Raw genomic sequence first — 144,179 nt, forward strand, 5'->3', positions numbered from 1 at the left:
ATAGATCAAATTCCTAAGATCGAATGGTGGGGGAGAGTATTTTTCCAATGAGTTCAGTGATTTCTTGAGAAAGTAGGGAATCAAGAGACAATTCACATGCAAGTACACTCTGCACAGAATGGTGTTGCAGAAAAGAAAAATAGATGCTATAAGTATCATTCAACATCCAAATAGATGCTATAAGTATTGTTAATTAATTTCTATACAGTAAGTCTCTTTACATTCTTAGGAAGCTCATCTAACCACTCTAGATTAATTCCTATCCGATTAGTCTCTCTATGTTCTCATCTACCTACTCTAGATTAATTTCTATACGATTAGTCTCTTTACATTCTTTGGAAGCTCGTCTACCCACTAGATTATCACTCATGCTAATACCCTTTTCGTAGGACTTGCTAGAACTTATGTGATGATGCACCAAAAATGACCCACTTTCTCTATCCTCACTAACATGGGTAACTAGCCAACTGAGTATTAGGTTGTTATACACTAAACAGGGTAACTTTAAGACATAATATAAATAATTAACCCAAATATCTTAATGTAGTCCTTCAATTTCTAACTAATTATTTTGCCTTCCAATTTCATTATTAAACTAATTTTGATTATCACTTATAATCCAACAATTATCTCATATCACTTTAAACTAAACACTTAAACTTATTTTCTTAAATCATTCTTATGATTTTACGTAGATAGCTAAGGTAAACATGCCACTTTTGGTATTTAGCTTCTGAGGAGTTTCCCACATCCCCTAGTATTGAAACCAAAAGTAACTCCTCTCTTTCACGAGAAGAATAGTAGGAAAATTGAGGACTCCCTTAACACTTCCTACCTACTTGTGGATAATTACTCCTAAACTACCTTAGATAAGATCCTAAGTAGACTCAAGGACGCTAAATTCAGCCATTTCTACTTTAGATTAGGCTCAATCTTCAAAGCAACTACTAATAAAACAAACTCAATAAACCTCAAACTTTACAAGCTCGTTCCACTAATAACAATAATCATTTTCTCTTTTCAAACCTCCCTAAACTCCTTATAGATTTTTATTTATTAATCCTCTAGTAAGATACTATTAAAGCCATTCAAATAAGGGGACATAAAAATTTACCCTTCAAAAGAAAAGCAAGATTTTGAAAAATCCTTTAGTGTGCCCTTTTTTTGGGGAACAATAATACATTGATATATTAATATCTACAAACTTACAATAGTCCTTTACAAAGAGCTTTCAGCCACTTGCATGTTTGCTCTAGTCTCAATCCCTATTAAGAAGATCGTATATTAGTTCCCACTTCTCATTTGTTGATTACTTGTATACAGTTAGGATTCCATTTTTCTTGGGAAGTGTCCTCTTTAGGGTGCCCTTCTTTGATAGAAGGAAATAAATCTTGAGTATTATTAAATGAAAAAATAGGGTCACCCTTAGATGGATACCCTACAATAACAAGAGAAAACTAGTTAGATATTTGGTTGGATTAGCCAAAGAGAGGGAGTAAGGAATTGCAAGGACAAACAGTGATGGGAATGGACAAGAGCTAGGGGATATTCATAAAATTGCTTTGAAGTGGGTAGATTTCTTGGGTGCTACTTTAAGTCTTAAAGAAGATGCCTCTCAGGCAAGGTTCCACAAGCAGAAACCAAACTGCCAAATATGGTCAATAAAAGCATTGAAGCTAATAGAGCGAGATGGCTAGATAGGGACATTGAGATTTAGAAATAATGGGAGGCCCTTAAGAAATTGGGCAGGAGAAATCCCCAGGGTGGGATGAGCTTTCAATAGAGTTTTTTATAGCCTTCTGGGACTCTTTGAAAGACTGGATTTAGGCTACATACAAGAAGGCCTTCTCCATAGGGGAGATGAATAATGACTCAAGAGAAGGAATGGTAAAGCTAATCTCCAAACAACCTTCTTGTAACCAATTCAACCATTGGAGACCTATTACCCTACTCTCAATATTGTTATCCAAGGTAATAACACTGAGAATCAGTCCTTCCTTTTGCAAGAGGTGATCTCTGACAAACAACATGGATTCACCAAGGACAGATCCATCTATGATAACATTTTATGAAAGAATACATTGGTCTTTTATGGCAAGAGTGATGGAGAAACTAGGCTTTGGTAACAAGATTTCTACCTGCATATATAGTCTTATTACAGCTGGGGAGCATACTCTAAGTTGCTGTTAAATGGGAGACTGGTTGGGAGATTTGAGATTAGAAGGTATGTGAGACAAGGCTATCCTCAAGTCCCCTTGCTATTTATTGTGGCCTCTCATCCCTTTTTAATAGCCTTAGAAGATACATGCTGGTGGAAAAGGGAGGGTTAAAACCTAAAAATGGGGAATAACTGATTATCCAATGCTTTGCTGATGATTCCTTGTTATTTTTAAAAGCTGACAACAATGAGAATGTGAGAAATGCCTTGCAAATAGTGCAGCTCTTGCTAATGCCTCTAGGTCCAAGTGTAACATTCATAAATCTAGAATCATTAGCTTGACTGAAGAGGACAATTTTGTTATGGAAAGATGGGGTTGTGAAGTCATAAATGCCATGCAGATAGTGCAACTCTTTGCTAATTCCTCTAGGTCCAAGTTTAACATTCATAAATCTAAAATCATTAGCTTGACTGAAGAGGACAGTTTTGATATGGAAAGATGGGGTTGTGAAGTCATACAAAAGGGAAGGATTAGACATCTGGGAGTGCCTTTTGGGGTTGGCGTGAGTAACCAAGGACTTGACAAATTGGCCCATTGAAAGATTCTATGACAAACTTAGAAAATGGGAAGGGATTAGAGCGTCATTTCATGACAGGATAGCTATTGTGAATACAGTTCTTAATGCTTATATCTTGTTTCTCTGCCCTATGATAAATTTCAAGAAGGTTGAGAATTGTTGGTCTTCCACAACCTTCAATAAAGCCTCTTGGCTTCAGGATGATTGGACCTAGTTCAATGGAGTCAGATTGGACAAAATTACTACCAAAGCATTATATGATGAGATAAGTAGTAAAATTGAAGTTAAAGTGAAATATTGTAACAAAATTTGGAAAGTTAATTGGTGCTTGAACATCTATAGGAAGGGGTGGAATTTGATTTGGAATTTACTGATCCTAGTGAAAGCCCAAACCTTCCTTTGGAGAATATGCTTGCTAGCTCTACCTCTTGGTTGTAAACTACTTCAAAGGAACTTCACTACTGGGATATGCCCTAGATGCAAATCAGCAATTGAAGAGGAAAAACATACTTTTTAGGATTGTCCTGCAATAAGGGGGATTTGGGGGAAAATAGGTGAATGGGTAGAAGACAGCTTGGGGTTGAAAGGATATTGGGGGGATTGGTTATTGGGGAGAATAGTCAAGGAGACAGAGGAAGTAGATCTAATATTTTGTATTATAAGATACTGTTGTTTATGGGAGATTTGGGGTTTTAGGAACTGTTTGATATTCAATAAAGGGACTGCTCAAGGGGTAGAAATGATAGAGTTGATGTTCAAATGTGTGCATTTCTGTTGGTCTGTCTTTTATGTTAATAAGATGAATAATACTATATATGCTGAGGTAGCTCAGGCATTGCAAGCATGGATTAGGTGATTTTGGCCTCTAATGTGATGAGATATTAATACATACTAGGGTTTCCTAATGCTATTTGATTGATGGGGCAGGTATATACCTGGAAAGATGTCAGAGCCAAACATCCCAAGTTTGGGCCAAGATCCAAAAGGCGGTACATGAAGGAAAAGCAACCAATGGACATCTTTGTGGCCTTGATTGAAAACCCTTTGGGGAGAAGACCTGTGGTGAAGATTTGGTCAAAGGGAGAATATTTTGACGAACAGACCCCCAAGGGGTTTACCTCTGAAGTGTTATTGATTGCTTGTATGCAGTTGGGGTTTCATATTTCTTGGGGGATGTCCTCTTTTGTCATGGAAGATGAGAAGTGGGAATTGGTTAGTGATCTTCTTAATAGGCAGTGGGACTAGAAGGAATATGTAAGTGGTTGGAAGTGTTTTTGTAAAGAGGTGGTGTAAACTTGTAGATATTAATATAAATATATTATTGTTTTTTTTTGTAATGCGAGATTTTTATTTGTACCAAGCAGTGTCCTTACGGATGAGAGCTGGAAGTAAGACTCGATCACGAGACCTTACCCCAAACACACACACACGCTTCACCAATTGCTCTTAACTTGTAGATATTAACATAAATATATTATTGTTCCAAAAATAAATATAGGGTCACCCTTTAAATTTGAGGCCTAGAAGGAGCGACGAGAAACGTGGAAGTAATCTTCACACCATGATGGGCTTTACGACCATCAACCCGTCACTGCACAGCGGCCAGTTTGTGAGGGAGCGTTTTGCCTCAGCATCATCGTTATCAAGAAGCAAACTTGCGTCTTTTACCTCCACAGCTTCGAAGCAAATGCCTCTGTGCAGGGCGTCAAAAGAAGCCGAGCGTTCCTCTTCTTTGTCTTCTTCAACAGGAACACAAGCAGAAAATGAAGGGATTCCTCTGTCTAATATCAAGTTCTCCCCTTCTAGAAGTCCTAATTCCTCTTCGCCTGCAGAGTTTTCTGAAGCTCCCTCCGAACCATTGACCACAGGGAAGGGTGAACTCGGCACTTATGAGCGGCTCTTCTCTAACCTGAATGAGGCAAACCTCCAGCATGATCCAGGTATGCCGAGTTATACTAACCCCGAACTTATTTTGAACCTTATACACCCTGTTTTTTTCTTTGTAAGTTAACAACAAATCCAAATGGTGCCACCTACTCAGTAGAATTTCCCTTTCTGTTATAATATGTATATTGAAAAAAAGAGAGGAAAAAACACAATGCAAGAATCTTACATGTGTTGCTGCACCGTCCAGAACATCATCCATTGATTTACATACATACATACATACATATATGTATGTATGTATGTATGTACATAGTATGTATATATACATACATACATATATATATATAGAAACCTGCCTCTCCCAATAGGTTAGGTCTGAAAAAGATTTATGCTTTCACTGTTACAGTTTTTCTATACGGCTTTTTTTCGATTACCACCGTCTCGAGGGTGGGCCTATTTAAAAGCTCTAGTCGATCAATTCTCAGTGTGCGATTATGACAAGACTCGAAGAAGAAGCCCCGGCTAACTCCGTGCCAGCACCGCGGTAAGACGGGGGGGGGGGGGGGGGGGGCAAGTATTATTCGGAATGACTGGGCGTAAAGGGCACATATATATATATGTATGTATGTATGTATATATATGTATGTATATGTATGTGTATACATATACATATACATATACATACATATATGTATACATCATATATATATGCATACATATATGTATACATATACATATACTTATACATATACATATATGTATACATCATATATATATACATACATACATATATGTATACATCATATATATATACATACATATATATATGTGTATATATATATATGTGTGTATATATATATATATATATGTATATATATACATACATATATACATATTCGACCTCTTCTTCTCTACCTACCGACTTGCTCATTCACGAGGTATGCTCCGATACCACTGTCAAATCCCCACGGATCCCCTCATGATCGATCTTGGTTCGAAACTCGAATCCTGCAAACAAACGAACAACAAACAAGCAAGGGGGTGCAGGCCTGACTCACCTCCCAACCATGACAGCCGTGGGCAAGCCCACAGTCCTGGCTGTCCCCACCGAGCCACGAGCTGAGCTAACTAGGTTGACGTACCTACCAATCTCCTCCTCGCGACGTCCCATACCGCCACGAAGCTGCCCTCGCGGGCCTCGAGACTGCTGCCGGCCTCGGCTGCATAAAGCAGGTGCACGTCTGCACTAGATTCAGGCTCCAAGACCATAGAGCTCTCACAAACTCGCGAGACTCTCTATCCTCCAATAACTAACCTTGGCCACCCTTTTATAGGCTCTTGGCCGGTCATCGGGCGTCCACACTTGGTCGCCGCCCGTCCATACTTGGGTGCCCGCCCGTTAGTATATCCCTAACTCAGCTCGTCAATCAGCCTGCCTAGTTCCAAGCTTTCCCAAGCCTCGAAACTAGTCTTGCATGCGTATAGCACACGGTAGATACCCACTGTGCACATGACAGTATATATCTATATATGTATGTATATGTACATATACATACATATATAGATATATACATACATACCTATATAGATATATATCTATATATGTATGTATATACATACATACATACCTATATAGATATATATCTAAATATGTATGTATATAGTACATACATATATAGATATATATCTATATAGGTATGTATGTATATGTATATATATGTATGTATATGTATACATATACATACATATATAGATATATGTATGTATGTAAATATATACATACATATTATAGATATTTACATACAAATATCTATAATATGTATGTATATATTTACATACATACATATATCTATATATGTATGTATATGTATACATATACATACATATATATACATATACATACATACCTATATAGATATATATCTATATATGTATGTACTATATACATACATATATAGATATATATCTATATATGTATACATATATATATATATATATATACTATATACATACATATATAGATAGATATATATATCTATATTTGTATGTATATATGTATGTATGTACATACATATACATATATATATATACATATACATATATATATACATATATATATATATGTATGTATATGTATATATGTATGTATGTACATACATACATATATATACATATGTACATACATATACATATACATATACATATATATATATATGTATGTATATGTATATATGTATGTATGTACATACATACATATATATACATATGTACATACATATACATATATATAGACATACATATATAGATATATATCTATATATGTATGTACTATATACATACATATATAGACATACATACATACATATATCTATATATGTATGTCTATATATATGTATATGTATGTACATATGTATATGTATGTATGTATGTACATACATACATACATACATACATATATACATACATATATAATATGTATGTATATATACATACATATTATCTATGTATGTGTATGTATGTATACATATACATACATATATAATATGTATATATATATACGTACTTATTATATATGTATGTGTATGTATGTATGTATGTGTATGTACATATTATATATGTATGTGTATGTATGTATGTATGTTTTACACATACATACATACATACACATACATATATAATATGTATGTATATATATATACATATATAATATGTATGTGTATGTATGTATACATATACATACATACACATACATATATAATATGTATGTATATATACATACATATTATATATGTATGTGTATGTATGATATACATAATATGTATATGTTTATGTATATCATACATACACATACATATATAATATATATGTATACATACATACACATACATATATAATATATATGTATATATACATACATATTATATATGTATGTGTATGTATTATGTATGTATGTTATATCATACATACACATACATATATAATATGTATGTATATATACATACATATTATATATGTATGTGTATGTATTATGTATGTATGTATATCATACATACACATACATATATAATATGTATGTGTGTATATACATACATATTATATATGTATGTATATGTAGACATATATAATATGTATGTGTGTATATACATACATATTATGTATGTATGTATATACACATACATATATAATATGTATGTATATATACATACATATTATATATGTATGTGTGTATGTATATAATATGTATGTATACATACATACATATTATATATGTATGTGTATGTATGTATATAATATGTATGTATATATATACATACATATTATATATGTATGTGTATATAATATGTATGTATACATACATACATATTATATACATACATACACATACATATATAATATGTATGTATGTATACATACATATTATATACATACATACACATACATATATAATATGTATGTATATACATACATATTATGTATGTATGTATATACACATACATATATAATATGTATGTATATATACATACATATTATATATGTTTATGTATGTATGTATATACACATACATATATAATATGTATGTATATATACATACATATTATATATGTATGTGTATGTATGTATATAATATGTATGTATGTATATACATACATATTATATATGTATGTGTATGTATGTATACATATACATACATAATATAATATGTATGTATACATATACATACATAATATAATATGTATGTATACATATACACATACATATATAATATGTATGTATATATACATACATATTATATATGTATGTGTATGTATGTATACATATACATACATATTATATATGTATGTGTATATACATACATATTATATATGTATGTGTATGTATGTATATATACATACATATTATATATGTATGTGTATATACATACATACATAATATGTATGTATATGTATGTGTATATACATACATACATAATATGTATGTATATACATACATATTATGTATGTATGTATATACACATACATATACATACATATTATGTATGTATGTATATACACATACATATATAATATGTATGTATATATACATACATATTATATATGTATGTGTATGTATGTATACATATATATACATATTATATATGTATGTGTATGTATGTATACATATATATACATATTATATATGTATGTGTATGTGTATGTATGTATACATATATATACATATTATATATGTATGTGTATGTATGTATATATACATACATATTATATATGTATGTGTATATACATACATACATAATATGTATGTATATACATACATATTATATATGTATGTGTATGTATGTATACATATACATACATATATAATATACACACACATATAATATACATACATATATAATATACACACACATACATATATAATATACATACATACATACACACACACACATATACATACATACATACATATATATATATATATGTGTGTGTGTGTGTATGTATGTATGTATGTAATATATATGTATGTATGTATGTATAGCTATATATATATGTATGTATATACATGTATGTATACACATTATATATATATACACATATGTATATATATGTATATATATATGTGTGTATGTATGTATGTATGTATGTATATCTATATATATATGTATGTATATACATGTATGTATATACATATATATATATACATGTATATACATACATATATATATAGATATACATACATACACATATATATATACATATATAGATATATATATATACATACATATATATACATATATATACATATATGTATATATATGTATGTATGTATCTATATATGTATGTATATATATATATCTATATATGTATGTATATATATGTATGTATATATATATATCTATATATGTATATATATATGTGTATGTATGTGTATATATATATATATATATAGATGTGTGTGTGTGTGTGTGTATATATACATACATACATACATACATATCTATATATGTATATGTATATACATACACACTTTTTTTTTTTTTGGTGAAAACCACTGTTTCATTATAAATACAATGTACATTCATAGCTGCCCCAACATGGAGCAGCTACTACCGAAAACTAGAAACAGTGATAAAACACTTCCAACTGGGCTGTGGAAAGGTCTCCAAGAAAGTGGGCATCTTGGAGAGACTGGGGCAAGGAAAATCTGAAAAAGGTGAAGACATTCACCGAAAGTGTGCCCAAACAATTGATTGTTGTGGGCATGGTATAAACTTCATAATCCCAATAACGGCACCACGAAAAAAAGAGAGCATAATCAGGGGTAGAGGCATATCTACCAAAAAGCTAAAAGTGCCTGCCAAAAGAAAGCCTGGGAAACCGGGCATGGAGAAGAGTTGTCAAATGAGCCAGGAAATCTCGAGCGGTAGGACAAGCCCAGAGAAGATGTAGAACCGTCTCACATGGATGCGAATAAGTATGGCAAACCGAGGAGACAATATGCCGGGCAGCCAAAAGGTTGTCAAATGAGCCAGGAAATCTCGAGCGGTAGGACAAGCCCAGAGAAGATGTAGAACTGTCTCACACGGATGCGAACAAGTAGGGCAAACTGAGGAGACAATATGCCGGGCAGCCAAAAGGACACCCATTGGAAGGGCCCCCACCAGACATCACCACAGAAAGACCCGCTGCTTGAGGGGAAGCTTACTTTTGCATATACGATGAAGACATGTTTTCCACCACCCAAGTGGCCTATCCAAATGCCAGAAACGATTGCCATGCTCTTGAATCCATGGTTGTGGAAGAAGAAGACGGTAGGCTTTTTTGGCAGACAGATCATCAAAAGAGAAAGTGGAATAACTTGGTAGCCCCCGATCAAACTTCCAATCAAGCAGTGGAAGAGGAGAAAACATGCGAGGCACCGGTTGGAAAGGCTGTAGCAAATCAGCGATAGCATGCCATATAGGCCGGTGATGCATCCCCAGATGAAACTGTGTCCGGGTTTGTGGAAAAGGGAGTGTGCAGCCACTGTCATCCACTACATCATCCACGAGAGAAATGTCCAAGTGATGCAGAAAATAAGCCTTACAAGGCTGAAAAAGTGCCAAAGGGGAATCAAAGACCCGACTCCAGTGCACACACACACACACACACACACATGATTTGGGCGATAGTGGATTGCCTTAGTAAACATGCATATTTCATTCCTTGCAAGAAGACATAAACATCTCAGCAAGCCCCCCCTTGTAGTATTGGATTTTTTTCCACATTGGTGTATGCGTGTTAAACAAAAATGCTCTATGGTCTTTTGTACTATTCTAAAGAAAAGCTTCAGTGTGCTTCGTATCAGCTCCAAAGCTATTCAAAGGGTTCCAACAATGGATTTCAAGTCTTCTAATGGTGGAAATGTCAAGGTGCTTTTCTTGGAGTTTACAATTGCAAGGTGAAGGGCGCAAGGGGGGCTAAGATAGGTGCGCAGGGGGAGGCGGGAGCTCCAGCTCGATGAATTGTGTGTGCAAGAGAGCAGCTCTTTTACTAGAGCCCTGCTGTGCAAAGCGGTTCTCACTTATCTTTTGTAGACCCCTTTAGAGAGCAGCAAGTAGAAGAAGATTTAAGCCTTCCATCTCTGTGTTTTTCTTCTCCATTGTTGTGAGAGTGTGTGTGTGTGCTTGCAAGAGCTCTCTCTCCTTCCCCAATCTTTTCATCCTCCTCTTGGGTCCAGAAGAAGTTGGTGATGCTTGGCTAGTGAGGGAGGGGTCAGGGTGACTAGGGCCGAAGCTCTCTCAAGAAAGTTCCTGTTGTTTGCGGAGCTTGAGTAAGAAGGGCCCTAGGCAACGCTGGTCTGGGAAGTCAATGATCTGGGAGAGTGGGCCAAATCCCTCATGGAACAAACAGTGAAACCTCTTGCGGATTTCATATTATACTGGGCAGTGACATATGTAATGCTCCTTTGTCTCAACCTCTGTGTAGCATAATCGGAAGATCCTCTCCTCCCTGGGTCTCTATACGAGCTTCTCGACACTCTGAAGACATGCTCAGCTCTACCCATCTCCACATTGAGGTGGTGGGATGCATGGGACATGTGAACACTCAGGTGGCCGGCTGCTGTACGAACCCATCCTCAGTGAGCGTGAGGAAGTGATTTCTGTAGAAGTGCATCTTCGGTGGGAGCACCGAAGGCGTGATCCATGTGTAGTGGGTGTCAAGGTTGAGCAGATCTAATCGGATAACCCGGGAAGTCAATAATCTTGGAGAGTGGGCCAAATCCCTCATGGAACAAAAGTGAAACCTCCCACGGATTTCATATTATACTGGGCAGTGACATATGTAATGCTCCTCTGCCTATCATAATCGGAAGATCCTCTCCTCCCTGGGTCTCTATATCAGCGTCCTGACTCTGAAGACGTGCTTTGCTCTACCCATCTCCACTTTGAGGCACCCGGATGAAACCCATATCAGGCCAATTGCAATCTGCATGGCATGGGACATGTGAACACTTAGGTGGCCGGCTGCTGTACGAACCCATCCTCAGTGAGCATGAGGAAGTGCTCTCTCTAAAAGTGCAGCTTCGGTGGGAGCTCCGAAGGCATGATCCATGTGTAGTGGGTGTCGACGTTGAGAAGATCTAATCGGATAACCCGGTTGGTGTCCTCATGAGAAAAGAAAGAAAGAAATATATATAAATGTCTGCAAAAGACCGCGAGGGTCAATGAGACCAAAAGTTACAGCGAATCCATGAAATAACAAATCGAAAATGAAATAAGAACCAAACTAACACTAAGCTATCACTGTCAAAATTGTCACAGAAAGCCCATGTGCTACACATAGGCTCAACTGTAGAAGTGCAATACATCCTCTTGAGATACAAGAGGAGTCCAAACTGCATTGAAGGGGTGGGGTGTGGTCCATGTGGAGCCCATATCCTTAGAACCAAATTGGGCATACCATACTCTAGGGTGGCCCTCCAATGCTAGCTGTCTCAATGTCATGTGCAAGACATGCACAGGCATACCTCAAAGCTAGTCTTGAAGAGGCAACAAGATAAAGACAGATCCGAACCTGACTTGGAGCATAGGTTGTTGCCTTGGCAAAGGATTTAACTGAAGGTGGACATGGTGAGTTGTCGGCCAGTGCTAGAAGACTTGGAAGACCTGTCAGCTGCAGCTTATTCTTGGAATTAATGTCTTGGTCCTGGCCGACCAGCAGTCGGCCAGTCCATAGGTTCTCTCCCAAGCCTATAAAAGGCACCAATGCTCATTGTAATGAACCATTCAGTCCTTGTTGGCTGGATTATTGCTATAGGCTTAGATTTAGTGTTTCTACCTTTTCAAGAAGGCTGCAAGAACAGTTGTACCTTTTTGTACATATATGAATATACTAAATACTCAGCTATCTCTCTCTCTCTCTCCTCTCTCTCTTCTTCTTGTGTTTTGCATCAATTCGTTCCCCGATGGTGTTCAGGGCTGAAAGAAGGTTCCCAAAGCTTCCGCATGTAACATTGGTATCAGAGCATTAGGCTCAGCAAGGCTAAACATTGATTCAGTCCCAGATGAAGGTGCATAGGTCCAAGGCACAGGAAAGTGCACAGGTACGAGGCCCAAGGCAAGGAACACAAACTCCCAGGAGGTTTGTTGGGGTAGTTCCACAAAGCCCAAGGGGATGGCAGTCCTGTGAGTTGGGTGCCACTTGGGGCACCCAAGAAAGGCTTTCAGGCAACGGTTCTAGGGGAGGTTGATCCTCCAAGGGGTGGAGTGAGAGTTCCAAGCTCATTTCTTAGGAAAGAAGACCAAAGACAGTGTTCAGGGACGGGGCAAGAATGGAATGGGGATTGGATGGAACAGATGCATGGATCTTCATTAGAGTTGAGAGTGGATTTGGAGACCGGGCCGGGTGTTCAGTGAAAAGGTTGCCAAAGTAGGAAGGATGATAGGGGGACTTCGGGAATAGAGAATGGGATGATGACAGTCATCCAAGAATATAGATTGGAATCCAGTCATTAAGTTTAGCAGAGGGGGATGTCATGTGCAAGACATGCACAGGCATACCTCAAAGCTAGTCCTGATGAAGAGGCAACAAGATAAAGACAAATCAGAACCCGACTCGGAGCATAGGTTGCTGCCTTGGCAAAGGATTTAACTGAAGGTGGACATGGTGAGCTGTCGGCGAGCGCTAGAAGACCTGTCATCCAGCACTAGAAGACCTGGAAGACCTGTCGGCTGCAGCTTATTCTTGGAATTAATGTCCTGGACCTGGCCGACGTCGGCCAGTCCATAGGTTCTCTCCCAAGCCTATAAAAGGCACCAATGCTCATTGTAATGAACCGTCAGTCCTTGTTGGCTGGATCATTAGTCTAGGCTTAGACTTAGGTTAGATTAGGTATTTTACTACCTTTTTAGGCATGCCTAGGGCTGCCATGACTTGTACTTTTTTGTACGTATATGAATATACTGAATACTCAGCTTCCTCTCTCTCTCTCTCCTCTCTCTCTTTTGTTTGTGTTTTTGCATCAGCATGTTCCAGGATTTGTTTAGGGCTGAAAGAAGGTTCCAAGAGCTTCTGCATGTAACACTCCAGGACTCAAGGGCAAGCCTCGGGTACCTGTGGGGATCCCTGTGACGGATGCGATGGATGTATGGAAGAATGCATGCATTACCATTAGGGCTGTAGCAAACTCTTCTTGGATAATTTGGTGTGGGACTGATGTCATGATGGGGCCTCTTAACTCGCTGCCAATCCTCATCCGGCGGATAAATCTGGCCCCATACATCAAGGCTGGTGTGACGAGGGTGTCAAAAAGCCAACCCTTCGTCTTGGGCTCTTTGAAATGTGCGTGGAAGCACTGCTGCTCAAGTAAGCTCAAGGCTCCATATCCCTGTGTCACTATGGCATGTGTTGTGGGAAGCATGGTGAAGCGTGGGCCACTGAAAGTGACACCAAAGTAGAGACGAGATAATCTCCACTATATGTGGGGTCAACTGGATGTGACGGGGCGGGAGGTATTGAAGACCATTACCATGGTTTTACCAAGGTTAACAGTGAGGTCCCGCCGAGTGCGAAAATCTTGCAAGGCATCCAAATGTCTCTGAAGCCCCTCAGCTGAATCTGAAAGGAAGATGATGTCATCTACATAAAGTAATAGGATGATCAATATGCCTGCCAGCGTGGGACCAGCCCCGCCTGATCTGTTAATGAAGCTCGAGATCTCATCAATGTAGAGGCCAAAAAGAGTGGGTGACAGAGGGCAGCTGTCACCAGCCTGGACATTTCCCAGTATGAAAGGAGTCTGGTGGACTCTAGGATGTCTAAATATTTGGAAAGTACAAGCTTTGGGAATGGGGGATTATCCTAGAATACAAAGGACCACACTCCTAAAATTTAGGAGAGTTGCTATTTTTGGCCCGACTCCGATGGAAATTTTGTTCACGTCATTACATCTGGAATTGAACAGATACCAGGAGTTGGCAAAGTGCCTATGACAGAATGTCTACCAGTTGGGATATTTTTAGAGATAAAGTTTATGGAAGGACCCATCTCTTAGATTGAGACATGTGGCAAGAAAGTGGACCAAAGTGAGACAAGTGGCCTGACACTTGTTAGAAAGTGGATCAAAGTGAGACAAGTGGCCTCACACTTGTCACTTCAGCTATTGTGTGGCTCTCCACTTGTCATTGTAGCCTTCTCTTGCCATTTTAGCTCATGGGAGGTCCAAATCTATAAATTGGAGCCCTCTCTCTTCATTAATAGAGGCTCTCTTGTTGCACACTAGCCTCTACCACCGTTACAGGCTGCCCTAATGATGGCTACTCTCTTTCTCTCTCTCTTGAAGGCTGCCCATGAAGAATACTGGCTGTTGAGGACTGTTTTGGAGGCTTCTATCGCGAAGAAATACTGAAGGCAAGGGTATTTAATCATTTATTATGATTTCTAGCCATTGTGCTTGTTGTATTAGCCCTTGTACCGACTGCACCAGCTATTGTACTTGTTGTACCTGTTGTACCAGCCACCGTACCGGCTGTACCAGCCACTATACCGGCTGTACCAGCCATTGTACCTACTGTACCAGCTGAATGGAGAGTTGTACTTGCTGTACCAGCTCTATTGCATGAAGACCCGTGGTTTTTGGAGAAGAATCAGTACCCACACGGAGGTATATGGATTATGTTGTTGGCTCGGCATTTCTATAGCTTATGTTCCGGCTTGGTTGCCTCGTGTTGGGCTGTGTTATGGCATTTGTATATGGATAATCCGGCATCTCCCGTGGGGAGAGTAAGGCCCTCAAAGCTTGTACATGATATTATTCTCCTTGGGTAATAAAATACTCCAAGGGGGGGGGTCAGCCCATTCCGGCCTCTATGCGGTGTCACACGTGCAAGCTCCACTTTCAGCATTTGTGGATGTTTTGTCTAGCTTTTATGTTTCATGCAAAGTGATGATGATGGATATATGTTAAGGCTGTGGCCATGTTTAAATGTTTAAATGTTTTAATATGCATTGATGGTATCAACAAGTGTGTCAAAGGCCCTAGTCCCCCGGGCACCCGCCGCGAGTCACATTGGTATCAGAGCATAGACTTCCTTGGAAGCAGAGGCTTCCTTCTATCAATAAGGAAGAGAAAAGATCACAAGTGGGGACCACATTTAGCATCATTGCTGTTAAGCATGGCCAGCCGCTTCATAGCTTATAAAGCAAGAGCATGAGCAGTAGACAGCTTGTTGATCTAAGGATTTATGAATTCACAAAATTTATCTTGGAAGTATGGAGTTGGCTTTATGTGCACACGTTTAGCACTCTTTCCATATGGATATTGTGGATTATATTATCAAGCTTACAGGCAAGCTATATGGAGATATATCTCAGGATATCTTAAGGATATGGTGACGAGATATTTCTTTTGGCTTCATGACCAACTTGGGCACTTCAAAGGGTAGTGACAAGCACAACACACCCTGTGTAGTGTTCTCTTGTCCTACGTGCTCTTTTGAAGATTGTTTCCACCATGTGTGGGTGGAACAATAGAGAGTAGATGGAAGGGAACATGGGCACTTGAGAGGGTAGTGTGAGTTGGTGGCCGAAATGCCTACAAACTATTGGTGGCCGAAATGCCTACAAACTATTGGTGGCCGAAATGCCTATAAACTATGTGTAGCAGAAATGCTTATGGAACACCAGGCTATCTATGCCTACGAGTGATTATTTTATCTTGTTACTTGAGCCCACCTCTCATCCAAGGTGTGTGGTCAGAGTACCAACACGGAGTGCAAGCGGTAAAGTGGACATGATACCTGGTTGGCAAGGGACTTATGTGTACGCCCAGGGTCATGTGGATTGGCACATGTTTGTGTGCTTTGAGCTTGAATTATGATATCTCGACTTATGGGACTGTTTTGTCTCGCCCATTTATTTGGGACATGGATTTATTAATCTTTATGCCATATTAGAATCACTATCTCCCCATACAGAGGCCAAGAGGTTCATTGTTCATCTCACCATGCATGTGGATTCATGTTGGGGTTATGAGAGGGCAATTCAATAAACACTCCACCATACACGTGGATTCGTGTTGCGATTGTGGAGTGAGTGTTTCACTGTTTCCACACCATGCTTGTTGATCAGAGTTGGGATTGTATGGGAGAACATGGGAACTGTTGGGATTGGGAGAAAGGATTGCGAGAACTATGGAGAACTAGCTTTTCTGTCACCATGGTTTGTGCTCTTGAATGGCACTAGTTTGTGTGCATAGCACATGTTTTTGTGCGAGGCACTAGTTTCTTGTGCATGGCACTTATTTAAGTGTCTTAGCACCTGGTTCGTGATTTTCATTGGCATATGATTATCTCATTGATATTGGTGATTGAGACACAATTGGCTCTTGTGCCTGTGTCTAGCATACTTCCATACAAAGGACCACACTCCGAAAATTTAGGAGAGTTGCTATTTTTGGCCCGACTCCGATGGAAATTCTCTTCGCGTCATTACATCTGGAATTGAGCAGATACCAAGAGTTGGCAAAGTGCCTATGACAGAATGTCTACCAGTTGGGATATTTGTAGAGATAAAGTTTATGGAAGGACCCATCTCTTAGATTGAGACATGTGGCAAAAAAGTGGACTAAAGTGAGACAAGTGGCCTGACACTTGTTAGAAAGTGGATCAAAGTGAGACAAGTGGCCTCACACTTGTCACTTCAGCTCTTGTCATTGTAGCCTTCTCTTGCCATTTTAGCTCATGGGAGGCCCAAATCTATAAATTGGAGCCCTCTCTCTTCATTAATAGAGGCTCTCTTGCTGCACACTAGCCTTCTCTTGCCATTTTAGCTCATGGGAGGCCCAAATCTATAAATTGGAGCCCTCTCTCTTCATTAATAGAGGCTCTCTTGCTGCACACTAGCCTCTACCACCGTTATAGGCTGCCCTAATGATGGCTACTCTCTTTCTCTCTCTCTTGAAGGCTGCCCATGAAGAATACCGGCTGTTGGGGACTGTTTTGGAGGCTTCCATCGCGAAGAAATACTGAAGGCAAGGGTATTTAATCATTTATTATGATTTCTAGCCATTGTACTTGTTGTACCAACCCTTGTACCAGTTGTACCAACTATTGTACTTGTTGTATCAGCCATCATATTGGTTGTACCAGCCATTGTACCTACTGTACCGGCTGAATGGAGAGTTGTACTTGCAGTACCAACTCTATTGCATGAAGACCCGTGGTTTTTGGGGAAGAATCAGTACCCACACGGAGGTATATGAATTATGTTGTTGGCTCGGCATTTCTACAGCCTATGTTCCGGCTTGGTTGCCTCGTGTTGGTCTGTGTTATGGCATTTGTATATGGATAATCCGGCATCTCCCGTGGGGAGAGTAAGGCCCTCAAAGCTTGTACATGATATTATTCTCCTTAGGTAATAAAATACTCCAAGGGGGGGGTTCGGCCCATTCCGGCCTCTATGCGGTGTTACACGTGCAAGCTCCACTTTCAGCATTTGTGGATGTTAATGTTTTGTCTAGCTTTTATGTTTCATGCAAAGTGATGATGATGGATATAGGCCATGTTTAAATGTTTAGATGTTTTAATATGCATTGATGGTATCAACAAGTGTGTCAAAGGCCCTAGTCCCTTGGGCACCTGCCACGAGTCACATCAGCCATGTTTCACCTCAATAGTGTTGGAAATCTCTTGGGGCTCTCATTCGTCTGATGGTGACGGACTTATAGAGGGCGATGATGTTCCAAACCATGTCAGATGGGACTCATGCCTCTTGTAGACGTTGTAGGAGGCGGGCTCGGCGTACAATATCAAAAGCTTTGTGGAAATCCACAAAGTAATAGTAAATCCTCTGATGTCGTGCTCTACCCTCCTCGATGATGGCATAGAGGTTGAAGATGTGGTCAAGGGTAGAGTGGCTGGTGTTAGTGGACCAAGAGGGTGGAAATCCTTCACAAAGGGCTCTATTAAACATGTAGGCTAGTAGGGGCGCCAGGGTATCATCGGCATGTGAGATGTACTTGGCAGTGAGTCGGCTGTGATCCTAGGCCCGCCCATTACGTAACGGACAATGTGTTGTTTGTAAAGAGAGAGAGAGAGAGAGAGAGAGAGAGAGGTTTATAAAGGACAATGTGTCGTTTGTTTGCAGGAAGCTTGAGTAGTGCTATTCTCTTGATTGCGGGCACCACAGTGGGTGACTTCATATTATTCTTAAATGTCGAGTGAAGAAATGTCAGATGCTGAGTTGTTCACATAAATCCATGCAACATATAATTGGTCGTATGCAGGTTGGTGCCGGAATTCTTGCTATACCAGCAGTTACACAAGAAGCAGGGTTTTTAGCATCATCATTCACATGCCTTATTAGCTGGTTGTATATGGTAAATTTTCATATTTTCCCATGCTGTGCATGCCATATGTCGTGATTGAATGGGATTGATGTGATGGGTAAGGTATCAAGGTGTTGAAATCTTGCAGGTCACAACCGGGTTGCTTATTGCAGAAGTGAATGTTAACACCATGTGTGAGCTAGGATCGGGTGGCGTTTCATTGGTAAAATGCTACTTCTGTTGCTACTTGTTTTACCCTATAACCCTTTTAAATAAGTAAAAGGTCCACTGTGCAAATATTCATTCATTTGAAGACATTTTCTCTCTTTTAAAGGTGTCAATGGCCATGCGTACCTTGGGAAGAAGAGGAGTTTTGGCTGCATGGTAAGGTGATTTCTTGAATGCACTTCTCTAATCTGTTCATAGGCTATTAGTTTTTTAGAGGGTTGAGATCATCATGTGCTTGTTGCTCTTATCTATCATCAAGGATTACATACTCACAGGTATTACGATTTGTCCTTTTTTGGCAGTGTATCGTACCTTTTCATCCACTATGCATTATTGGTGGCATACGTTGCTCGATCTAGTGATATATTGACAGGCACACTGGGCATCCCACAGTCTGTTCGTGAACCTTTCAATATTTTTCTTGGTTGGATTTGCTTGAGTTTCATGCCATTGTGCTGTTATTCTGGTTTTTTCAAACAAATGGGTTGGCAATAAATATTGATTTATTCAAGAACTTGGGCCACTTCTGTACTTAACACTTAATGTCAGGCTATCAAACAGACCAAGCTTGCAATTGTGTTCAAAAGGGCACCATCCCCTAGGCCTGAATAGGGGATGGTGTAAGACTAGTGTTGCAAAAGTGTTAAGAGAGAGAGAAAGAAAGAAAGGAAAGTGATATTAATGTCCCAAGGGTGTAAGATTAGTGTTGCAAAAGTGCTACGAGAGAGAGAGAAAGAAAGTTGTATTATCGTCTTCAAAAGGCCAAAATGACCTATGAGACCAAAATGTTACATCATGTCCATGGAATACATCATCATGGTACTGAAAGTAAAACTAAAAGAAAATATCCACAAAAAAACAAAGAGCCTCAAGCTCTTGCATCAGCCAAGAATATCTCACATAGGGCGCTGCAACATGGTACCCAATGTTGTGAGGCTGAGCCAGTGGGAGAAAGTCCTGCGGTGGTGGGAAATGATGGCTCTGATCCTCCTGAGGTGACATGAGTGTGGGCGGCGGCGGCCACTATGTCGGGGGCGTCGGGCTCTGTATACCTCGGTGGCTCTGTCTAATGTCACTCCTCTCGGCCGCGGGCTCTTGCATCAGCCCGGAGGTCGGCGAGAGAAAGAAAGAAAGAAAGGAAAGTGAGATTAATGTCTATGGAAGACCCCAAGGGTGTAAGACTAGTGTTGCGAAAGTGCTACAAGAGAGACAAAGAAAGAAAGAAAGCAAGTGATATTATTGTTAGGTGTAAGACTAGTGTTGTGAAAGTGCTAAGAGAGAAAAAAAGAAGGAAGGTGGTATTAACGTCTACTGAAGACCCCAAGGGTCTATGAGAGAGAGAGAGGTGCAGCAGGAGACTTGCAAACACAATCACACACAAGTAGACCTAACCTAATCCTTGTATTATATACAGCAGAACTAATGGTCTTGAAGTACTAATAGTGGTCAAGCTGCTGATCTCAGCCCAAGTTGCATATAATCAGTGCTGTTCTGAGAGTGCATAGTATCTTGATGAATTGGGGGGGGGAAGGGGCACCTTTAAATAGGGCCATTGGGCTGGTTGGCCTGCTTGATTGCCTACCTGCCTGACAGCCTTGTTTGACCTTCTTGACTGCCTTGCCCGACATGTGTTCCCACATGTGCGCTATCTGCATGCTGATTTTGGGTGGTGGTGGGTCACATTTCCCTCTACTAGAACTGTAGCTGTCCTTGGTTGCATGGCCTTCTGATTAGCTCTCAACAATGGGCAGGATTCGTATGTGAATTGGTTCTCATCAAAACACACCGCCTAATGTATCGAATAACCCTTCAACTTGAGAAGGTACTAGAGTTGCTTGCGATGAGAGCCTCATTTATGCTGGTGAAGAATTGGTTGTTCTACCACCACACCTCCTGCAGTACCCATGATCAAGCAACTTTGGTCCTCATCCAGCAGAGCCCTCAACTCAGGTCCATGGTACTCTTCAAGATTGCTTGAGTGAAACACTGGATGCATCTTCCAATTGCTCGGTTCCTCCAGCTAGAAAATGTCATCTTTGAGCATCTTGATAATCTTAAACTGACTTGGAGCTTGGTACCTTTGGCAAAAATGTCTTCCCATGGCAGCTTGGGGACTGGTGAAGGATGAAGCTTGCCGATTGGTTTCTCGGTGTATGGCTTCGACTTCTGACACGTGGCAAAATCACATATACTTATGCGCATCTTGCTTAATCCGAGGTTAGGACAAGAGGCGAGTCAATGTCTCCAAAGTTAGGCCCTCATTGCAATGTCTTGAGACAGGAACATTGTGGGCTTTGGGCAGAAGCACCTGATGGAAATTGCCGTCCTTGACCGCACTAAGGTGGTCCTTGTAGTACAATCATCCATCGCGCATGACATATTTGGAAGCAATGATTTGCATGCATTTGCTTCATGGTGCTTTAAAATTGGCATCCTTAGCATACATACCCTGCATAGGCACAAAGTAATCACGGGGTGACAAGTCGTCATAGCTTGTACTAGGTGCGACTTTTTGCTAAGGGCTTTAGGCAACCATGTTCTCCTTATCGGGCACATATTTGAGCTTGAAGGTGAATTGCAAAAGGAAATGCTACCATTGAAGTTGATGAGGAGACAAATCCTGGTTATGCCCTCCACCATACATGCCTGCAAACAACATGAAAAGTTCTTTTCGTTGGTTATGCCTGCAAACAAGGTGGTCCTTGTAGTACAATCATCCATCGTGCATGACATATTTGGAAGCAATGCCTTGCATGTATTTGCTTCATGGTGCTTTAAAATTGGCATCCTTAGCATACATACCCTTCATAGGCACAAAGTAATCACGGTGACAAGTCGTCATAGCTTGTACTAGGTGCGGCTTTTTGCTAAGGGCTTTAGTCAACCAGGTTCTCCTTATCGGGCACATATTTGAGCTGGAAGGTGAATTGCAAAAGGAAATGCTACCATCGAAGTTGATGAGGAGATAAATTCTGGTTATGCCCTCCAACATACATGCCTGCAAACGACATGAAAAGTTCTTTTCATTGGAGAAAAAAATTATTGCTCAACTACTCCACTATTTAACCTTGCTCTGGTACCAATATCAGATGTAGCTCCATGGAAGCGTGACTTTCATAACACCTAATGCACAAATTTGAAAATATATGGAAAATAGGAAGAGAGGGAGAACATAATGACAGCGAAAGACTTGCTTCTCTCAACCTAATCTACTGTATTACATCAATACAAAACATGATTATTCACAATGAACTTGCTGAAAATGGAACTCTCTCTCCAAATAGAGCATGAAGCCAATCTTGGACTGATTTGTGTTAATGTTGCTGTCGGGCTGAATCCACTACTGATCTTAACTTGATCTTCTCTTTCTATCTGGGCTTCTTCAAAAGATGTAAAATATGTTTAGAATGGGGATTTAGGGATCCTATTAATTGGAAAAATCATTGTCCAAATAATTCCAGTCAGCCAACCTTTTGCAAGCCCAAAAATAATGTCATAAAAGTCACTAAACGTGTTCAAACTGGCCTTGACCAAGCTGGTTTACACATGCTTAGGTGGCCCAAAACTGGTTCAAAACTGCTCCAAACTTGCACATTTCTACACCATATTGATTTACTATTGATCCTACCCTAACACTAACACTAACCCTAATTGGTAACACACACATATCTAAACTACCTTGTACAAGTGTCCTCATCTGTCATGGCACATGCGTTGGAGGATAGATGCAAGTGACATTAAGTAAGTATGGAGGACAATGGCTTTCAGTGTGGATTAGAAACTCAAGATTGATCAGGAAGTGCCGCCAATCCTGAAGGGGGTGCACAACCGCCAGAAGCTTTTGTTCGTATGTTGAATACTACAACTTGTTAACAGACCTTCCAACTTTCATAAACAATAATAAATATGAAGGCCATGTTAGTGCAACACCACTGCAAGTTCACTAGCACTGTTGTTGCAAAACAAAATGAATTGTTAATTCAAATCTGGATGTGAGAGAACCTGAGCGGACAACATCAGAACCTTGAGCTTCTCGATAGAAGCAGGTTCCACTAGGGTCGAGCAAAACGCTCCACTAGGGATGAGCAAAACACTTGATCCTCCTTTGTAGCATTTGTGAGAGGATTGCATAGTGCTCCACAAAGCATTGATATAGCATGGTCAAGCCCAAAAATCCACAAAGCTCGTGTATTTCTAGCGAGAGTGGTCATGTCAATGGCCTCCTCTTTGTCGGATCCATCAAAATCCCATTGGTAGAGATTAAATGGCCCATAAAAGTGATCATAGCCATGTAGAATTCCATGTTCTTTGATGAAGCTGATTGGCATTTATCAACCGAATGGCCGGCTCCGAATGCCAATGATGTTTCTCCTTGTACTTGCTGAAGACGTGGATGTCATCCAAGAACACAATGGTAAAACATCCCAAATGTGGCGGAAAAATTTATGATATCATCCTACTTAAGGTTTCCGAGGCATTGGCCAACCCAAATGGCAAAACCAGGATCCAAATGTCACGTGCACACCTAGTCGGTGTACAAGTGACATGACATTCTTAGCACTCATAAGCATTAAGCAGATAGCATTCACGAGCATCAAGTATTATCCAGGCATTTACAGCATGTTCCCCAAGCATGGCATTTCAGCATTAAGCATGGCATTCAAGCATTGAGCAAGTAATGTGGGCAGCCGACTGGTATGGACAGCAGTTTACACCAGCCAACAGCACTTACCCAGCCAACAACATTTTTAAGGGCTTTTTCTAGCATTTATGAGTCGTGGAGAGCTGGTCGACAGCAGCCTTCTGCCCGACCAGCATCAGTATATCATATATAAGCAAAGCGCATCATTCATTCAGATCATCTTCTCTTCTCAGCGTTTCTGGCCTGAAGAGCAAGGGCATCATAGGCAGCATACAGTCGTAGACAGGAGATTCAACATACCGTAAAGCATTCAGTTCAGTCATCTCCTGCCTCCTACATAGAGGAAAGCCAGCATCTCAAGGGTGGACCTCAGCATTGGAGAAGGGAACAGTCATTCATCATCAGCATTCAGCATCTCTCTCTCTTCCCGAGATAGATACTCATCTAGGACAAGCATAGATCTATTTATATATCTTCATTGTAACTCATCCATTTAATATAGCTGCATTGCATTGCATTGACACAATTGCCTATCTCTTAAGTATAATTAAGTGAAGTTTAGTTAAGCCTAAGGTTGTTTTACTACGATCAATCCCCCGCACGTCACACCAAAAGTCACCGGAAACACGGTCTTCTGAATGTTGTCTAGTGCAATCTACACTTGATGATAGTGAGACTTCAGATTTCAGATGCAGCCTACTGAACCACTTGGTGCCTGTGAGCTTATCTGGCAAGTTGTCGATGTGTGGAAGATGAAATTTGTTCTTGATGTTAAGCTTATTAAGCACCCATAATCATCGCATAGGCATGTTCGAAATGCAGCCTTCTGAATGTTGTCGAGCGCAATCAACTGTTAACGACAACAAGATTTCAAATCCAACTTATTGAACCAGTTGGTGTCACCAACTGTCACTATTTGGGCATTCTCTGCGCTTTCGACTTATGGACGGGCTCCATAGTGTGGACATGACACCTCATGTCAGGGGACTTCGTCTATGCCAAGGGTCATGTGGATTGGCATATCTCATGGCAGGGGACTTTATGGACGGGCTCTATAGTGTGGACATGACACCTCATGTCAAGGGACTTTGTCTACACCAAGGGTCATGTGGATTGGCATATCTCATGGCAGAGGACTTACGTCTACACGAAGGGCCAGTAGGCTAGTAGGTTGGGTCTGGTTGGCTAGGGATTTTGGTCCGCGCTTAGATTTAGAGTATGGTATTTTGGTTGGCCGGGGGACGTCATGTCTACGTGCGGAATAATCACCAGCTACAAGCTAAATGAAAGGGAGATTGTCCAATACATTTTGTGCATTGCACGGCATACTTGCATGCATGGAACTGTTTTCACATGAACTATTTTACTGCATGCAAGATCTAAACGTGTAGTTTACGGGCAGGGGACGCCCTCCTGTGAACCGTGCGCGTGAATTGCTTGTGGCAAGACATTGGGGATTGGGGAGTGAGGTTTTTCGCGACAAAAGCTGTGGAATAAACTCTGATTTCCATGTTCCTTCTTTCGAGCTAGCCAATGTGGGGTCTTGACCATGTTCAAGTCTCCCCATCCACCAATAGTTTTCCTGTGGGAGACCTTGGTGCACTTGAATTCAAAAATTTAGTTTGGTTTCTTGCTTCGTTGAGGGCATAAATACTGAGAAGGCCAACTTGGTTTGTCTTAAAGGAAAGAAGTACCCAATGCACCGTGCCTTAGACAATGGTACCTGAGTCCACCACATGGGGAGAAAGCCAATATGAAGACTCCACCCTGGTAGCCGTGGGTCCTTAGGCGGGTGACCAAAAAGTGTGGTTGTGATGGGGGAGAATCTCGCCACACTGTTTGGTCCTCCCCGTGGGCAAGTGATGCTCGTGAATCATGAGGACATGGAGGTCTGCCCCAACTAGGGCCCTCTGAAGCTCCTCACACACAACCTTCTTTCACCTGTTGTAGAATGCGCTGCATATCCCTCGGATGTTTCAAGAGGCAATCCACATGGTTAGGAGAAGAGGCTACGGGCCATGGAGGGCCTCTCCTTGGCTTGCAGGGGAAGTAATGGTTGTCCTGGCATAGACACTAGCGCCTCAAGGTGGACACAAATGCATCTTGCCAAAAAATCCCACTCAACAGAGGCCCTGTCCCTAGCCTGCCAGCACGTGAAGGTTCCCCTCTCAGCTGCAAAGCTCATGTGGAAGAAGACAAAGATAAGAACCTCTTGGGCCCTCACGGGTGTCACTAGCTCCAAACCTGCCGTAGATCAAAGGTGTATAGCATTTGTGACCCCGTGGTCACACATCGGATGCGAGAAGCATATTGCCTGCTTTGACGAAGTGTGCTCCATTGAGGTACTATCCAGCTTCATCTTGGGGTCTACACTCATGGGGAAAGATGAGATACTTGTTCCAACATTTTCGGGGGTGGGGCGGGAGTGGCGGTAGACAACACAAACCTGGAGAGGGGCCACCACCTCCTCCAGGGAACTATAGCATGGAAGAGGAGGCATTGGAAGGAATAGTCAACAAGGTTGCCCATGAGACAGGGGGGAGCATTCTCAGACTTGGGGGCGAGCAGCATCGAAACCGGGGAGGAGCAGATGATGGTCTCAATTGGCTTGAGCGCTTCTGCCAACAATGATACCCTGGGTGTACATGGGGTGCGGTGCCATGGGTGGACGCTCCCCACTCTTCTTGTGGTGGGGTGTGTGTGTGTGGTGGGGGGGGGGGGGGGGGGGGGTGTTTTTGGGTGGAGGGGGAGGGGTGCGAGGTGGTGGAGAGGCTGGGAAACCAGAGCGTGACCCGGAGGAGGTGAAGGAAACTGGAGGATGGGGGTGGGGAGGGAAACTTGAGGAGGTCATCATCTGAGGAGTGTGAGCGGGGTCCACCGAGGGAGTGATGACAAGGGGTCTAGAGAATCTCTGTTGAAACTGGCATGGGATCTGGTGATAAATGCTCGTAACGGTTTGCTGGTTGTACTAGATCCTTGGGGACTGGAGACTCGGGAGGTAGGTGCTCCTCTGGGGCACGTAGAAGGCCTCTCTCACCTATGCAGCGGTGAGGGCAGCCTCTCGCGAGGTGACCCATTTGTCGACAGATAAAGCGTTGGCCTAGCAAGCCTGAAAACTTGAGCCTCTGAACGTGGATGTTGCCATTATGTTGGGGAATCACCAAGTGACGGGGAAGGCTCTGTGGTGAGGCAAGTAGCACACGAATGGAAGGGATCCCCATGGCACGCGGGGCGCGCCGGGGCTGGGGTGGGGGGTGGGGGGTGGGCGTGTGTGGGGCGGGGGGCACTTTGGCATGCTTCTTTAACTTCATTCCCTATGTCTTGGCATGTCTAACAAGTGCTGGCATGTATGCAGCACTACAGCGTGTTTATCTCCATGGTGGCATCCTTGTAGAGATCAGGTTCCTAGTGACAGTTTGCTCTGTGGCCTGCTCAAGTAATATCACAAGCTCCTGTTCTTCATTGGCCACCACCTGGGCCAGGTGCTGAGATTCCCTAAGACCATTGCATGTGCTGCCAGGGTCCCATCTCTCAAGCTGGTCGTATCTTCCCCATAGAAGCTCCTGCAGCAGGTTTCTACATGGCATTACATATATCATAATCATACATCACACATTCTCCATGTATCATACACTATCATTGACCCTTTGGATCAACCTTGGAACACGTTACAACTTGCAAACTTCCTTCAGCAGATATGGAATTCCCCTCCTTAACAACAACGTCCCTGAATTTGTTTAACTTTCTTTGGAATGGACTGCACCAATGCTGTTGATGGTGGTGCTAAATAATTTGTTGGGTTAGAAGATTGACACTCAACACAAGTGGCATTTACTGGATTGCTGGAAAGACAGGCAATTTGAATGCTGCCCACCCCCCACCCCCCCCCCTCCCCGCCCCCCATAAAAACCTCAAGTGTGGCAGCCTTTCTAGTCTACTGGGTGTATCTGGCTTTATGCACAAGCTGGGCAGAGTGAGCTATTTCGCATAATCTTCATAGATTACTAATGTGAGGGAGCTTCTCGAAAGCCCACTGTTAGCGAAAGCCTCGGTTAAACTGTATTCAAAAGAATCCTTGACCAAGATGCTGATGTCTCTTGAAAGGAGCTGAGGATCCTGGGTTTTTTTCTGCAAGGGTGCATGACGGCGGCCTTGGTGGCAATTGAGACTGGTTGTCATGGATTCCTCTTGAGGTGGGGAACCAGAGGTCGTCAGAAGTCAGTGAAGTACCAAGTCTTGATGAGGAAGGAGAACAGAGGGAGGAGGAGAAAGAAAAACAAAGGGGTGGGCTGGAGAATAGACGGGAGAAGCAGGCTTATGCAAGCGTAGCCGGGGAGCTGAGTAAAGTCCGGTTCGATTTTTGGGCATGATGTTGCTTGTACAAGCTAGAATTAGTATTTACAATTCCAGAGGAAAGTCTGAGGGTGGTTTCTTTTTGCTACTTCAAACAATAGTTGGTTTGATGGATAAAGTTTGAACCTGCTTTTGATTTTCTCCCTTAAGAAGCTGATGCACGATCTTTACTTTTAGCCATTAGTAAGGCCTACGTTTGGTGTGTGAAATCTTAATTTGTCACTTGTGATTTCAGATGGTTTGGTGCTGCTATTTTCTCTGGTATCTTTGGGAGCCTTTGCTATTTTGGAAGGTCATGATACACATAATAGCTGGCGTTACTTTCTATGATTGTCTGATCACCAGTTTACAGCTCTTGTATGGGCCAGTAGGAAGGCTAACAGTCATGTAATTCTTCTCAATTTCGTCTTGCAGTCAAAGAGTAGTTGGTGCAGTCAATGGATTTCTGGTGGCTGGTATAATTGGTAGCTTTACAGTACTTGTGGTATGATTCTCTCTCTCTCTCTCTTTTATGGTGGGCTGTATAATTGGTAGCTTTACAATACTTGTACGGATTGAGGAAATCACAAAGCGCCAAGTGCAATGGATTTCTCCACCCTCACCCAACGCAAGAAACATGAGTTCTAGGTTCCGAAAGAGGACGACTTATACCAACTCTTCTTAGGGCTGAACTGTGAAGAAGAGGCTTGCAGGAAATTCTGAGAACAACCCCCCCAACACCGCACACCCCCCACCCCTCCCCCCCCCAAAAACACACACACACACACACACACACCTATCACCTGCCCGGACACATGGCTCTCCTATGCACGCTTCCTTTATTATATCCTTCATCAGCCACCTTTGCCCCCACCACCAGATTCCCGCCCCACCATGTCATGTGCACATATGCCCATGGACAAGTTCCTCAGCTAGTCCAGCAGGGGCAGCCAGAAAAAGACCAGGATGATGGAGCACAGAGCACTTTTGGCAGTATGGACTTGGAGATAGGTGGAAGGATGCCCTGTCAGTTGCGTTGGATTCAAGGCAGGACAGTCGGCTGCAGTTGTTGTCGGCTGTACCTGATCTGGGTGGCGGCTGCACATCAGGAGGTGGCTGTACTTGCTCTGGCTGCAGGCGCATGATGGCACAAGAAGAAGCCCAGTCGGGTTGGGCATTTAATGCATTGTTGACTGGCCGACCAGCAGTCCGCCAGTTTCCCAAGTCTTGTGGAAGGCCTATAAATAGGCACAAAGGTTCCTCATTCTAGGCATTCAGTCCTTTAGGGATTGAGTCCCTTAGGGTCCAAGTAGGGACCAGAATTTTGGTGTTTATCACCCTTTTATGAAGACAGCCTAGTGCTGTAGCAGGGTACCCTTTTTGTACTATATAAATATACTGAATTTCCAGCATATCTCTCTCTCTCTACTCTCTCTCCATATCTGCGTTTTGCATCAGCATGAGTGTTTAGGGCTGAAGGAAGATCCCCAGAGCTTCCGCGTGTTACATTGGTATCAGAGCATCAGGCTCAACAAAGCTAAACACTGATTCAGTTCCATATGATGGTGTACAGGTCCAAGGTACAGGAAAGTACACGGATACGAAGCCCAAGGCAAGGAACACAGAATCGGGAAGAGCTCCCAGGAGGTTTGTTGGTGGTGTTTCACAAAGCGAGAGGGGATGGCAGTCCTGTGAGCCAGATAGGTTCTCGGGCAACGGTCTCAAGGGAGGTTTGTCCTCCAAGGGGTGATGTGAGAGCCAGACTCATTTCTCAGGAATGAAGACCAAGACAGTGTTCAGAGTCAGGGCAGGAATGGATGGTGGACTAGATGGAACAGATGCATAGATCTTATTGTGAGACAGAGTGGTTTTGGAGAACGGGCCGGGCTTTTAGAGAAAAGGGTTGCCAGGGATGGATGGATGACAGAGGGACTTCGGGAAAAGATTGGGATGATGACAGTCATCCAAGAGCAGGTTGGGATCCCGTCATCAAGTTTAGCAGAGGGGGGCACCACCTCCACCTTCTTCACAAAGGGCATGGTCCTCAAGGCCATCCCTAGATCACGAGGGACTGCCGAGTACATCACATGATGCCAATGATACCCTAGCGCCCCTACTAGCCTACATGTTCAATAGAGCCCTTTGTGAAGAATTTCCACCCTCCTGGATCCATTAACGCCATCACCCCCATCCTCAAAGCCGGAGATCCACTTGATCCTAATAATTACAGAACGATCATGATTGGCCAAACTTGAGGGGAGAGAGAAGAAGAAGAAGAAGAAGAATGTATTATTGTCCTCTGGGAGCCGATAAACGGCCCATGGGACCTCCACGAAATTATTACAAAGCTGTAAGAAACAAAAAAACAAAGCCTCCTCCCTTCATTGGAGGGAAATACAAAGCCTTCTCCCTTCATGGGAGTGATATGGAGCTTGTCGTATGGTCGCATTGTGCTGTAAGTAGCCATGATGTTTAAGACTCTTGGTGATGTAAATGCCTACAGCAGCAAGCTTGGCATGTGTGAGCAGATCCACCAAGTCATGATATCCTTCTAGAATGGTACTAAAGTCCTTTCTTATGTGGTCATATTGTGGGCATGTTAAAAGGACATGTTCCTCCATCTCCACTGGGGGAGAGAGAGAGAGAGAGAGAGAGAGAGAGAGAGAGAGAGAGAGAAATGAAATGAAATGATATATTAACGTCTTCAAAAGGCCAAAATGACCTATGAGACCAAAAAGGTTACAACAATTGGTGGATCTGAGACAATGTCTGTGTAAGGAAAGCTAAAAACAACTAAACAACTAACTGAAACTGAAACAACTATGAGGAAAAGTACGGTACCAGGAACTCCTAATGGATAACATCTAGGAGGAAAACTCCAGCAACAAAGGTAAGCATCATACACATCACTATCCAAAGATGTCTCTCATCGGTCTCGATGGCGGATATCCTCAATGTCCTCCATGGTGAGTACTCTGACTGGACGTCTCCCATGCCGTGCTAGTATGGTCTTGATCCTCTGTTGTAGTCTCTGCCGGTATCGAGATGGGCCTCTCATCTTGGGGCGCCTGGACCGCCCCAGCTCTATAGCCCGATCAATCAGTGTACCTCTGGTGCGGCTGTACTCTGGGGCTAGTTGCAATGCCTGCTGACCTGACTGCTCAATCTCTGGTCGAAAGAAGTCTGTAATCTGCCTCTGTATGTGTGAGCAGATCCACCAAGTCATGATATCCTTCTAGAATGGTACTAAAGTCCTTTCTTATGTGGTCATATTGTGGGCATGTTAAAAGGACATGTTCCTCCATCTCCACTGGGGGAGAGAGAGAGAGAGAGAGAGAGAGAGAGAGAGAGAGAGAGAGAAAGATTTTATTAACGTCTTCCAAAAGACCGAACTCGGCCTATGAGACAAATCAGTGTACCTGTGTGGGGTATCGTCTGTCATCCCAACAAAATGAAAAAGTACTGTACTAAAAAGCTAAATCTGGGTGTGCAATAAGTACAATGAGTGGGGGAGGGGATGGAGCTCTACTACTAGGAGAATGCAAAGCTATATGCATGGAGTATACAATCATGATATGCAACCTAGCTAGCTCCATCCTGTACCATACTGGGGGTATAAAATGGTATACATCAATGAAGGGGGTGTCCACAGCTCCTTGAAGAACATGCTTGGGTCTGCTCTGAAGCGAGCCAGTCGCTCCGCACCCTCTATGTGAAACTGAGCTCTGATCTCTCTCATCTCTCTCTGGTATAGGCGTGGTGTCCGAAAGCCAGGTGTCCTCTGTCTCCTAAGGACTCTGAGTGTCTCCTGCGGGCTCTGAGAGAGAGAGAAATGAAATGAAATGATATATTAACGTCTCTAAGAGGCCATAATGGCCTATGAGACCAAAACTGAGAGTACATCTGAAGTTGGTGTCTCATCAAAGAGAACAACTAAATGAGACTAAAAAGTACAATAAACTGATTGTCCTATAGTTATAAGAACATAACTGTAAGACTCCGAGACGATACTGAGTAGAAAATACTGGAAAATATTGAAAAATGTATATCAGGTAGATCCATGTATGTTGATCAGTTGAAGTGTTGCCCTCTCCTTAGATCAAGTATCTTTGCCATGGGGCTGTCTGAAACCGATCCCGTCAAGTGGGAATAGACTCCGTTGGACACCCACATGCGTAACAGCACAACTTAATATCACAATTTGAAATGGACAACTTAATAACAACTGAAAATTGAAATGAAATGAAATGTTGATAGATGGACACCAGCACTGGGGCCGGAACGGGCGGACCCCCCCTCAATATATGATATATTATTGGGAGTATTTAACAAATACAATGCTCCATGGGTTCAATGAACTAGATGATGTCCATGTACAACTGAGATGAATACAGTACCAAACAAGAGGCTTGAAGTAGATGTTCGAAGGAGAGCGACCACTTGAGTGGTCCAGTCTCTACGGTCCTGTGCCTTCACTGGAATCCGCGGAGAGCGCCCATGGGTTCAATGAACCAGATGATGTCCATGTACAACTGAGATGAATACAGTACCAAACAAGAGGCTTGAAGTAGATGTTCGAAGGAGAGCGTTTAATGAACCAAATGATGTCCATGTACAACTGAGATGAATACAGTACCAAAGAAGAGGCTTGAAGTAGATGTTCGAAGGAGAGCGACCACTTGAGTGGTCCAGTCTCTACAGTCCTGTGCCTTCACTGGAATCCGCGGAGAGCGCCCCACTGGTGTTCCAGGACCACGCACAAACAGGCGCTCCCGTACTAACGCCTGGCTCTCCCGATCTCGGCACCTTTGGACCGTGGTTCTCCAAAAGCTTGGACTACCCGGCACCGAACGGGTGTTAGTGGTAGAAAGAATCCTTTATCAGATTTACAACGAAGTTCTTTACTTAAATCTGAATTCACTTACTTGTAGCTCACAAATGGAAGACAAATATCTGAGGTGTCTGTGTGCACCTACTCGAGGTGGACACTAGGGCGCAGCAGCCTGTCGAAGGAGGAGGAGGAGGAGCTGCCTGTGTAGAAGGTGTAGCCACCTAGGAGGTGTAGAGCCGCCTGTAGCTGCCTATGGAAGGGAGGTGCAACCCCATGCAGCCGCCTGTAGAGGGGAGTGCAGCCCCACGCAGCTGCCTATAGAAGAGGAGTAGCCGCCTGTTGTGGAGGGGCTGCAGCCGCCTGCAAAGGATGAAACAACCGCTTGTTGAAGAGGAGACAACCGCCTTTTGTAGAAAAGGGGCAGCCGCCTGCAAGGGAGGAGGCGCAGCTGCCAGCTGAAGAGGAACAGTCGCGTGTATGGGAGGAGGAGCACAGCCTGCTGGAGAGTATGCGCAGCCTGCTGTGGAAAGACGCCGCCACCTGTGTGGAGAGAGAAAGCAGCCCACCAGCGTGCAGCCCTGAGGAAAGCGCAGAGATGCAGTCGCCTGCAAAGTAGGAAAACAGCCGCCTGCTGTGCAGCCATTTGCTGTGGAGGAGGTGCAGCCTGAGAAGAGCAATAACCGCCTGGTGATGCAGCGACCTGAGAAGAGCAGAAGCGCAGCAGCCTGGTGTGCAGCCGCCTGAGAGCAATCGTGCAGGGGATGATTGCCGGCTGTATGCTTTTACGGGTGGGGTGGTCGCTCTCTTTTGTAGAGGTTGGAGAGGAGTTACACGACCACGGCTCCCCAAGCTTGCATGGGGGCGGCCAGCTTCAAGGTGTGGTGTGGGTAGGTGGCCATGCACCCACCCCCACACACATAAAGGGTTAAGTGTGGGGGTTTCCCTCCCCACCTTGGCCCATATGTGGGTGCCCCTAATGGGTGCCCACTTTTAAATAAATGTGAACTTACAACCTTATAAAATGAAAGGTTAGAAATAAAACTATTAAACAAACAAGTGCAATACACTTACCACCTGTTCACACGCAACAAAACTCGTCAGAATACAGAGCAAACTTCACGACTCAGCTGACAAATGCGGTCATCCAAGATCTGATGCACATATCGCCTTGTCTCAATCCGCAGCCGGTGTGATGAGGTCCGGATCTGTCCAGTGGCACAACGCATCCCATGTGATAGGTGTACATCCATGTACACCGGGCGGGTGATAAAATCATTTGGTGAGAGGTGTAGAAAATGGCTCTTGTAATGAGCCATTTTCGAGCCTAAGGGCTCAAGGGGGCTAGTCCATGTCCTCTTTGTGTCCACTTTGATGATATCCATCCTGATCACGCGGTTTTGCTCTGAGCGGGTGAGATCCAAAAATGGACAATCCAGACTGTACTGAAAGGGTGGTAGTGCCTCTATCCGCAAACCATGTAGGTCAAACCATGATCTCATCTGAGCATACCAGCAATGAGTATCTCCATCCTCTGCCAACTGTATGGATGAGGTCAATGCCAATCGGGAGTACCTCTGCTGAGGGAGCTCCCATAGCCGCTGTAAAAAGGTAACTGCCTGGAATAGGGCCTCGGTTACTACTGGTGGGGCACCCACCTCAGCCCGAACAATCTCATGTGGTACTGCTGATTTTCTGTTTACCTTCCAGTTCCAGTTTCATTTTCTAGGTGCCAGTAGTATCATCTTTATTTTTCAACCGTCAAGTGGGCCTCCTCTCTGAATGATGACTCGGCCATCTCTATATACCGCCCATTTCCCCTCTTTCCTTGCCTCAAGCACACACGGCATGTGTTCCTTCTGGTGTGCTATCTGTGCCGGTGTAAGGTCCTCATCCAAATAAATCTTTTCCCCCTTAAGGGCCATCCTTTTGGAGAGGAAGGCCTTCTTCTTCTCCAAGTCACCAAACCTGATGATCGATATCTTCGCCCTCGTTTCATCTTTGCCTACTAGCCATGCTCTGGTAATGGGTACATCAGTGGCTCCAATTTTTGTTGCAAGAGCTTTTGCATCCTCTTGGGGATTTCCCTTATCTTCCCACCCAACTACACGTACATGTAAGGCACGTGCCCGTCTCTTGGCTTCCTCTTCCAATGTAGCATTCATTACCTCTACTTTATTGACTGGTGTATCCTTCTGTTTTTTTACTGCTTCAATCCATGGGTTGACTTCCTCAATTTGTTTCTTTGTGGCATTGGCAATTTCAGCCCATGAATGCATTTCCTTCCCACCTGCAGCCACTTTTGCCTTACATGATTCCAAAGTGTTTTGCATTTCTGTGATGTCTTTTTTTGCGGTCAGCCATACATGTCTTCAAAGTGCCTTCGTACGATGCAACTGTTGTGCCAATCTCTCTCGGAGCATGTCATCCTTCCATTTCTGCATCTCTTTTTTCATTTCCGTGTGCATCAAGGCTTGGGCTAATTCCATCTCAACCCGTACTTGGGCTTGCATTTCTCCCTTCAATTGGACATATATCTCTTCCTTCAGCGTTTCGTATATCTCTTCCTTCAGCGTGCATCTGCTCGGTCCATTCCTTCTCAACCTCCTGTCGCATGGTGTTCATCTCTGTCCTTATGTGAAGCTCTATCTCCTCATAAAGGGCCTCATCTCGTCGGGCCATCTTTGTAATCCTTCGTGAGCCAAGGGACATGATTGCTTCCCTTATTCTTCTGCGGTAGGCATTTGGTGCCTTCGTGGGGGTGTGAAAGGTTGTCTCACCATCTTGTTCCCCCTCCAGGGGTTGAGACATGTTTTCCCCTACTAGTTGTTGCCTTGGGGGCCTGAGCAAGGGTGGGTGGGAAAGCAGGAGGCGACCTACGCACAGGGCAGCGAGGTGGCCTGCGCGCAGGTGTGGGCAGAGGCGTGCACGTGGGTGGGAAAAGGGAGGCGGGAAGATGCGCACAAGGCAGCAAGGCAGCCTACAGAGGTGCACACAGAGGCGGGCAGAGGCGTGCAGGTGGGTGCTAGTATGGTCATGATCCTCTGATGTAGTCTCCGCCGGTGTCGAGATGGGCCTCTCATCTTGGGGCGCCTAGGCCGCCCCAGCTCTATAGCCCGATCAATCAGTGTACCTCTAGTGCGGCTATACTCTGGGGCTAGCTGCAATGCCTGCTGGCCTGACTGCTCAATCTCTGGTCGAAACAAGTCTGTAATCTGCCTCTGTAGGTGTCTCTCCCTCTCTGATCCCGTCCCTCTCAAGAGACCCTCTCTATGTCTACGAAGCTCCAGCAAGTATAATCCGAGGCATCTCTGATCCTGGTATCTCATGACTCTAGAAAGTGGTCCGAAACCCTCTCTAAACTATATTAACGTCCTTTAGAGGCCACATCTGACCTATAGGACTAATCAGATACATCCATGTGATTACATTCCACTTTGGGGGCAACAAAATGAAAATAGAGATAAAACTAGAAATAGTTCAAATTCCCTACATGACCGTAGGAGAATCCTAGATAACATGAAGGATTTCTCTAGCAGCTACTCTCCATTACTACCATGTTTGGTTGTCTTGAAATCTGCAATAATAGCTCTACCTCTACGGTAGACTGCCCATTTTCCTTGTTTCCTTGCTTCGTATACTTTATTGAGTTCTTGTTTCCTGTTTTTTAGTTGTGTGGCTGTGAGTTCATCCACCATCCACACCTTTGTTCCCTTAAGAGAGAGAGAGAGAGAGAGAGAGAGAGAGAGAGAGAGAGAGATGAAATGAAATGATATATTAACGTCCTCAAGAGGCCAAAATGACCTATGAGAGAGAGAGAGAAAGAAAGAAAGAAAGAAAGAAAGATTTTATTAACGTCTTCCAAAAGACCGAACTCGGCCTATGAGACAAATCGGAGTACCTGTATGGGGTATCCTCTGTCATCCCAACAAAATGAAAAAGTACTGAATAAAAAAGCTGAATCTGGGTGTGCAGGGGATGGAGCTCTATTACTAGGAGAATGCAAAGCTATATGCATGGAGTATACAATCATGATATGCAACCTAGCTAGCTCCATCCTGTACCATACTGGGGGTATAAAATGGTATACATCAGTGAAGGGGGTGTCCACAGCTCCCTGAAGAACATGCCTGGGTGTGCTCTGAAGCGAGCCAGTCGCTCCGCACCCTCTCTGTGAAACTGAGCTCTGATCTCTGTCATCTCTCTCTGGTATAGGCGTGGTGTCCGAAAGCCAGGTGTCCTCTGTCTCCTGCGGGCTCTAAGTGTCTCTGCTCTCTGGAGAGAAATGAAATGAAATGTTATATTAACGTCTTCAAAAGGCCATAATGACCTATGAGACCAAAAAGTTACATCATGGTGGATCTGATACAATGTCTGGATAAAAAACCAGAAAGGGGGATATATGCTTTGTATGAGTCTGTGAGACAAGCAGAGTCCGAGCTCCAGGCGAACTATCTGATAAGCACGATAGGGGTGAAGTAGGGATGCCCGCTATCACCCACCCTCTTTGGACTGTACATTGATGCAATCTCTAATTATGTAGACAGATTGGGAGGCCTAGAGGCATGCCTAGCAGGGGTGTTGATACCCATCTTGTTATATGCTGATGATATTGTTCTAATCTCAGACTCTCCGGAGGGATTACAGAGACACCTGGATGCATTACACGTTTTCTGTGCGGATAGAGATCTGACAATGAACCTTGGGAAAACCAAGGTTATGGTGTTTAACACCACACAGGCATGGGTGACGAGATCAGAGCCTCAGTTCACTTTCCGAGGGGAGCCAGTAGAGTACGTCAGGTCATGTCTACTTGGGAGTTACTTTCACAGAACCACGTTTCTCCCTAAAGGAGGCAGCAGCAGCTAGATTAGCTCGAGGGCATGCAGCCTTGGGGGCACTTGAGAGGCAGTGTGCACACATACAGTTTCAGGAGCCACCCACCAAATTGTGGCTATTTGATACGCTTGTCACACCAACCCTCAATGGGCATTTCTGACCAGATTTCCATACCAATGCAAGTATTGCAAACAAGTGGTTGTTGATGTAGATTTGCAATCTACACTACCCTCTCAAGTGTCCATGTTCCCTACCATTTGGTCTCTATTGTTCCACCAACACATGGTAGCAACAATCTGCAAGAGAGCACGTAGGACAAGAGAATACTATATAGGGTATGTGATCTTGTAAATCCGATTCCTTCCTCCTGCTACTTGCTTCCATATTTAAGCATTAAAGCTTACCAATTGCAAGTAGAGTCGATGACAGCGGAAGTCTTCACGATGGAAGTCCTTATGGCTCAACTTGAGAAAGGAGGGTTGAAATTAGGGTTTTCAGCAAAAAGACCAGAAATTACAGCAATAAAGAGAGCTGTTTTGCTGAATTTCAGTCATTGGGAGTGTGTAGGAGAATGATTAGCATCCGGAAACACTCTTGGAAGCTTGAGAAACACCTTAGCAAGCTTGGAAATTGAGTTGGGAAGGAGAAAGTGCAGAAAATGCAGCCCAATAGCCCTCATGAAGGAAGCGCCAATCTCTAGAGAGAGGAGTGAGGTGGTGAGTTGTCCAGTGTAGGTGGCAGCAGGCAGGTGCTTTGTGAAGCAAACTAGAGTGGACACATGGCTGGTTACTCCCTTTGTACAAAGGGGATAAGGTCTGGGCGGTGGACATTGGGTTATGTCCACCTCGGGACATCAGTGTGTGTGAACACCGGGCTGGTCATAATTTATAAGTGAGTTTTGGTCTCCCAAAACTTAATGAAGTGTGTACACACTCACTTATAAATTAGTGCTAACTCCTAAGCCTAGGTTTATGACCAATACTTACTACCTGTCACATGCCACATAACCATGTCAGCAGACAGTTTCACACGCACGGTTCGCGGGCGGGCGTCCCCTTACCTTGAACTACACATTGGTCAAGCAAGCATGAAAACAACATGCAATTTCAATTGCAAGCAAGCACATAAAGATGCTATGCAATGCAGCATTGGTATAGACAATCCCGTTCATGAGACTAGACCAAAATAGGCGTGCTCCAGGCAAGTACACGAGGTACCAGACCCAATGGAACACCAATCCACCAAGCATTTAGGCATGTACACGGAGGCACAAGTCCCAACGGAAAGCCAAGTCGACAGTATCACATGAGCGGCATCAATCCCCGGCATATACAACTGCCATGGACACCAGTCCAATGTACATACATGATAAGAAAGCACGGGTGGACCAATTGGGTGGCCAAATGGTGACATTCCCCCCGGCTTCTAAAGAGTTGTCCGCAATCGAAAAGCATCCAAATATGTCTGAAGCACATGCGGGAAATCTCTGAAGAACTCTTCATCTACCCATTTAGCATCAATGGGAAGATAGTTCTTAAACTTCACAAGGTAACGCCTGATAACTTTGCCTACAGCAAGCTTGCATTCCTTGTGATACACAATCTGCTCTGGCTGCAAGATCTCCTCAAGCTCATCCACTTCTGGTGGATCCTCAATGACCGTCTCACTGGGCTCCGGCTCTACATACTTGCGAAGGAGACTCACATGAAAAGCATTGTGTATGTGCCAATGACTAGGTAATGCCAATGTGAAAGCCACTTCATTGATCTTCTTGATCACTCGAAAATGCCCATAGTACCTGGTTGCAAGCTTAGGATATGCACCCTCTTTGCCAGGCCTCTTTGCAAGTCTTGCTTTCTCAAATTTCAGCAATACCCAATCATTCTCTTTAACATCCAATTGTCTTCTATGCTTGTAAGCAGCCTTTTTATGCTTGTCTTGTGACCTTGCAATGGCTGTCCGCACCTGAGCAAAAGCAATATCCAAGTCTCTTACATACTCATCAGCTCTGCAAATATCTCATCCTTTGTGCGAAGGATGGGTGGAAAAACCACCTTACCATAAACAATCTCAAACGGGGTCTTTCCCGTAGATGCATGCACCGTGTTGTTGTATGCAAATTCCACAAGTGGTAAGTACTTCTTCCAAGAAGACTTCTGATCCGCCACATAACATTTTAAGAGATCCAACACGGCTAAATTTGCAGTCTCACTTTGTCCATCCATTTGAGGGTGATAAGTTGATGAGAAGTCCAATTTGGTGCGCATATTATCAAATAAGGCCAGCCAAAAGAGACTTGTAGTCCTGGGATCTCTATCCCCCACAATGGACTTCGGCATTCCATGATGTTTGAATACTTGTGCAAGATATATTTTAACCATATGCTCAGCTTTGATGGTCTTTTTGACTGGCAAGAAATGAGCTTGCTTGCTAAACCTGTCCACAATTGTCCAAATTGCATCATTACCCTGTTAGGTCCATGGCAAGTCCATAGTGAAATCCATTGTAATACTTTTCCATGGCTGGGTGGGTATAGGGAATGGCTGAAGCAAACGTGATGCCTTTTGTTTATCAAATTTCACCTTTTGAAAGATGATACATGCACGTACATGCCTCTATGACCAGAATATGGAGGAGCATGGCACTCATCCAAAACCTTTTGCCTCATATCAGACACCACACATAGGCAATTATCTTTCATGAGATAACCCTCTTTGATCACATATGATCAGTGGGATTAGATGCTTGGATGTAAACTCTATAAATTGAGGCATTGGCCTAATGAGAATTTCCTGGTTTTTGATTACCCATGCCTACATTAAGCTATCAGTTAATTGCTCACTAATTACGTCTTAATTATGGTCTAATCTCTTTGTTAATGATGTTGATTCTAGCATTTGATCCACCATAGCTCATCACATTGTTGCAAATTTAACATGGTATCAGAGCCTAGCCTAGAATCCATCAATTTGTGAGCCCATTATCTTGCTAATCACCTGGCTAATTAGGATTAGTAGATAATTAAGATTTTTTTTACCTCTTTTCAACTAGCTCTCTGCACCCCCAGCGAGTGGAGGGGCTTGATCTCCCTTTAGGAGAAACATTAGGGCAAAAGCTTCTAGGAAAGCATAGCTACCTTGCCCACCTTTCAGCCTATTCAATCAAAACGTCAAACCGCCTTCTAAAGCTCCCGGAAATCGCGAATCTGCAGGTGCCGTTTTTCTGAGGAAAAAATGAAAGGAGAGAGAAAAAAAAGAGAGAAAAGAAAAAAAGGAGGGGGAAAAAAAAAAGAGAGAAAAGCAAAAAAGAGAAAAAAAAACAATTTTAGTCCATTTTTTATTTTTTAAAAAAAGAGAAAAAAAAAATAATTTTAGTCCATTTTTTATTTTTAAATTTCTGTAAAAATTTGCATAATTAAAGTAGCTTGCTTTTTTTTTAAGAATTTCTGTAATTGTGTGCATAATTAGTATTTTTTTAGCGTAATTCATATTTTTGTGTAATTAGTACGAAATTTATTAGTTTTTTTTAAAAAAGAAGAAGAAAGAGATAAAAAAAAAGAAAGAAAGAAAAAAAGAAAAAAATAAAAAAAACCATAAAACAATAAATTTTGAAAAAAAAAGAGGAAAAAAAAGAGAAAAATAAAAATTTTAAAAAAAGAGAGAAAAGAAAGAAAAAAATAAAAATATTTTTTTTTTGTGTTTGTATTTTGAGTCCATTTTTCATTTTTTAAATTTCTGTAAAATTTTGCATAAGTAAAGTAACTTGCATTTTTTTTTAGAATTTCTGTAGTTTTGTACATAATTAGTATTTTTTTAAGCGTAATTCATATTTTTTGTAATTAGGAAAAGAGAAAAAAAAAGTAAAAAAATAAAATCATAAAAAAAAAAATCATGCTCAAGGAGCTGAGATCTTTAGGGATCCACAACAACGGTATCTTATTAAGATCGCAGACATTTTCTCAGAACTTGATAGAGCACCTCTAGTCAATGACTAGGGTAACATGTACATGGGTGGAGATGGTGTTCGCTACGAAGTCACCTACCATCCAGAAAATGTAGACAAATTAGGGGAGCTCTCTAAAACCGAATTCTTAGACTTATCAAAGCTTTCCAAAGCAAGGGAGTCTAGAGATGACTGGCTCATTGAGCCGGACATGCCTGGACCCTCCAATGCCCAGTCCTCACAGCCATCCATGGATGATTTACTTCTTGTAGATCTAAATTTGGAAAGGGATAGGAAAGGCAAGAACAAAATGGATCAGGAGGCTGAGAACCAATGGGAGTTTGTACGACAAATTCCAGTGACAAAGGTCTTACAGGATGACCCACTTCAAGAGGTCTATAAGGATTCTTTAGAGGGATATTATGCCACAACTAAATTGCCAGAGCTAGATCTTTCTCTAGCACTTGTGGTGGTAGTTGAGAAGCTTGCAGGACACATGAACCGAATAATTGATAAATGGGCCAATGAATACCGAACCTTAGATTGGAAGGAGATTCGGGAGCTCACGTGGAAAGGACAACCATTATTCATGGAAGTGTTCTCAAAAGATACAGCCAAACCAGGAGAGACAGTCTTTCTTGGAGAAACTGTTGCTCCTCCATTACGAGAGTTCACTAGAGAGAGACCCTCAATATCAAAGTGGACCACTGCTAGTAGCCCAACTCTAGCACCAAGACATTATCCGACACCAAAAGTGCGACCACTGATCACACCACAACAACATTTTTCTCACTATAACAATCGGAGGGTAGGGGAGCCAACTCGGCCTCCCATAAATGCACCTCCTGAAATGCGGGTGACAAGATCTTTGGAGGGGTTTGGTGAGGCTGGTAATAGGGGACCCACACCAATTTGGGATGCATGTGGACCATCTTACCAAAGAGAGGAATAATTCCCACTGAGAGTGAGGGGCCGTAGGCCCTATGATGAGTATTCAAGACAAGTAAGGCCATCAACTCTTCAGAAACTGGTAAAGAAGTATGAAGGGTCGGGAGATCCATATGACCATGTAGCAGCATTTAGGCAAGCAGTTCGAGCTGAGCAAGTGGCTGACAAGCATACTCAAATTGAAGGATTTGGACTTACTCTTGAGGGAAAGGCCCTTGCTTGGTTTCAGGCATTAGAGGCTTCAGACAAATCTTCTTTACGAGTTTTGGAAGAGAGATTCATTGCTGCTTTTTCCTTGATGGGAATTCAACATGACACGGTAGCACACATCTACTCTTTCAAGCAAGGTGAGACTGAGAGTGTTAGAGACTGTGTAAATAGAATGAAGCCCGCCCAAAGTCGATTAATTTCTCTCTTCTTAAAAGGACTCAAAAATTCAACACTGCATACACATCTCTATGCAAAGAAGCATACAAATTTCAATGAGTGTTGCCATGATGCTATGGATTTCACCGATAACTTCAAATTCCAAGATGGTTCTGGCCCTGAGGTGAAACCTAGAGATCAGTGGGGTGATGACCAAAGTTCAGGGTCTAGCGCTATAGTAAATCCAGACCATATAGCTAACCTAGTACTAAGGAGATTGGGACAAACCTATCGCCCACCCATGCAGCCGCAACAACAGCAGCAGCGAATGAGGAGTGTACTATCTACAGGTCCTCATCTTTGTGGAGCATGTGGCGGTAACCATAAAACAGAGGAATGTAATACCTTTTCTCCTCTAGTCACAAACCAACCCACAAAAAAGTGGTGCCAAGCCTGTGCTTGGAACTTTACCCATACCACACAGGAATGTACTCGCATTGCAAGAATGAGACAGGAGCGTGAGCAGCCAAGGGGTAGAGTGGCTCCACAAATGTATCAACAGTATACTAATTTTGAACGTAAGCCACCGATGGCACAAGAGCAAGCACGACCTGTTCTTGGTGCTCAACCTCCTGCTCCTGGGACTGCTCCTGTAAGGGTTGTGGACTACGACAATTCAAATATGTGTAGAGACTTGGTAAACCCAGGCTACGTGGAGGAGGAATACGCATCATATTCATCCAAGGAAAATCTCTTTGAAAGTCCCGCATACCCAAGCCAAGCACTGGAGGCTCAACCAGGGGAACAAAATTCTTTGATGTTGCTAGGCGGCTACCAACCTAGGACTCCAGGCTCCTCAGGTCAATGGCAGCAAAGGAAAGTAGAAGCCAAACTAATGGGCCCCTGTTATGAGTGCGGAGAATCCCATTGGGCTCGTGATTGTCCACATCGCTCAAGGCAAGCATCTCAATCCAATACAACAGTACAACAGTTTCCACCAATTGAAAGATATTGTCTAGGGTGTTGTGTAGAACACTTCCCAAAGGATTGTTTGCTGAAACCACATGAGGAAGGCACCTCTCAACCAAAGGTCTCACTCAACCTTGTAGGGGCAGTTCCATCACCACCTTCATCTGAGAATGAGGATATCGTGCCACTTAGAGTCATGACTAGATCACAGACACGAAATGCCGAAATACAGACTGATGAGACACCTCGAACTAGGGATGCAAAGGCAAATCTAGTGGGGACAATAGAAAAAAGACCACTAGGAGGAAAAAGAACCGAAACAAGCGAACTAAAAGTACATCCACTAGTTCTCAAGAAGCCTCTAAACAAAACATGAGGGATAAAACTTTTACATCCCAAGAAGTGCATGAGAAGCATCAACCTCAACCTGGGCCTAGTGCTAAACAAGATGAGGCTAGTACGACCGAGGATAGTTCTGAGGGTTCTGTTTTTGTGGATAAAGTGAATGAGACTCTAGATGCCATCATTGATGCTCATAGAAGTCGCATTGCAGCTTTATCTGAGCTACCCAAGAAGCTTCAAGAATACCCAAACCCTCGTGAGGAGAAGATCAATCTAGCTGTACATCAACAACTCATTAGGGAAGCTCAGTCAATACTTGAGGGACCACCACCACCTATTCCTCGGGGCCCAACCTCTCTTAAGCCAACATTAGAAACTATACTAGAAGTGTCATCAAGTCGGGAAATAAAAAGTGAGCTCATTTCACAAGCTCATAGCGAAAGGTCTGCACCAATTGACACCCAATTGAAAGGAGGTATTCTGCCACCACCTAGCCTTGTCTTCCCATGCAATGATGAAGTTATTGATGCTAATGAGGACATGGCAAATGAGATGTGGGCCGCAGTTCATGAGAAAGTTAATGAGAACATGTCTTCTATTAGTTCGCCTCCATTCTCTGAGGTGGATTTTACCAGGGGCACGGAAAACAACTTTAGACGCCCAAGCATCCAGGAGGAAGTTCAAACAATTGTTTCTCCTAGAAGTAAGCATACAATGAAAACCTTACCATCATATCTGGGAGAATATGAGAACTGTTCTCAAACCTTGAGGATACCCTCCAATGATTTGTACTATAGGAATGCATCCACAACAGCACTGCATGTCGAGGAAGTCTCAGTAGAGGATTTAACACTCGAATCTGCTAATGATGCTGATAAGGAAGATGGATGGGACTCTGATTTTAATAAGGATGTGACAATCCCTAAGGAAGAGTTAGGAAAGGCACGCCTACTCTTGAGAGGAAGGGAGGTTCAAGTAGAGATCCCTCGAAGCCGACCTAAACGTAAATGCTGTAAGAGCCATAAAAGAATCCATAAACAAGATGAGAGGGAACAACGTGAGAGACTACAAAAAGAAAAGGAGGAGTCTAAGAGTGAAAACTCTCGACCACCACCTCACTTCTCAGGAAAGAACGGATATCTATACTATGTCCAAGCACAAGATAGTATCAAAGACCAAGTAAGACGATCAGATGGATTCCAAGCAGGAGAAAAGCTAAAAACTGTTAGCAAAAATCGTAAAAAAACGAAGAAACAAAAACCAAAACTCAAGTCTAAAACCGATTCAAAAGAGAGTGTCGGAAGTGCAAAGACAACGGTTGAACAAAAAAATCCGACGCAAGATGGCTAAGGAGAGCTCAAAACCGCATGGTCTTCAATGAGTGAAGACTCAAGTGGACAAGAACAAGGTCTCAATGTTCCTCCCAATTTCACACAGTAAACTCTTCAAGATCGGAAGATTGTTCTTCAACAGCCCATGCGACAAAAACCAAGCGTGCCAGGGGTTTCATATGATGGTCCAGAAGATGCAAAAAAGATTGATATTGCTAAGCCAGGAGAAGAGCCTCGCTATGTGTGGATTGCCACAGACTTATCCTTAGATGAGGAGAAGTTATTAATTCAAACAATAAAGGAGTATCGCGATGTTTTTGCTTGGAGTTATAAAGACCTCAAAGGTGTTGATCCAAGCATATGTCAGCATACAATTCCATTGCGAGAGGATGCAAAGCCCTCCAAGCAACGTCCTTATACTTACAATGAAAATTTCGCACGGAAGATAAAGGAAGAAATAGACAAGCTCTTAGAGACAGAATTTATCTATGAGATTGAACACACTGAATGGGTCTCCCCTATTGTAGTGGTGCCCAAGAAAAATGGAAAACTTCGAGTATGTGTAAACCTCAAGAAGGTAAATGCAGCTACTGTGCATGATCATTACCCACTTCCAATCACGGATCATGTTCTGGAACGAGTTGCAGGGAAAAAGGCATATAGTTTCTTGGATGGATTCTCCGGTTACAATCAAGTGTCAATTGATCCAAAGGATCAACACAAGACAGCCTTTGCTACAGAAGATGGCATCTTTGCCTATCGTGTTATGCCATTTGGTCTAACAAATGCACCAGCAACCTTTCAGCGGTTAATGAGTCATGTATTCAAGGAGTACCTTAGGCAATTTCTTGAGATCTTCATGGATGATTTATGTGTTCACTCACAAGAGCGTGATGATCATATAGAACACCTCAGACTTGTGTTTCAAAAGTGTCAACTTTATCGTATATGCTTGAATCCTGACAAGTGCAAATTCATGGTAAGACAAGTGGCAGTTCGAAAAGGAACAACTCATCTTAGGGCAGATCATTTGTCTCGAATCACCTCAGGCGAAGCTCTTGTGGGTGTGGATGATGATATGTTAGATTCAACACTTTTCCTTGTAGAGACAGCTCCTAGATAATCTGAATCCATCTTAAAAATTTTGACTAGTGGGCAGATACAACTAGCGGGTCCTAATGTGGACCTATGGCGACCATTCAAGTTAATCTCAGGGAGATTATATCGTCAGGGTAATGATGGAGTGTTGCGACTTATACCTAACCCTGACCAATATGAGGAAATCTTGGAATGGGCACATGCGGGTATCGGTGGAATCCATGCATCAGCTACTACTTGTGTGCGACGTATATCTCAGGATGGGCAATGGTGGCCTACCATGCATGCAGATGCTGAAACATTTGTTCGTAACTGTGCTTCATGTCAAATTCAACAGCCAATTCATAATGTCACATTATTCCAAATTTCAACTACACCAATTTGGAGTAAGTATCTTGTGGACTATCTTCAGCATGGTCATACGGATCAAAAAATTCCTAAACATCGAAAGCGTGCTATTAAAGTTGAAGCGGCAAACTATATGCTGATAGAGGGCCAACTCTACAAGAGGGGCAAGGATGGCAACTTACGCATGTGTGTATGTGAAGCTGACTACTTGAAAATCTTGACTCATGCACATGCAGGTGTCGGGGGTGGACACTTTTCGGGCAATACCACAGCTAAGTTGATTAGGTGGTCTGGGCTTTGGTGGCCAACCTTACAAATGGATGCCGAAGAGTATGTGAAACGTTGTGACGATTGTCAAAGGACCAAATCTCCCATCACAAAGGACAATATGCCATTGCGACCTATGTTAAGCACACGTGCTTTTGCAAAATGGGGTATTGATTTTGTCGGTCCCATTAAACCTCCAGCTCGTCACACGCATGCTGAATATATTATAGTCGCAACTGACTATTTGACCAAATGGGTAGAGGCAAAGGCAACAGTCAAAAATGATGCCAGAACCACAGCCAAGTTCTTGTATGAGTACGTGTTTACACGCTATGGCTTACCTATTGAGATTGTTAGTGATCAAGGTGTGCACTTTGTGAATGAGGTCATAGAGTTTTTGCTTCATTCAAGAATTTATGGTAATTCACAAGCGTTCTGCACCCTATCATCCCCAGACCAATGGACAAGCTGAGAGTACTAACAAGATTCTCTGCACAGCACTAACAAAGATTGTTGAGGGACATAGGACTGATTGGGAGCAAAAGTTGCACTCAGTTCTTTGGGCATATAGGACAGCCTATAAAACATCTGTGGGCACAACCCCATTTGAGCTTGCTTTTGGGCTAGATGCAATTCTTCCCATTGAATTTCTTGTACCTACTCTACGAGTAGCTAAACAATTAGATTGGACTGGTCATGAGCTTTCACAACGCGTTGACGAATTGGAAAAGCTTGATGAGACCCGCTTATTGGCGGTAATGGGGATGTATGCCGAGAAGAGGAGACAGAAGCAATGGTATGATAGAAATGTAACAACTGGCCGATTCAAAAAAGGAGACCTTGTGCTCTTGTACACACTTAAGAAGCATAAGAGAAAGCTCAAGAAACGTGGCCTAGGACCGTTTGTGATTAATGAGCTTACACCAAGTGGTGCAGTGCGTTTAGAGACACTAGAAGGTGAGCAAATGCCTAACTTCATTAATGGAAGTCGTCTTAAGAAATACAATGAACCATTAATTGAAGCCATGCTTCAACAAATGCATGCTGCACAAACACGGAAAGAAGCACTGGACCTACTTAAACGTCAGGCTCAAGAGGAGGCTAAAGCTAGAGTTGCAAAAGCCAAGGAGCGTCGCAAAGCTTCTATGATAGCCTTACAGTTGGCTACTGATCAACCATATGTCGATCCTTTCAATATTCAAGTGTGCCTTCATCTTCATGAGACTACCTACTTTGTCTCTGCCTTAATTGACTCTGGTGCAGATTATAATGTTCTCTCGTTTGACACATGGAAAGTCTTGGGACAACCAACACTTGTGCAAATTCCTGTTGACTTACGAAGCTTCTCAGGTGAAGATAACCCTATAGAGGGAAAATGTGTCATTATGATGTCCATTCAGGATCACCAGATGTCAGTGTCCTTTTATGTGGCACGTAAGTCCAAGGCAGTAGTAGAGGCTGTTCTCGGTCGATCGTGGTTAAATGCTACCAATTGCTCATTAGATTGGAAGAATAGACAATACAAGTTGCAAATTGATTCGGATTGCATCTTGGGATCTGCTACTCCACGAGCTTTATCACGTCAAAAGGGTGGTGTTTCTACCCTACACAACCCACTTTCAAAATCTGCTCTTGAAGCTCCAACACAAATGATGTGGATAAATGATGAGTACTCAAGTAAGGGCCATGGCTGGCATGTTCCAACTACTCTAGTTGCTGCTCAAAGAAGGCCAGGCAAGAAGGAATTATCAATTTGGCTACCCAAAGTTGCGTATAAACTTGTACCATCTAGCCCAGTTGCTAAGCCTCCTAAAAAGCACATCTTTTCCAAGCCTAAACCTCAGATTGTTACTCGTTGGGTCCCAAAACATGTTCTTAAAGCACAAGGCTATTATGAGGGTGCAACAGCAATTTGGCTTCCAAAATGCCATGGTTTGCTAGGGGTAAAAGAGTGTATCAGAAAGATTCCAAAAGCCACCCTTGGTTTTCCATATCAGTGGGTGCAAAAGAAATCAACACAGCCTCTTCAAGATAGGATAGGTGGCTGCGATAGCACCTACAAATCTACTTGTGTTGGTCCTCCTAAAACATGTATTGAAACACCAGTTGTCCCAATTTCTCCTTGTTACACAATTCCACCATCAACTTGTGTACCTAAGACAAGTCCAAATGAGTCTCATTTGAGCATAGATTCTAGCACTTCAATGCCTAAATCCTCTTATCTTGCTCAAATTCCAAGACAATTGCTAAAATTCCCACCTAAGAAGGACATACCCAAAACCAAAGATAAGGCATTAACACTACAATTGAAGCTCTTTGGTAGATCAATGTTTGAATAATGTGGTTCCTTATGCCTTTAGAGGATTGTGTTCTTTTTGAGATAATCTTGTTTTTGATTGGAATTGTAATGATGGATATGAGTGTTCTAAATTTCATTGTTCTACGTCCAGATAACTCCTGATGGATATTTGGTGAGATACATGTCCACCATGCATTGACCCTGATAGTACTCGACCTGATCATCGCGGGGGTTATAGTGCTCCTCCGTTTCAAACTCATTCTAGGTACTTCTATGCTCCCTTAGGTGAAAATTGCTGTGGGCATCACTTTGTCACGTTATTCTATCAACAGCATCACCCATTTCCACATTGTCAAGATTGTGCACGACTCGTATTAGGAGAAGCTTCACATATTTGTTGGATATGCCGCTCTTACTTTAGACGATATGGAACGGGCTTAATGAAACAAATTGTGGGAATTACACCCCAACGCCATAATCTTCTTAATGTGAGAATACCAGAGAGAGGACCAAATCAACGTAGATTACCCGAGGAGGTTCAAGCACAACAATGGAGGGATACAAGCTTAAATGACTTGCAACCACCTATCTTGCAAGCCCTCCTTCCCCAAGCCTCAACATGCCAATATTGGATCAATATGAGTACCTATATTGCGTAGTTCCAAAATCGAAATTGTCTGCTTAACCTTCCCATAGAACCAATGCCATATTTTAGTGAGGAAGCACTCCTTCCTCTACCACCTTCTCCAGAGGCCGGTTTTTGTGAGGGGTTGTCCCTGCATCTTGAGGAAATTGATACCATCTTTCCAGCAGACGTGGATACGGATCCACCACCAGCGCAAGGGTAAGCTTAGCGACTCCACAATAAGATCGACAAGCCAGGGCACTTTTCTCCCATTGGGTTTTTCCCCTAGGCTATATTCGGTGATTGGCACCAATAACAAATTTTATTCTTTTCTTTTCTTTTTTTTGTTTGTTAATAAAAATTTTGCAGAGATCTCAGCTAAACAAGAGCATCTAACACGCCCCAATAGTCCACCTACCGTGCACACAAATTAGGAAGGGGGGAGACATGCTACGCCTACAAAGACCAAGGAGGAGCAATCTGCACAAAATCAGCAATGCATCAATGCAAACGAACAACAACGGGCACTACAACAGGTGTATTCAAATCATAATCTTTTGTTCTTTATGTGCTTTTATCTTCTGATATATGGTTTGCATGTTCACACAATGTTGGCTGGTTTAAGTTTTTGATTAGTTGTTAAAATATGGTGAGTGAATTCTAGATTCTTAGAGAACTTAGTAGAAGATATTTCTATTTAAAGACAGTGTAGGATATATACCAATGGAGTATGCCAAGTTCTTATGCTTTCAAGGTATATTAGTTATCCCTAGTGGTAGCTACCTCTTAGGTATGAGCTAGGTGCTAGGATTAATAAAAAATTTATGAAAATATACCCTAAAAAAATATATACAAGTGAATCAAGACATGACGTGTCTACAGCCATGAGGAATGCTTGGTAGGACCTGGGGTTGTCTTAGCACCTTGGGGCCGATGCCTTGGTTTCCATGGGGTGAACACTGACGTCTAAAAACTTCAGAAAAAGACCTTCAAGGAATCTATCGCCTGGATAGATGTTGGTAGGACTCTGGGGTACACTATGGGTCCTCGAGACCGATGCCCTCATCTTCCTGGGATACTCCTTTATGACAAAAAGAAAGAAAAGGGTCTGTCGCCTTTGAGATACTTAGCGGCTTTTAGATTCTCTTGGCGGAGGTCTCTTGGCCATTGCTTGGGTCTCATTGGGATGGAACCTTAATCTTTATCACCCTCTACACACACATCCAAAAAAAAAAAAAGGTCCAATCACCATTGCTCATATTTAGGAGTAAGTTTGCCACTTAGGAATAACTTAAATACTTGTAGGACATTGAGACTGCGGTCATAACCTGTGGTGTGCAAGCACACTTGTCTTTGCATAGCACTATCTACCACTTAGTCTCACTTTGACTAGTCTTTACTCACCTATTTTAGTACTCTTTAAAACTCTAATCAACCTTTCACTTGTATGCTCACATGTGAAATTGTCATTGCTGTTTTTTCTTTTCTTCTTTTCTTTTCTTTTTTTCAATAAAAGGCTTTACTTGTATCCATTGTTTTTTGCAGCTCTTGCTACTACCGCGCTCGAGGACGTGCGCAAAATAGGAAGGGGGGAGTGTTGTGTGACGAGTGAAGATCAATGCAAGGATGCAACAAAAAAGACACTTAGGACTCTTGTAAAGAGTTCCAAGTTGTAGATGAATGTGGGAGTGGGCTTGACAATAATCCCACATGGGAACTTTTGGGAGTTTTAGAGTTTTTGTATAAAAAGTGGCTCATTTGAGAGTTAAAGGGACACTTTTGGTCATTTGGTTGAGAGGCTCATAGAGAGAGCTTGCTGCATAGCTCCTTCTCATGTGCTCTCCCAAGGCTCTCCATCTACATTCTTGCTTCAATCTTGTACTCTCTATTCTCTACGTATTCAATGATTTGAGGTTGCGGTCTACACACTTGCTAATCTAGATTTCGTAATGATGTTTTGATGCTAAAATCTGATTTGTGAATTATAGAGTGCATATGATGAAGCTTGTGCATGAAATGATGTGTAGTTGAGGCTTGTGTGATAGCTCTTTGCATGTTAGATTCTTTGCATAAGTTGCATTTTTGTGCTTAAGTGTAGCCTAATCTTGATGTGTTGATTATGTTAGATTGAGAAGGAATCAACGATTGATTGCTTGATTGTTGAAGAAGGATTGAGTAGGATTAGAAGTCATTAGTGTGTGGTTAACTAATCTTCTCCGATTCGGGATAGCCTCTATGCACTAACCGGGTTGCATTCACGGATTGACAAAGTGTGTGGGTTGGAGTGTAGCCTCCGCTATGCTATGATGTCCCAAACAATCTGAGCAATATGTTTGGGACATCATAGCATAGCGGAGGCTACACTCCAACCCACACACTTTGTCAATCCGTGAATGCAACCCGGTTAGTGCATAGAGGCTATCCCGAATGGGAGAATATTAGTTAACCACACACTAATGACTTCTAATCCTACTCAATCCTTCTTCAACAATCAAGCAATCAATCGTTGATTCCTTCTCAATCTAACATAATCAACACATCAAGATTAGGCTACACTTAAGCACAAACAAGTAACTTATGCAAAGAATCTAACATGCAAAGAGCTATCACACAAGCCTCAACTACACATCATTTCATGCACAAGCTTCATCATATGCACTCTATAATTCACAAATCAGATTTTAGCATCAAAACATCATTACGAAATCTAGATTAGCAAGTGTGTAGACCGCAACCTCAAATCATTGAATACGTAGAGAATAGAGAGTACAAGATTGAAGCAAGAATGTAGATGGAGAGCCTTGGGAGAGCACATGAGAAGGAGCTATGGAGCAAGCTCTCTCTATGAGCCTCTCAACCAAATGACCAAAAGTGTCCCTTTAACTCTCAAATGAGCCACTTTTTATACAAAAACTCTAAAACTCCCAAAAGTTTCCATGTGGGATTATTGTCAAGCCCACTTCCACATTCATCTACAACTTGGAACTCTTTACAAGAGCCCTAAGTGTCTTTTTTGTTGCATCCTTGCATTGATCTTCACTCGTCACACAACACTCCCCTCTTCCTATTTTGCGCACGTCCTCGAGCGCGGTAGTAGCAAGAGCTGCAAAAAACAATGGATACAAGTAAAGCCTTTTATTGAAAAAAAGAAAAGAAAAGAAGAAAAGAAAAAACAGCAATGACAATTTCACATGTGAGCATACAAGTGAAAGGCTGATTAGAGTTTTAAAGAGTACTAAAATAGGTGAGTAAAGACTAGTCAAAGTGAGACTAAGTGGTAGATAGTGCTATGCAAAGACAAGTGTGCTTGCACACCACAGGTTATGACCGCAGTCTCAATGTCCTACAAGTATTTAAGTTATTCCTAAGTGGCAAACTTACTCCTAAATATGAGCAATGGTGATTGGACCTTTTTTTTTTTTGGATGTGTGTGTAGAGGGTGATAAAGATTAAGGTTCCATCCCAATGAGACCCAAGCAATGGCCAAGAGACCTCTGCCAAGAGAATCTAAAAGCCGCTAAGTATCTCAAAGGCGACAGACCCTTTTCTTTCTTTTTGTCATAAAGGAGTATCCCAGGAAGATGAGGGCATCGGTCTCGAGGACCCATAGTGTACCCCAGAGTCCTACCAACATCTATCCAGGCGATAGATTCCTTGAAGGTCTTTTTCTGAAGTTTTTAGACGTCAGTGTTCACCCCATGGAAACCAAGGCATCGGCCCCAAGGTGCTAAGACAACCCCAGGTCCTACCAAGCATTCCTCATGGCTGTAGACACGTCATGTCTTGATTCACTTGTATATATTTTTTTAGGGTATATTTTCATAAATGTTTTATTAATCCTAGCATCTAGCTCATACCTAAGAGGTAGCTACCACTAGGGATAACTAATATACCTTGAAAGCATAAGAACTTGGCATACTCCATTGGTATATATCCTACACTGTCTTTAAATAGAAATATCTTCTACTAAGTTCTCTAAGAATCTAGAATTCACTCACCATATTTTAACAACTAATCAAAAACTTAAACCAGCCAACATTATGTGAACATGCAAACCATATATCAAAAGATAAAAGCACATAAAGAACAAAAGATTATGATTTGAATACACCTGTTGTAGTGCCCGTTGTTGTTGTTCATTTGCATTGATGCATTGCTGATTTTGTGCAGATTGCTCCTCCTTGGTCTTTGTAGGCGTAGCATGTCTCCCCCCTTCCTAATTTGTGTGCACGGTAGGTGGACTATTGGGGCGTGTTAGATGCTCTTGTTTAGCTGAGATCTCTGCAAAATTTTTTATTAACAAACAAGAAAAGAAAAGAAAGGAATAAAATTTGTTATTGGTGCCAATCACCGAATATAGCCTAGGGGAAAAACCCAATGGAAGAAAAGTGCCCTGGCTTGTCGATCTTATTGTGGAGTCGCTGAGCTTACTCTTGCGCTGGTGGTGGATCCGTGTCCACATCTGCTGGAAAGATGGTATCAATTTCCTCAGGATGCAGGGACAACCCCTCACAAAAACCGACCTCTGGAGAAGGTGGTAGAGAAAGGAGTGCTTCCTCACTAAAATATGGCATTGGTTCTATGGGAAGGTTAAGCAGACAATTTCGATTTTGGAACTGCGCAATATAGGTACTCATATTGATCCAATATTGACATGTTGAGGCTTGGGGAAGGAGGGCTTGCAAGATAGGTGGTTGCAAGTCATTTAAGCTTGTATCCCTCCATTGTTGTGCTTGAACCTCCTCAGGTAATCTACGTTGATTTAGTCCTCTCTCTGGTATTCTCACATTAAGAAGATTATGGCGTTGGGGTGTAATTCCCACAATTTGTTTCATTAAGCCCGTGCCATATGGTCTAAAGTAAGAGTGGCATATCCAACAAATATGTGAAGCTTCTCCTAATACGAGTCGTGCACACTCTTGACAATGTGGAAATGGGTGATGTTGTCGATAGAATAACGTGACAAAGTGATGCCCACAGCAATTTTCACCTAAGGGAGCATAGAAGTACCTAGAATGAGTTTGAAACGGAGGAGCACTATGACCCCCGCAATGATCAGGTCGAGTACTATCAGGGTCAATGCATGGTGGACATGTATCTCACCAAATATCCATTAGGAGTTATCTGGACGTAGAACAATGAAATTTAGAACACTCATATCCATCATTACAATTCCAATAAAAAACAAGATTATCTCAAAAAGAACACAATCCTCTAAAGGCATAAGGAACCACATTATTCAAACATTGATCTACCAAAGAGCTTCAATTGTAGTGTTAATGCCTTATCTTTGGTTTTGGGTATGTCCTTCTTAGGTGGGAATTTTAGCAATTGTCTTGGAATTTGAGCAAGATAAGAGGATTTAGGCATTGAAGTGCTAGAATCTATGCTCAAATGAGACTCATTTGGACTTGTCTTAGGTACACAAGTTGATGGTGGAATTGTGTAACAAGGAGAAATTGGGACAACTGGTGTTTCAATACATGTTTTAGGAGGACCAACACAAGTAGATTTGTAGGTGCTATCGCAGCCACCTATCCTATCTTGAAGAGGCTGTGTTGATTTCTTTTGCACCCACTGATATGGAAAACCAAGGGTGGCTTTTGAAATCTTTCTGATACACTCTTTTACCCCTAGCAAACCATGGCATTTTGGAAGCCAAATTGCTGTTGCACCCTCATAATAGCCTTGTGCTTTAAGAACATGTTTTGGGACCCAACGAGTAACAATCTGAGGTTTAGGCTTGGAAAAGATGTGCTTTTTAGAAGGCTTAGCAACTGGGCTAGATGGTACAAGTTTGTACACAACTTTGGGTAGCCAAATTGATAATTCCTTCTTGCCTGGCCTTCTTTGAGCAGCAACTAGAGTAGTTGGAACATGCCAGCCATGGCCCTTACTTGAGTACTCATCATTTATCCACATCATTTGTGTTGGAGCTTCAAGAGCAGATTTTGAAAGTGGGTTGTGTAGGGTAGAAACACCACCCTTTTGACGTGATAAAGCTCGTGGAGTAGCAGATCCCAAGATGCAATCCGAATCAATTTGCAACTTGTATTGTCTATTCTTCCAATCTAATGAGCAATTGGTAGCATTTAACCACGATCGACCGAGAACAGCCTCTACTATTGCCTTGGACTTACGTGCCATATAAAAGGACACTGACATCTGGTGATCCTGAATGGACATCATAATGACGCATTTTCTCTCTATAGGGTTATCTTCACCTGAGAAGCTTCGTAAGTCAACAGGAATTTGCACAAGTGTTGGTTGTCCCAAGGCTTTCCATGTGTCAAACGAGAGAACATTATAATCTGCATCAGAGTCAATTAAGGCAGAGACAAAGTAGGTAGTCTCATGAAGATGAAGGTACACTTGAATATTGAAAGGATCGACATATGGTTCATCAGTAGCCAACTGTAAGGCCATCATAGAAGCTTTGCGACGCTCCTTGGCTTTTGCAACTCTAGCTTTAGCCTCCTCTTGAGCCTGACGTTTAAGTAGGTCCAGTGCTTCTTTCCGTGTTTGTGCAGCATGCATTTGTTGAAGCATGGCTTCAGTTAATGGTTCATTGTATTTCTTGAGACGACTTCCATTAATGAAGTTAGGCATTTGCTCACCTTCTAGTGTCTCTAAACGCACTGCACCACTTGGAGTAAGCTCATTAATCACAAACGGTCCTAGGCCACGTTTCTTGAGCTTTCTCTTATGCTTCTTAAGTGTGTACAAGAGCACAAGGTCTCCTTTTTTGAATCGGCCAGTTGTTACATTTCTATCATACCATTGCTTCTGTCTCCTCTTCTCGGCATACATCCCCATTACCGCCAATAAGCGGGTCTCATCAAGCTTTTCCAATTCGTCAACGCGTTGTGAAAGCTCATGACCAGTCCAATCCAATTGTTTAGCTACTCGTAGAGTAGGTACAAGAAATTCAATGGGAAGAATTGCATCTAGCCCAAAAGCAAGCTCAAATGGGGTTGTGCCCACAGATGTTTTATAGGCTGTCCTATATGCCCAAAGAACTGAGTGCAACTTTTGCTCCCAATCAGTCCTATGTCCCTCAACAATCTTTGTTAGTGCTGTGCAGAGAATCTTGTTAGTACTCTCAGCTTGTCCATTGGTCTGGGGATGATAGGGTGCAGAACGCTTGTGAATTACCATAAATTCTTGAATGAAGCAAAAACTCTATGACCTCATTCACAAAGTGCACACCTTGATCACTAACAATCTCAATAGGTAAGCCATAGCGTGTAAACACGTACTCATACAAGAACTTGGATGTGGTTTTGGCATCATTTTTGACTGTTGCCTTTGCCTCTACCCATTTGGTCAAATAGTCAGTTGCGACTATAATATATTCAGCATGCGTGTGACGAGCTGGAGGTTTAATGGGACCGACAAAATCAATACCCCATTTTGCAAAAGCACGTGTGCTTAACATAGGTCGCAATGGCATATTGTCCTTTGTGATGGGAGGTTTGGTCCTTTGACAATCGTCACAACGTTTCACATACTCTTCGGCATCCATTTGTAAGGTTGGCCACCAAAGCCCAGACCACCTAATCAACTTAGCTGTGGTATTGCCCGAAAAGTGTCCACCCCCGACACCTGCATGTGCATGAGTTAAGATTTTCAAGTAGTCAGCTTCACATACACACATGCGTAAGTTGCCATCCTTGCCCCTCTTGTAGAGTTGGCCCTCTATCAGCATATAGTTTGCCGCTTCAACTTTAATAGCACGCTTTCGATGTTTAGGAATTTTTTGATCCGTATGACCATGCTGAAGATAGTCCACAAGATACTTACTCCAAATTGGTGTAGTTGAAATTTGGAATAATGTGACATTATGAATTGGCTGTTGAATTTGACATGAAGCACAGTTACGAACAAATGTTTCAGCATCTGCATGCATGGTAGGCCACCATTGCCCATCCTGAGATATACGTCGCACACAAGTAGTAGCTGATGCATGGATTCCACCGATACCCGCATGTGTCCATTCCAAGATTTCCTCGTATTGGTCAGGGTTAGGTATAAGTCGCAACACTCCATCATTACCCTGATGATATAATCTCCCTGAAATTAACTTGAATGGTCGCCATAGGTCCACATTAGGACCCGCTAGTTGTATCTGTCCACTTGTCAAAATTTCTAAGATGGATTCAGACCATCTAGGAGCTGTCTCTACAAGGAAAAGTGTTGAATCTAACATATCATCATCCACACCCACAGGAGCTTCGCCTGAGGTGATTCGAGACAAATGATCTGCCCTAAGATGAGTTGTTCCTTTTCGAACTGCCACTTCAAAATCAAACTCAAGAAGGATGATAAACCACCTCACAATCCTTCCAGTTGCACAAGGCTTATTTACCAAATATAGCAATGCTTGATGGTCCACAAAAAATATGAATTTGTTTGCCAAAAGGTAATGGCGAAACTTTTTCACTGCATATATCATGGACAAATCTTCTCGTTCTGTTGTGGTATAATTCTTCTCAGCATTGTTCAACTCTCGACTAGCATATGAGATTGGGAAATCCTTATTATGTTCTCCCGATTGAGCCAAAATACATCCAATTGCAAAGTTTGAAGCATCAATATGGACATGAAAGATTTGGTTCCAATCTGGTGCCCGTAAGATGGGTGCAGTCACTAATGCTTGCTTCAACTTTTCAAAGGATTCCTCACACTCATCAGTCCAATTAAACTTTACAAGAAGAGCATATAATGGTCTGGCTAGGACGGCGTACATGTAGATGAATCTACGGTAATAGCCACAATGTCCCATAAATGTTTGTACCCCTTTAGGGTTGATAGGCCGAGGTATTGAGACAATGACATCAATTTTATCCATATCTGTTGAAATCCCATTGCGAGAAACAATATGGCCCAAAATTTTCCCTTGTCTTACCATGAATTTGCACTTGTCAGGATTCAAGCATATACGATAAAGTTGACACTTTTGAAACACAAGTCTGAGGTGTTCTATATGATCATCACGCTCTTGTGAGTGAACACATAAATCATCCATGAAGATCTCAAGAAATTGCCTAAGGTACTCCTTGAATACATGACTCATTAACCGCTGAAAGGTTGCTGGTGCATTTGTTAGACCAAATGGCATAACACGATAGGCAAAGATGCCATCTTCTGTAGCAAAGGCTGTCTTGTATTGATCCTTTGGATCAATTGACACTTGATTGTAACCGGAGAATCCATCCAAGAAACTATATGCCTTTTTCCCTGCAACTCGTTCCAGAACATGATCCGTGATTGGAAGTGGGTAATGATCACGCACAGTAGCTGCATTTACCTTCTTGAGGTTTACACATACTCGAAGTTTTCTATTTTTCTTGGGCACCACTACAATAGGGGAGACCCATTCAGTGTGTTCAATCTCATAGATAAATTCTGCCTCTAAGAGCTTGTCTATTTCTTCCTTTATCTTCCGTGCGAAATTTTCATTGTAAGTATAAGGACGTTGCTTGGAGGGCTTTGCATCCTCTCGCAATGGAATTGTATGCTGACATATGCTTGGATCAACTCCTTTGAGGTCTTTATAACTCCAAGCAAAAACATCGCGATACTCCTTTATTGTTTGAATTAATAACTTCTCCTCATCTAAGGACAAGTCTGTGGCAATCCACACATAGCGAGGCTCTTCTCCTGGCTTAGCAATATCAATCTTTTTTGCATCTTCTGGACCATCATATGAAACCCCTGGCACGCTTGGTTTTTGTCGCATGGGCTGTTGAAGAACAATCTTCCGATCTTAAAGAGTGTACTGTGTGAAATTGGGAGGAACATTGAGACCTTGTTCTTGTCCACTTGAGTCTTCACTCATTGAAGACCATGCGGTTTTGAGCTCTCCTTTGCCATCTTGCGTCGGATTTTTTTGTTCAACCGTTGTCTTTGCACTTCCGACACTCTCTTTTGAATCGGTTTTAGACTTGAGTTTTGGTTTTTGTTTCTTCGTTTTTTTACGATTTTTGCTAACAGTTTTTAGCTTTTCTTCTGCTTGGAATCCATCTGATCGTCTTACTTGGTCTTTGATACTATCTTGTGCTTGGACATAGTATAGATATCCGTTCTTTCCTGAGAAGTGAGGTGGTGGTCGAGAGTTTTCACTCTTAGACTCCTCCTTTTCTTTTTGTAGTCTCTCATGTTGTTCCCTCTCATCTTGTTTATGGATTCTTTTATGGCTCTTACAGCATTTACATTTAGGTCGGCTTCGAGGGATCTCTACTTGAACCTCCCTTCCTCTCAAGAGTAGGCGTGCCTTTCCTAACTCTTCCTCAGGGATTGTCACATCATTATAAAAATCAGAGTCCCATCCATCTTCCTTATCAGCATCATTAGCAGATTCGAGTGTTAAATCCTCTACTGAGACTTCCTCGACATGCAGTGCTGTTGTGGATGCATTCCTATAGTACAAATCATCTAGAAGGTCACGTGGTTGTACCATTCGTATAGGAATAATATCATATCCATCTGAGTCACAAAAATTGAATTGGCTTAGGTAAAGCACATGTCGATAATGTTGCAAGGACATGACTCCATTCTAGTGGATCAATTAAATGCTCAGGGAAGGGTTGTGGAATGTATGCCTCATCTGATACACTTCGATTACCCTTAAGTCTCTCAGTGTTGAAATCCCTACATGAGGCTCCACACCTCCACAGATCTTCTCGCCCATCTGACAATGTAACTCTTGAGCCCTCAGATGAAGCAAAATCAAACTCATCTATTGGAGACCTTGTTACATCACGATATGAGTGATTCCTTAGGTTGACCCTTGTGATGACATAATCATGTCGGAGGTACAAATAATTGTATCCCCAATCTTGAATCATTTGAAATTGTCGCATGAATGGTCTACCCAATATCACTTCATAGTTTGGATGTTTTCCAAAATCCACTACTGCAAAGGTGTGCTCATATTCAATCCCACATGTGGTGACCAATATGTTCTCAAGCAGCCCAAGGGGATGTTCTAAGCTTCCATCTGCTAGCTGCAAGCGCATCCTGGTACTCCTAATAGCTGGTTTGCCCCACTTTTCCCAAATGGACCTTGTCACAATGCCCACTCCTGCACCACTATCAAGTATTGCAGTTGAAGCTACTTTTCGCACTTCTAATGGGAGGATAGCATTTCCCTGATCGTCCTCACAAAATTTTCCTACTTTGTTGATAGGAACTGGTAAACATGCTTTGTCTCAGGGTGTATAGTACACTCCTGGTGACCCTTTTGTAGCAATACCTGCTCTGACAAACATGTGGCAATATCATTCCACAACTCAGGTCGAATTTTTATCAAATCAAGCAAAGGTAAGGTACAAGCCACTGGTGCTGACAAAATAGCTTGCACGATACTCATATCCTTCTCCTTTGTCACCCGCATTTCAGGAGGTGCCTTTATGGGAGGCCGAGTTGGCTCCCCTACCCTCCGATTGTTATAGTGAGAAAAATGTTGTTGTGGTGTGATCAGTGGTCGCACTTTTGGTGTCGGATAATGTCTTGGAGCTAGAGTTGGGCTACTAGCAGTGGTCCACTTTGATATTGAGGGTCCCTCTCTAGTGAACTCTCGTAGTGGAGGAGCAACAGTTTCTCCAAGAAAGGCTGTCTCTCCTGGTTTGGCTGTATCTGTTAAGAACACTTCCATGAATAATGGTTGTCCTTTCCACGTGAGCTCCCGAATCTCCTTCCAATCTAAGGTTCGGTATTCATTGGCCCATTTATCAATTATTCGGTTCATGTGTCCTGCAAGCTTCTCAACTACCACCACAAGTGCTAGAGGAAGATCTAGCTCTGGCAATTTAGTTGTGGCATAATATCCCTCTAAAGAATCCTTATAGACCTCTTGAAGTGGGTCATCCTGTAAGACCTTTGTCACTGGAATTTGTCGTACAAACTCCCATTGGTTCTCAGCCTCCTGATCCATTTTGTTCTTGCCTTTCCTATCCCTTTCCAAATTTAGATCTACAAGAAGTAAATCATCCATGGATGGCTGTGAGGACTGGGCATTGGAGGGTCCAGGCATGTCCGGCTCAATGAGCCAGTCATCTCTAGACTCCCTTGCTTTGGAAAGCTTTGATAAGTCTAAGAATTCGGTTTTAGAGAGCTCCCCTAATTTGTCTACATTTTCTGGATGGTAGGTGACTTCGTAGCGAACACCATCTCCACCCATGTACATGTTACCCTGGTCATTGACTAGAGGTGCTCTATCAAGTTCTGAGAAAATGTCTGCGATCTTAACAAGATACCGTTGTTGTGGATCCCTAAAGATCTCAGCTCCTTGAGCATTCGTGTAGACATATTGGAGTCTCACATTGAGTGTTAACCCCATGGTGTCGGTTTCAAATGGATTAAAAGATCTTGTGGGTGTCCTATTTGGGGCTAAGGGATGACTATTTGACGGCCCTAGATTGTCCATGGACAATGAGCTAGTTGTTCTGGAGCAAAGGGTATCGGATTGGGATTCAGAAAGGGTTTCAGCAATATCTGCCAAATTTCCTACCGTATGGGTCTCACTTTCTTGCGTAGGTACTCTAGAAGGTGCCCTAGGCCCTATGGCAGAATCTATAAGACGTCCCGACCGCAAGTGCATAAGGTCAAATTTTTTTTTGGTTTTTTATGTGTTTTTTTTTCTCTTTTTTGTTTTGTTTTTGTTTTTGTTTTTATTTTTTGTTTTTATTTTTTTTTAAAAAGATATATATATATATATACGTATATATATATATATATATACGTATATATATATATATATATATTTTTACCCTACCTAACCACTAAAGGCAAATGAAATGAGTATGTGTGGTGTAACTATCTATCCTATTTTTTATTATTATTTTTTTAATGATTTTATTTTTTTACTTTTTTTTTCTCTTTTCCTAATTACAAAAAATATGAATTACGCTAAAAAAATACTAATTATGTACAAAATTACAGAAATTCTAAAAAAAAATGCAAGTTACTTTACTTATGCAAAATTTTACAGAAATTTAAAAAATAAAAAATGGACTCAAAACACAAACACAAATTTTTTTTAATTTTTAATTTTTTCTTTCTTTTCTCTCTTTTTTTTAAATTTTTATTTTTCTCTTTATTTTTCTCTTTTTTTTTAAAAAAAAAATTATTTTATGGTTTTTTTTAAATTTTTTTCTTTTTTTTCTTTTTTCTTTAAATCTCTTTCTTCTTTTAAAAAAAAAACTAATAAATTTCTTACTAATTACACAAAAATATGAATTACGCTAAAAAAAATACTAATTATGCACACAATTACAGAAATTCTAAAAAAAATGCAAGCTACTTTAATTATGCAAATTTTTACAGAAATTTAAAAATGAAAAATGGACTAAAATTATTTTCTTTTCTCTTTTTTGCTTTTCTCTCTCTCTCTTTTTTTTTTCCTCTCCTTTTTTGCTTTTCTCTCTCTTTTTTTTTTCTCCTTTTTTTTTCTTTTAAAAAAAATAAAAATAAAAATAATATTTATTGTTTTATGGTTTTTTATTTTTTATTTTTTCTTCAATTAACAAAGAAATTAACAACAAAAAAATAAAAAAAATAAAAAATAAAAATACCACTAACCTTATCACCTCGAATCTCTCTGCGGCTCGCCGGATTCTTCGCCGGCGTCTTCAATGCACCGCGGGTACCTTATCTTCTCCTCGCTCTCTCTGCAGCGGCCAGGCACCTCCTCAGCTGCCTCTCGCCGGTCAGCTACCGCCAGCTTCAACGCTACCTCCACAGTCGCCTCCTACAGGCTACTGCCCTTCGCCGCCTGATGCCGACATCAGCCGCTTCGACACCTCCCCCTCGACTGCTCCTGCTTCGACACCAGCCGCCGCAGACCTCCTCACCGCCCTTCTACAGGCTGCAGCGCACGCGTTCACGCCTCCAACTCCTTCAGCCGCCTTCCACTCCACGCTTCTGCCAGCCGTCGCCTAAGCTCCTTCTACTGGCTGCAGCGCTTCAACTTCACACCTCCAACTCCACGTAGCCCACACGCAACGACGACCTCCTCTTCTGCTGCGCCCGATGAAGACGCCCTCCACACTGCGCCTCTCCAAGCTGCGCCTCCTTCAGTGTATATTTTTTTTTTCTTTTTTTTAAAGCCGCCTCCACACGCTTTGCTCCTTCTGCTGGCACTCGCTTCACAGCTGCTAATCGCCTCACCAGCAGCTTACTCGCGGTCACCTCTTTGCCTTCAGCCTTCTTCTGTCAGCCGCCGGCCCCCACGCACCGACGACCTCCTCTTCTGCTCTTCTACAGGCTGCAGCGTATATATATATATATAACTATATATATATATATGTATATGTATATATATGTATATGTATATATATGTATATGTATATATATGTATATGTATATATATGTATATATATATATATATATATATTTTCAGCCGCTTTCAACGTTTCTTGCTACAGCCCGCCCACAGCTCGCCTCCACTGCCTGCCTCTTGGTCGTAGTGTGTTAGTTGATTAGTGGAAAAAGGTATGCCAAAAAATACAAAAACAGAAAACACTTAAACCTAATCAATGGCGGGATTACTCAACCGCAATGGGGTTTTAATTTTTTTACTTCTAATCAAAAAACAGAAAACACACAAGGCGCCCTTGAGATCACACACTCAATGCCCTTGCAAACTCTACTCTAATCTATCCTAATCCACGATTTTGCAATCAATGGAGCATTTAGTAAGAAGTAATGGTTAACACCCTTCACTAACTTAGGTGTGCGTTCCCCGACAGCGGCGCCATTGTTTGGGACATCATAGCATAGCGGAGGCTACACTCCAACCCACACACTTTGTCAATCCGTGAATGCAACCCGGTTAGTGCATAGAGGCTATCCCGAATGGGAGAAGATTAGTTAACCACACACTAATGACTTCTAATCCTACTCAATCCTTCTTCAACAATCAAGCAATCAATCGTTGATTCCTTCTCAATCTAACATAATCAACACATCAAGATTAGGCTACACTTAAGCACAAAAATGCAACTTATGCAAAGAATCTAACATGCAAAGAGCTATCACACAAGCCTCAACTACACATCATTTCATGCACAAGCTTCATCATATGCACTCTACAATTCACAAATCAGATTTTAGCATCAAAACATCATTACGAAAGCTAGATTAGCAAGTGTGTAGACCGCAACCTCAAATCATTGAATACGTAGAGAATAGAGAGTACAAGATTGAAGCAAGAATGGAGATGGAGAGCCTTGGGAGAGCACATGAGAAGGAGCTATGGAGCAAGCTCTCTCTATGAGCCTCTCAACCAAATGACCAAAAGTGTCCCTTTAACTCTCAAATGAGCCACTTTTTATACAAAAACTCTAAAACTCCCAAAAGTTTCCATGTGGGATTATTGTCAAGCCCACTTCCACATTCATCTACAACTTGGAACTCTTTACAAGAGCCCTAAGTGTCTTTTTTGTTGCATCCTTGCATTGATCTTCACTCGTCACACAACAAATGTCTTCTTCTCCAGATCAAATTGCTCTAATTTCTCTTGGCCCTAGGGGTTTTCAAGGGTGCTCTACAAGCTGGTGAAGACAGATTTGGATTTGATCAAGTCTACAGTGAGATCCAAGCTCTTCATCAAATCTGTAGGTGACTTTGGTAAAACAGAGATTAAGCATTCAATGTTTGGTCAAATCTTGTGTTTCTTGGCTTAATCCTCTACTAGACTAATTGCTATTGATGGCCTTGAAAGGATTTGAGCTCATTTAAACTCTAAGGTCCCAGATCTGGACTCCCCGCATACTCTGTTTTCTGCACACAAAACAGAGGATTAATTCGCTAATCAATGATTAATTAGCACTAATCATTGTTTTTGGTGCAATTGAGGGTTCAAATTAACCATTAGGTATCTGATATAGATCCATATAACTTCAGATTGCAATTCGAAGATGGTTTGATACTCCAACCATTCCGTACAGATTTGTTACCCTTGGTTTAATGTAATTTTTGGTAAAATTATGCTGATAAATTTGTGGTAATCATCATCCTGCATTTAACCCACATACAAATTCAAGTTATTCATAGCCAGAGTTGCATTTGGGAATGTGCATAAGAATGAATGCTATATGCATTATGTATTGGGCACATTACATCATTGTAAAAATGGGATCAAACACTACCCTTGTCCAGAGTAAGATAAGAGGCAAGACCTCTGGCATAGATTTGGGTTTGCATTGCATAATGACACAAGATAAATATCAAAAGTCCAAAAGAACTGTCAAGAATACATTAAAACATGTTGCTCACATGGAGCAAGAACTGACGGTCAAGCTCATGGCCCCAGCCATGAAAGAAGAAGAACATCTCTTTCCAAGAGGAAGATCAACACTGAGAAGAAGAGCTAGACGAAGCATTGAAGGAAGACATGGACGTGTGAAGAGAAGCTGCTACGACAAGAAGACTGAAGACAAGAGAAGATGTGAGGCTCCAAGAAGTGAGGAGCCATGTGAAAATCAGAGAGAGAGAGAGAGAGAGAGAGAGAGAGAGAGAGAGAGAGAGAGAGAAATGAAATGAAATGTTATATTAACGTCTTCAAAAGGCCATAATGACCTATGAGACCAAAAGTTACATCATGGTGGATCTGATACAATGTCTGGATAAAAAAACCGAGAGAGAGAGAGAGAGAGAGAGAGAGAGAGAGAGATATTAACGTCCACGAGAGAGAGAAAACCCATAACCCAATGTAACCTGCCCCAACAGAGTAAAACCATCTCTGAGCCACTGATGATGTAGGACATGTGGTAGATGTATGTGTGAGCACTTTAGTCAAGGAGGTCACGGGCACTTGTAGTAGCCTTGGACACATAGAGAGAGAGAGAGAGTGTCAAGGACTATGAGTTTAGGGACTTGAGGCATTGGTCGCGGACTATGAAGTAAGAGGGAAACTTGGTATAGGGTCCAGGTGTGCTAAGAGTATTCACTTGAGGGGAGGTGTTGAAATATACAAGTGAATAGGGTGTGTGCGGGAACAAGCCCTTAGCCAGAGGCTGTAAAAGAGAATCTGTAAATATGAGAGAAGTTGTGAAAAGGTGAGAAGTATCTACTGGGAGAGAATAAAGGGTAGCATGAGGAGATTTAGGAGGTGTGGAGATATTTTGGGAAGAGGTGGAGAGAATCAAGCAAAAGAGGTGGAGTGAATCAAGGAGAGATCAGTGGGATTAGATGCTTGGATGTAAACTCTATAAATTGAGACATTGGCCTAATGAGAATTTGCTGGTTTTTTATTACCCATGCCTACATTAAGCTATCAGCTAATCACGTCTTAATTATCATCTAATCTCTTTGTTAATGATGTTGATTCTAGCATTTGATCCACCATAGCTCATCGCATTGCTGCAAATTTAACATGCATCCCTCTCTATATTAGTCCATTTGAACATGGCCTTCTTCTTTGTCAAATCATGCAGAGGAGAAGCAATCCATGCAATTGCATCAATCTTGGCAGGATCCATCGGCACTCCATCTTTGGACAGGATCCATCCGCACTCCATCTTTGGACACAATATGCTCAAGATAATGTATCTTTGACAAGAAGAACTCACTCTTCTTTGCATTTATGAAGAGTTTATGCTTACGGAGTTCTTAAAAAACAATGGCCAAATGAGCTCTATGCTCTTCTTCGGTCTTCGAGAAGACTAGGATGTCATCAAAGAAGACACCTGTAAATATCCAGTACCCACGGAATTTGCGATCCATCATTCTATTGAATGTTGCCGGGGCATTTGTAAGACCAAAAGGCATAACAAGATACTTATAAAGCCCAAATGCTGTCCTGAAAGCAGTTTTGTGTACATCCTCAGGCACTACACGCACTTGATGATACCCACTCTTGAGATCAATTCGGCTAAAGCATGCCGATCCATCCAACTTGTCAAGGATGTCGTCGATGCGTGGAATCGGAAACCGATTCTTGATGGTAAGCTTATTCAAAGCTCTATAATCCACACACATATGAAAGGATCCATCCTTCTTTTGAACCACCAAGAGGACGGGTGAACAATATGGGGAAGAGCTCAAACCCTTCTCAAGAAGCTCATTCACCTACTTCATGATCTCCTCTTTTTGGGATGCACTTAGGCTGGACTATTAGGTGGTGAGCTACCCGGCACAAGATCAATGCGATGATCTTCCGGTCGTACGGGTGGCAACTCATCAGCAAAACAATCATTGTGCTCTTGCAAAAATTTCAGCCTATCATTACTAAGAGTGTTTACATGTACATTATTTTCCTCAACATGATCTCGTACAAAAATCAAGTACGCAAAAACACTCTTTTTCATCACTTTCTTAATTTGTACATGAGATACAAGGGGAATGGTATCACCCTCTTCACCAGCATCAATTACATGCTCTCGGCCTTTATGCATGAAGATGATCCTGTTGGTCTTGTAAGCCTTGCACAGATCAATACGTGTATGCCAAGGCTTTCCAAGCAATACATCACAGCCATTCAAAGGCGCCACAAGAAAATCCTCATGATCCACATAGCCTTGAATGTGTATGCACAACTTGCCAAAAATAGGCATGACCTGCACTTCTCTACCAACAAAGGCAGCCCCTACTTCAATTTGAGGACCCATGTCCTCCACTTTGATACCCAAAGCAGCTGCCATCTGTGTGGATATGAAATTTTCAAATGCACAATCATCAAACATGAACAAAGCGGGCTGATCCTTGAGCTGTCCCCAAGCTTTATATACAACCCTGTCTTTGCTATCATGTGAAGTGTTGCCTTGCACATCCGGAACCATATGCACATTAGGCTTTGATGCATTTGCATTATCACGCTTCTTCTTGTTTGGGCATGCCTTTGCAATATGCTCGGTGCTACCACAAGTAAAGTATTTCTCCTCGCTCATATATTGCTTTTTGTACTCCGGAGTGAGACCATAGTCTCTCAATTTGAAGGGACGCTTCTTGGTAGTGTTATTTTCAACCTTTGGACCATTTTTATCTTGGTTTTGGTCCTTTTTAGGTGGCTGTCCATTATTTTTCAGGTTTTGGACAGCCCTCTCTTTGCCTTGAAATGAGGGTTTAGCCTTATTGGATCGACTCAATTTGAGTTCCAATTGCTCGGTGGCGGTGGTGGCTGCGATTAGTTGGTGTAAGGTATGACCAGGATACATTTGTAGTCCCGCTTTGTACACGGGTTGCAATCCCGATTGAAACCCTCTCTTCCTTTCCGCCTCGGTGATATGCATAAATGGAGACTCCTCCAAAAGCACTTTCCAAAACTTTTGTACATATGCATTTACCGATTCCCCCTCATTTTGCTTCACCCAATCCCACTTCATTATTATCTCATTCAATGCATTGGGAGGCAAGAATTGAGCATAGAACCTCTCCTCCCATGATCTAACAGGATTCGGTGAGAGCTTCTCCGTGAGCCACCAATGGGTAGCAGTTCCTTTCATGAACATGCTTACATGCCGGATCATGGATTTCCGAGTGAAATCCTCATCACTGAAAGCAATATCAAACTGGGTAATAAAAGCAAGTACCTTTGATGCATCATATTTCCCATGATGTGTCAAACTTCACAGATTTGTCTCCGGCTTTGAAGTCACGAGACTTTGATGCATGTGCCTGCATTTCAACATGTTTTCCCCCATGTTTGTTCATTGGGACAGCCCCTGTGACTGGCATCATTTTAGGACCAAAAGGTGATGCATAAGGTATAGATACATGTGCCCTGTAAGCATGAGGCATGGCTGGCCCCTCAACATGCATTGATACATTTTTAGCCATAGCTTCTCCCTCATGAGCACACTCGAAGGCATGAGTGGCATGAGAGATACGCGGAATACCTGCACGAACAGAAAATTGCAGTCCATGTTGCATGTGCTGTGCATGCACATTTTAGCCGGCAATGGCATTTGACATACATTTTGACCACTGCCATAAACATTGTATCCTTCACGGGCTACATAAGGTATTCCTGCATGGCGTGAGGTCACTGATTGTTCCTCTCCCATAGCATGGAGATTCATCCTCTTAGACATAAGTTCTTGTTTGGGCACCTGTGGGGTTTCCATGAGATGTGGGATGGTTGCCTTTTCTGCATAGGCATCCTCGGTACGAGCCAAGTATGCACGTGCTACATCCCTCGGTTGCATGTGTAACTCTTGAGCAATCATTGTCATTGCATGATCCATATAAGATTCAGCTTTCTTGGCCTTCAAACGGTCATGTACCAATGGATTCTCGTGGCGGTAGAGATTCAATTCTTCTTGTTGTGTATGGAGAAGAGCCCGCATACAAGTAAGTTCAGCCCTCAAGACTATGGACTCTTCTTCCTGCATCTTCTCTTTGCCACGGGACGGCTATCCCACATATTCATGTTCCCTATTGTGCACCACATGAGTTTGCTCATCCTGTAAAGCATTGGAGGCATGCATTTCATTGTCCCTGCCTCTTGTATTAGCATCTCCAACATTCATTGTGTGGCTGTCCATAATGTTCTAAGTGTAGAGATAGCTAGTGTTCACAGTGATCGTCTCTCATGATAGAAGTGAAAGAGAACCGTATGCTTTGATACCAATGTAACTTGGTTGAACACAATGCTAATCAATACACTTAAATACACTAAGATTTGATGGACACTTGCTCAAATACAAGAAGTAAATTGCTGAATTGACAAGAGACACAATGAGCCAGAATGGCCGATCCCTCCCTCAAATAAAGTATATTGATCTTGGGAGAATCAAGTACATAGTGTCATGGGCATTTCTGACTAGATTTCCATACCAATGCATATGAATACAGTATTGCAAACAAGTGGTTGTCGATGTAGACTTGCAATCTATACTACCCTCTCAAGTGCCCATGTTCCCTACCATCTGCTCTCTATTGTTCCACCAACACATGGTAGCAACAATCTACAAGAGAGCACGTAGGACAAGAGAACACTACACAGGGTATGTGATCTTGTAATCCGATTCCTCCCTCCTGCTACTTGCTTCCATATTTAAGCATTAAAGCTTACCAATTGCAAGTAGAGTCGATGACAGCGGAAGTCTTCGCGATGGAAGTCCTTTGAGTGTTGAGATCTTCGATTTGTCGCATTTCTTCACGACAAAAGTCTTCAAGAGGATGAAGGGAACCTTGGGAAAGCTTCCCCTATGGTTCAACTTGAGAAAGGAGGGTTGAAATTAGGGTTTTCAGCAAAAAGACCAGAAATTACAGCAATAAAGAGAGCTGTTTTGCTGAATTTCAGTCATTGGGAGTGTGTAGGAGAGTGATTAGCATCCGGAAACACTCTTAGAAGCTTGAGAAATACCTTAGCAAGCTTGGAAATGGAGTTGGGAAGAAGAAAGTGCAGAAAATGCAGCCCAATAGCCCTCATGAAGGAGGCGCCAATCTCTAGAGAGAGGAGGAGGAGTGAGGTGGTGAGTTGTCCACTGTAGGTGGCAGGTAGGTGCTTTGTGGAGCAAGCTAGAGTGGACACATGGCTGGTTACCCCCTTTGTACAAAGGGGATAAGGTCTGGGCGGTGGACATTGGGTTATGTCCACCTCGGGACATCAGTGTGTGTGAACACCAGGCTGGTCATAATTTATAAGTGAGTTTTGGTCGCCCAAAACTTAATGAAGTGTGTACACACTCACTTATAAATTAGTGCTAACTCCTATGGCTAGGTTTATGACCAATACTTACCACATGCCACATAACCATGTCAGCAGACAGTTTCACACGCACGGTTCGCGGGCGCGGGCGTCCCCTTACCCGGAACTACACATTGGTCAAGCAAGCATGAAAACAGCATGCAATTTCAATTGCAAGCACATAAAGATGCTATGCAACGCAGCATTGGTATGGACAATCCCCGTTCATGAGACTATACCAAAATAGACGTGCTCCAGGCAAGTACACGAGGTACGAGACCCAATGGAACACCAATCCACCAAGCATTTCCGGGCATGTACACGGAGGCACAAGTCCTAACAGAAAGCCAAGTCCATAGTATCACATGAGTGGCATCAATCCCCGATATATACAACTGCCATGGACACCAGTCCAATGTCAATACATGATAAGAAAGCATGGGTGGACCAATTGGGTGGCCAAATGGTGACAGCTGGTGCTAGTGCCGAAGAAATATGTTAGGATCCTCTGTCTAGGTACATCATGGCTCGGTCTCTTGTCTGCCAAGAGGGTCTCTCTGTGTCTCCTGAGCTCAAGCAGGAACAATCCGAGGCATCTCTGATCCTCAAACTCCATGACCCTGTGTAATGGCCCAAAACCCTCTCGAAAGAGGGAGTGGTAGCTCCCTCGGATCTCATAATATACTGTACATCGGCAAATGTAGTGCTCCTCTGTCTCTGCCTCCTGGTAGCATAGTTGACAAATGCGGTCATCCAAGATCTGATGCACATATTGCCCTGTCTCAATCCGTAGTTGTGGGAGGGGGGAGGTGGGGAAGAGAGAGAGAGAGAGAGAAATGAAATGAAATGAAATGTTATATTAAGGTCTTCAAAAGACCAAAGTGTACTATGAGACCAACGTTACAACCATGTGACATCTGATACACTGTCTGGAAAAGAAAAGAAAGAACTGAAGGTAAGTATCTAGCCCTACAATACATCAGTATTATGGAGCATCCGGAAGCAGCAACTAGGGAGAGTGGGAAGCTAATGCTACTAGTCAAAATGGGGTACATGAGTACATGGATACATGAATACATGAATATGGGGGAGTACAAAAGTGACAGTGAGTACAACAGTATATGGCTGGAGTGGTAATCATCCTAGGAGCTCTAGCATGGGTCTCTGCCAGATAGCCTGGATATCTGCCATAGTGAGATGCTTGGTCGGATGAGCCCGATGGATGCTCTAAATCCTCCGGTGTAGGCACCGTCTTCGATGTGAGGATCGGCACGCCCTCGGGCGTCTGGATCTGCCCAACTGGATAGCTCTCTCAACTAGAGTCCCACGGGGTGCCCACTGCTAGGCTGTTGGCTGTGTGTCCTCCCGGGTAGTCCCTCTAAAGAAGTCAGTAATCTGTCTCTGTGTGGACTCCCTGCCAGTCGGGCGTCTGCTCCTGATAATGGACTCTCTGAGCGTGCGGATCTCCAGGAGATAAAAACCCAAGCATTGCTGATCACAATAGAGAGAGAGAGAGAGAGAGAGAGAGAGAGAGAGAGAGAGAGAGAGAGAGAGAGAGAGAGAGAGAGAGAGAGATATATATATATATATATATATATATATATAGATAGAGAGAGAGAGAGAGAGAGAGAGAGAGAGAGAGAGAGAGAGAGAGAGAGATTTATTACGTCTTCCAAAAGACCGAACTCGGCCTATGAGACAAATCGGTGTACCTGTATGGGGTATCCTCTGTCATCCCAACAAAATGAAAAAGTACTGAACTAAAAAGGTGAATCTGGGTGTGCAATAAGTATAATGAGTAGGGGAGGGGATGGAGCTCTACTACTAGGAGAATGCAAAGCTATATGCATGGAGTATACAATCATGATATGCAACCTAGCTAGCTCCATCCTGTACCATACTGGGGGTATAAAATGGTATACATCAATGAAGGGGGTGTCCACAACGAAGAACATGCCTGGGTGTGCTCTGAAGCGAGCCAGTCGCTCCACACCCTCTCTGTGAAACTGAGCTCTGATCTCTGTCATCTCTCTCTGGTATAGGCGTGGTGTCCGAAAGCCAGGTGTCCTCTGTCTCCTGCGGACTCTGAGTGTCTCCGCTCTCTGGAGAGTAATTCCTTGCCGTGTAGGGGCTGGGAGTGGGATGGATCTCTGAAAAAATGTAGTAATCTGTGTCTGTCGTCCCCCCTCTGGAGCTGTCTTAGCCTGTAATGATGTCTCTCTGTGATGCTGTATGTCTAGAATGAATCTCCCTAGTATGCGCTTTTCTGCTGCCTCAAAGATCTGGCGTAGGAAATGTGGCTCTCTGAATAAAACGGGATCTCTCTCTCTCATGGCTGTATATGCTCTGCATCTGCATACATAATGCTCCTCACTCTCCACCTCCTCTCTGCACAATCTGCATACCCTCTCCTCTCAGGGGATCCGTGCTGCTCTGCCAGTCTCAATCTCCAATCGATGTGATGAAACTCTAAGCTGACCAATAGCCACTCGGGAGCCGTGTGTGGTAAAAAGCCCTCCATGTATCTAGGCCTCTCTATAAATCCATCATCAGTGATACTCATGAAGTGATCTCTGTAGTATAGCATCTTCGGTGGAAGAGGCTGTGTAGGCGATATCCACGTCTCTCGTGTATAGAGCTGCCATAGGTCCTGTCTCAATACTCTGTTCCTCTCACTATGAGAGACGGATATGTGGTGCATCCCTGTCATACTGGAATGGTGGTAGATGATCCATGTCTAGGCCATGCTGTGAGAACCAATGTGTGACCTGTGCATACCATGATCCTCTATCTCCTGCCTCAGCCAGCTGTCTAGATGCCTCAAAAGCTTTGTATGACAATCTATCCTGTGGCATCTCTCTGAATTTGTCTAGTAGGCATATAGTCTGAAATATGGCCTCTACCATCATAGGAGGCGCAGCAAACTTTGCTCGGATAATGTCATGAGGTACTGACGGTTTGCTGCGTATCATGCGTGCCATCATGAGGGCCTGTGGTCTCTCTATCTGTGTCCACCAATGGGTAGCAAGGCCTAGCGCCCATACCGCTGCTCCATACATCAATGCCGGTGTGACTAATGTGTCAAATAGCCACCCCTTCGTCCGGGGCTCCTGAAAATGCACCTGGTGGCACTGTCTCTCTAGCATAGCCAATGCTGCATATCCCCGTGTCAATCTAGCTCTGGCTGCTGAACCCATGGTGAAGCGTGTGGCTCCTGCAGAGAAGGTAACCCCTATGTACACTAATGATGTCACCACCTCCACCTGGTGTCCTGCGAGAGTGAATGTCAGCTGACTCCTGCCCTATCTCGATGTATGAAAGACCATAACCTTGGTTTTCCCAAGTCCCAAGGTTCACAGTAAGACCCTTCTGTGTGCAGAAATCATCGAGTGCATGTAGATGTTGTTGTAGACCTCCTGGAGACTCAGACACTAATACAATATCCATAATATGTACTGAACTACCTGCTAAATCAACTCCATCTCCGCCTCCCCGTGTAATGAAGTCAGCCACCTCATCAATGTATAACCCAAATAGCGTGGGGGAAACTGAGCATCCTTGCTTCACACCAATGGTGCTAGCAGTAGTCTCGGACATACCTCCTGGACATCTGACTCGCCCAAAAACCTGCTCATATAATGCATAGATGCCCCATGTCTTATCTGCTGGTATGCCAAGAGACTGCAGGCGCTGAAAGAGCCTCTCTCGTGGTACTGTGTCAAATGCCTTGCGGAAATCCACAAAGCACCAATAGAGCTTTCTCTTCCTCAGTCTCGCTTGATCAATCATACATCTCAAAGTGAATACATGGTCAGTGGTAGAGAAAGCTCTCCTGAAGCCTGCCTGCCCTGATGAGCATAAACCTGCTCGCTCAGCATATAAGCTAAGCTCTTGCTCCAACACTGCACCATAGAGTTTGGCCAGCACGTGGCCAACCATAACCGTCCTGTAGTTGCTCGGATCGAGCATGTCCCCTGTTTTGTGAATCGGCACAATGGTGTGCATCGTCCACTCCGCAGGCAAACCCTCTGCTAGTGCCCTGTTACACAGGTGTGCAAGAAAAGGAGCCAAAGAATCTACTGCATATATGAGATGCTGTAGGCGGCCCGTCCATGTTGTAGGCGGCGGATAGCTTCCTGTACCATCGAGTGGGTAAAGAAGCTAGCTGTGGTAGGTCGAGGCTCCTGTGGGCTGAGGTATAGGTGGCTGCTGTGGGGCGTGGTATAGGCCCTCTGCATATGTGTGCCATGTCTGTGGGTCTGCAATAGGTGTCGGTGTCCGGGGCTCTTTGAAGTGCCGCCATGAGATAGGGCTATCTCTACTCATGAAGAAATGAAAGATCTCTAGCTCCTGAATTTCTGTGAAGGCCCGCCTTTTGCGGCGAGTAAGTCTCCTCATCTCGCTCCTCGACTCCTGCTCTGTGATGGCTCCCAAGGCTCTCTGTATGCGGAGCCGTGAGTATAGGGCTCTGCACTCGTCATCATACCATCTGTTATGGGGCATAGTCCCAGATCTCGCAGGCTCTCCTGAGTGGACACGATGTGGGAAGCTCTGTAATGCAGCCGTGTGTAGGAGTGATGCCCGCTGGGCTGTAATGGTATCCATAGGTGCCAGGGGATCCATGAGTAGGAGCCCATCCTCTACTCTGCCAGTGTATATGTTTGCCATGTCATGTGTGAAGTAGATGGTAGTGTGTGGCATCTGTATGTGGGGGGCTGGTGATACTGGTGATCCGGCTAGTGAAAATGCCAAGTATGTATGATCTGCCCCAATAGGACGAGGTGGAAAGTGGTCCCCATAATGTCCTCTGTCTGGTCCAGTGTCCTCTGATGCCTGACTAGCCCCTATCTCCTCTGGATCCACAGGGTGGAGGATCTCCATGTCATCATAGTCATACACCTCACACTGTCTGCTCTGTGTGTGGGCATTGAAGTCGCCCGTAAGAAATACTGGTGTAGTGTAGAATAATGCATAATCTCCTCTGACAAACAAGTGTATGGCGAGGCTCTTGTCTCCTCCTCCTGTGGCATGTCCTCTGTAATGACATAGGAGGATCCTGATGGAGGAAAGTAACATAGAGCTATGTCCTGTGAGAGCTGTAAGCTGATCCACATGTATCTAGCCTCTGGATCCTGTGCTACCACTCTCAGTCTCCCCTGTAGCTTCCATCTGAATAGAACTGCTACTCCCCCCGACCCTCTCGAGGTACCCTGGCGTGTGGTCCTCCTGTATGTTGACTCCCACTGGAATCCCTCTACTTGAGGTAGCCCTCTCTCTGGGCTCTGATGTGTCTCTGTCAGAAGTATGATGTCTCTCCCCACCATAACATGCTCCAGTCGTCCAAGCTGCACCCATAGTGAACCATTACAGTTCCATACTGCCATGTGTATCTCTGTCAGTGGCCTGGTCTGTGTCCCATAGGCCCCAAACCGCTAATCCATGAGCCGGCCATCAATGATGACCCAACCATCTCGATAGAAGGCCTTCTTGCCTTCTCTCCTCGCGTGTAAGACTCGTGGCATGCAAGCTCTCCTATGCTCAAGCTGCATCCTCGTGAGATCATCATCCAAGAAAATAGGAGCTCCCTCTAAACCTCGTAGTATGACCCTCTTCCTCATGAAGGTGACCCTCTCCGTCTCTCCTGCAAACTGTAGGATGAGGGCTCGCTTTTGCGTGTTGAGTCTTTCCCGGCTCTCCATACTTTGGTGAAGGGGAGAGGGTGCTCTTCCCTGTAGCCGAGCTTCATGCATAGAAGCTGTCCATCTTTCTCGGGAGTGGAGTCGGGTGTCTTGGCTACTGTGACTCCAATGTTGAGGCGGCGGGCATGCCTCATCTTCTCCTCCTCAATGGTGGTGTGAATGATTTGGTGTTCTTCCCTTTGAGTCTCCTCCCTCACTTCTTTACGGATGTTCTTCTTCACCACCTCAACCCATCCTGACTGCTTGGCTTCGAGTTTTCCCTCCATGTCCTTTGTGATCTCCTTGGAGATCTCTTCTTTGATGGCCGTGAGAGTGTTGTCATTGATCTCCCCTTCTTCCTTCTAAGTATTCTTGATGGCTACCATTTCCACTTTCAATGCACTCACCTCCTCCTTGAGTGCCGTGTTCTCTTGTTCGAGGTTCATGACCCGTGCTTCGAGAGCCATGATGTGCCGGTGTAGTTTGTTCTCCACCTCATTGAGGTTGGAATCGGATGTCTTCTTGTTCTCCTTGATTAGTGCCTTCATTGCCGTCTCGAGGGCCTCGAGTTTCTCTCGGAGACTCGGGGCCATTCCTCCGGATCACTCTGCAGTCCTTCCCACAGGCAGGGAGGAGAGAGAGAGAGAGTTATGTTGCTGCCTTGGGGGCCTGAGCAAGGGTGGGTGGGTGGGTGGGTTGGTGGGTGGGTCGGTGGGTGGGGAAAGGGGGCCAGCCAGCGGGGACAGCAGCACAACGAACAGAAGGAGTGCAGGGGGCTAGTGGGCGGCGAACAGAGACGGACGGCAGGGACAGCAGCGCAGCGAACAGAAGGAGTGCAGGGGGCTAGTGGGCAGCGAACAGAGACGCAGCAGCACAGGGGGCTAGTGGGCGGTGAACAGAGACGGACGGCAGGGAAGAGAGAGAGGGCTAGCGGGAGGGGGCGCAGAGGGAACCATCCTCTGTCAAGCATAGAAGGTGATCTCTGTAGAAGGCCATCTTTGTCCCCAGTGGACGACTAGGTGAACTCCATGTCCTCTGAGTATCCAGTCTGACAATGTCCTTCCTGATAACCCTGTTCCACTTTGTGCGGCTGAGAGCAAATGATTGGGCCTCTATGCTATACTGGAACAGGGAGAGTGCCTCCATCTGCATACCGTGCATGCCAAATCAAGTGCCTACCTGTGCATACCAGCACTCTGTATCTCCCTGGAGTGTTAGCTATCTTGAGGACTCTAGGGCTAGCCGGGGGTATCTATCTACTGGAAGCTCCCATAGCCTGTGCCAGTATGTCACTGTCTGGAATGGAGCCTCTGTTTCACTATTGGTGCAGTCCCCATCTCTGCCCGTACAATCTCATGTGGCACTGATGGCTTACTCCTAATCATGCATGAGATCATTGCCACTAGTGGCCTCTCCATTGGCTTCCACCCATCATATACCTCCTCTATATCTGTCTCGGGCCTATGAGACCAAAGCGATACAATAATGTCCATGGCATATCTCATCATGGAATGGAAAATAAAATAGAAACAAAAACATAGCTATCTCATTGGGGTGATACAAAACTGTCCATGGAAACTCATCGTGGAATACCAAGAACATAGAACATGAGAAGAGCTTCAGCCCCCAGTAGATGGTATACCACTCTCCAAAATATCAAGCATGGGGCTAATGAGTGTGGCCGAGAGGTCTCCCTCAGCTACATCACGTGGAAAGGTAGCTCAACGGCGGTGGAACATGTCTTGGATTTGGAGCTGATGAGAAGATTGTGGTTGGCGTCCGGGGGGCCGGGGGCGTCTGACATGCTGGAATACAGAAGCCCGGTCCGAGGTAACTCCTCTCGGGTGAGGTGGGTCCGGAGCAACCCAAGGTGGGTCCACAAGATCCACTGTATGGGTGTCCTCCACCTTTGGGGTCCGTAAGAAACCGGTGATGGTTGGCTGGCGAGGAAAAGGTCAGGGTGGTTGGCGCCAAAGCTCTCTTAAGAAAGTATCCCTGTGTTTGCGGAGCTCAAGCAGGAAGATCCTTAGGCAATGCTGGTCTGGGAAGTCAATGATTCTGGAGTGTGGACCAAATCTCTCACGAAACAAACAATGAAACCTCCTGCGGATCTCATAGTATACTAGGCAACGGCATATGTAATGCTCCTCTATCTCAACCTTTGTGTGGCATAATTGGGAGACTCTCTCCTCTCTTGGTCTCAATATGAGCTCCCCAGCTCTGAAGACGTGCTCAGATAATCCTCCCATGAACCTTGTCTTTTGGAGACATTATACATATGCATGAAGCATGTCCTCCAAAGTCTGATTTACCCTTTCAGTTTGGCCATCAGATTGAGGATGATATGAGGAACTTAGATTCAAAGTCGTTTCCAACTTCTCAAAAACAAACCTCCAAAAGTCACTTGTAAACTTAGAGTCCTGTCAGTGACTATGTCCTGCCGGCGGTAAACCGTACAGTCTAAACAATTGCTCGATAAATTGTCTTGCTAATTGTGTAGCCTTAACAGTCTTCCATGTAGGTAAAAATCTAGCCATCTTTGTCAAGCGGTCTACCACAACCCAAATAGAATCGTGGCCTTGACATGTTCTTGGCAATCTGGTAATAAAATCCATGGAAATACTTTCCCACTTATTACCTGGGGTTTGCAAAGAATGCAATATCCTAGCCTATCTAAAGCGTTCAACTTTATTTACTTGACAAATCTGGCACTTGAGGACATTATCTTCTACATACCCTTTCATCTTTGGCCAATAGAAAGTGTGTCTTCCTGTGTACCCCACGGTATCTAGCAGAATGGGCGTCGTGACACTCCTTAATAATCTTGGACCTAATGTCCGGGACCTATGGTACATAAATTTTGTCATTACGAAACAGTAAACCATTCTGAATTATCCACTGCCCTCCTGCAGCTTGAATCGTAGGCCTAGATCCTCTGCCAATATGGACCAAAATAACTATCAGTCCTGCAAAGCCCTCTCAATGATTGAAATAAGTCAATGGAAATCTCGGTGAACGACAAAGTACTCCTCTCTTATTCGACTAATGCTACACTAATCATGGACCCCTTGTGACAGTGTATCTCAAAATCAAAATGTTGCATTGACTCTGCCCATCTAGCTTTTCGTCCTCTCAAATCATCCTCATCACACACATACTTGATTGACTAATGAGCAGTCAATACCAGAAACTTGGTTCCATATAAATAATGGCTCCAAACCTTGAGAGCGTAAATAACAGCGTAAAGCTCCTTCTCAAGAATTGGCCAACGAGATTGAATGTCGTCCAGCTTTGGACTCTCGAAAGCAACGGGTCTACTATCGTGGAATAGAGTAGCCCCGATCTCATAGTCACTCGCGTAAGTCTCAAGAACATAAGGCCGATTAGGATCGAAAGTAGGTGCTTCCTTGACTTTATCTTTCAAAAGTCTGAAGGCCATATCCAAATCATTATTCCAAGGGATAGGCTGATTTGACTTACGTCCACGACCTTTCAACAAGTTGGTCATTGATAGTGTGAGCTGAGAGTACTCCTGCACATATTTTCGAAGAAAAACAACAAAACCGAGAAAAGAACGAAGTTGTCGCACCGTCTGCAGTATCGGCCAAGCCAAAACCTTCTGTACTCGGTCATAGTCAATGCTCAACCCGTCTCGGGTGATCTTGTGTGTCAAGTAAATGATTTCTGTCATAAAAAACTCACATTTACTAAATTTAGCATACAGTCGATTTTGTCTTAAAATGATTAAGACAATCGTGAGGTGTCTAACATGATCCTCAAGAGTACGACTGTAGACTAAAATATCATCCAGGAACACCACCATGAACTTCCCCAAATGTTCACGAAAAAGATCGTTAATCATTTGTTGGAAAGTGGCTGGAGCATTGGTCAACCCAAAAGATAATACGAGAAACTCGTAATGGCCATACCTAGTCCGAAAGGTGGTTCTTTCGACGTGTCTTTCATGATTACGTATCTGGTGGTAGCCTGTATGTAAATCGATCTTGATGAAATACTTCGCTCCCACTAAACGGTCAATCAGCTCATCTGATCTAGGGAGAGGATAGTGGTTCTTGATTGTCACTTTGTTCAGTCTCTTGTAATCTACACACATTCACCAGGTGTTATCCTTCTTTCTCCTTAGTAGCACAAGCACACCCCAAGACGAATTACTTGGATGGATCTCGCCCATCCTCAAATAGTCTGCGAGTTGTTTAGCCAACTCATCTTCCTTGGCCTAGCTCATCCTGTATGGCGGAATGCTAAGAGATTGAGTACCAGAGACTAGATCAATACGATGATCAATTGTCGTTTCGGGTGGTAAACCTGATGGCAGCTCCTTAGGAAATACATCTTGAAATGAGTCAAGTAACTTCTTTAATTCTTTGCTTGCAAATACACTTAATTCATTAACATCCATAACAAGTACAAGAAATGAAGAAAGTGGAATCAAGACACAATGGAAAGTAGTATACAAAGAAGAATCTATTATATTTTCAAAATCAACTATATTTACAAGAGGTCCCTGAGAGGGATGTATACAATCGCCTTGAATGCAAAACTGGGTGTTCCTATGTTCAAAAGAAAAAGAATGACTAGACCAATCTATCTGGACCTTAAGGGTGTTACGACCCTGTGTTTTCCTGTGGACAGTATGCAGGTGGGCATGGGGACATGGTAGACAGTGTGAATGGCATCCGTTTGGAATTGAGAAGGAAACCCATGTGTGGACAGTCCCAAGTGTGAAGGGGACAAAAGGATTTAAGTTTATAAGGTTTTATAACCTTTGATGATTTAAAATAATAAAGGATGCGCTTTTTGGCTATTGCTTTTAGTTTTTGCTTTTTGGAGAAAAGCAAGCTGAGGTGCCTTGTACCTGGGCTGTGCATAAATTTTCTACACCGGGAAACCCCAAACTGAATATCTGGGTGTGTGTCGCATAAATATATGAGGAAGCTCACTATGTGGATGTAAACATTGATATCAAAAGGCTTCCAACATCATACATGCTCAATTTCAGCCCTGGCTCCATAGGAGTAGAGATGGGCTTACAATCTTGAAACCCAAACTTGTGCAACAACTTTTGACTTTGATTGGTATACATAAATCCCCACATCTGTCTGCACAAATTGGATGCCCAAATAATAATTCAACAATCCCAAATCTGTCATCTCAAATGACGTTTGCAATTCAACTTTGAATGCTGAAATTTTCTCGATATCATTCCTAGTTAGCAACATGTCATCCGCGTAAAGAATGAACATAATCAAAGTGCCATAATCCTCCTTCACATAGAGGGTGCTCTCCGTTGGACTATTGCAAAATCCCTGCGTGGTCAAATAAGTATGTATCTTCTCATACCAAGCTCGAGGAGCTTGTTTGAGACCATAAAATGCTTTTCGAAGCTTGCATACTTTGTTTTCATGACCATGCATCACAAAACCAACGGGCTGATTTACATACACTTCTTCCTGCAAATCCCCATTGAGAAAAGCTGATTTTATATCCAATTGATGCACTTTCCATCCATGATGGGCAGCCAATGCAACAACACATGTAACTGTGGCCATACAAGAAGTAGGTGCGAAAGTCTCATCATAATCAATGCCTTTTTGCTGGGCATATCCTTTGGCCACTAGCCTGGCCTTGTACCTGTCAATGGTACCATCATACTTTCTTTTTAACTTGTAAACCCACTTTGTGCCAATGGGCTTCTTGCCAGCAGGGAAGTCTACCAAATCCCAAGTGCTGTTTTTATGGATAGAATCCAACTCATTTTGCATGGCTTGCATCCAATGCTCATTCTCATGAGCCTCTTTAAATGAATCTGGCTCATCTGCATCATAAATTGTACTCATGCAAGCAACATCTGCATGTTCTCTTACATTACGTGAACCAGCCCGTGTCCTACTACCAAGTGGAGCTGAAAGTTTGCTCTCCTGTAAAGTACGGAGTAGCCAACGAGGCACAAATCTAGCCTCCTCAGTTTCTGTCCGCTCTTGCTCCACTGCTTCTTCCACGTTTTGAGGTGTAATGAACTCATGCACGGGCTGATTTTGAGCACTCAAATGCTGGCCATTGGGCAAAGTTGATGGATGATTTGTTGAGCCATCAATCCCAACGGGAGAAGTCCTTTAAACATGTTATGTGGGCCCAAAGGTGGCTGTCCAAAAAATTCAGCCAATGGCTGGTCTGAATTTTCAGCATACAACATCTCTGCTGTCTAAAATCCTTTGTGTGGAAGGATTAAAGAGATAGTAGCCTTTACTGCCACTGCTATAATCCACAAATATGCACTTAGCTGCTTTGTCATCAAGCTTTCCTCTTGACTGCTGAGGTACATGTGCATATGCTATACATCCAAAAATTGTAAAGTGATCAACTTTAGGTTTCCTTTCGTGCTAGTTCTCATATGGCATGATGGTTTTCAATGCTTTGGTAGGGCATCTATTCAACACATGTGTAGCCTCCTAGAATTTGTGAGGCAATTCTTTGCCTTTAACCATGTATCTAGCCATTTCCATCAACGATCTGTTCTTTCTCTCAGCAACACCATTTTGTTGAGGAGAATATGGCATCGTGCATTGATGCTTTATGCCTTTTTCTGCCATAAATACTTTGAAAGAAATGGACATGTATTCCCTTGCTCTATGTGTACGGAGGGTCTGCACTTTGCAACCTGTTTAATTTTCAGCTTGTGCCACAAAATGCTAAAAACATGCAAATACATCAGATTTGGCCTTCAAGGGATACACTCAAGAAAATCTGGAGTAGTTATTGATAAAGGTTATAAAGTATAGATGCTTTCCAAAAGATGGTGTCCGCATAGGCCCACACACATCACTGTTCACACGCTGTAATTTTCGGACAGCTCTTGTTGTTCCATCTTTTGGGAATGCATTTCTGTGCATCTTACTTAATAATATGCACCCTTCACATACATGTTTTGGTGGCAGCTCTACATGAGGTATATCTTGTACCATATTATGCCTTTGCAATAGCATCAAACTGCCATAATTCACATGCCAATTCTACCTCGCGCATGGCAGTGTAAGTGGTAACCACATGAGCATCATGCTCTCTCCTATCAAACTTGTCAAACTGATATAACCCATGGTACAATGTGCTGGAAGTGACCAATGCATAGCCACCTTCTCGGTCTTTCACTGTGCATCTGTCATCCTCAAAGTTCACTGCATATCCTCTTTTAGCAAAAGAGGAGATGGACAAGTTCTTCTTAATCCCTGACACATACAATTCGTCTGGGAGACATAAGTCGGCACCATCTGTTGTTGTGAGGATCACCTCACCAACACCCTGAACTAGATAGAAGAATTGTTCGCACATGTTACCCACTTGCCTTCTGGGGCAGCCATAAGCTTCTTAAACAAATCCCTTCATGAGGTAATGTGTTTAGAAGCACCATTGTCAAAATACCATGTGTCGTGTGTTTCATTGACACTGAGAGACATGATCCAAAGATGCATCGTAAATGCAAGTGATGAAAGTCCACTCATCCTGCACAAGATTTACTGATGCATCATCTTTCCTTGCAGGTGATGAAGAAGAATCTACAGCCATGCCGCTTTCCATTTTCTTCTCCTTTGCAAGCCTCTTTTTGCACTCTTTCAAGTAATGACATGGCTTCTTGCAGAAGTGACATTTGTCCTTCTTTTTGGGCTTGCTGCATCATTTTTAGCCTTTTGTGAAGGCCATCCCGAATCAGCCTTTGGCTGAAAACTGTGTTTGGCTTTTCCCTTGCACTTGTCTTGGGTAGTAAAACCCCCATCACCACACATGCTGGAAGATTTGTTCTTCCGATTCTGGTCCTTCTGTAGCAACAAACCAACCAACTCTTCAAACAAGATTGGTTCAGGGCTACTTTGCATAGATAGAGTGAGCGATGTGTGGAAAGTCAAGTAGTTTTTTGGCAAAGATGATAATCTTCGTAAGATGATCAGCCATACTATCAGTTTCATTCATGTCCAAGTTCTCAAGCTCTTTCTTGAGAAATGCAACCCTGGCCTCATTCTTTGCTTGATACATGGTTTCAAGTACATCCAAGCTCGTCGTGAGGTCCTGCAAGACTAGATATGCGGTATGATTGATCGCTTTACTAACAAAGCAATCAAAGCTATCGCTTGGGCATCTCGAGTATCTCCTGTGAGGGAGAAGTGGGTACCGCTGCTTGTTGAGCACCACGGCCAAGCGTGTTAGGTGCTATGTCAATAGGGTGTACATCTTCACCTGACACATAACCCCATAATCCTTTGGCCACAAGTAGATTTTGGAACATGAAACTCCATAGGGAGTAATTACTGCCATCCAATTTGTCCTCTTGGGACAAAACCCCGAATATATCGGTCGTATTTCAAGCCATGTGCTGAAATCTCTTGCAAGAGAGATGCACGTGCAACCAAATATGCTGTAAAAAAGCACCTGCAGGTAAAATCCCAAATGCACCGGAGTGCAATGCCAGGCAACCACAATGTCCTGCGCAAATGTTTTGCCCCAATTTTAGGTTGCAATGCTGAAAATCCCCTAATTTTTGAGCACCAATGGGCTAATTTATGTGTCAATTGCACATGATTGACAAAAGCCCCTAAAATCTGTGTACCAATGAGCTTCAATTTTGCGATTGAGCAATGATTTCATGAAAGCCCCAATTTTGTGTCTCCTGTAAATGCAATTGTGCAAATTCTGAAAAATCCCCAAATTTTCGCTGAATTTTGCAGCCAAATGTTGCCCTGCCCTGTTGCTTGCACCTGGTTTTTGCAATGAAGCAAGAACTGTACTAAAGCCCCTTGATATGAACCGAAAAAGAAATTAGTTACCTGTATGGACCGATTTTGCAGAGATTGCAACTTCTCAGACGGAATTGGATCTGACCCTCCATACGGATTCAGTAGGCGGGAGCTGCTGGTTGGTTCAGGAGAGTGTAGCGGGGCATGTGGGAGCTGCATGTGCCGGCGGGCTGCTTTGTGGTGGGCGTCTATGCAGAGATGCAGCGGGAGGTGCAGAAGGTGGGAGTTGCAAGCGGATAGCACAGGCGAGCAAGCGTACAACATAGCAGGCGAATAGGGGGGAGTGCTCACATGTAAAGCTGCAGGTGGCGTCGAAGGCGGCTAGGCGACGGAGGTTGGACCCGGCGGTGGCGACTGTGTGCACGCCTGGGCAGTGAAGAGCCCGAACCGAGACGGCGATTGTTAAAATGTTGCATCCTTCCGTTTATGCTGTCGTGGAGCTATCGACCTGTTTTCCTAGAGCCGACTGCTGTACTAGTATATAAGAGGTGCTCCCTTTATTCATTTATCATATCATATCCTTGCCCTATTTGCTGGCTCTTGTACTCTGTAACCTCAAGCTAATAAAGCTCAGTTCTTGCTTGCAATCTTTCTCTCTCTCATGTTCATTGCTTCCGCTTGTGCACATTATTTCATGGTATCATTCGCCTAGGCTCTAGCTGCTGCACAATCTGTTCCTCTACGTTTTCTACTTCCCTAGATTCTCCAGGCTGTAGATCCTTCAAACAGTGGCTGCGTTTCGCCTTTCTTAGCTGCGTTTTTCTGCTCTACAACCTCTCCAACTGTTGTCGGCCAGCCCCCAGGCTGCGTTTTCTTCTATAGAGGTAAGTGGAGGAGGTCTAGCTGCAGATTCAGTGAGTGTATTAGACAAGTGGCACATCAGCTCCTCTCCCTCCAAGATCCCCTCCCTTTTCTAGTAGGCAGCTCTTGGTGGTGTGTTTTTGCGTTTCTTTTGTTGCTGTCGAGCCTGCATCTTCAGAGGGGGCTACTTATCCCTAGTTGGATCCTATGGACTGCTTGAGAGAGCACGTGGATTGCTTAGCTACAGAGGTTGTTTGAGACATAGCTTCTTTGAGGCAGACCCCCTGCACGAACAAGGAGGACAAGCTCAGTGGTACAAACTATGATCATTGGAAGCTACAGATGAAGGTCTGGTTCACACACAAGGGTCTCTGGGAGATTGTTCAGGGCCACGAACGAAAGCCCGAACGCCCTACCAGCTCTAGGAAGTGGACTCAAGACCAAGAGGATGCCTTTCTCACCGAACTTTCAGCTTGGGAGAATCAAGACTCAAAAGCTCACTTTGCACTTGTACGAGTCATCTCACCAGAGGTCTCCCCCGCCGTGCAAACATTGGATTGTGGTGCTTCTGTTTAGAAAAAGCTGATAGACCTATATGCACGGGACTCTACAATGCGGTCTGTCAATCTATTGGGTCAGCTCTTTTCTCTAGAGTTTACAGCAGGGACTTCCATGCAGTCATTTGTGATGAAGGTTAAGGTAATTCATGACCAATTAGTGGCAATGGGTACTGCCCTGACCTCTTCTCAGTTAGCTGCTCTCCTCCTCATCAGGCTTCCTGTAGATTATGACATGGTTTCCCGAGCTTTGCGGGTTCAGATCACAACCCGTTCCCTCGAGTTTGATGATCTGTGTACTCTCCTCTTGGAAGAGGAATCCATCCTAGTTTCTCAGGGGAAATTGAAAGTTTCATCGTCTATTGGACCTGATCAAGCACTCTCGACAGTGCAGAAGAAAGTTCGGAGTCGATGTTACAAGTGTGGGAAGAAAGGCCACCTGTCAAAGGATTGTCAGTCAAAGGACAAAGGCAAAGCCAAGGACAAGGGCAAGTCTTCCAAGAAGGGCAAAGACAAGTCACATGACACTGACACAGACTCGTCTAGTGACAACCCCAGCTCTCCCAAGGCCTTACAGTCTGGAGAGAACATGACTGGTGTCCTGCTCTGATCCTAAGGGCATCCCCCGCGTGTTGTCTTTCAGAAATGGCTTGTGGGCGGGTGAGGGAGCTTTCAAAAGCTCTCTTATATTAAATCTGGAGCATGGGACCCGTGTGTCGGAGTTCCAAGTATAAAGACAGGCAAGTTCACTTGATGGTCCGGATGAGTTCCAGGATCAACCAAGTTTCCTTCATGGTTCGGATGAGTTCCAGAACTATTGGTTAGCAGAGACTATGGACAGGATGTGTTCCATGTTCATTTGTTCCATCATATTGGATGTGATGTGTTCACAGTTCTACTTTGAGTTTGGAGCCAAACAGATTTTCTTTTGCTCTCTATAGTGGCATTATGTTCTCTGAAGACAACAAGCTGACATGTGCATTTTCCGAGGTGTACTCAGTACTGGCCATGCTGAGGTGTCCATGGTCGCACCTTCGTCATCAGTTTTTCTTCTGACTTTTTTGCACACTTCAAGATGCAGAGGGGAAGTTAAAATGTTGCATCCTTCCTTTTATGCTGTCGTGGAGCTGTTGGCCTGTTTTCCTACAGCCGACTGCTTCATGTACTAGTATATAAGAGGTGCTCCCTTTATTCATTTATCATATCATTCCTTGCCCTATTTGCTGGCTCTTGTACTCTATAACCTCAAGCTAATAAAGCTCAGTTCTTGCTTGCAATCTTTCTGTCTCTCATGTTCATTGCTTCCACTTGTGCACATTCTTTCAGGCGATAGGGTCGAACGGAAATGGCGGGGCCAAAACTGGGACGGTCACGGAATCGGTTGGAGTAGACACGACGACGGAGGCGAGGTCTCAAAATACACGGATTTCTGTCAAATGCCACGGAAGTCGGGGGCCGCCTCTTGTCGTGCGAGCGCCGCTCCTGGGCGGGGTGGTGGTGGTGGAGCCCTATCCACTATCGCTGCCCGATGTGGTGGCCAAAGAGGGCGGTGGAGCGCCAGTCGAGCGGAGCAGAGGCGGCAAGGAGCAGGACCGGAAAGCCGGCGACGATAGACGGGGATCGTGCAGTGTCGGAAATTCGCAGGCGGCGACGGACGGAAAGCATGAACCGACGGAAGCGCACAGCGCCGACGGAAACCCACAGTGGATGCCAGTAGTGGAAAAGGGAACCCCAACCTGGCTCTGATACCATTGTTAGGGTTAGGGTTTGCACAGAAACAGAGACGCACAAAGTTCAACAGCAAGCACAAAGAGAGTAAGAGAGATGGTGATTGATGCTCACAAAAGAGGATGCATAGAATGTGTGGAGCAAGGGAGTTGACTCCACAATATCATAATACAATAAGTGTGGTGTCCTTTCACACCTAATATCGAAGGGGAAAAACCCAAAGGGAGAAAAGTGCCCTTGGTTAGCCTATGTTCACATGTGGCACTACTCATAGCATATGTGACATAACTCATAGCATATATGCCAATAAACCCAACTCAGGTTCTAGCGATGCAAACTAAAGAAAAAAAAAACATGCTGAAATTTGAAAAACAGCAGTAAACAATAAAAATAGCAGTGTGGCCGAACTCATACCTCTTTTATCTCTACCTACCAACTTGCTCACTCTCCAAGGCATGCTCTGATACCGCTGTCAAATCCCCAAGGATCTCCTCGTAAAGCAATCCTAAAACAAGACCCAAAACTTGCAAAACAAAGCCATAAACTGTGAAGGGGGTGCAGACCTGACTCACCACCCAACCATGACAGACGTGGGCAAAACCCACAATACTTGGTTGTCCCCACCGATCCACGAGCTGAGCTAACTAGCAAGACGCACTGACCAATCTGTACCCCGTGACGTTCCATACTGCCACGGAGCTACCCTCGCGGGCCTCGAGACTGCTGCCGGTCTCGCATGGACTCGCGAGACTCTGACTAATTGACTGACCTTGGCCACCTTTTAATAGGCTCTTGGCTGGTCACCCGGCATCCACACTTGGGCGTTCGCCCATCAGTCCATCCCTAGCCCAGCTCGCCAATCAGCCTGCCTAGCTCCAAGCTACCCCAAGCTATCCCAAGCCTCGAAGCTAGTCTTGTGTGTGTGGCTGCACATGGTAGATACACTTTGTGCAGCCGTACCTATACCTGGTGTGATTAACCCGATTGTACCTATTGTATTGAACATGGATGCACCTGCTGCACCTACTGTAACTGGCTGTACCTGCTGAACCCATACCTGCTGTACCCACAGCGTTTGGGTGCACTTGCTGCCGGAATCTGTAACAACTGCTGTACAGCTCTCCTGTTGTGACAGTACCTGCAGCTGCCTGTGTACTTGCAGTTGTACACATCTGTACTTGCTGAACTTGCTGCATACCTGTTGTACTGGCTGAACCTATCGTATCCACTACAGTACTTGCTCCTACCGACAGCCCCTAGTACCTAATCTTCTACAAGTACCTGTTCGTGTACTTGTCATAGTGTGAGTACCTGTTCGTGTACTTGTGCTGCTAGGATCTACACCACAGCCTCTGTGAGTGAGTGAGCTAGGCTCTAGCATGAGAGCGCTTGTTTGTGCGTGGCCTTGGAACGACAGTTTCACGTTCACTCCACTCCCGGTGTATGAGGTTGGTGGTCTGGTCACTTTGACTGTTTCGATGAGTCCTGCATCAATATTCTACTCTGACACACTCTTGTTTGGGTAACATGTATTCATTATTTGCATTGCATGGAATATCTGGCTGGAAAGCCCTTGGAACTCTGTACACAGATTAAATACTTGAATAATATACAGCAATATTGTGGGGGAGGGGGTTCAGCCCGTTCGCGGCCCCAGTGGTTGTGTACTGTAGAGTCCCTATCTTTGAAGTATTATCTTGAGTAGTGTTGTGTACATTAAGCTATCTGTTGGACTGTTGCTAGTTCATATTTAAGTGTTGACGAGTTTGTTGGCTTGAGACGGTGCCCAAGAACATTCACACCTAACCGGTGTTATTACAATAGGCAGCGGTATTCCTTCGGACTTTGTATCTTTACCCCTTAGAGGGTGGATGCTTGGTTCTGAGGCGTCAACTAACTCTCTTGGGTGGCATCCTCTATCCTTACTCCTCTATGGCTTTGGGGCTGCTGTGAAGAGGGTCTCAAAGGGCATACATGAAAGGTGTTCTTGGTTAGCGTAGGTTTGTTTAGTTGCCCCAAGTTGTTTGTCCCCTTGATCTCGCTTTTGTTACCCTTTGCATTTTGAAAGAAAGAGGTAACGAGTGTCTTTTACTGATGAATGGTCTCTCTCAAAGTCATCAAACTGTGTGGAAGCCACTTTATCTTGAGAAGAAAGAGGGCGTGCATTGCTAATCAGGATACTGAATAAATTGCGATATATTGGGCCCCAACTCGGTTAATGCAGCCACTTGGCATCCATCGGCACCTTTAGATCTCCTGCCTTATATTTAGTGCATCAATTTAGTAGGCCACTTTGAAGCTCACAGCTTCAAGCTGCATGTACTAACATTTGTAATGAAAGTTGTGTACAACTAGGCAGGATTGTCTGGTGGAAACCTTTAATCAAAATTTTGTGTGTGTTTGGGTCCTCTTTTTACAATCAGTTTGCGGCTGCTGGTGATCTTCATTGGAGCTCTTTACTGCAAGCAAATTTTGCAGCTGTTCCTCAGAGCATACCAATCATTGCCTTGTCATTTGTATATCAGGTAAGAGTTCATCATAGCAGACTAGGAACTTTTCTTTCCACTTAATACATGTTATTGCTGGTGATGCATGTATGCATTTGGTTTTCATCAGTGCACAAATGCATGAGAGTTAAAAAATGTACACTGTCTTGCCTTCCGTGCTTCCGCTGTTCCTTTTACACGCTTGTGTTGGAAATAAGTGCACACTAGGTGTACTATTTCTCTAGTCTAGTTTCAGTTCAGTCTTTGTGTCTTGAGTCTAGTGCCATGTGGCACCTCTACATTTATCCCATAAGTGAGTCTACTCAATCTTGTACTTCTCACCTATAAATTGTAGGTGTCACATCAATGAATGTATCAATCTTGTGTCTTGTCTACACTCATCTCAAGGTAACTCTTTGTCTTTCATTTGTTCTTGTTTCATTTCTAGTTTTGCTCTTGCTTTCATATTTTCTACATGGTATCAAAGCAGGCTGCTCCTGCCCTGTATTGCCCGCCATAGCTTCAGGCCACCATCTCCCTAGCTGCGCTCAGCTTGTAGGACCAGCCTATTCACATTCTGCACAGGCTGCGCCGGCCTGAACCTTCTGTCCGCCAGTTTTTTTGCTGTCCGTGCGCCGGCCTGTTTTCCAATAGCTGCTGCGTACTCCTCTCGTTTTCGTGAAGCTGCTACTGCTCTCTCGCTTGGAGCTGCTGCTGTTGCTGCCCGCCGTACTGTTGCAGCTCTCCTTTGGCTGCCTTCTTCATCGACTCAAGGGTGCGCATCATCTCAAGGCAGCTGCAGATCGACTTTCCTCCTAACGAGCTATTTGCTGCATTCAGTTCTGCCATCGCTTCCTCTTGAAGAGTCTACAAGGTACTGTGCATTGTCTCCTTCAGTTTGCTGGTCAGTCCTTTTCTTATCCTCATATCTGCAAACTGCTAGTTCCTCATGCTTCGATGGGCTGTCAAATGCTATGGCCTTGACAAGTGGTGAGAGAGCCGGCTTCTAAAAACAGTTTGGATCTCTTCTTTCATTCATTTCTACAATCTTGTAAGGGAATAGACACTGCCCTTGCATTTTAGCAAGAGGTAAGACCTTCCCACATGGCCTCTTCTACTCATTCTCTCATGTCTATCGACAAATTCAATGGGTCCAACTTTCATACTTGGCAAATCAAAATCAAGTGCCATCTTATGAAAGAAAGTCTTTGGGACGTTGTTCACCATGCTGCTCCCGAAGATTTCGACATTGAGCAAGTTATCACTTATGCTCCCACTGCCAAGAATGACAAAGCCTATGCTATCATCTTGCTCGGTCTTGGAGATGATTACATTGGATACCCTTTTTGGACCCCGCTCTAAAAATTCTAAGATTGCACTTATGATCTCATTCTTTGATCTATATATGCAGGAGGGAGCTACTATAGCCTCTCATGTCAATTATTTTCGCAGTCTTATGGTTCAGCTTGCATCAGTGAAGTCCCCCATCTCCGAAGATATTGCTATTGCTGTGCTTCTCAAAAGCTTACCTGACACCTATGCTACTCTTGTCACTACCTTCAAGTATCACAATAATCCTACTCTTGAAGGTATCATCAATGCTCTCCAAGAAGAGGAAAGAACAAAACAACAAAAGGTAACTGACACTGCATTTTTAGCAAAGAAAGGAGGTTCTAAGGTAAGAAAGCCTTGCACCCATTGTGGAAAAACTAATCATATGGAGAAGGACTGCTTCAAGGCTCATCCATGCACCATTTGTGGCCGTGATAATCACCGGGAGAAGGACTGCTACTCTAAAACCTCTACATCAGCCCCTGCATCTACCTCAAGGCTCAGCCCATGTTGCTGCAGCATCTACATCAGCAGATCTTGCTGTTCATTCCTCACATGATGAGAAATGGGCTTTCTGATTACTTCACCTTTCTTGTCTACCACTTTGACCACCGATGATGTAGGTCAAGGGGTTCTAGTGTCTTACTCATTATGCTTTTTGACCTCTTTCTTGTCCCTACCCAAGAGGCAGAGATTGCCCTTGAGGAGGGGATGTCTTCAAGGTCTATCTGTTTGTCTACAGTCAGTCTTCTGTCTATCTAGTCTTGTCTGTCTGTCTATCTGTTGTCTGTCTATCTGTCTATCAATCTGACTGTGTCTTGTTTTAGATCCATCTTGTCCCTATCCTTGTGGACCCATATGAGGATATCACTTGAGGAGGGGTGTCTCAGGATCTTTTGTCTCTCATGTCTTGTCTCTCAGTCTATCAATCTTTATGTCTGTCTTCTAGTCTTGTCCATCTTGTCTTCTAGCTTGTCTCTCAATCCTTGTCTTGTCTCTCTGTCTTGGTCTTATCTTTTGTCATGTTATAGTCTTGTCTTTTTGTCTTCCTCCTAGTGTCCACTTAAGGAGGGTGTTGGAAATAAGTGCACACTAGGTGTACTATTTCTCTAGTCTAGTTTCAGTTCAGTCTTTGTGTCTTGAGTCTAGTGCCATGTGGCACCTCTACATTTATCCCATAAGTGAGTCTACTCAATCTTGTACTTCTCACCTATAAATTGTAGGTGTCACATCAATGAATGTATCAATCTTGTGTCTTGTCTACACTCATCTCAAGGTAACTCTTTGTCTTTCATTTGTTCTTGTTTCATTTCTAGTTTTGCTCTTGCTTTCATATTTTCTACAGTTTGCTCCTCAAGGCCTCTGCCTGCCTCATCTACTCTGTTGCTGCTTCAAACGCCCATGTCAAATGTTGCCACTTGCTAACACTCGCCCCCTCTTTGTTGTAGCCCGGGCTTTTCCAGTGCCCTCACCTCACATAAACAAAGCAAAGCATAGTGAGGATGGGTGAAGCTAATGTGCATGAGTGCATATAACAATTTTAGAACTGTTGCATGAAATAGTGAGGATGTGTGAAGCTGATGTGCATGAGTGCATATAACAATTTTAGAACTGTTGCATATTTACATTCCAAGCATTTTCTATGACATCAGCTATTTTGTTAGCAGATATTGCTACAGCAGTGTATTAATCAGTCTTTTGATTGGGAAATCATAATATTCTTCTCATTATTTTCTCTACATGTTCAGAATGTCGTACCTGTTGTATGCACAAGTCTTGAGGGGGACCTGAGAAGGATAAGGCAAGTACCTAGATTTTGTCGAAGGACCTTTTGAATGGAGTGCACGTTTCTAGGTGTGTGTGCATGTGTATGTGTGTGTGTGTTTGTGTGTGTGTGTGTGTGTGTGTGTGTGTGTGTGTGTGTATGTGTGTGTGTGTGTGTGTGAGAGAGAGAGAGAGAGAGAGAGATTTAACATCTACTAAAGACCCAATGGGCCTATGAGACCAAAGTGATCATCATGGAATGGAAAATAAAATAGAAATAGAACAAAACTATCTCACTGGAGTGACACAAAACTGTCCATGGAAATCTCATCATGGAATAAGTGGAGCCAACGTCCAGGGGGCCGAGGGCGTTGGGCACGCTGGAATGTGGAGGCCCGGTCGGAGATAACTCCTCTCAGGTGAGGTGGGTCCAGAGCAGCCCGAGGTGGGTCCATGGGATCAACTGTATGGGTGTCCTCCTGGGTCCGGAAGAAGTTGGTGATGGTTGGATGGTGAGGGAGGGGTCGGGGTAGCTGGGGCCAAAGCTCTTTCAAGAACGTGTTCCTGTGGGAAGAGCCCTAAGCAAAGTCAATGATCTTGGAGGCGGCCAAATCCCTCGTGAAACAGATATTGAAACCTCCCACAGATCTCATAGTATAGTGGGCAGCGACATATGTAATGCTCCTCTGTCTCAACCTATGTGTGGCATAATCGGAGATCCTCTCCTCCCTGGGTCTCCGTATGAGCTCCCCGGCACTGAAGACGGGCTCAGCTCTTCCTATCTCCACTCTGAGGCGGTGGGATGAAGCCCGTATCTGGCCACTCGCAATGCGCATGGCATGGGACATGTGAACACTCAGGTAGCTTGGCTGTTGGATGAATCCATCCTTAGTGAGCTTGAGGAAGTGATCTCTGTAGAAGTGCATCCTCCGTGGGAGCTCCGAAGGTGTGATCCATGTGGAGTGGGTGTAGAGGTTGAGAAGATTTTACTGGATAATCTGGTTGCTGTCCTCACGAGAGAGCCCGAGAAAAGGGAGTCCAAATGGTACAGAAGGGGTGGGAGGGGGTCCATGGGCATGTGGAGCCCATATCCTGAGAACCACATGGAAACTTGGGCATACCATACTCTAGGGTGGACCTCGAGTGCTAGCTTTCTGGAGGACTCCAAGGTAAGCTCGCACGCCTGTGGGGATCCTTGTGACTCATGCTTTGGAGGTGTGTGACTGTCTGGAAGAGTGCATCCACTACCATTGGGGCTGCAACAAACTCTACCGGGATAATCTGGTGTGGGATTGATGGTTTGTTGCGTATCATATGGTCCATCTGGGCTTGAAGGTGGTCCATGCGGAGTCCATATCCTAAGAACCACGTGGAAACTTGGGCATACCATACTCTAGGGTGGCCCTCATACGGGAGAGCATCATGACCTAGGGCCTCTCAACTCGTTGCCAATCCTCATTGGATAAATTTGGCCCTAGAAGGGCTCCATACGTCAAGGTTGGTGTGACGAGGGTGTCAAAAAGCCAACCCTTTCGTCTTGGGCTCTTGGAAATGTGCCTGGAAGCATTGGTGCTTAAGTAAGCTCAAGGTTGCATATCCCCGTGTCACTTGCTGCGGAAGCATGGTGAAGCGTGAGCCATTGAAAGTGACACCAAGGTAGACATTGGATGAGACAATCCCCTATGTATGTGAAGCCCAATTTGGATGTGAAGGGGCTGGAGGTATTGTAGACCATTACCATGGTTTTACCAAGGTTAACATTGAGGACCCGCTAAGTGCAAAAGTCGTGTAAGGCATCCAAATGTCTTTGAAGCCCTCAGCTGAATCTGAAAGGAGGACGATGTCATATGCATAAAGTAGTAGGGGGATCAATATTCGTGCCAGTGTGGAGCCCTGCCTAACCTGTCAATGTAGATGCCAAAAAGAGTGGGTGATAGAGGGCAGCCTTGTTTCACCCCAATAGTGCTGGAAATCTCTTGCGATGTACCTCCTGGGGCTCTCACTCGGCCAGTGAGGACAGACTCATAGAGGGCGATGATGCTCCAAACCATGGTAGATGGGACTCCAATCTCGTGTAGACGCTGTAGCAGGCGGGCTCGGGGTACAATATCAAAAAGCTTTGCAAGAATCCACAAAGCAGTAGTAAATCCTCTAATGTTGTGCTCTACTCTCCTCGACGATGGCACAAAGGGTGAAGATGTGGTCAAGGGTAGAGTAGCTGTTCGGAAAGCCTGCTTGTCGTGAGGCGTATTCCTATCTCTCTGCAAATGAACTGAGCTCTTCCTCTAGCACCGATCCATGGAGTTTGGTCAATGTGTGGCCGGTCATGATTGTCGTGTAATTATTAGGATCAAGTGGATCTCTAATTTTGAGGATGGGGGTGATGGGGTTAGCGGACCAAGAGGGTGGAAATCCTTCACAAAGGGTTGTATGGAACATATAGGCTCGTAGGGGCACTAGGGTATCATGTGCATGTGAGATGTACTCGGCAGTGAGTCCCTTGTGATTCTAGGCCCGCCCATTACGTAGTCTATGGATGCATCGCCTTAAGAACCATGCCCTTTGTGAAGAAGGTGGAGGTGGTGGGGCGGGGAATCTGGTGGTGGGGGTAGAGGTGGCTGATGGGGGATATGATAGAGGGAGCGTGCATAGGAGTGCCATGTGTCCAGGAAGGTGATAGGTGTGGCGGGGTGATGTTCTTGGAGTTTCCTCCAGGCCTCTTTGTAGTTTGACTCTAAGAAGAGTCGTTATAATTCATCCTCTTTCCGAGTGCAGAATCCCGTTTCTTGCCTTGGGTGAGGTGTTGAGAAATCGGTTGCGCTTGGTGCTTCATGATTTTGCCCAATCCGTACCTACACTGAGAGAGAGAGAGAAATGAAATGAAATGAAATGAAATGTTATATTAACGTCTTCAAAAGGCCATAATGACCTATGAGACCAAAAGTTACATCATGGTGGATCTGATACAATGTCTGGATAAAAAAACCCAGAAAATGAAAAATAAAGATGATACTACTGGCACCTAGAAAATGAAACTGGAACTGGAATATAGTGAGGGGAGGGTACGCTATGGAGGTGAGTGGAATATAGTGAGGGGATACAATATCATGTGGGACGGAGGGGTACACTATGGAGGTGCCTCCATCTCATAATATGTGCCGCATCGGACACTGAGAGAGAGAGAGAGAGAGAGAGATTAAGCGTCTACTAAAGACCCAATGGGCCTATGAGAGAGAGAGAGAGAGAGAGAGAGAGAGAGAGAGAGAGAGAGAAAGATTTTATTGACGTCTTCCAAAAGACCGAACTTGGCCTATGAGACAAATCGGAGTACCTGTATGGGGTATCCTCTGTCATCCCAACAAAATGAAAAAGTACTGAATAAAAAAAAGCTGAATCTGGGTGTGCAGGGGATGGAGCTCTACTACTAGGAGAATGCAAAGCTATATGCATGGAGTATACAATCATGATATGCAACCTAGCTAGCTCCATCCTGTACCATACTGGGGGTATAAAATGGTATACATCAGTGAAGGGGGTGTCCACAGCTCCCTGAAGAACATGCCTGGGTGTGCTCTGAAGCGAGCCAGTCGCTCCGCACCCTCTCTGTGAAACTGAGCTTTGATCTCTGTCATCTCTCTCTGGTATAGGCGTGGTGTCCGAAAGCCAGGTGTCCTCTGTCTCCTGCGGGCTCTAAGTGTCTCTGCTCTCTGGAGAGTAATTCCCTGCCGTGTAGGGGCTAGGAGGGGGATGGATCTCTGAAAAAATGTAGTAATCTGTGTCTGTCGCCCCCCCTCTGGAGCTGTCTGAGCCTGTAATAATGTCTCTCTGTGGCGCTGTATGTCTAGAATGTATCTCCCCAGTATGCGCTGGTCTGCTGCCTCAAAGATCTGGCGTAGGGAATGTGGCTCTCTGAATAAAATGGGATATCTCTCTCTGATGGCTGTATATGCTCTGCATCTGCATACATAATGCTCCTCACTCTCCACCTCCTCTCTGCACAATCTGCATACCCTCTCCTCTCGGGGGATCCGTGCTGCTCTGCGAGTCTCAATCTCCAATCGGTGTGATGAAACTCTGAGCTGACCAATAGCCACTCGGGAGCCGTGTGGTAAAAAACCCTCCATGTATCTAGGCCTCTCTATAAATCCATCATCAGTGATACTCATGAAGTGATCTCTGTAGTATAGCATCTTCGGTGGAAGAGGCTGTGTATGTCTCTCGTGTATAGAGCTGCCATAGATCCTGTCTCAATACTCTGTTCCTCTCACTATGAGAGAGACGGATATGTGGTGCATCCTTGTCATACTGGAATGGTGGTAGATGATCCATGTCTAGGCCATGCTGTGAGAACCAATGTGTGACCTGTGCATACCATGATCCTCTGTCTCCTGCCTCAGCCAGCTGTCTAGATGCCTCAAAAGCTCTGTATGACAATCTGTCCTGTGGCATCTCTCTGAATCTGTCTAGCAGGCATACAGTCTGAAATATGGCCTCTACCATCATAGGAGGCACAGCAAACTCTGCTCGGATAATGTCATGAGGCACTGATGGTTTGCTGCGTATCATGCGTGCCATCATGAGGGCATGTGGTCTCTCTATCTGTGTCCACCAATGGGTAGCAAGGCCTGGCGCCCATACCGCTGCTCCATACATCAATGCCGGTGTGACTAATGTGTCAAATAGCCACCCCTTCGTCCGGGGCTCCTGAAAATGCGCCTGGTGGCACTGTCTCTCGAGCATAGCCAATGCTGCATATCCTTGTGTCAATCTAGCTCTGGCTGCTGAACCCATGGTGAAGCGTGTGGCTGCTGCAGAGAAGGTAACCCCTAGGTACACGTATGATGTCACCACCTCCACTTGGCATCCTGCGAGAGTGAATGTCAGCTGACTCCTGCCCTGTCTCGATGTATGAAAGACCATAACCTTGGTTTTCCCAAGGTTCACAGTAAGACCCCTCTGTGTGCAGAAATCATCGAGTGCATGTAGATGCTGCTGTAGACCACCTGGAGACTCAGACACTAATACAATATCATCAGCATAGAGCATAATATGTACTGAGGTACCTGCTAAATCAACTCCATCTCCGCCTCCCCGTGTAATGAAGTCAGCCACCTCATCAATGTATAACCCAAATAGCGTGGGGGAAAGTGGGCATCCTTGCTTCACACCAATGGTGCTAGCAATAATCTCGGACATACCTCCTGGACATCTGACTCGCCCAAAAACCTGCTCATATAATGCATAGATGCCCCATGTCATATCTGCTGGTATACCAAGAGACTGCAAGCGCTGAAAGAGCCTCTCTCGTGGTACTGTGTCAAATGCCTTGCGGAAATCCACAAAGCAGCAATAGAGCTTTCTCTTCCTCACTCTGGCCTGATCAATCATACATCTCAAAGTGAATACATGGTCAGTGGTAGAGAAAGCTCTCCTGAAGCCTGCCTGCCCTGATGAGCGTAAACCTGCTCGCTCGGCATATAAGCTTAGCTCTTGCTCCAGCACTGCACCATAGAGTTTGGCCAGCACGTGGCCAACCATAACCGTCCTGTAGTTGCTCGGATCGAGCATATCCCCTGTTTTGTGAATCGGCACAATGGTGTGCATCGTCCACTCCGCAGGCAAACCCTCTGCTAGTGCCCTGTTAAACAGGTGTGCAAGAAAAGGAGCTAAAGAATCTACTGCATATATGAGATGCTCACCCTGCAGGCCCATATGGTCGGCGGCCCATCCATGCTGTAGGCGGCGGATAGCTTCCTGTACCATCGAGTGGGTAAAGAAGCTAGCTGTGGTAGGTCGAGGCTCCTGTGGCTGAGGTATAGGTGGCTGCTGTGGGGCATGGTATAGGCCCTCTGCATATGTGTGCCATGTCTGTGGGTCTGCAATAGGTGTCGGGATCCGTGGCTCTCTGAAGTGCCGCCATGGGACAGGGCTATCTCTACTCATGAAGAAATGAAAGATCTCTAGCTCCTGTATCTCTGCGAAGCCAGCCTTTTGCGGCGAGTAAGTCTCCTCATCTCTCTCCTCGACTCCTGCTCTGTGATGGCTCCCAAGGCTCTCTGTATGCGGAGCCGTGAGTATAGGGCTCTGCACTCGTCATCATACCATCTGTTCTGGGGCATAGTCCCAGGTCTCGCAGGCTCTCCTGAGTGTACACGATGTGGGAAGCTCTGTAATGCAGCCGTGTGTAGGAGTGATGCCAGCTGGGCTGTAATGGTATCCATAGGTGCCAGGGGATCCATGAGTAGGAGCCCATCCTCTACTCTGCCAGTGTATATGTCTGCCATGTCATGTGTGAAGTAGATGGTAGTGTGTGGCGTCGGTATGTGGGGGGCTGGTGATACTGGTAATCCGGCTAGTGAAAATGCCAAGTATGTATGATCTGCCCCAATAGGACGAGGTGGAATGGAGAATGAGGTGACAAGCTGTGATGCCTCCAAAGACCCCATAATGTAGTCTACCACTGTGCCTCCGGTCCGTGTATGACCCCCATGTGGGAAGCATGTCAGCCCTCCTGATCCCGGCCACTGTAGCATCCCGTTATAAATAACGAGACGATGCCTGGCTCCCAACTCTAGTAAGTGGTCCCCATAATGTCCTCTGTCTGGTCCAGTATCCTCTGATGCCCGACTAGCCCCTATCTCCTCTGGATCCACAGGGTGGAGGATCTCCATGTCATCATAGTCGTACACCTCACACTGTCTGCTCTGTGTGTGGGCATTGAAGTCGCCCGTTAGAAATACTTCCCCTAGTGTAGAATAATGCATAATCTCCTCTGACAGACAAGTGTATGGCGAGGCTCCTGTCTCCTCCTCCTGTGGCATGTCCTCTGTAATGACATAGGAGGATCCTGATGCAGAAAAGTAACATAAAGCTATGTATATAACCCTGTCCTGTGAGAGCTGTAAGCTGATCCACATGTATCTGGCCTCTGGATCCTGTGCTACCACTCTCAGTCTCCCCTGTAGCTCCCGTCTGAATAAGACTGCTACTCCCCCCGACCCTCTCGAGGTACCCTGGTGTGTGGTCCTCCTGTATGCTGACTCCCACTGGAATCCCTCTACTCGAGGTAGCCCTCTCTCTGGGCTCTGATGTGTGTCTGTCAGAAGTATGATGTCTCTCCCCACCATAACATGCTCCAGTCGTCCAGGCTGCACCCATAGTGAACCATTACAGTTCCATACTGCCATGTGTATCTCTGTCAGTGGCCTGGTCTGTGTCCCATAGGCCCCAAATCGCTAATCCATGGGCCAGCCATCAATGATGGCCAAAGTGGGCATATGAGACAAAAAATAATACAACTGTGTTCTTCCGGTCATCAGAAGAAAAGAAAGAAAAGAAAAAGTGTGCATGTTCTGGATACAACTGTGAATCATCATGGATCAGTGGAGCCCATATACAAACAATATAAGGGGGGGTGGGGATGTGGATGGAGTGCTAAGGCAAGATGCATCTCTATATGCTGAAGGGGTAGTACAAGCATGCTATGCATATCTATGTCTAACTCCATCCAGTGCCATAATAGGGATATAAGATATCATACATCGCCAATGCTGAGGCTGTGAATGGCATGAACATGTACCTTGAGTCTGAATGAAAGCGAGCTAGCCTCTCCTGTGTCTCCATCTGGTGTCTCATTCAGATAGCTGCTATCTCTCGGTGACGGAGTCGGGGTGCTCCATGTCCAGTCTGTCTAGGTCTCCTCCTGGCTCTCAATTCCTCTGCTCTCTGTGCGGTCACCCCACGTGGTACATCAGCTGGCACTGGCATAGCTCTCTGGAAGAAATCTATGAGCTGGGACTGTCTCCCACCCCTAGTGGGAGCGGGTGTTTGGAGGAGTCTCTCTCGAGAACTATGAAGCTCTAGTAGTATTAATGTCTACAAAAGGCCAAAATGACCTATGAGACCAAAAGGTTACATCATATCCATGAAATACATCATCATGGGTACTAAAAATAAAAATCAAAGAAAGTAATAAGCAGATTTGATCCCAAAACAAAAAGTGTCCAGCTCTCATATCACCCTAAGATATCCCGCATAGGACGCTCCAACGTGATACCCAATGTAGTAAAGCTGGGCCGGCGGGAGAAAGTCGTATGGTGGTGGGAGATGATGGCTCTGATCCTCTTGTAGTGATGCGGGCGTGGGCGAGGACCATGAGGTCGAGGGCGCCGGGCTCTGCATAGCTCAATGGCTTTGTCTAGTGTCACTCCTCTCAGCCGAGCTCCTGCATCAGCTTGAAGATTGGGCGCCGGGCTCTGCATAGCTCAATGGCTCTGTCTAGTGTCACTCCTCTTAGTCAAGTTCCTGCATCAGCTTGAATATTGGGTGTAGCGGGTGAATCTGCCCTCGTCACTCTAGTCTGGAAGAAGTTGGTGAGAGCTCTCTAAATTGGTCCTTTGACGGGTGCTGCTGGTCTAGGCCACAAAAGGGACTCCGTGTGTCTGCAAAGCTCCGGGGGGAAAAGTCCCAAGCATCTCTGGTTTAGGAAATCCATGATTTTGGAAAGTGGTCCAAATCCATCTCGGAAGAGGCAATTGAAACTCCCCCTAATCTCATAGTATACTGGGCATCTCTATACATAGTGGGCCTGTGTCTCAACCTCTGTGTGACAAAGTTGACATATCCTGTCCTCTGGTGCAGCTGCTCTCAGCCCATATTTGGCTGTCTCACTCTCAACTGATGGGATGAGATGCGGATTTGTCCAATCGCACATCGCACCCCAAATGATAGATGTGTGCCCATGTAGTGCGGGCGTGTGATGAGGCCATCTTCTGTCAGGCGAAGAAAATGGTCCCTGAAAAAGGCCATCTTCATCCCGGAGAGAGAGAGAGAGAGAGAGAGAGAGAGAGAGAGAGAGAGAGAGAGAGAGAGAGAGAGAGAGAGAGAGAGAGAGAGAGAGAGAAATGAAATGAAATGAAATGATATATTAACGTCTTCAAAAGGCCAAAATGACCTATGAGACCAAAAAGGTTACAACAATTGGTGGATCTGATACAATGTCTGTGCAAGAAAAGCTAAAAACAACTAACTGAAACTGAAATAACTGTGAGGAAAAGTACGGTACTAGGAGCTCCTAATGGAGGGAGAGAGAGCGAGAGAGAGAGAGAGAGAGAGAGAGAGAGAGAGAGAGACTAACGTCTATGGAAGACCCCAAGCCTATGAGACCAAAAGTAATACAAAGGTACCATGGATATACTGAGCCATGGAAAACTGAAAGGAAAAGTAAAATGAAAACATATGACAGTACATATGATCAACAGATGATCTTGTGTAGAGTGAGATATGCTGTGATCAGCTAATGACGATACCCGCCTCGGCCAGAATCAATCTAATGGAGTGAATGTCAGGCCTCTGTGATGGGAGTGTGTCATGTCGGTGGAGAACCTCACGAATCCATCTCTGTGTGGTGGAGTGTCCTGATGCTTTGGGTCGGGGATGTCTGGCTCGCAGAATGGAGCAAGCTCTCTTGCTAAGAACTCCTTTGGGGCGTGGACCTGGAGAATGGGTACGGGTGGTGGGCTCTGATGTCGTAGTAGAGGAACTGTTGTGGGCAGTGGATTCCGATGTGGATGTGTGTACCACAAAGAAATCTGTAATGGCTCTCTGTGAGGTGTCCTATCGGAGCTGTCTCTCTCAGCATGTTGCCTCAACACTACATCCCTGTGTCGTCTGAGCTCCATCAAGTACATGCCCAAGCACCTCTGATCCTCAAACTGTATCACCAGTGTGAGTGGTCCGAATCCCACTCGGAAGAGGCAGTGGAATCTCCCCTGTATCTCATAGTAAGGCGTGCAACTGAACATATAAAGGGCCTCATCCTCTACTGCTCCTGTGGTGCATATTGTGCATGTCCTCTCCTCATGTGGGATATCCTCGGCTCTGCTAGTCTCTGCTCTGAGGCGGTGGGAGGATACCTTGAGCTGGCCGATCGTGATATGCATAGCATGTGACATGTGTATCTGTATGTATCCCGGATCTTAAAGAATCCATCCTCAGAGAGTCTCAAGAAGTGATCTCTGTAGAACTCACTCTTCTTACCAATATCTGACGGAGACACACATGTCTGGTGTATGTGTAGCCTGAGTAGATCTATCCGGATGATCCGGTTGATCTCGTGTTGTGAAAGATCAAGGTAGGGGGAATCCAGGCTATACTGAAACGGGGGGAGACAGTCCATCTGTATGCCATGTGCATGAAACCACTCGACTACCTCAGAGTACCATGCATGTGTCGGTAATGGTGGCAGCCATGTCACTGAGGAGGGAAGTCCAGCTCGTCTCTAGTCGTGGGAGGCGATCTTTGTCAAGCATGTATACATGCTGAATATAAGTGACAGTCTGAAAAAGGGCATCTGTAACCAGTGGGGCCACCCCAAACTTTGCATGTAGAATGTCATGTGGTATAGATGGCTTACTCCTGATCATGTGTGACAACATCATCACCTGTAGCCTCTCTATGCTCCTCCAGTGATCCTTCCCTAGGCCTTGCCCCCAAAAGGTTGCACCATACATAGCCGCTGGTCGTACTAGAGTATGAAAGAGAGAGAGAGAGAGAGAGAGAGAGAGTTTAAACGTCTTCAAAAGACCCAGTGGATCTATGAGACCAAAAGTGATACAGTAGTGTCCATGTAATCTCATCATGGTACAAAAGAAAACAAAGACGAGAGCTATGAGCTGAGAATGCCAAATCAGAGCCATATGATACAAAGTGGGACCATCATCATACAACCTATGGAGCTCAGCCCCCCGTAGGGAGAGGGGGCGGTCAAGGATATCAAGCATGGGGTTAGCTTGTAGGAGGCTTTGTAGATCTGCCGGGCATGGGAAGGTGGCTCTGTGCCTCTCCAAGATCTCCTCAAGCTGGGGCTGATGTCTGTGTTGTTGGCGAGGTCTAGGGAGTCTAGGGTGTCGGGCTTGCTGTAGTGCCGTGGCGGGGTCTAGCGGGGGGTCAGGCACTCAAGAATGTGTGGCTCGATGAGGCTGTGGGTATGTCATCCATAGCTGGTGGGGCATCCTCTCATGGTCGGAAGAAGTGAGTGATGGTCGCTTGGGGCCAGGGTGGGTGTCTCCCATGGGGTCTTGACTCCCTAATCAGTGAGTCTCTGCGGCGGTGAAGCTCTAGTAGGAAGGGGCCTAGGCTCTGATCTGGGTAATCCATGATCCTAGATAAGGGTTTAAACCCCTCTCTGAAGAGACAGTGGAACCTCCCTCGAATCTCATAATATACGATGCATCTGCATATGAAGTGCTCCTCTGACTCGACCTCCTGCTGGCACAGTGTGCATATCCTCTCCTCTCACAAGGTATCTGCATGGCTCTCCCCATCTCTATCCTCAGGCGGTGCGATGACACCCGCAACTGGCCCACTGCAATCCGCATGGCATGTGACATGTATATGTCAAGATATCTACCCCATCCTCTGTAAGCCTCATGAAAGTATCCATGTAGTACTGCCGTTTGTGTGAGAGTGGCTCATGTGATGTGGTCCAGGTATCCTGTATGTATAGTCCCAATAAATCATATTTGATCACCCGATTCTTGTCATCCTGAGAGAGCCTGATGAATGGGGAGTCGAGTCATACTAGAGTGGGGGGAGATGATCCATCCTGAGTCCCTGCCTCATGAATTAGGTGCATACTCGGCTATACCGTGACTCGTGCCCATCTGCTACTAGCTGCTGGGAGGACTGTAGAGCGAGCCTCGGGAGTCTCCAAGGGGGCATGGCATTGATCCTGTGAATGTATGTGACTATCTGGAAGAGTGCCTCTACTACCATGGGTGCTGCAGCAAACTCTGCCAGGATAATATCATGTGGGACCGATGGTTTGCTGCGTATCATACGGGAGAGCATCATGATGTGAGGCCTCTCTATCCTTTCATTTGGCCGTTGTAAGATCAGGTGCCCAGAAGGGTGCTCCATACATCAATGCCGGAGTGACCAAGGTGTCAAATAGCCACATCTTGGTCCTCGGCTCCTGGAAGTGGGCCTGGAAGCACTGTCTCTCCATGAGAGCAAGAGAAGCATACCCTCGCATCAATCTAGCCTCTGCAACATGGCTCATTGAGAAGACCAGTCCTGTAAAAGTGACTCCCAAGTACACATATGAGTATGAAATCTCCACTGGGCTGCCCATGTAGGTGAAACTCAGTCAAGATGTGAGAAAAGGGGATGCGTTGAAGACCATAACCTTGGTTTTCCCAAGGTTTACTGTGAGATCCCGCTATGCACAAAAGTCCTGTAACGTGCAAGATGCCTCTGGAGAGCCTCTGGAGAATCTGCAATAAGCACAATGTCATCAGCATAAAGTAGTATGGAAGCAAGGATGCCTGGTAGTGATACGCCTCCTCCCCCTCCTCTATCAATGAAGGCCAAAGTCTCGTCAATGTAGAGGCCAAAGAGAGTGGGAGACAGTGGGCATCCTTGCTTCACTCCAATGGTACAGGAGAGAGAAAGAAAGGAAGAAAGATATATTAAGTGTCTACTAAAGACCCAATGGGCCTATGAGACCAAAGTGGTACAATAATGTCCATGGCATATCTCATCATGGAATGGAAAATAAAACATAATGAAAACATAAATATAGCTATCTCACTGGGGTGATACAAAATTGTCCATGGAAACTGGTCATAGAATACTAAAAACATAAAAACATGGGAGCAACATCAGCTCCGAGTAGATGGTATAGCACTCTCCAAAATGTCAAGCATGGGGTTGACGAGTATGGCCGAGAGGTCTCCCTCAGCTATGTCACGTGGAAAGGTAGCTCGATGGCGGTGGAGCAGGTTCTGGATCTAGAGCTGATGAGGTGATCGTGGCCGACGGGGGGGTCGAGGGCGTCGGGCACGCTGGAGTGTAGAGGCTCGGTCCGAGGTAACTCCTCTCGGGCGAGGTAGGTCCAGAGCAGCTCGTGGAGGGTCCACAAGATCCACTATGTCGGTGTCCTCCACCTCTTGGGTCCGGAAGAAACTGGTGATGGTTGGCTGCCGAGGGAGGGGGCAGGGTGGCCGGGGCCTGTGTCTCAAGGTGTCCGTGTGTCTGCGGAGCTCAAGCAAGAAGAGGCCCAGGCAACGCTGGTCCTGGAAGTCAATGATCCTGGAGAGTGGACCGAATCCCTCACGAAATAGACAGTGAAACCTCCGGAGAGAGAGAGAGAGAGAGAGAGAGAGAGAGAGAGAGAGAGAGAGAGAGAGAGAGAGAGAAATGAAATGAAATGAAATGAAATGATATATTAACGTCTTCAAAAGGCCAAAATGACCTATGAGACCAAAAAGGTTACAACAATTGGTGGATCTGATACAATGTCTGTGTAAGGAAAGCTAAAAACAATTAAACAACTATGAGACCAAAATGTTACATCATGTCCATGGAATACATCATCATGGTACTGAAAGTAAAATATCCGTAAAAAATAAAAGAGCCTCAAGCTCTCGCATCAGCCAAAAATATCTTGCATAGGGCGTTGCAAGATATTTTTGGCTTTGGTCCTCTTGAGGTGAGCGTGGGAGGCGGCCACTATGTCAGGGGCGTCGGGCTCCGCATAGCTCAATGGCTCTATCTAATGTCACTCCTCTCGGCCGGGCTCGTGCATTAGCTTGGAGGTTGGGGGAGTGGGTGGATTTGCTCTCGGGGCTCTAGTCTGGAGGAAGTCAGTGAGAGCTCTCTCTGCTGGTCCTCAGGCAGGTGCAGCTGATTTGGGCCGCAGTAAGGATTCCCTGTGTCTGTGGAGCTCCAAAAGAAAGAGCCCCAGCATCTTTGGTGTGGAAAATCCATGATTCTAGAGAGAGTAGTGCAAATCCATCTCGGAAGAGGCAGTGGAACCTCCCCCTGATCTCAATAGTATATTGGGCATTTGCATATATAATGAGCCAAGGGTGGCTGCAAGCTGTGTGGTAAGCTCATCGAGTGGGATGTGTGGGTCGAGGTCGGAGATGATGTGGAATATGTGATCAGAGTAGACCGAGGTCTCCCTAGTGAAGTGGTATCTCGGGTGGTGATGGTGTGGTAAGGTAGGTGGATGAGTGGTGTACTGGCATGTGAAGGAGAAGGCTAGGTAGGCATGATCGGCTGCCACACCAATGGGGCGGGGCGAGATGGTGAAGTCTGAAATGAGCGGTATCAAGGAGAGGGATCCCATCAAGTAGTCCACTGTACTGGCTCCATGTCTGAAGGGGTAGCAGGTGAAGGAGCTGGAACCAGGCCACCGGGCTAGGCCGTTGTAAATGACTAGTCCATGAGCCTCACCACCTGCACAGACTACGGGGCGTACTTTCTCAGCCTTCTCCATGTCCCGTGATGCCTGCTTCAGATCCGTGCCCACAATGTCTATCTCCTGATACATGGGATCATCTCTCTCGAAGAGGGGTTCTTGTGCAGTGGCTGTACGGGCATTGAAGTCTCCAGCAAGGAGGATATTCCCTAGGTTTGAGAATCTCATAATATCATCATATAGTGACGGGTATGGGGACTCCCCAAAGATACAACAGCAGCTAAGCCCCAATCCTAACTTGGGTTAGTTCACGTCCCTAGCCCTAACCCGAGTCCTGTGTCGGCATGCAACATACTTCCCTCCTCCTGTTCAATTCATGTCCTCGTGAATGCATAAGGAGACGAGCCTTTGTAAGCGAATCCCCGGATCTGGACATCCATCCATACTGGACATCTATGAGTGTATAGAGGCTCTCCACATCCACCGCCTATGAAGGGCCACTCCTGTATGTCTGGAGGATCTCTTGAATCTGAAGCTGTTGGGTAGACCATCTCCTTGGACCAGTGCTATCATGTCCATGGCTACATGTTATGTGTTGTGTTAACTACATGCTTTTGGTTCACAGATCTGCAGTGATATGGGGAACCTCCATTCCATTGATAATGTTTCTTGTATGGGATGCTGTGATTCTGGGGTCCCTGTCTGGAAACACACAAGCTGAAGATCCATTGTTCGAGTTGCGCTCTGGCAACGGTATCATTGGTGTGAGTATCACTACATTTTTATTTAACTTAAGTCTGAATGCAAGTCTGCTTCATGGCTACTGCCTAGGTCTTCTTAATGGTGCAGTTACTAGGAGACTTAATTGTGCATACATGAAGTGCCTAGGGCATGGTTTCCTTGTAGATGTAATGAGACTCTGCAAGCTGACAGTGGGAGGCCATTTTCCCAGTGTATGTATACAGCCTGTTTTTGCTCAAGTCATCTCAGTGGACAGCCTCTATTCTGGCTCCAGTGTTATGAGCAGAGGATCCTCCCCCGGTCCAATTCCCCGCCCATAAAAAAATTATTATTCAAGTTTTATGCTTGCTTTCCTGGTACTTGTGTAAGGATAATCCTTAACAGCAGGTGTACTGTTGTGCAGCCCATTATCGACGTGTTTTCACTGCTTGCAATTGCGACTTCGTACATTGGGTTTGTTCTTGGGTTGGCTGATTTTCTGTCTGATTGTATGTTGGCCTGGATCCTTGTTCCCCATAAGGTCTTCTGCACATCTCTAGTAGTTTTTGGGCACAGACAAAGATGGTGCTAACTAGCTACCTTAATCATGTGGTTATGTTGACAGTATTAAAGCTGCCATCTGGTAGAGCCAGGCAACCTCTTCCCTATCTCTTATCTGTTGTCCCTCCGCTTGTGTTGGCGTTATTGAATCCTGATGTATTTTTCAAAGCTCTCGACTTTGCTGGAACCTATGGAGGTACCTCACTAGTTATATCATACGTTTACCTTGATTCAGTTCATTGGTGGACTTGTTTTTGGGTCATCCTAGCTGTGTTTTCAGCATCTAATTATCTAATCGACATTTTCATTTTCTCATTTGCAGTGCTGGTATTGTTTGGGATCCTACCAGCAGCCATGGCATGGACTGAAAGGTATGGCAACACCTGCCTTGTTGCACCTTTCCGCCCAATAGTCCCTGGAGGCCAGGTAGTGCTTGGCATAATCATGGCAGGGGCGGGCTATGTTATCACCTCCGAATTTATTTCTTCAGTATTCTTGAAGTAGCAAAAGCCCCTCATGTTTATTTGACTGGAAATATGTGTACAGAACAAGAATGATCTGGTAGAGGATCGAAATCAGAAAAAAATCATGGTTTGAATGAGTTGCACTTATCACAAAGCTGTTTAGCACTTAATGAGGTTTTAACATGTTTTTAAAGGAACAAATATATATTCAAACTATTTCTTCTTGTGCATCCCCTCTACATAGGGAAGTGTGGCCTGTGTTACACAACAGACATTCGTTGCATGCTTTTGAATTGCAAAGGATACCATTGGAATAAAGGGGGTGGGGGTGAAAATTTTAGTAAACGATGCAAACAATATTTTGTTTAATAGAGATTTCAGAGTAAGATGCCCAACAACTCTATAGAATGGGACTCTAGAAACATATGGAGTGTACTTTCTTTGATGGCCATACAATGAATAATTAGTTAGAGGATATGGTAGGTGTGCATGCATGGTTTGATGTGCTTTAAGCAACTAGATAATAAGAACAAATGCACAAAGTGGCATGCATAAATTCACATCGAAATGCAAGGTAGACTCCCACTTTGTACCGCAGGATGTTTCATTCCCCATAGAAACTCCACCTTATATGACAAGGTAGATAGGGATCACCCTTTGGTTGAGCTACATTAAGATGCTGTTGAGCCCAGGACTTCATGATCTCAAGGGTTATGAATGCACTCACCTCAAACTTTTAGAAGCACAAGTACACATGCACAATGGTCATTGGAGAGTAGTTATTGTTCATGGACCAGACGAAACTTGACTATTATGGGAAGGGAAATGAAGCACAGAATAGGGTTGTTGGCAGAAAATAGTATGCCTCCGTGGCCAGTTGTGGGGAGAGCCACATGCACTAAGCACAATGGTAGTAGTAATGTTTAGTGCATGCTTCTAGCAGAAAGCATTGTTTCTCGTGTGCAAGCAAGCTTAGTCCTTGAGCTTGAAAAACAGTCAAAGCACAAGACAGACTTTAGGAGGGTACCTAACAATGCATAGATGGTTGAGAGAAGATTATTCTACTTGGGACTTTTTCTTGACATGTGGGAGCCTTAGGGAAATCATCTTGGAATATTCAAGAGCCTTATGTTGTACCGAATGCTGTAATGCAAGATCATCTCTTGAAGGGTGGTTTGTCAATGAATACCAAAATGTGAGAAAAGGGTGTTAGGTGGTATAGACTTTGTTCTTAACCTTGATGAATATTGGGTTCGTATTATACTGAGGGTCACTATTGCAGGAAAAAGAGGAGACAACATGAGGTCCATTTATACATCTTGCAAAGCATGCGAGCATAGGTCCATTCGCAAATCACCCATGGTAATGTAGATAGATTTTTTTGTTGGAGGATATGTACAATCATTGCAAAACAAAGTACTGGAAGGGTCATGTGAGTATGAAGCTTGGAGGGCTTGCAAAACCCAGCTCTTAAAAAACAAAACAAAAGAAAAAGCAGCAAAGGATATGGGGTGCCCCTGAAAAAATGTCAAAGTTGTATGATGGCAACATACTCCGGGTTTTAAGATTGAGAAGGCTCATGACTTACCAGTGTAGGAATTAGATGCCTTCGGTACATTTGAGGCCACATCCTCACTTTGGGAGGGCTTAGCACTACTGCTTGGGCTAGAGCCCAATAGCCGTTGAGATAAATAATTGATATCTTGGAATGATCATTGATTTAATGTATGCCTAACTAAGAAGTTTATAAATCTTCTAGAAAAATAGATAAGTATTATGATGATTAATTTGTGTCCAAAGGTTGTATCATATTTATGATATTCATAGGGAAAGATGGGTTTTGTGTAGGATTAGCTCAAGACCATATGATATGTATTACATAAATGTTCCAATGGAAGAGAATTAAGAGACAAATATATGTAGTTAAAAAGCTAGATTAGTATAATATGAGCATTAGAGTTCAAGTCTCATGATATTGATTGCTTGGCGCCCATTCACTCAACTCAGTATATCTAGGTGAAACATTAATTTATCTCCCCTCTTTATTATTGGCATCTCAAATGATAGGCCATCTGATTTTACACCTACAAGTTGACGTAATCGAATTGAAAGATCCCTGCCCGAATTCAGGGGTGCTAGCAGTGGAAGTAGCACTTCTTGTGTAGGGCAGAACCCTTTGTATCCTTAGATCCATACACATGCTTCAAAATGGGCTCGTGTACTTGAAGCATGAGCAGCCACTAGCTGTATAGGAAGTGCATTGTTATCTGCAGCAGATTTTGAGGGTTATATGAAGAGGCTTTCTGGGCATGGCTGACATTTCTATTGGTGAATGAAAGTTGAATGCTTAAAGTCTGAGGTTATCATAGATTAAGCATGTTGATGAAGAGCCTCTCTTGTCTGGTTTGAATGACTGATGCAAGCAACAAACTCCGACCAAAATGATAAAACACTGCAATGATATGTTGTACTTTATACATATGTAACATAGCACCTTAGTACATGGAGGTTTTTTTTATTATAAAAAATTAAGGGATTTACATGCCATATTCAAGTAAGAGGTGATAAAACAAATAGTTGTTTATTGTGATTCATTTATATAAGTTTATAAAGGGGGGTTTTAAAATCTAAACATATATACTTGCGAAAAGGGAGGTAAACCACCCGTAAAATATAAAAATTAAAAAACAGGGGTATTATATTAAATACATGTTTTCACACGCTTGATGTATCTATTACATATTAACCATAGACAACCAAGGCATAAGGAGAGGAGATCTTGGATTTCTAAAAAATAAGAGGAAAAAATCCCTTCGATTGACCCTTTGTATTCTGGCTTTCATTCCTTTCTTAATGTCTTTTATATACCACAGCAACGCGCGGGTTGAGTTCTAGTGGGTTTTTAATAGTGAACAACTCTCTCTCTCTCTCCACCCGACCCACTGCCACAAGGAAAAAAAATATGGAGTCACATTTTCCTTTCAATGCTCCAATAAATCATATAATGCATTGAAAGGCTTATTGACAACAACTAACAAATAGCAATCATTAACAGTCTTGTCTTTGATATAGCATGAACCTCCTTTTGTGAATGCTCCCATGAGATTACATCATATAAGGGATCTCCCAACATGTGTCTTACTATTGCTTCTGCATAAGGAGAAACAATGATACAAGCACATAACCAATATTGCAAAGATAAGCGTTCATTAATAAATTATATTGAAACTCAAAAAGAAAAAAGAAATCCCTACCACACAAGTGGCTCTCCAATTCTAAGTCTCTAGCTTGATAAGGAATAAACCAAGGGATGAAGGACTATAGCCTCCACCACCTTACCAAGCCAAGCTCTTAACAATGGTGTTGTGCCACATCCCACCTACATTACCAAGCCCTATGGTAAATACAATAACTCAACCAACACAAACCATCTCTATAGATAAAACCACAATCCTTGTGGCACATGAAGGTAGAGGATAAGATTGCTCATGAGACCAATCTTTAGGTTCTCAAAGTAGCATCTCGAAGTGTAGTGGAGGATTACAACACTATTTTGTTAGCTGACACAGAATGGAGAGCTTGACTCACACACACACACAACGCTCAAAGACGAGAACACAAGGGTGTAGAGTATGAGAGAGATTGGCAAGCTCAAGGGAGAGAGATGAATCTCTCTATAAGTACAAAGATGAAAATACAAAATAAGTAGTAATCTTAAATTGAGGACGATGTTGCTTATATACTAGTTAACCCTAAGGTTTTCGCTCACACTTAGATGGCCATGAGAAAAACTCAGTGGGAAAAAAGTGCTTGTGGCGTGAGTGTGTGACATCATAGTGTAGTACTACTACATATCTAACAAACCCCCATATGATACAAATGTGAGGTTTACAGAGATTACAGATCAATCTCTAAAAGGAAAGAGGCCCAAAGCTTTGAGGAAAGGCATCAAAATTTTCACATGATAAGGCTTCAGTGTGAAAAGATCTGCCACATTGTTATGTGTAATAAAATAATAGATTAGATTGATCTCTCCTATATGGGACATAGTGATAATGCACTTCAATGTGTTTGGTCTTGGCATAGATTAGATTGATCTCTTCTATATGGGACATAGTGATTATGCACTTTAATGTGTTTGGTCCTGGCGGGATGAAAGTTAGGATTCTTTCTCAAATTTATTGTACAAATATCTTGCGTGTGCACCCCCAAGATACAAGCACAATTTCATAGGATGATTGTCTCAACATCTGAGGATATTCAAATCACTTCTATGGCCAGTAGAGATGATTGATTCGTCCTCATATGAAACACAATCACTTGTTTTAATTCCTTGATAGTTAACCTTTGAAAAACAAATCCTAGAAACTAAGATCCGCTCTGATACCACTTGTAAGGTTTCCCCCTTCCAAAATAGGGGAAACACTTAAGACAGTCCACTAAGTCTTAACTTGGAGAAAATTTTCTACTCATCGACACCTTGACCATGCAGAGATTCAAGGATAGGATTCATAGGTAAGACCTAATTCTATCCGACAGGGGGGGAGCGTGGTCTTCTAAAAATCAAATCACCAATAGGGTGATTGATCTCATAAATTGGGCAACTACAAGACTTGATTTCTAGAGGCAACACTTTTCTCCTCATCCATGCAAGGCACAGCCGCGCTGGCCTAGTCTTCTAGAATAGAATTGCGCGAGAACCTATTTATCTAATGTAGGGCTTTCACTTAATCTGTTGGAAAGCTACCCGACTAATCGGGTCCACCCGTCCGTAGGATGGTGCCATCGGGGCATTCCATCCTCCCACTTTCCACCCGTGCCATCGGGGCATTCCATCCTCCCACTTTCCACCCTACTCACGCGTCAATTTGTTTTCTAATTAATCCTACCACACTGTTTACATAAATAAACATGTTCCTTAATGAAGGCCCTTTTCACAAGGTTTGTTAAAACAGCCTTTTTCCACAATACAATAATGCCAAAGACAAGATTTATAAAAACAAAGTTTAAACATGAATCAATTTCATACAAGCCAAGCTGGCTCTCTTATTCTTTTCCTTTATATCGTGGATGATTTAGAATTCGGCCTTCCAGCCTCCACATGTTGGGTAAAACCCTACGGGACCGTATAGCTCATCGTCGGCCGCTGGCAAGAACTCAAGCCAACCTATCGCCCTCTCAGGCTCCATCGCTTGATCCTCCCGTCCCTCAGAGGGATGTCTGCGCACTAGGGTGGGCTAATTCACCGCACTAGCCTGGGCCCTCAGAACTAGGCAGCATCACAATCACTCGCCTCAATCGGCAAACCTCATTCTCCAAATGGTATGAGGGATACCATGGGCCAAACTCCGGGCCTTACTAACGTCTCTGCCGTCCAGCTACACAAGCACAAGAACGGGGCAGCGTCAAGGCAAGGAGAAGTTGTACCTGTACCTTAATTTAACCAAGACAACAATCCATTTACTCACTAAACCATAGGACTAGGATCCATGTCACCTTCTTAAGAAAACGATCCTTTTCACAAAGATTTTAGCATTTCAACTTGAGATTGCGATAAGACATTCTTTATTAAGACATATGCTATTGTTTAAAAGAATACAAACTTTAAATAGTAAATCAATCAAATAGATTACTATTAACAATTAATAGAGAAGGCGAGGAAATACAACCCCTAAGAATGATATATAATTGAAAAACAAAATATGTATATACCTTATAGAAATTTGTCGTTTATCGTTGTCTTTGCTCGTTAACAAGAGCTTTGAAACTTCACATATGAGAATAGAGTCTTCTAATACCTTGTCTTTTGATTGAAATCATCCAATAATCTCCAAGCTTTATCTCCTCTTACTCATACTGTGACTCTTCTCTCTTTCTAAGGTCTATGGCAAAATAGCCTTCTTCTCTTACAGGGTTACGGGATACTATTCTTTCTCTAAAAGAAAAGCGCTTAAAGCCTCATATTTAAGGCCTCGTGCATAGCTTCATACATAAGGCCTCATGCATAGCTTTATGCAAAAGGTCTCATGATTCTATTTTTGGGGATACTTATCTCTTAATAGAACTATTCTTATGTTCTTATTTCTTTTAGGATTTTTGAAGCTAATATTTTTATTCTAACACTTTCCTCATGTTTCTAGCCTTGTTGTCTCACTCTTCTCTAATTACACTCTCTTTCCTTATTGAAATCTATATTAAAAGAGACACATACATACATGGCTTGGGAGGGACCTTACAATCTCCCCCACTTAAAAGATTCGAGATGTCCTCATCTCGTGAGCTGGGGTAGTATCTAAGTAAATCCTCCTATCTCTTTCAAAGTGGTGCCCCCACTAGGTAGAAATCTTCTTTTATCTAAACATTATTCCGAGTCCCTTATTTCATGTGTTTGGTTTGTTTTGTTGTGCCTCCAAAATGTCTATTATTCTAAAGTTAATTGGCCTTATTATCCTAATTTCATGCATCCATATACCTCTCATATGATATGAACCTTCGAATTCCTTATTCTATACCCCCATGTAATATGGTACTTAACAAATTATCATGGAAAAACATAAGGGAATCAATCCTTTACGCAATCTAACCTATGATAGCAATTTTATAATCTTAGTATCGTCTTGTAGAATACCTCTATTCATCATGCACATTACTTCACATAAATCTTGCACCATTCCTCTTCTATTTACTCATAGAAATACTTGTTGAATTCGGTTATATTTAACCTTGCTATCCGTATTTCTTGACCTAATTTTTGCTCTAGCTCATGATTCCTTGTAGCCAGGGGTGGGCTTGATGTTTCTCTTGAATTAGGAGACCTCTTCTTGATTAACATGGAAGGACTCATGTCCTTCTCAACACTTTCTATATAAAAAAACTTTATCACAGTCTCTCGCTATAATTATGGCTTCTGAAATAGAGGATGGTTTTACATTCTTGATGAGGTTATTCAAAGATAGATTAAGCTTCCAAATGAATTGATGGAGAAGAGTTACCTCATCCATCTCTACAGCAAATCGGAGAAGTTTAACAAAAGTTTTGTGGTATTCTTTTAGGGTCTTTCTTTCTTGGGTTAGCTCCAAAAATTCATTCATTTTATCCTCTTGAAATCCTGGAGGACAAAACCTTTCACGAAGGTGTAATTTCATGGCATCTCATAAACCGATTCTAGTTCCAATGGTTAGATTGACAACAGTGCTTCCAATTAATTCGGCATTTCTTACGATTTTTAGACGAGCAAGGGTGAACTTGCTTCTTTCATTGTATCCATGAAAAGCTCAAAACTATCAAATACTTATCATAGCGCCACATCTAAAGGCACTCTGGATTAATATATGTGAGATCTTAATTTTTTTGAGAATTACACATTTGGTGTCTTGGGATTGACACATCCAAAGATTATCAGGATTAACATGTCTGAGAGATGATTAGTTTCCTGAAAATTACACATCTAGTATCTTGAGATTAACACATCTAAGAGCATGATCCTCTGGGAATTACACATCCGAAGTTAGACCCATGTTTGTTTGAGATGGGTTCAAGATCTTGGATGATCGTCCTAGTGTAAAGCATCCAATGGATGGCATTCACACGTCAACTATTCAAACCTTAATGAAGTTATAATATGCAAACTAATGAGATATATCTTGAAAATGTCTCTAAACAAAGTTTCGGTCTATCCTTCTATTCATTTAGTCTCTCACTAGTTTCTTAATTTGATCACCCTACGTTTTTCCTCACTCACAAAAGGTTTTCTCCCCAATTTTATTTCTCAAATTTATTGTACAAATATCTTGCGTGTGCACCCCCAAGATACAAGAACAATTTCATAGGATGATTGTCTCAACATCTGAGGATATTCAAATCACTTCTATGGCCAGTAGAGATGATTGATTCGTCCTCATATGATAAACAATCACTTGTTTTAATTCCTTGATAGTTAACCTTTGAAAAACAAATCCTAGGAACTAAGATCCGCTCTGATACCACTTGTAAGGTTCCCCCCTTCCAAAATAGGGGAAACACTTAAGATAGTTCACTAAGTCTTAACTTGGAGAAAATTTTCTACTCATCGACACCTTGACCATGCAGAGATTCAAGGATACGATTCATAGGTAAGACCTAATTCTATCCCGCAGGGGGAGCGTGGTCTTCTAAAAATCAAATCACCCATAGGGTAATTGATCTCATAAATTGGGCAAATACAAGAGTTAATTTCTAGAGGCAACACTTTTCTCCTCATCCATGCAAGGCATAGCCGGGCGCTGGCCTAGTCTTCTAGAATAGAATTGCGCGAGAACCTATTTATCTAATGTAGGGTTTTCACTTAATCTGTTGGAAAGCTACCTGACTAATCGGGTCCACCCGTCCATAGGATGGTGCCATTGGGGCATTACATCCTCCCACTTTCCACCCTACTCACGCGTCAATTTGTTTTCTAATTACTCCTACCACACTGTTTGACATAAATAAACATGATCCTTAATGAAGGCCCTTTTCTCACAAGGTTTGTTAAAACAGCCTTTTTCCACAATATAATAATGCCAAAAACAAGATTTATAAAAACAAAGTTTAAACATGAATCAATTTCATACAAGCCAAGCTGGCTCTCTTATTCTTTTCCTTTATATCGCCGATGATCTAGAATTCGGCCTTCCAGCCTCCACATGCTGGAAAAACCCTACGAGACCATACACCTCATCGTTCGACCGCTGGCAAGAACTTAAGCCAACCTGTCGCCCTCTCAGGCTGCATCGCTTGATCCTCCCGTCCCTCAGAGGGATGTCTGCGCACTAGGGTGGGCTAATTCACCGCACTAGCCTGGGCCCTCAGAACTAGGCAGCATCATAATCACTCGCCTCAATCGGCAAACCTCATTCTCCCAACGGTATGAGGGATACCATGGGCCAACTCCGGGCCTTACTAATGTCTCTGCCGTCTGGCTACACAAGCACAAGAACGAGGCAGCGTCAAGGCAAGGAGAAATTGTACCTGTACCTTAATTTAACCAAGATAACAATCCATTTACTCACTAAACCATAGGACTAGGATCCATGTCACCTTCTTAAGAAAACAATCCTTTTCACAAAGATTTTAGCATTTCATCTTGAGATTGCGATAACACATTCTTTATTAAGGCGTATGCTAATGTTTAAAAGAATACAAACTTTAAATAGTAAATCAATCAAATAGATTACTATTAACAATTAATAGGGAAGCTGGGGCAATACAACCCCTAAAAATGATATATAATTGAAAAACAAAATATGTATATACCTTATAGAAATTTATCGTTTATCGTTGTCTTTGCTCGTTTTAACAAGAGCTTTAGAACTTGACATATGAGAATAGAGTCTTCTAATACCTTGTCTTTTGATTGAAATCATCCAATAATCTCCAAGCTTTATCTTCTCTTACTCATACTGTGACTCTTCTCTCTTTCTAAGGTCTATGGCAAAATAGCCTTCTTCTCTTACAGGGTTACGGGATACTATTCTTTCTCTAAAAGAAAAGCTATGGAGTTTTGGTCTCTTCCTCCGAAAGACCATAGCAATCTAAGATTCTTTTCTAACATATTAGATAATAATGAAGGGATATATACATCTCATACTCTAGGATTACCTTGAGGCTACTTGCTGTGCCTTCTCACAGTTTTCTCTGAGTAGAGACCCTGAGAGAAACAACAAATTGTTTCGGCCATAAATCTCTGATAAAAACTCAGAATGGGAAGGCATTTGGTCTACAAGGAAGAGCCGGCAAAATAGGCAAAAACGTCTGTATATAACCACAAACGCACCATCTTTAGAAACGCATTGTTTTTTCATATTTTTAGTATGCATGGACTCTAAATGTGTAAAAGTACTCTATATATGACCTCTTATCACCTAAATTTGAAATTCTATTTTCGGGGATACTTATCTCTTAATAGAACTATTCTTATGTTTTGTATTTCTTTTAGGATTTTTGGAGCTAATATTTTTATTCTAACACTATCCTCATGTTTCTAGCCTTGTTGTCTCACTCTTCTCTAATTACACTCTCTTTCCTTATTGAAATCTATATTAAAAGAGACACATACATACATGGCTTGGGAGGGACCTTACAATCTCCCCAACTTAAAAGATTCGACATGTCCTCATCTCGTGAGCTGGGGTAGTATCTAAGTAAATCCTCCTATCTCTTTCAAAGTGGTGTCCCCACTAGGTAGAAATCTTCTTTTATCTAAACATTATTCCGAGTCCCTTATTTCATGTGTTTGGTTTGTTTTGTTGTGCCTCCAAAATGTCTATTATTCTAAAGATAATTGGCCTTATTATCCTAATTTCATGCATCCATATACCTCTCATATGATATGAACCTTCGAATTCCTTATTCTATACCCCCATGTAATATGGTACTTAACAAATTATCATGGAAAAACGTAAGGGAATCAATCCTTTACGCAATCTAACCTATGATAGCAATTTTATAATCTTAGTATCATCTTGTAGAATACCTCTATTCATCATGCACATTACTTGAAATAAATCTTGCACCAATTCTCTTCTATTTACTCATAGAAATACTTGTTGAATTCGGTTATATTTAACCCTGCTATCCCTATTTCTTGACCTAATTTTTGCTCTAGCTCATGATTCCTTGTAGCCAGGGGTGGCCTTGATGTTTCTCTTGAATTAGGAGACCTCTTCTTGATTAACATGGAAGGACTCATGTCCTTCTCGACACTTTCTATATAAAAAAACTTTATGACAGTCTCTCGCTATAATTATGGCTTCTGAAATAGAGGATGGTTTTACATTCTTGATGAGGTTATTCAAAGGTAGATTAAGCTTCCAAATGAATTGATGGAGAAGAGTTACCTCATCCATCTCTACAGCAAATCGAAGAAGTTTAACAAAAGTTTTGTGGTATTCTTTTAGGGTCTTTCTTTCTTGGGTTAGCTCCAAAAATTCATTCATTTTATCCTCTTGAAATCCTGGAGGACAAAACCTTTCACAAAGGTGTAATTTCATGGCATCTCATAAACCGATTCTAGTTCCAGTGGTTAGATTGACAACAATGCTTCCAACTAATTCGGCAATTTCTTACGAGTTTTAGACGAGCAAGGGTGAACTTGCTTCTTTCATTGTATCCATGAAAAGCTCAAAACTAAATACTTATCATAGCACCACATCTAAAGGCACTCTGGATTAATATATGTGAGATCTTAATTTTTTTGAGAATTACACATTTGGTGTCTTAGGATTGACACTTCCAAAGATTATCAGGATTAACATGTCTGAGAGATGATTAGTTTCCTGAAAATTACACATCTAGTATCTTGGGATTAACACATCTAAGAGCATGATCCTCTGGGAATTACACATCCGAAGTTAGACCCATGTTTGTTTGAGATGGGTTCAAGATCTTGGATGATCGTCCTAGTGTAAAGCATCCAATGGATGGCATTCACACGTCAACTATTCAAACCTTAATGAAGTTATAATATGCAAACTAATGAGATATATCTTGAAAATGTCTCTAAACAAAGTTTCGGTCTATCCTTCTATTCATTTAGTCTCTCACTAGTTTCTTGATTTCCTCACAAAAGGTTTTCTCCCCAATTTTATTTCTCAAATTTATTGTACAAATATCTTGCGTGTGCACCCCCAAGATACAAGCACAATTTCATAGGATGATTGTCTCAACATCTGAGGATATTCAAATCACTTCTATGGCCAGTAGAGATGATTGATTCGTCCTCATATGATAAACAATCACTTGTTTTAATTCCTTGATAGTTAACGTTTGAAAAACAAATCCTAGGAACTAAGATCCGCTCTGATACCACTTGTAAGGTTCCCCCCTTCCAAAATAGGGGAAACACTGAAGATAGTTCACTAAGTCTTAACTTGGAGAAAATTTTCTACTCATCGACACCTTGACCATGTAGAGATTCAAGGATATGATTCATAGGTAAGACCTAATTCTATCCCGCAGGGGAGCGTGGTCTTCTAAAAATCAAATCGCCCATAGGATAATTGATCTCATAAATTGGGCAACTACAAGACTTGATTTCTAGAGGCAACACTTTTCTCCTCATCCATGCAAGGCACAGCCGGCCGCTGGCCTAGTCTTTTAGAATAGAATTGCGCGAGAACCTATTTATCTAATGTAGGGCTTTCACTTAATCTGTTGGAAAGCTACCCGACTAATCGGGTCCACCCGTCCGTAGGATGGTGCCGTCGGGGCATTCCATCCTCCCACTTTCCACCCTACTCACGCGTCAATTTGTTTTCTAATTAATCCTACCACACTGTTTGACATAAATAAACATGTTCCTTAATGAAGGCCCTTTTCACAAGGTTTGTTAAAACAACCTTTTTCCACAATACAATAATGCCAAAGACAAGATTTATAAAAACAAAGTTCAAACATGAATCGATTTCATACAAGCCAAGTTGGCTCTCTTATTCTTTTCCTTTATATCGTCCATGATTTAGAATTCGGCCTTCCAGCCTCCACATGCTGGGCAAAACCCTACGGGACTATACACCTCATCGTCGGCCGCTGGCGAGAACTCAAGCCAGACTGTCGCCCTCTCAGGCTCCATCGCTTGTACCTCCCGTCCCTCAGAGGGATGTCTGCGCACTAGGGTGGGCTAATTCACTGTACTAGCCTGGGCCCTCAGAACTAGGCAGCATCACAATCACTCGCCTCAATCGGCAAACCTCATTCTCCCAATGGTATGAGGGATACCATGTGCCAACTCCGAGCCTTACTAATGTCTCTGCCGTCTGGCTACACAAGCACAAGAACGGGGCAGCGTCAAGGCAAGGAAAAGTTGTACCTTTATCTTAATTTATCCAAGATAACAATCCATTTACTCACTAAACCATAGGACTAGGATCCATGTCACCTTCTTAAGAAAACAATCCTTTTCACAAAGATTTTAGCATTTCAACTTGAGATTGCGAGATAAGACATTCTTTATTAAGGCATATGCTACTGTTTAAAAGAATACAAACTTTAAATACTAAATCAATCAAATAGATTACTATTAACAATTAATAGAGAAGCTGGGACAATACAACCCCTAAGAATGATATATAATTGAAAAACAAAATATGTATATACCTTATAGAAACTTGTCGTTTATCGTTGTCTTTGCTCGTTTTAAGAAGAGCTTTAGAACTTGACATATGAGAATAGAGTCTTCTAATACCTTGTCTTTTGATTGAAATCATCCAATAATTTTCAAGCTTTATCTTTGTTGAAATTTGAGCTAAATGTGGTGGATCAAACACTAGAATCAACATAATTAACAAAGTGATTAGCAAGTGATTAAGACGTAATTAGTGAATAATTAGCACATAGATTAATGTAGGCATGGATACTCAAAAACCAGCAAATTCTCATTAGGGCTATGCCTCAATTTATAGAGTTTACATCAAGCATCAAATCCCATTGATTTCTCCATGATTCACTCCCAGAATATCTCCACCTCTTGCCTGATTCTCTCCACCTCTTCTCTTTTCCCTGAATATCTCCCAGAATATCTCCACACTCCTAAATTCCCTCATGCTACCCATTATTCTCTCCCAGTAGATTCTTCTAACCTTTTCACAGGTTCTTTCACAATTACATCTCCTCTTTTACAGCCTCTATCCAAGAGCTTGTTCCCACACACACCCCATTCACTTGTATATTTCAACACCTCCCCTCAAGTGAATAATCCTAGCACACCTGGACCCTGTATCAAGTTTTCCTCTTACTTGATAGCCCGCGACCAGTGCCTCAAGTCCCTAAACTCCATAGTCCTTGACACTCTCTCTCTCTATGTGTCCAAGGCTACTATAAGTGCCCGCGACCTTGACTAAAGTGCTCACACATACATCTACCACGTGGCCTACATCATCGGTGGCTCAGAGGTGGTTTTACTTTATTGGGGTAGGTTACATTGGGTTGTGGGGTCTCTCTCTCTCTCTCTCTCTCTCTCTCTCTCTCTCTCAAAAAAGATGATCCGACTCCACTTCCCTTGGAGCCTCCATGAAGTTTGCCAATGTCGTTCCTTCTTCAGTGGGTTTGCTGTAGCAGTCTCTCGCCATGTGTCCTGGCTTTCCACATTTGTGGCAAGTGAAGGTCCTCCCTCCTACTCTGCCTCTTCCTCATCCTCGTCCTCGAGAGAATCCTCCTCGGGTGAAGAATGCTTTTTCCTCTCCTGCTGTTGAGTCGAGCCCTTTCTTCTCTTTGCCTCTGCTCTCTTGCTCTAGTAGAGCTGCTTCTATCTCGTGTATCTTCAGTTCAGGTACATTCTTTAGTGTTGCTACAATGTTTTCATAATCTCCTTTGTCCACACTCTTCAAAAGTACAGCTAATGCTTCATCATCTTCTACCTTTTTGCCAATAGCTGCCAGCTCTGTTGCTTAATGCTTTTATATTTGTTCAAGTGTGTGATTAAAGGTTCACTTTCCTTCATGTCCAATTTGTAGAATTGCATTAATAGAATTATCTTGGAATTTTTTGCTTGTGTACCAAATAATTTATTGAGTTCATCCCATGCATCTTTTGCCCACTGTATCCCTGTGATATGATGAATGATCTCATCATTTAAACTGAGTGCAATAAGTCCCAATGCTTTTTCATTCCTACTCTTCCACTCACTTTCTCCTCTCTTTGGGCATTCATCTCTCCCTTCAACTAATCCCCACAGATTTTTCCTCATCAGCAAATACATGGTTTTTGTTTGCCATGTATAAAACTGTTTCCCATTAAATTTGGCTATTTCCTGTGCTGAATTCATGGTGATGTGAAGGGGGTCTTACCTCTTGATCCAAATTCAAGATTCAAGGGCAGTGTCTACCCTTTTACAACTCAATCTGGTGTTTAATAGATGATTACAACAATTTTATCAGCATAAAATCACCAGAAATTTCATTAAATTGAGGGTAACCAATTTGTACGGGATGGTTGGAGTATCAAACCAACTCCGATTTGAAATCTGAAGTTATAGGGATCTGTATCAGATACATAATGGTTAATTTGAACCCTCAATTGCACCAAAGTACAATGATTAGCACTGATTAATCACTGATTAGCAAATTAATGCTCTGGTTTGTGTGTAGAAAATAGAGTATACGGGGAGCTCAGATCTGGTGCCTTCCACTTCAAATGAGCTCAAATGCTTTCAAAGGCATCAATAGCAATGAGTCTAGTAGAGGATTAAGCCAAGAAACACAAGATTCGACCAAATAATGAAAGCTTAATCTCTGTTTTACCAAAGTCACCTGCAGATTTGATGAAGAGCTTGGATCTCACTGTAGACTTGATGAAATTGATTTCTGTCTTCACCAGCTTGTAGAGCATGCTTGATTACCCCTTGGGCTAAGAGGAATTAGAAACCTTTGATCTGTGGAAGTAGAAATCACCAATTTATCTCAGAAAAACGGCGCCTGCAAAATTCGTAAATTTGGCTGCTTCCGCCGGCGGTTTGCTGCGTGGAGTAGATGGGCTTGAAGCTAGGGATGTTAGCTAGCTTGTGTATAAAGCTTGTGCCCTAATTTTATGTGTGCAAGGTGCTAGAGACCCTCCACTGGCTGGGGTTGAAGGGGAAGATGAAGAACTCACTAAAAATTGATTTTTTTGGCTAATTACCTACTAATTCTAATTAATTCACTAATGGGCTCATAAATCTGGTTGATTCTAGGCATGGCTCGGATACCATGTTGAAATTTGAGCTAAATGATGAGCTATGGTGGATCAAACACTAGAATCAACATAATTAACAAAGTGATTAGCAAGTGATTAAGACGTAATTAGTGAATAATTAGCACATAGATTAATGTAGGCATGGATACTCAAAAACCAGCAAATTCTCATTAGGGCTATGCCTCAATTTATAGAGTTTACATCAAGCATCAAATCCCATTGATTTCTCCATGATTCACTCCCAGAATATCTCCACCTCTTGCCTGATTCTCTCCACCTCTTCTCTTTTCCCTGAATATCTCCCAGAATATCTCCACACTCCTAAATTCCCTCATGTTACCCATTATTCTCTCCCAGTAGATTCTTCTAACCTTTTCACAGGTTCTTTCACAATTACATCTCCTCTTTTACAGCCTCTATCCAAGAGCTTGTTCCCACACACACACCTCATTCACTTGTATATTTCAACAATCTTCTCTTACTCATACTGTGACTCTTCTCTCTTTCTAAGGTCTATGGCAAAATAGCCTTCTTCTCTTACAGGGTTATGGGATACTATTCTTTCTCTAAAAGAAAAGCTATGGAGTTTTGGTCTCTTCCTCCGAAAGACCATAGCAATCTAAGATTCTTTTCTAAGATATTAGATAAGAATGAAGGGATATACACATCTCAAAATCTAGGATTACCTTGAGGGGCTACTTGCTGCCTTCTCACAACTTTCTCTGTGTAGAGACCCTGAGAGAAACAGCAAATTGTTTCGGCCATAACTCTCTGATAAAAACTCAGAATATGGTTATATAACCAATCAAAAGAATGGGAAGGCATCTGGTCTACAAGTCAAAATAGGCAAAAACGTTTGTATATAACCACAAACGCACCATCTTTAGAAACGCATTGTTTTTCCATATTTTTAGTATGCATGGACTCTAAATGTGTAAAAGTACTCTAAATATGACCTCTTATCATCTAAATTCAAAATTATATTTTTGGGGATACTTATCTCTTAATAGAACTATTCTTATGTTCTTATTTCTTTTAGGATTTTTGGAGCTAATATTTTTATTCTAACACTTTCCTCATGTTTCTAGCCTTGTTGTCTCACTCTTCTCTAATTACACTCTCTTTCCTTATTGAAATCTATATTAAAAGAGACACATACATACATGGCTTGGGAGGGACCTTACAATCTCCCCCACTTAAAAGATTCGAGAAGTCCTTATCTCGTGAGCTGGGGTAGTATCTAAGTAAATCCTCCTATCTCTTTCAAAGTGGTGTCCCCACTAGGTAGAAATCTTCTTTTATCTAAACATTATTCCGAGTCCCTTATTTCATGTGTTTGGTTTGTTTTGTTGTGCCTCCAAAATGTCTATTATTCTAAAGTTAATTGGCCTTATTATCCTAATTTCATGCATCCATATACCTCTCATATGATATGAACCTTCGAATTCCTTATTCTATACCCCCATGTAATATGGTACTTAACAAATTATCATGGAAAAACATAAGGGAATCAATCCTTTACGCAATCTAACCTATGATAGCAATTTTATAATCTTAGTATCGTCTTGTAGAATACCTCTATTCATCATGCACATTACTTCACATAAATCTTGCACCATTCCTCTTCTATTTACTCATAGAAATACTTGTTGAATTCGGTTATATTTAACCTTGCTATCCGTATTTCTTGACCTAATTTTTGCTCTAGCTCATGATTCCTTGTAGCCAGGGGTGGGCTTGATGTTTCTCTTGAATTAGGAGACCTCTTCTTGATTAACATGGAAGGACTCACGTCCTTCTTTCTATATAAAAAAAATTTATCACAGTCTCTCGCTATAATTATGGCTTCTAAAATAGAGGATGGTTTTACATTCTTGATGAGGTTATTCAAAGGTAGATTAAGCTTCCAAATGAATTGATGGAGAAGAGTTACCTCATCCATCTTTACAGCAAATCGGAGAAGTTTAACAAAAGTTTTGTGGTATTCTTTTAGGGTCTTTCTTTGTTGGGTTAGCTCCAAAAATTCATTCATTTTATCCTCTGGAAATCCTGGAGGACAAAACCTTTCACGAAGGTGTAATTTCATGGCATCTCATAAACCGATTCTAGTTCCAGTGGTTAGATTGACAACAGTGCTTCCAACTAATTCGGCATTTCTTATGATTTTTAGACGAGCAAGGGTGAACTTGCTTCTTTCATTGTATCCATGAAAAGCTCAAAACTATCAAATACTTATCATAGCGCCACATCTAAAGGCACTCTGGATTAATATATGTGAGATCTTAATTTTTTTGAGAATTACACATTTGGTGTCTTGGGATTGACACATCTAAAGATTATCAGGATTAACATGTCTGAGAGATTATTAGTTTTCTGAAAATTACACATCTAGTATCTTGAAATTAACACATCTAAGAGCATGATCCTCTGGGAATCACACATCCGAAGTTAGACCCATGTTTGTTTGAGATGGGTTCAAGATCTTGGATGATCGTCCTAGTGTAAAGCATCCAATGGATGGCATTCACACGTCAACTATTCAAACCTTAATGAAGTTATAATATGCAAACTAATGAGATATATCTTGAAAATGTCTCTAAACAAAGTTTCGGTCTATCCTTCTATTCATTTAGTCTCTTACTAGTTTCTTAATTTGATCACCCTATGTTTTTCCTCACAAAAGGTTTTCTCCCCAATTTTATTGTACAAATATCTTGCATGTGCACCCCCAAGATACAAGCACAATTTCATAAGATGATTGTCTCAACATCTGAGGATATTCAAATCACTTCTATGGCCAGTGTAGAGATGATTGATTCGTCCTCATATGATAAACAATCACTTCTTTTAATTCCTTGATAGTTAACCTTTGAAAAACAAATCCTAGGAACTAAGATCCGCTCTGATATCACTTGTAAGGTTCCCCCCTTCCAAAATAGGGGAAACACTTAAGATAGTTCACTAAGTCTTAACTTGAAAAAAATTTTCTACTCATCGCGACACCTTGACCATGCAGAGATTCAAGGATACGATTCATAGGTAAGACCTAATTCTATCCCGCAGGGGGAGCGTGGTCTTCTAAAAATCAAATCACCCATAGGGTAATTGATCTCATAAATTGGGCAACTACAAGACTTGATTTCTAGAGGCAACACTTTTCTCCTCATCCATGCAAGGCACAGCCGGCCGCCGCTAGCCTAGTCTTCTAGAATAGAATTGCGCGAGAACCTATTTATCTAATGTAGGGCTTTCACTTAATCTGTTGGAAAGCTACCAGACTAATCGGGTCCACTCGTCCGTAGGATGGTGCCATCGGGGCATTCCATCCTCCCACTTTCCACCCTACTCACGCGTCAATTTGTTTTCTAATTAATCCTACCACACTGTTTGACATAAATAAACATGTTCCTTAATGAAGGCCCTTTTCTCATAAGGTTTGTTAAAACAGCCTTTTTCCACAATACAATAATGCCAAAAACAAGATTTATAAAAACAAAGTTTAAACATGAATCAATTTCATACAAGCCAAGCTGGCTCTCTTATTCTTTTCCTTTATATCGCCGATGATCTAGAATTCGGCCTTCCAGCCTCCACATGGGCAAAATCCTACGGGACCATACACCTTATCGTCGGCCGCGCTGGCGAGAACTCAAGCCAGCCTGTCGCCCTCTCAGGCTGCATCGCTTGATCCTCCTGTCCCTGAGAGGGATGTCTACGCACTAGGGTGGGCTAATTCATCGCACTAGCCTGGGCCCTCAGAACTAGGCAGCATCACAATCACTCGCCTCAATCGGCAAACCTCATTCTCCCAACGGTATGAGGGATACCATGGGCCAACTCCGGGCCTTACTAACGTCTCTGCCGTCCGGCTACACAAGCACAAGAACGGGGCAGCATCAAGGCAAGGAGAAGTTATACTGTAACTTAATTTAACCAAGATAACAATCCATTTACTCACTAAACCATAGGACTAGGATCCATGTCACCTTCTTAAGAAAACAATCCTTTTCACAAAGATTTTAGCATTTCAACTTGAGATTGCGAGATAAGACATTCTTTATTAAGGCATATGCTATTGTTTAAAAGAATACAAACTTTAAATACTAAATCAATCAAATAGATTACTATTAACAATTAATAGAGAAGCTGGGGCAATACAACCCCTAAGAATGATATATAATTGAAAAACAAAATATGTATATACCTTATAGAAATTTGTCGTTTATCGTTGTCTTTGCTCGTTTTAAGAAGAGCTTTAGAACTTGACATATGAGAATAGAGTCTTCTAATACCTTGTCTTTTGATTGAAATCATCCAATAATCTCCAAGCTTTATCTTCTCTTACTCATACTTTGACTCTTCTCTCTTTCTAAGGTCTATGGCAAAATAGCTTTCTTCTCTTACAGGGTTATGGGATACTATTCTTTCTCTAAAAGAAAAGCTATGGAGTTTTGGTCTCTTCCTCTGAAAGACCATAGCAATCTAAGATTCTTTTCTAAGATATTAGATAAGAATGAAGGGATATACACATCTCAAAATCTAGGATTAGCTTGAGGGGCTACTTGCTGCCTTCTCACAGTTTTCTCTGTGTAGAGACCCTGAGAGAAACAGCAAATTGTTTTGGCCATAACTCTCTGATAAAAACTCAGAATATGGTTATATAACCAGTCAAAAGAATGGGAAGGCATCTGGTCTACAAGCAAGCGTCGGCAAAATAGGCAAAAACGTCTGTATATAACCACAAACGCACCATGTTTAGAAACGCGTTGTTTTTCCATATTTTTAGTATGCATGGACTCTAAATGTGTAAAAGTACTCTAAATATGACCTCTTATCATCTAAATTCAAAATTATATTTTTGGGGATACTTATCTCTTAATAGAACTATTCTTATGTTCTTATTTCTTTTAGGATTTTTGGAGTTAATATTTTTATTCTAACACTTTCCTCATGTTTCTAGCCTTGTTATCTCACTCTTCTCTAATTACACTCTCTTTCCTTATTGAAATCTATATAAAAGAGACACATACATACATGGCTTGGGAGGGACCTTACAATCTCCCCCACTTAAAAGATTCGAGAAGTCCTTATCTCGTGAGCTGGGGTAGTATCTAAGTAAATCCTCCTATCTCTTTCAAAGTGGTGTCCCCACTAGGTAGAAATCTTCTTTTATCTAAACATTATTCTGAGTCCCTTATTTCATATGTTTGGTTTGTTTTGTTGTGCCTCCAAAATGTCTATTATTCTAAAGTTAATTGGCCTTATTATCCTAATTTCATGCATCCATATACCTCTCATATGATATGAACCTTCGAATTCCTTATTCTATACCCCCATGTAATATGGTACTTAACAAATTATCATGGAAAAACGTAAGGGAATCAATCCTTTATGCAATTTAACTTATGATAGCAATTTTATAATCTTAGTATCGTCTTGTAGAATACCTCTATTCATCATGTACATTACTTCACATAAATCTTGCACCAATCCTCTTCTATTTACTCATAGAATTACTTGTTGAATTCGGTTATATTTAACCTTGCTATCCCTATTTCTTGACCTAATTTTTGCTCTAGCTCATGATTCCTTGTAGCCAGGGGTGGGCTTGATGTTTCTCTTGAATTAGGAGACCTCTTCTTGATTTTATCTACAGCAAATCGGAGAAGTTTAACAAAAGTTTTGTGGTGTTCTTTTAGGGTCTTTCTTTCTTGGGTTAGCTCCAAAAATTCATTCATTTTATCCTCTTGAAATCCTGGAGGACAAAACCTTTCACGAAGGTGTAATTTCATGGCATCTCATAAACTGATTCTAGTTCCAGTGACAACAGTGCTTCCAACTAATTCGGCATTTCTTGATAAAAAACGTGGTGCTCATGATAGATCAAGTGTGTGGAGGAGAGGGACTCACAAAATACAAGAAAGAACTCTTGCTTATTAAGTTGCTTATGCATACAACTAGGCTTTGCTCTCTTGCAAAATGCCTCATGGCCTCACCTTTAAATAGGTGAACAAGTGGACCTCAAGTCCATTCACACTCACACCCTTCTCTCACCCTTCTACTCAACCTTAGTCTCTTAATACCCCCCCTCAATACCAACTATGGAAGGATGGAATAGGAGGTATTGGACCATAGGATGCCTTTATAACATTAGGCGTACAAGGCTTGGAATATAGGTGTGATTACATTGAGAATTAGAACAATTTCTCAGAAGAGGTAGAGGCTGATACAAAGTTGGCCTCTGACTCTTTATTAGGACATTTAGATGTGATATGCCCCGTTTGTTTACATTTGTTACATTTCATTTTGTTGGGGTATTTGACCCAACAATTATTTGCCAAGTGTCCCACCTTTTTACAATGGGCACATCTTACTTTGACTACCTGATGTGATAAAGCTTGTTCCATAGTCGATGAAGTGGTTGCATGTGAAGATTCAGTTGGTCCCTTTGGCCTCTTTTCTTCGTCAAGACATGATTGGATGACTCCTTTGAGGGTGGGATTCGGTATGTTCTTCAGGGTGGTGACTAAAGTGGGGTACACCTTCTTGACCGCTTTGAGTAAAACAGCCACTGCATCATCTTCATCCATTCTTGCATTTACTGATGCAAGTTGAGCCATAAGGCCCTTCAAGTGAGAGATGAAGGCTCCAATTCCCTCTCCCTCTTTGAGTTCCAAGCTAAAGAATTCGATCTTGAGAGAGATCTTGGAATTCTTGCCACCACGAGCTCCATAGAGCTTGTCAAGCTTATCCCACTTCTCCTTTGCAGTCGGAAGCTGGTCCACATGGTGGATGAGTGCCTCATCAAGATGAAGCATGATGATGGCTTGTGCCCTCTCATCATCTTCAACATCTTCAGCCTTTGCTCGATCAATCACTTTGGTGCCGGAGATGAATGGCCAAAAGCCCTTGGACATCATCTTATACTTGACAAGGACTTGTCAAGTATGGAAGCCCTCTCCCGAGAACTTCTTGATTTGAGTATCTTTTGACATTGAGTGATTATGAGAAGGGAAGGGGGCTGATTATGAAGAGAAAAAACCAGAATTTTTGATAATTTAGGTTTAATTGGAAAGAGAGAGGCTTATTATAGTGCAACAACCCTAATTGAGTTGAGAATGTTGCATAAGTAGGAGATTAAAATAGTAATTTTATGATATAGCACTTAGGGTTTGTGCTTAATTACTGATTTTTGATGAGGGATAGCTTCATTAGTGTTAATGAACACTTTGGTTGGTGATTAGGATCACCATTAGTGTGTATAAAACACAATTAGTGCTAAAAAGCACTTTTTTAGTGTCAAATGACACTTATTTTGGTGATTAACTCACCATTAGTGTTTAATAACACTATGAGTGTTTAAAAACACTTTAAGATAATCTCCCTTTGCTAGATTAACAGAGTGATTAGTGTTAAACAACACAATTAGTGCTTAGAAGCACACTTTAATCACTTTGAAAGCTTAAAACTTGATGTCGGTGTTGAAGCTTGACGGGTATGAGGTTTATGGCTATCTCATGTAGATGGAAAACACTTCAAAATCAAGATTAAAGACCAGCAATACTCATTCACTCTCACACTTGAGTGATTAGTGGAAGGGAGTAATGGATTAGAGAGAAAAAAACCCAAAAAAGGCAAGCTTTAATGGAAAGCTTGAAGTGAAGAAGGGAGGCGACTGGTTTTTTCCCTCCAGCCGGCGCGTTCGTGGACCATTGGAGCTCTAGTCAGAGCTGTAGAGTCTCCATACCATAGGCTATCAAAGCCCTAAAGTAGCTTAGCCTATTATGGCCTACAGCCCTTGTATGGTTGTACGGCCAGCGCAGGTTCTGAGAATCAGCAGGCGACGACTTCGGGAGCAATGCCGTCGCAACGCGAGGAGGAATCTTCCAATGAGCTGTACGAAATATGCGCTTGGACTTCCTCAACACTTCCCTAGTTGGAATCTCTGAGAAATATGCCCTCTACCGGCTGCTGGAAGGCCTCAACCATGAGAGGGTTGAGCTTCACACAAGAAAAATGAGGGAAAAATGGATATTTTTGACCTATTCTCTACACCACAAAGTTTGAACTCACCTAAGCTCTGATACCATGATAAAAAACGTGGTGCTCATGATAGATCAAGTGTGTGGAGGAGAGGGACTCACAAAATACAAGAAAGAACTCTTGCTTATTAAGTTGCTTATGCATACAACTAGGCTTTGCTCTCTTGCAAAATGCCTCATGGCCTCACCTTTAAATAGGTGAACAAGTGGACCTCAAGTCCATTCACACTCACACCCTTCTCTCACCCTTCTACTCAACCTTAGTCTCTTAATATTTCTTACAATTTTTAGACGAGCAAGGGTGAACTTGCTTCTTTCATTGTATCCATGAAAAGCTCAAAACTATCAAATACTTATCATAGCGCCACATCTAAAGGCACTCTGGATTAATATATGTGAGATCTTAATTTTTTTGAGAATTACACATTTGGTGTCTTGGGATTGACACATCCAAAGATTATCAGGATTAACATGTCTGAGAGATGATTAGTTTCCTGAAAATTACACATCTAGTATCTTGGGATTAACACATCTAAGAGCATGATCCTCTGGGAATTACACATCCGAAGTTAAACCCATGTTTGTTTGAGATGGGTTCAAGATCTTCGATGATCGTCCTAGTGTAAAGCATCCAATGGATGGCATTCACACATCAACTATTCAAACCTTAATGAAGTTATAATATGCAAATTAATGAGATATATCTTGAAAATGTCTCTAAACAAAGTTTCGGTCTATCCTTCTATTCATTTAGTCTCTCACTAGTTTCTTAATTTGATCACCCTACATTTTTCCTCACAAAAGGTTTTCTCTCCAATTTTATTTCTCAAATTTATTGTACAAATATCTTGCGTGTGCACCCCCAAGATAGAAGCACAATTTCATAGGATGATTGTCTCAACATCTGAGGATATTCAAATCACTTCTATGGCCAGTAGAGATGATTGATTCGTCCTCATATGATAAACAATCACTTGTTTTAATTCCTTGATAGTTAACCTTTGAAAGACAAATCCTAGGAACTAAGATCCACTCTGATACCACTTGTAAGGTTCCCCCTTTCCAAAATAGGGGAAACACTTAAGATAGTTCACTAAGTCTTAACTTGGAGAAAATTTTCTACTCATCGACACGTTGACCATGCAGAGATTCAAGGATACGATTCATAGGTAAGACCTAATTCTATCCTGTAGGGGGAGCGTGGTCTTCTAAAAATCAAATCACCCATAGGGTAATTGATCTCATAAATTGGGCAACTACAAGACTTGATTTCTAGAGGCAACACTTTTCTCCTCATCCATGCAAAGCACAGCCGGCCGCTGGCCTAGTCTTCTAGAATAGAATTGCGCGAGAACCTATTTATCTAATGTAGGGCTTTCACTTAATCTGTTGTCCACCTGTCCTCCGTAGGATGGTGCCGTCGGGGCATTCCATCCTCCCACTTTCCACCCTACTCACGCATCAATTTGTTTTCTAATTAATCCTACCACACTGTTTGACATAAATAAACATGCTCCTTAATGAAGGCCCTTTTCTCACAAGGTTTGTTAAAACAACCTTTTTCCACAATACAATAATGCCAAAAACAAGATTTATAAAAACAAAGTTTAAACATGAATCAATTTCATACAAGCCAAGCTGGCTCTCTTATTCCTTTCCTTTATATCGCCGATGATCTAGAATTAGGCCTTCCAGCCTCCACATGCTGGGCAGAACCCTACGGGACCATACACCTCATCGTCGGCCGCCGCTGGCGAGAACTCAAGCCAGCCTGTCGCCCTCTCAGGCCTCATCGCTTGATCCTCCCATCCCTCAGAGGGATGTCTGTGCACTAGGGTGGGCTAATTCACCGCACTAGCCTGGGCCTTGAGAACTAGGCAGCATCACAATCACTCGCCTCAATCGGCAAACCTCATTCTCCCAACGGTATGAGGGATACCATGGGCCAACTACGGGCCTTACTAATGTCTCCGCCGTCCGGCTACACAAGCACAAGAACGGGGCAGTGTCAAGGCAAGGAGAAGTTGTACCTCTACCTTAATTTAACCAAGATAACAATCCATGTACTCACTAAACCAGAGGACTAGGATCCATGTCACCTTCTTAAGAAAACAATCCTTTTCTCAAAGATTTTAGCATTTCAACTTGAGATTGCGATAAGACATTCTTTATTAAGGCATATGGTATTGTTTAAAAGAATATAAATTTTAAATAGTAAATCAATAAAATAGATTACTATTAACAATTAATAGAGAAGCCGGGGCAATACAACCCCTAAGAATGATATATAATTGAAAAACAAAATATGTATATACCTTATAGAAATTTATCGTTTATCATTGTCTTTGCTCCTTAACAAGAGCTTTAGAACTTGACATATGAGAATAGAGTCTTCTAATACCTTGTATTTTGATTGAAATCATCCAATAATCTCCAAGCTTTATCTCCTCTTACTCATACTGTGACTCTTCTCTCTTTCTAAGGTCTATGGCAAAATAGCCTTCTTCTCTTACAGGGTTACGGGATACTATTCTTTCTCTAAAAGAAAAGCTATGGAGTTTTGGTCTCTTCCTCCGAAAGACCATAGCAATCTAAGATTCTTTTCTAAGATATTAGATAAGAATAAAGGGATATACACATCTCAAACTCTAGGATTACCTTGAGGCTACTTGCTACCTTCTCACAGTTTTCTCTATGTAGAGACCCTGAGAGAAACAACAAATTGTTTCGGCCATAACTCTCTAATAAAAACTCAGAATATGATTGTATAACCAGTCAAAAGAATGGGAAGGCATCTGGTCTACAAGCGAGCGTTGGCAAAATAGGCAAAAACGTCTGTATATAACCACAAATGCACCATCTTTAGAAACGCGTTGTTTTTCCATATTTTTAGTATGCATGGACTCTATATGTGTAAAAGTACTCTAAATATGACCTCTTATCACCTAAATTCAAAATTCTATTTTTGGGGATACTTATCTCTTAATAGAACTATTCTTATGTTCTTATTTCTTTTAGGATTTTTGGAGCTAATAATTTTATTCTAACAATTTCCTAATGTTTCTAGCCTTGTTGTCTCACTCTTCTCTAGTTACACTCTCTTTCCTTATTGAAATCTATATTAAAAGAGACACATACATACATGACTTGGGAGGGACCTTAAAATCTCCCCCACTTAAAAGATTCGAGATGTCCTCATCTCGTGAGCCGGGGTAATATCTAAGTAAATCCTCCTATCTCTTTCAAAGTGGTGTCCCCACTAGGTAGAAATCTTCTTTTATCTAAACATTATTCTGAGTCCCTTATTTCATGTGTTTGGTTTGTTTTGTTGTGCCTCCAAAATGTCTATTATTCTAAAGTTAATTGGCCTTATTATCCTAATTTCATGCATCCATATACCTCTCATATGATATGAACCTTCGAATTCCTTATTCTATACCCCCATGTAATATGGTACTTAACAAATTATCATGGAAAAACATAAGGGAATCAATCCTTTACGTAATCTAACCTATGATAGCAATTTTATAATCTTAGTATCGTCTTGTAGAATACCTCTATTCATCATGCACATTACTTCACATAAATCTTGCTTTAACCTTGCTATCCCTATTTCTTGTCCTAATTTTTGCTCTAGCTCATGATTCCTTGTAGCCAGGGGTGGGCTTGATGTTTCTCTTGAATTAGGAGACCTCTTCTTGATTAACATGGAAGGACTCACGTCCTTCTCGACACTTTCTATATAAAAAAACTTTATCACAGTCTCTCGCTATAATTATGGCTTCTGAAATAGAGGATGGTTTTACATTCTTGATGAGGTTATTCAAAGGTAGATTAAGCTTCCAAATGAATTGATGGAGAAGAGTTACCTCATCCATCTCTACAGCAAATCGAAGAAGTTTAACAAAAGTTTTGTGGTATTCTATTAGGGTCTTTCTTTCTTGGGTTAGCTCTAAAAATTCATTCATTTTATCCTCTTGAAATCCTGGAGGACAAAACCTTTCACGAAGGTGTAATTTCATGGCATCTCATAAACCGATTCTAGTTCCAGTGGTTAGATTGACAACAGTGCTTCCAACTAATTCGACATTTCTTACGATTTTTAGAGGAGCAAGGGTGAACTTGCTTCTTTCATTGTATCCATGAAAAGCTCAAAACTATCAAATACTTATCATAGCGCCACATCTAAAGGCACTCTGGATTAATATATGTGAGATCTTAATTTTTTTGAGAATTACACATTTGGTGTCTTGGGATTGACACATCCAAAGATTATCAGGATTAACATGTCTGAGAGATGATTAGTTTCCTAAAAATTACACATCTAGTATCTTGAGATTAACACATCTAAGAGCATGATCCTTTGGGAATTACACATCCGAAGTTAGACCCATGTTTGTTTGAGATGGGTTCAAGATCTTGGATGATCGTCCCAGTGTAAAGCATCTAATTATGGATGGCATTCACACGACGTCAACTATTCAAACCTTAATGAAGTTATAATATGCAAACTAATGAGATATATCTTGAAAATGTCTCTAAAACAAAGTTTCGGTCTATCCTTCTATTCATTTAGTCTCTCACTAGTTTCTTAATTTGATCACCCTACGTTTTTCCTCACAAAAGGTTTTCTCCCCAATTTTATTTCTCAAATTTATTGTACAAATATCTTGCGTGTGCACCCCCAAGATAGAAGCACAATTTCATAGGATGATTGTCTCAACATCTGAGGATATTCAAATCACTTCTATGGCCAGTAGAGATGATTGATTCGTCCTCATATGATAAACAATCACTTGTTTTAATTCCTTGATAGTAACCTTTGAAAAACAAATCCTAGGAACTAAGATCCGCTCTGATACCACTTGTAAGGTTCCCCCCTTCCAAAATAGGGGAAACACTATTTTGGAAGGGGGGAACCTTACAAGTGGTATCAGAGCAGATCTTAGTTCCTAGGATTTGTTTTTCAAAGGTTAACTATCAAGGAATTAAAACAAGTGATTGTTTATCATATGAGGACGAATCAATCATCTCTACTGGCCATAGAAGTGATTTGAATATCCTCAGATGTTGAGACAATCATCCTATGAAATTGTGCTTGTATCTTGGGGGTGCACACGCAAGATATTTGTACAATAAATTTGAGAAAAAAATTTGGGAGAAAACCTTTTGTGAGGAAAAACATAGGGTGATCAAATTAAGAAACTAGTGAGAGACTAAATGAATAGAAGGATAGACTGAAATAAATTGGGGAGAAAACCTTTTGTGAGGAAAAACGTAGGGTGATCAAATTAAGAAACTAGTGAGAGACTAAATGAATAGAAGGATAGACCGAAACTTTGTTTAGAGACATTTTCAAGATATATCTCATTAGTTTGCATATTATAACTTCATTAAGGTTTGAATAGTTGACGTGTGAATGCCATCCATTGGATGCTTTACACTAGGGGACGATCATCCAAGATCTTGAACCCATCTCAAACAAACATGGGTCTAACTTCGGATGTGTAATTCCCAGAGGATCATGCTCTTAGATGTGTTAATCCCAAGATACTAGATGTGTAATTTTCAGGAAACTAAATGGGTCTAACTTCGGATGTGTAATTCCCAGAGGATCATGCTCTTAGATGTGTTAATCCCAAGATACTAGATGTGTAATTTTCAGGAAACTAATCATCTCTCAGACATGTTAATCCTGATAATCTTTGGATGTGTCAATCCCAAGACACCAAATGTGTAATTCTTAAAAGAATTAAGATCTCACATATATTAATCCAGAGTGCCTTATGTGGCGCTATGATAAGTATTTGATAGTCTTGAGCTCACATATATTAAGATCTCAAATATATTAATCCAGAGTGCCTTTAGATGTGGCGCTATGATAAGTATTTGATAGTCTTGAGCTTTTCATGGATACAATGAAAGAAGCAAGTTCACCCTTGCTCGTCTAAAAATCGTAAGAAATGCTGAATTAGTTGGAAGCACTATTGTCAACCTAACCACTGGAACTAGAATCGGTTTATGAGATGCCATGAAATTACACCTTTGTGAAAGGTTTTGTCCTCCAGGATTTCAAGAGGATAAAATGAATGAATTTTTGGAGCTAACCCAAGAAAGAAAGACCCTAAAAGAATACCACAAAACTTTTGTTAAACTTCTCCGATTTGCTGTAGAGATAGATGAGGTAACTCTTCTCCATCAATTCATTTGGAAGCTTAATCTACCTTTGAAAAACCTCATCAAGAATGTAAAACCATCCTCTATTTCAGAAGCCATAATTATAGCGGGAGACTGTGATAAAGTTTTTTTATATAGAAAGTGTCGAGAAGGACATGAGTCCTTCTCGACACTGTGATAATTATAGCGAGAGACTGTGATAAAGTTTTTTTATATAGAAAGTGTCGAGAAGGACATGAGTCCTTCCATGTTAATCAAGAAGAGGTCTCCTAATTCAAGAGAAACATCAAGCCCACCCCTAGCTACAAGGAATCATGAGCTAGAGCAAAAATTAAGTCAAGAAATAGGGATAGGAGGGTTAAATATAATCGAAGTCAACAAGTATTTCTATGAGTAAATAGAAGAGGATTGGTGCAAGATTTATGTGAAGTAATGTGCATGATGAATAGAGGTATTCTACAAGACGATACTAAGATTATAAAATTGCTATCATAGGTTAGATTGCGTAAAGGATTGATTCCCTTACGTTTTTCCATGATAATTTGTTAAGTACCATATTACATGGGGGTATAAAATAAGGAATTCGAAGGTTCATATCATATGAGAGGTATATGGATGCATGAAATTAGGATAATAAGGTCAATTAACTTTAGAATAATAGACATTTTGGAGGCACAACAAAACAAACCAAATACATGAAATAAGGGACTCGGAATAATGTTTAGATAAAAGAAGATTTCTACCTAGTGGGGACACCACTTTGAAAGAGATAGGAGGATTTACTTAGATACTACCCCAGCTCACGAGATAAGGACATCTCGAATCTTTTAAGTAGGGGAGATTGTAAGGTCCCTCCCAAGCCATGTATGTATGTGTCTCTTTTAATATAGATTTCAATAAGGAAAGAGAGTGTAATTAGAGAAGAGTGAGACAACAAGGCTAGAAACATTAGGAAAGTGTTAGAATAAAAATATTAGCTCCATAATCCTAAAAGAAATAAGAACATAAGAATAGTTCTATTAAGAGATAAGTATCCCCAAAAAAAGAATTTTGAATTTAGGTGATAAGAGATCATATTTAGAGTACTTTTACACATTTAGAGTCTATGCATACTAAAAATATGGAAAAACAACGCGTTTCTAAAGATGGTGCGTTTGTGGTTATATACAGACGTTTTTGCCTATTTTGCCGATGCTCACTTGTAGACCAGATGCCTTCCCATTCTTTTGACTGGTTATATAACCATAATCTGAGTTTTTATCAGAGAGTTATGGCCGAAACAATTTGCTGTTTCTCTCAGGGTCTCTACACAGAGAAAACTGTGAGAAGGCAGCAAGTAGCCTCAAGGTAATCCTAGAGTTTCAGATGTATATATCCCTTCATTCTTATCTAATATTTTAGAAAAGAATCTTAGATTGCTATGGTCTTTCGAAGGAAGAGACCAAAACTCCATAGCGTTTCTTTTAGAGAAAGAATAGTATCCCGTAACCCTATAAGAGAAGAAGGCTATTTTGCCATAGACCTTAGAAAGAGAGAAGAGTCACAGTATGAGTAAGAGGAGATAAAGCTTGGAGATTATTGGTGGATGATTTCAATCAAATGACAAGGTATTAGAAGACTCTATTCTCATATGTCAAGTTCTAAAGCTCTTGTTAAGGAGCACAGACAACGATAAACGACAAATTTCTATAAGGTATATACATATTTTGTTTTTCAATTATATATCATTCTTAGGGGTTGTATTGCCCCGGCTTCTCTATTAATTGTTAATAGTAATCTATTTGATTGATTTACTATTTAAAGTTTGTATTCTTTTAAACAATAGCATATGCCTTAATAAAGAATATCTTATCGCAATCTCAAGTTGAAATGCTAAAATCTTTGTGAAAAGGATTGTTTTCTTAAGAAGGTGACATGGATCCTAGTCCTATGGTTTAGTGAGTAAATGGATTGTTATCCTGGTTAAATTAAGGTACATGTACAACTTCTCCTTGCCTTGACGCTGCCCCGTTCTTGTGCTTGTGTAGCCGGACGGCCGGAGACGTTATTAAGGCCCGAAATTGGCCCATGGTATTCCTCATACCGTTGGGAGAATGAGGTTTGCCGATTGTGGTGAGTGATTGTGATGCTACCTAGTTCTGAGGACCCAGGCTTGTGCAGTGAATTAGCCCACCCTAGTGCACAGACATCCCTCTGAGGGACGGGAGGATCAAGCGATGGAGCCTGAGAGGGCAACAGGCTGGCTTGAGTTCTCGCCAGCGGCCAACGATGAGGTGTATGGTCCCGTAGGGTTTTGCCCAGCATGTGGAGACAAGAAGGCCGAATTCTAGATTATCGGCGATATAAAGGAAAAGAATAAGAGAGCCAGCTTGGCTTGTATGAAATTGATTCATGTTTAAACTTTGTTTTCATAAATCTTGTCTTTGGCATTATTGTATTGTGAAAAAAGACTGTTTTAACAAACCTTGTGAAAAGGGTCTTCATTAAGGAACATGTTTATTTATGTCAAACAGTGTGGTAGGATTAATTAGAAAACAAATTGACGCGTGAGTAGGGTGGAAAGTGGGAGGATGGAATGCCCCGACGGCACCATCCTACAGACGGGTGGACCCGATTAGTCGGGTAGCTTTCCAACAGATTAAGTGAAAGCCCTACATTAGATAAATAGGTTCTCGGGCAATTCTATTCTAGAAGACTAGGCCAGCGGCC

The 144,179-nt window shown here is 42.7% G+C and overlaps 1 protein-coding gene across 6 annotated transcripts; it reads left to right on the forward strand.

Moving 5' to 3' along the window:
* The first annotated feature begins 4,268 nt into the window (after window positions 1-4,268).
* LOC147621533 (uncharacterized) lies at window positions 4,269-111,902 on the forward strand. 6 transcript variants are annotated; one of them, XR_015269847.1, is made up of 15 exons: window positions 4,269-4,676; window positions 19,245-19,285; window positions 19,384-19,476; window positions 19,574-19,648; window positions 19,760-19,809; window positions 19,956-20,045; window positions 28,884-28,940; window positions 29,063-29,132; window positions 92,458-92,559; window positions 95,601-95,653; window positions 110,448-110,586; window positions 110,775-110,863; window positions 110,967-111,051; window positions 111,168-111,299; window positions 111,426-111,902. XR_015269847.1 is itself a non-coding variant. In XM_086824295.1 (14 exons), the coding sequence occupies exons 1-14, from the start codon at window positions 4,298-4,300 to the stop codon at window positions 111,605-111,607; spliced, it is 1,548 nt and encodes a 515-aa protein (XP_086680421.1). In that variant the 5' UTR covers window positions 4,276-4,297; the 3' UTR covers window positions 111,608-111,902. The 6 variants fall into 6 exon arrangements, 4 of the variants coding, with proteins under 4 accessions (XP_086680420.1, XP_086680421.1, XP_086680419.1 ...); XR_015269846.1 differs by having other exon boundaries at window positions 110,448-110,863; XM_086824295.1 differs by lacking the exon at window positions 110,775-110,863 and having other exon boundaries at window positions 4,276-4,676.
* The last annotated feature ends 32,277 nt before the right edge of the window (window positions 111,903-144,179 follow it).

Source organism: Cibotium barometz, chromosome 30 (genome assembly GCF_041138505.1).
Source record: "Cibotium barometz isolate CiBa-2024 chromosome 30, ASM4113850v1, whole genome shotgun sequence".
In the NCBI taxonomy this organism is placed as follows: domain Eukaryota; kingdom Viridiplantae; phylum Streptophyta; class Polypodiopsida; order Cyatheales; family Cibotiaceae; genus Cibotium; species Cibotium barometz.

Coding starts and splice junctions, on each gene's coding strand:
- LOC147621533 (XM_086824293.1), top strand. CDS start 4,298: ATGATGGGCTTTACGACCATCAACCCGTCACTGCACAGCGGCCAGTTT. Junction 19,810..19,955: donor AGAGGAGTTTTGGCTGCATG/GTAAGGTGATTT, acceptor CTTTTTTGGCAG/TGTATCGTACCTTTTCATCC. Junction 20,046..28,883: donor GGCACACTGGGCATCCCACA/GTCTGTTCGTGA, acceptor TTGTGATTTCAG/ATGGTTTGGTGCTGCTATTT.